Source organism: Natator depressus, chromosome 19, assembly GCF_965152275.1.
Source record: "Natator depressus isolate rNatDep1 chromosome 19, rNatDep2.hap1, whole genome shotgun sequence".
In the NCBI taxonomy this organism is placed as follows: domain Eukaryota; kingdom Metazoa; phylum Chordata; order Testudines; family Cheloniidae; genus Natator; species Natator depressus.
This window is the reverse complement of record NC_134252.1, coordinates 7697734-7837591: the sequence shown is the minus strand read 5'-3', so window position 1 is coordinate 7837591 and position 139858 is coordinate 7697734. Positions and strand designations below refer to the sequence as shown.

The 139858-nt window shown below is 52.7% G+C and overlaps 3 protein-coding genes and 1 long non-coding RNA gene across 10 annotated transcripts; 3 read left to right on the top strand and 1 right to left on the bottom strand.

Moving 5' to 3' along the window:
• Positions 1-38307: 38307 nt before the first annotated feature.
• Positions 38308-45341, top strand: MYCL (MYCL proto-oncogene, bHLH transcription factor). The gene is made up of 3 exons (XM_074934477.1): positions 38308-38470; positions 38961-39487; positions 42708-45341. Exons 2-3 carry the CDS (start codon positions 38977-38979, stop codon positions 43268-43270), a joined length of 1074 nt encoding a protein of 357 aa, XP_074790578.1. The 5' UTR covers positions 38308-38470; positions 38961-38976; the 3' UTR covers positions 43271-45341.
• Positions 45342-51449: 6108 nt separating this feature from the next.
• Positions 51450-75564, top strand: TRIT1 (tRNA isopentenyltransferase 1). Of its 3 annotated transcripts, none has more exons than XM_074934394.1 (11): positions 51450-51608; positions 63192-63334; positions 64175-64271; positions 64991-65139; positions 66850-66992; positions 68019-68130; positions 68583-68695; positions 69369-69446; positions 71651-71760; positions 72240-72357; positions 74939-75564. In XM_074934394.1, exons 1-11 carry the CDS (start codon positions 51450-51452, stop codon positions 75085-75087), a joined length of 1371 nt encoding a protein of 456 aa, XP_074790495.1. In that variant the 3' UTR covers positions 75088-75564. The 3 variants fall into 3 exon arrangements, with proteins under 3 accessions (XP_074790495.1, XP_074790494.1, XP_074790496.1); XM_074934393.1 differs by having other exon boundaries at positions 64943-65139; XM_074934395.1 differs by lacking the exon at positions 51450-51608 and adding an exon at positions 54104-54122 and having other exon boundaries at positions 64943-65139.
• A 16122-nt stretch (positions 75565-91686) lies between these two features.
• LOC141974472 (CYFIP-related Rac1 interactor A-like) lies at positions 91687-128626 on the bottom strand. Of its 5 annotated transcripts, XM_074934218.1 has the most exons (14): positions 128405-128626; positions 106045-106129; positions 103935-104015; positions 100870-100949; positions 99607-99728; positions 99409-99514; positions 98450-98586; positions 97887-97964; positions 97189-97305; positions 96638-96717; positions 96123-96249; positions 94826-94896; positions 92375-92434; positions 91687-91814 (listed from the first exon to the last, which is right to left on the bottom strand). In XM_074934218.1, the coding sequence occupies exons 4-14, from the start codon at positions 100940-100942 to the stop codon at positions 91802-91804; spliced, it is 984 nt and encodes a 327-aa protein (XP_074790319.1). In that variant the 5' UTR covers positions 100943-100949; positions 103935-104015; positions 106045-106129; positions 128405-128626; the 3' UTR covers positions 91687-91801. The 5 variants fall into 5 exon arrangements, with proteins under 5 accessions (XP_074790319.1, XP_074790320.1, XP_074790321.1 ...); XM_074934219.1 differs by lacking the exon at positions 103935-104015; XM_074934220.1 differs by lacking the exon at positions 100870-100949 and having other exon boundaries at positions 91689-91814.
• LOC141974473 (uncharacterized) lies at positions 111849-115250 on the top strand. The gene is made up of 3 exons (XR_012635750.1): positions 111849-111962; positions 113973-114107; positions 115033-115250. It is a non-coding gene; the product is annotated as an uncharacterized LOC141974473 (long non-coding RNA).
• Positions 128627-139858: the final 11232 nt, after the last annotated feature.

The window sequence follows — 139858 nt, the reverse complement described above, 5'->3', positions numbered from 1 at the left end:
TAGGTTCCTGGGTTAGTGGTTCTGTTGTGTGGTGTGTGGTTGCTGGTGAGTATTCGCTTCAGGTTGGGGGGCTGTCTGTAAGCAAGGACTGGCCTGTCTCCCAAGGTCTGTGAGAGTGATGGGTTGTCTTTCAGGATAGGTTGTAGATCCTTGATGATGCATTGGAGAGGTTTTAGTTGGGGGCTGAAGGTGACGGCTAGTGGCGTTCAGTTGTTTTCTTTGTTGGGCCTGTCCCGTAGTAGGTGACTTCTGAGTACTCTTCTGGCTCTGTCAATCTGTTTCTTCACTTCACCAGGTGGGTATTGTAGTTGTAAGAATGCTTGATAGAGATCTTGTAGGTGTTTGTCTCTGTCTGAAGGGTTGGAGCAAATGCGGTTGTATCGTAGAGCTTGGCTGTAGACAATGGATCGTGTGGTGTGGTCTGGATGAACGCTGGAGGCATGTAGGTAGGAATAGTGGTCAGTTGGTTTCCGGTATAGGGTGGTGTTTATGTGACCATCGTTTATTAGCACCATAGTGTCCAGGAAGTGGATTTCTTGTGTGGACTGGTCCAGGCTGAGGTTGATGGTGGGCCCATCTGCTCTGCTCACCTGTCTTATCTATCTTAGCAAGTGAACTGCACCCATGGGCAAGCAAACACTGCAATCACATGTTGCATTTGAGAGCTTTTTCACATGTCAGATGAGCCAGACCTTCTTTAAGGCCTAATGTATGATCCACCCTTTTGCACAAGCCTTCTTTCAGTGACCATGGCAGAAGCACAGAGTCTGTGGAGGTTTACGATAGACCAACAGCAGCAAGGTAAGTAACGGGCTAAAACAGGACATGCTAGAGAGTGGGTGACCTTTGCATATGGAATAATGCAATTCTCCTTTCTGACCTTGGAGCCTAGATGTTATACGGATGATGCTTGAGAAATGCCTAGGACGAGACCCTCTGATCGGTCCAAGTGTTCTGCAATCCTCAGTCCTAACAGCTGCTCACTCTTCCTCCCATGTGAATGGATTATGGAATTCCCATTTTGCTGGTGAGTACAATGAGGCATTAAGTGACTTTCACATGGAATCAGTGTGGCAGAATCAGGAATAGAATCTAGGAGTATTGGACTCCTAGTCCACCCCCTTCTCTAACCACCAGATCCCACGCCTGCTCCCACAACCCGGGAATAGAACCCTAGAGTCCTGGCTTCTAGTCCCCTTCTCTAACCACCAGATCCCATGCCTCCTCCCACAACCCAGGAATAGAATCCTGGAGTCCTGGCTTCTAGTCCCCTTCTCTAACCACCAGATCCCATGCCTCCTCCCACAACCCAGGAATAGAATCCTGGAGTCCTGGCTTCTAGTCCTTTTCTCTAACCACCAGCCAACGCACACACTAGATCTCACAAATGCATTGACTGTGTGTACACAGCTTTCTTTTTTACTCGGAAGAATCCCAATGTCAAAAACTAGGGATTTTAAGCATTAACTCCTTTAGGAATATTTCCGCTAAAATACCCATGACATCTGGTTTCCGCTTCTTTCCTTCTCAGTGAGGCTACAGCCCGATTGTACATAAGAATTTGGAGAACCATTTCTGGGAAAGGGGTAGAACGTGACTTTGTAACATCCCCAGGCATTACTGCTCAGCCACTGCCGATCACATTCCATGCTCTGAGCACCTGTCAGGGGTTAGCAGGTGGCTCCTGGGAGGTTCATCTTTCTGTCTTTTAGCTCTACGAAGCTAGAATTTCCACTTGACGTCAGCCAATGACTGTGCCCTCATCCCCCGCAGTTGTTCTATTGAAGACCTGACCAGAATGTTCCACCAGAAAATATGGAGTTTCCTCCAAATGCCTGTTAGTTTCACTTGAACTTCTGCTTTTAACTGCAGTGAAGCCTAGATTTTTGTGCCAAATGCTTCTTTTATTGTGGTCATCGTGCAAAAGTGGGATTCTTTTTTGGAAGGGTGACAGGATAAGGAGAGACAGGGCAGGAACGGGAGGGGATCTGAAAATACTTAAATTCAAATTCTTTATTCTCTGCGATGAAATGCTCCTGCCACTCCCTAGTTCAGAACACATCAGCCTGTGGCAACCATGAATGACAGTGAGATTTCAGTTACCCGAGACATCGCAGAATGACATGGGCTGTGTTCTATTTAGCAATCTAGGAAATGAGCCCATTTCAGATGGAAGTGAAAATGGATGATGTAATAGTATCTAGCTCTTTATAGAGCACTTTTCATCACTAGATCTTACAAAGGTGATATTGTTATCTCCATTTTACCGATGGGGAAACTGAGGCACGGAGCTGAAATGAGTTGCCTAAGGTCACCCAGCAGGCCAGTGGCAGAGCCAGGAATAAAACCTAGGTCTCCTGAATCCCAGTCCAGTGCTTTACTCACTAGGCCACACTGCCTGAAACCTGTTAGTATGCCGATGTCCCTGCAGAGCCCGGGCAGTGGGGGCATTTGGTACATACACCTGAGTTTAACCTCATTTCCACTCATCTCGAAGGGCTGGTCTGCAGACAGATGCTTTCACATGGCTTCGGCTGATATCCCACAGTGCAGAAATGTTGCCCAGTGGGCTGGGTGGGTCGTGACCGCCGAGGCCTCAGTGAGATCAAACCTCCTGGAAATATTGCCTTCTTCATTTGTTGGTACCGTGTGCATCTATCTGTCCTAATTCAGGAAACATAACTGGCCCAAACGTCTGCCCAGACCCTGAACCTGAAATGTTTACAATGTTCAGATTAGTTTGAAGAAAGACTCTCTCTTCCCCCTGACTTTCCACATGGCTCTGACCCTTCCCTAGACCTGTTCAGCAAGCTTTTGGCTTTCTCTGGACCCTCTCACGCCCTTCCCAGCATAAGACCCCTCCCTGGTCCCCCCAGTGAGCCTCATGTTCCTTCAAGCCTACTTGCAGGTGAAGATCCCACCTCTAGTGGCCTCTGAAGGGTGCGGTGCACAAAGCTTGAGTTTTGGGCTAGCTGGGAGTCTGCCAGAACTACCATGTCCTGCAGAGAACTAATTAAAGGTAGGAGAGGCCTGTGTGGAAAGGAAGGAAAGCTCTATGGACCTGTTGATAGATTGTGCATTGGGAAGAGCTGGGACTTGTTTGTGGGATGGGAAGGAAGCTGAAGACATATTGGAGGATCACACCTGAGGAGGGGACTGGGGCGGGGGTTCTGTTAGAGAAGGAACGGAAAGGGGCCCAGGAGCTTCATGAGGAATAAGGGTCCAGCTTTAGAGCCACAGCCGAACTTTTGTCCACTAAGCTTACTGGAAGCAACACAAGTCTCATGAGCGTCCCCCTTTGTCACTAGTTCACACAGCAGATCGTGAGGCTTAGTCACCAAACCTATCTAGGAGCCATCAGCTTCGTTCTTGTTGGTGAGGAGCCAGAGGAAATCACCGTGACTGGCGCCCAGTTACGAGAGCAAAGAAAACCTGTGAACTCCTTCGGGCTGAGATCTGGCCACGTTGCATTGGGGTCTTCCTCAGCAGCAACCGCACTCACTCAGCTGACCTGCTGCTGCAGGAGCCCTCAAGGCTTCAACTGGAGACTCTGGTGTGCTTAGAAAATAGCCCCCATGCAGCATAACAGGTGGAAGGTCAAGTGCAAAGTTCAGCACAGCCGGGCTGAGGTCAAGCTCCAGCACAGTACAATTGACCATGCTCCTTTTATAGTCCACAAGAAGGTCCAAGGTTTGCCTCAGCCACAGGCCCGCAGTGACCGAAGAAGAAGATGGTGACGCTCATCGTGCAGCCTGCAACAGAGAGACGTGCTCCCTCTAGCTTCCAGTTCTTCCTCCTTCTCAGCACCCTTCCTCTAGACTCGCATCCCCTGTCCCGCCAAAGAGACTCATCGGCACACCTGATGGGCACACCTGATGGGAACGCCTGCCCAACCTGCCATTGCTGGCGTTTGGCCGTTGACATCTATAGCCCCAGGATCAAACTTCCTTTCAGCAAAATATACGGGTGGGAGGAAGAGAAGTTTTGACACCCTCCCCACCCCCCACTCCTTTCCAGAACCTGCCTGGGGTCCTAACAACTTGCTGCTCTCTGTGCTGTTGTCACGTGTTGTTGCGGCCATTCCAGGGAACCATTGGGCTGTTGTACGGCCTTTTTTAGCCCAGCGGCCATGGCTCTCCCCCAGCATTCCAGCGAGGATACAGTTTCTGAGTTGTGAGAACTCAGCTGATAGAAAGTATGCCGCTGGGAAGAAAACTCCCCCCCCCACCCCCCGGGCACACATGGAGCTTTTGTTTCAATGAGGCTCAAGGATTTATTTTTCAAGTCAACTGGGGATTACATCCCTTCTCTTATCATGGTGATTTCCCAGGGTTTAAACCCAGCTTGGCTCAGTTTCCATGCTGATCTCATTTCCAAGAGATGGATGGACTGACTGACCAGCGAGGGTGCACGTGTGTCCAGGGGCCCCTCTGAAATAGGCCAGGGGAAAATCCCTAGCTTGTTGGATGTCACAGGAGGGTGATGGTAGAATTCCTGTGCTTGTGAAAGGCACCGGCGGCAGTCGTGCCTTAGAACCCGTGTCTGCGCTGTGATGCCTGCCAGCGGACCCTGGTCCGTGGGGGATCCAAGCGGGCCCATCACATTGCAGAATCAGGGCCTTAGACCGTAATCTCTGCAGGGAAGGGGCTGCATCTTCCCTTGTGCATGTACAGAGTCGAGTATAATGGGTCCCTGTTCTGGTCTAGGGCTCTGGACGCTACGGCAGTAGAAATGACATAATATTAATACTGACTGGGCCAGACTGGTTGAAGTCTCCATTTCATCCCTAGAGCGGGGATGGCACAAGCCGTAGCATTGCAGACTCCTTCACGCTGCCCCTCTTGTGTGTCATCCCTGCTCTGCAGAGACCCCTCTAGGGCTGAGCGGGGAGTTCTGTCTCCACGGCCTTAGGCCCCTCTGCTGAGCTATGCAACAAGGGGAGCCATGAATGCTAACTGGGATGGTGCAATTTGGGAGGTGGGGTTGGCCTCTGAGAACCAGGCTGAGACGCACCAAACTCATGTCACGCAGGCCCCCCCTGCCATCAGAGGGTAAGGGCTTGAGGTAAAAAGGCTCTTTGGAGCCTTTTGTCTGGAAGGATCGTGTGTGTGTGTGTGTGTGTGTGTGTGTGTGTGTGTGCAAATGTGAACAGGTGGGTGCACTTGTGGGTCTGGAGCCTGTGTGTGTTTGTGAGTACGGACTGTCTGAATGTAGAAAAAGGACCCCAGGACAGACTGGGGTGGTGCGGGACACAGGTTGGGATGGGCTAGTGCTGGGCATGGCAGTCGCCATCTGGGGTGACCAGATGTCCCAATATTAGGGGCTTTGTCTTCTATATGCAAATATATCCTACACCCCGAAAAAGAAGGTGTCCTGATTTTTCACACTTGCTATCTGCTCACCCTATAGCTGGGACAGGATTCCTAATGCCTTCCTTTTCGCTGCTGCGTTTTGTACCTGGGAACACTGTCTCTCCACCCGGCTATGTGCTCCTTTCTCCTCCTGATAGGACCTGCGCCCCCCCCCCCCCCGCAGCCTGCAGGCCTGGAGCACGGACCCCCTCTTTCCAGCCCCTGTCCCAGCATCAGCCCCATAGTGCTGACAGCCCCGCAGGGTCTCTTGCCTAGGCTGAAGGGCTGGGGTGCTTGACGCTGGACTATCCAAGCATGGTGGTTGTTTGGATGCAGTAGCGCCTGCAGGACTGGCCTGTGACTGGGCCCCATTTGTGCCAGGCGCTGCACAGCGAGAGACAGTCTGTGCCCAAAGAGCTCCCAGGAAGCATTTCTAATGCACCCTTCCTGGGGTGCCTGGGCTTCAGTTGGAAGCCCCCTGGCCCGATGTCCAGAGCCATAAGTTCCTTCCGCCCCCGAGCCATTCCCAAGTGGTGCTGGCTCTGGGAACGAGAAGACGCAACGCTGGCCCCTGTCAATAGAGAATTTGCTTATGTTTAGATAGTTCTGAATGGCTTACGGTTTGGACAAAGGGGGCTGCGGGAAGGCCAGCAGAGAGTTGCTGGGAACCCACTTCAGAGCCTACCTTATCACGCTACCCTCCCTTGACACGGGGATGCTGCCCTTTGTCCTTCCACCTGTCCCAGATGGCCATGTGTACAGTGAACCGCATGGTTTATCTCTGGTGAGATCGTGCAGCGATTTGTTGATCAACCAGCCAGGTATTTGTGTGGAAGCTCCTGCTGCTGTCTTAACCCTGTGTCAGGAGGTAGAAGCTTTGCCGCGCCGAGCCATGATAATCAAACTCTGCTCAGCTCAGGCCACCGGAGTCCAAAGATCCCAGCTTCTGATTTGCTGAAGATTTGTTAGTGTAGCACTGGAGGCCGGGGGGACAAAGACCAGCCTGGGCTTTGTGTGTCAAAGATGCATTCAGCTAGTAGGTCAAAGCCAAGCTCCTGAAGGCTCAGATCTCCCTGTGGGATCTAAAATACCCTCTAGTAATGTGCTGGAGCCCTGGAGAGGCAGAGGGTCGAGTGGAGGGGAAGGCAACACTCTGGGGCTGGTTGGGTGATGAGTAGGAATGGAAGCTTGCTGAGATCTGGCCAGCTTGCAGAGTGCTATGAAGACTCTTGTCCCAGCAGTAGGGTGGGATTCCCTGTGGCCTAAGCCGTAGGTCATAGGTGTAGCTTGACTTCTACATTTGGGGATGGGGGGCAGCTCCAGCCAGGCCAACAGGATTGCGTGTGGGAGGCAAATTCTGCACCTGCCCAAGGCTTGCACTTTGGGGGGAGCAACACCCCCCCCATGCCGCTCCCCAACTACACCCATGCCGTAGGTGTATGCTTGTGTGCTCATCCTCACCTCTAACCATGGGCATAGGCCAAGAGCTCTCCCTGGCATTAGCCATGGGCATAGGCAATGTCTCGCTCTTGCCCTAACTCAAGAGTATGCCAGGAGAGACTAAGTCTTGCTCCTCCCCATGGTTGGATGCCCACGAGGCTTCATACACCATGGCCAACCTTTTCGGAAGCAGCCACTGATTTTGCAAGCCCGACTCAAGGTGCTTTGTACTGCAGTAGCATTTACAAACTCCAGCCAAGAGCAGGGCCTCGTTGTGCTGGGCGCTATAGAGACACACAGAGACGGTCCCTGCCCCAACGAGCATCCAGTCCTGGCTCCAGAGTCAGGAGCAGTAAACCGATCCTCGGTACAGAGCACTTTACAAACCCCGAGCAATTAATCCTCACAGCACGGTCCTGCGTGGTTAGGTAGATAGCACCCCTACTTTACAGATGGGGAAACCGAGGCACAGCATGCAAAAGGGATCAGGAAGAGAAGTCCGGCATTCTAGTGTCCAATCCTAATGTCCAGGGACCAGAATGTGCTGTTAAAAGTAAATTGCTTTATCATTCTGAACTTTCTTTTCCCTCTGCTGACACCACCTCCTCCGCTCTTGTGGTTCCATGCGCTGTGTTAACAGAGGAAGCATGTGTTAGCCGTTAAAGCACAAGTCAGCAGCTTCCAACTCTGGTCTCGGCCCAGCTACTGATTTCCTGTGTGACCTTGGGCAAGCCGTTTAACTGCTCAGCCCCTCAGTGGTACTGGCCGTGGAAAGAGGATGAGCCAATACACGGGGGGGTTATGATACTTAACTGAATTGGAATTAATTTGCAAATTGGATACAATTAATTTAGGCTTGAATAGAGACTGGGAGTGGTTGAGTCATTACACAAAGTAAAACTATTTCCCCTTGTTTATTCCCCCCCCCCCCAGCTGTTCCTCAGATGTTCTTGTCAACTGCTGGAAATGGCCCACCTTGATTATCACTACAAAGGGTCCCCTCCACCCCCCCGACTCTCCTGCTGGTAATAGCTCATCTTAAGTGATTACTCTCCTTACAGTGTGCATGATAAACACCCATTTTTTCATGTTCTGTGTGTATATAAATCTCCTCACTGTATTTTCCACTGAATGCATCCGATGAAGTGAGCCGTAGCTCACGAAAGCTTATGCTCAAATAAATTGGTTAGTCTCTAAGGTGCCACAAGTCCTCCTTTTCTTTTAACTCCTCAACATTGCTCTGAGATCTTCTGATGGATGGTGCAATAGGCCGGAGAGGTATCGACAATGTTGTATCATTCCTGCAAAAGGTCGAGGTTAGAATTCTGCATCCCTCTGATTGCCCTGGAAGCAAACTTAGCTCAAGGCCTCCTAGCTCCCAGTGCTTCAATAGGGAAAGCACCTTTGAGGAGCTGGCTGAATGACTTGAGAGGCCCAAGCTGCACAATGGATGAAATTAACACCCAGTTGGAAACCTCGTTTTGTATGTTTAATAATTAGACCGTAAACAAGTGTAAGAAGTTGAACTGCCTCTTGTGACCTTCACCGGGCTCGGATTGCGCCATTCATTAATGACACCCAGGCTGCGGGAACAGTTGACAGCGAGCACAAAACCCGAGATCTCTGCATCTACAAACTTACACATGTGAACAGCAGCAGCTGCTCCCAATTCTATCACTTTCATCCCAAAGGATCCCAAAGCACTAAGGTCTTTAATGATCAGTGTAGACAGCAGCTCCACCAATAGGAAGTGTCATACCTTTTATCTCAGTACTAAGTTGTTATCTTGTTTCAATATAATGTTGTTGTGTTTGATGGGGGAGAGGTTAATAAGGAGCTTTAGTCCTGCCTGTGAGTGCTGGAGTTGATACTGGCGGTGTCCTGTTAATTCCTTGATGTTTATGAGCAAGTATTACAGATTTCTTCACTCACTACTTCTTGGGTGAAGCAAAGCAGCTGTCTGTGTGATTAGAACTAGTGAGTGGGAGCCAGGACTCCTGGGTTCTTTTCCTGGCTCTGGTACTGACCTTCGGCAAATCACTTAACCTCCATGGCTCATCTCTTTCTTTCCTTAGTTCCAATCCTGGCTCTAGCACTGATCTTGATTGGAGTCCTTGGACAAGTGCCATAATCAACTTGTGCCTCGGTTTTCCCATCTATAAAGCGGTGATAATGAGACTGGAGAGCAGTGAGGGACTAACCGGTTAGTGTTTGCACAGCACTTTGTGAGCACTGAATGGAAGGTGCTGCAGAAAGATCAAATATCCTTTGTGTTAGGGTACTCATTTTATTTGCACTCATTGTTACTCCTGCGATTCCTGTCGGCTCGTGATAGTGCTCTTAGCTTCATTTATTAATATTGAGCCCCCACAGTGCAAAGAAGCAGCCCCTTAGGTTAATGTATCTGCAACTGCATCAGATCTAATGTATAAAGGGATAGAAACGTCCCTGCTTCAGGAAATAAACCAACCACTAAATGCGTGGGATTAGAAAGTAACTTCTCTCTTGGGTCTGCTGTTGCATAAATGCCTATTGAAGGGGTTTCACACCTGAGTCTGAAGCAGCTGGTGCTGATGCTCCTTCAGAGACTGAACTTGACGGTTCCCCTGTCTGATCCGGTCTGGTCATTCCTATGTTCCCAAGAGAACAAGCAGAGGAGGAATAGGCCTAACCATAGGCCCATGCTCAGATCTGGAGCCAAAATTTCCCCCATAGTTCAGAGGAGCTGGGGGTCCTGAGCCATTATGAAGCCAGGTGACAGCCACTTAATTTGGATTCAGATCCTGATCTGATTATCCCCATAAGTCAAGGGCTCAGTTTTGCAGATCCCAAGAAATCAAAAATCATGACTCACAAATAACATACGGTGGGTTCCTTTTATTTTCTGAACAGGTAGGGCCCTGTTCTCAAGCTTTTCTTTGCAACTACAAAGCCTAGAAACTTTTTGGTTTGACCTGAAAGATGAGAGTCTCATCCAATCACATGCCTCCAGGAGCTGGGGCTTGAAAACAAACCCCAAACACCGTGAGAGTTGGCAACACTGGGGGAGGGGTGCCCTTTTGACCTAGGCCGAAGGCAGCCAGGAGACACGGGGATTGGTATGAGCTGGAGGTGGTGAAGGAACTCGCTGAGGTCCTTTCTGAGGGGCTCCAAGACAGCCGCAGTGCTGCAAGGGAGGATTTGGAGAAAGAGGAGGAGGTGGTTTGGTGCATGGGACTTGTTCACAGCACAGTGTGGCTGTGGAAGGGTTAAGATCCCTTCTAGTCTTTTCACAGCCCTGTGGTTAAATGCTCCCCGCACCCTCCTGACTCCACCCAGGGAGATGGGGCGGACTGTGATTGGCTCCCCTGAGGGGATCATCTCTGTACCAAACATAGACAGGGCAGGGAGCAGACACAGGGCAGGTGCTCAGAGGCCAGGGAATGTGCTGCTAGGCTGGGTTTGGGTGGATGTGGCTCTTTGCCAGGGGTGATAGGGAAATGACAAACGCAATTCCCCCGACCGGCTCCCTCCTCCCCAGCTCTGCACACTAAGGACATTTATTCTGCTTTCTGCAGCGGAAGTGGGGGCATGTTTACCTGCCCTGGGGGCCTGTTTCTCGGTGGGCCGCATTATCCACAGCAGAGCCGAGCCCAGATTCTCTGGCCTGGGCAGGCTGCACTTGATGCAGGGAGCAGAGAGGGCGCAAAGGTAGCCCTAGGTCAATCCTAGCACCATCTGGGTGCCAGGCTGGTCCTTGGCACAAAGCAGAGCTGCCTCAGGACTTCTCTGTTCAACACTCGGCTGCCTTTGCCCGCAAGGGGTCGTTCTAGGAGCTGGGGATCATCAGAGGCAGGGACACCTATCGACACCTGTCTTTCCTCCAGCCGCACGCCCTGGAAGGTTTCTGTATGGCGGGAGAATCCTCCCCCGGCCTTCTAAGGCTGTTTTGCACCATCAGCAAAGTGTAAAGCAACCCTCACGGGCCGGCCAACGGAGCCCTGCTCCCCCTGTGAAAGCCGTGTGCAGCCGGTGGCTCCCCTGCGTCCCAAGGCAGAGCTGCCCTTGCACACAGTCAGCTCGGTTCGAGGGTACCTTATTGGCTTGCCAAGCTACGCGTGCATTAGGCAGGAAGCGCAGGTACCTGTCAGAGGCAAGTGCGGTATATGCCCCCGTCTCCATTTGTTAACGCTGGCCAAGTCTGATCCAGCGGCAGATGTCCTGTGAGACCCTCTCGGCAGCTTCCTCCCGTCCCCTCGTGTTAGGCACAACCCGGTCCCCTAAGTCTTTGGCCTGGAAAGTCTCCTCACACTTCCGGTGGGATGAATGACTAGCACTGGATCTTCGATAGGGGAAAGCACGCACCTGAGAAGGCTGAGCGCTGTCCTGAATCAGGACCAGAGGGGAGCTTTCACCCCAGAAGCTCAGACCGCTGCGGCTGCTTTGGGTCTGTGCAACGTGTCTCAGGTGGCACCTGACCAAGGTTCCTCACCGAATTTGATCCGCTGGTTGGATCATTAGCTTGCCCGGGCCAGGTGCTGACAGGGAGCGCGACGTGACTGCTGAGCCATGCCCCCCTGGGGAGCTGGTGCAGAGAGGCAAAGCAGCTGGCCCAACGTCCCACCGTAGCAGAGCGGGGAGTAGAACCCGGGTTTGCTGGATTGCTTAGGGCAGGGGCGGCCAACCTGGGGCTCCGGAGCCACGGGCGGCTCTTCAGAGGTTAAGATGCGGCTCCTTGTAGAGGCACCAACTCCGGGGCTGGAGCTACAGGGCGCCAACTTCCCAATGTGCCGGGGGGGCTCACTGCTCAATCCCTGGCTCTGCCCCAGGCCCTGCCCCCACTCCACCCCTTCCTGCCCCCTCCCCTGAGCCTGCCGTGCCCTCGCTCCCCCCCCAAGCCTCCTGCATGCCACGAACCAGCTGATCCGGAGGTGTGGGGAGGGAGGGGGAAGCGCTGATCGGAGGGGCTGCCAGTGGGCAGGAGGCACTGGGAACGGGGGGTAATGGGGGGCTGCTGACCAGGCGGCCGCAAGGCCAGGCAGTGGTTTGGCTTGGGAAAGCAGCCCGGCTGGCTGCTCCCTAGCAATCAATGGTGCGATCCAGCCAATACTGTGGCTCTTCGGCAATGTACGCTGATAAATTCTGGCTCCTTCTCAGGCTCAGGTTGGCCACCCCGACTTAGGGGTTCTGGTCGTGGCCAGACCCCATTTGGGCACATCCGAGGACTGCAGGGCGGAGGGTCGGTGCAGTCTGTGCTGAAGACCCTGCACCTCCCCCATGTATTTGTGTCTCTTTCATTCACCCATTTGCCTTGTGGTGGCTTTCCTCCGCTTCCAGGCTCCGGCGAGGAGGCTGGTTGCAGGAAGTGTCAGGCCAGAGCACGAGCAGAGGTGAGGCAGCTGTGACTGTACAAGAAACCAGACAGCTCTGTTGGCAGCCCCGGAGGGATGGGTCGTGCGCAGGCCAGGGGAAGTGAATAATGAGTGGAGCTGGGCGGGAAAAGGCTTTCCTGACCCATGAGAGCTTGCAAGATTTTGAAACGTTTTCCTGTCCCGAATAGGGATAAAAAGTCAAAAATTTCAACATTTTCACGAAGGGATGAAAAATGGCACCCGACTGAGCAAAACTTTTGTTTCAATTTCAACCTTTTTTAAAAAATTTTTTTTTTTTTTTTTTTAGTATAAATTAACTAAAAGTTCAAAACAAAGTTGCTTTGCACTGAAAAAAAAACCCCAAGAAACTTTTCACTTAGAAAACGCCCACTTTTTCTTCTTTTTTTTTTTTTTTTGGAATCGGGAGATTCATCAGAACCGGCCCTTTTCTGCGAACGGTTCTGGAGTCGACGAATCAGCGTTTTCTGATTGGGGGAAAAAAACCTTTCATCGGAAAATTCCCAGCCAGCTCTGTTAATGAGCAAAAGGTTCTGGGGCAAAAAAAACAGGCAGCAGCTAGGTCAGGCAGCGGGTTGGCTTTGGCTGGCTGCTCCCGAGCAATCGATGGTGTGATCCAGCCGACATGCCTGCATCCTGGCTGCTGAACTGGTTGACCAGCAGAGTCTGACTCTGATACTTGAAAGTAAAAGTTAAAGAAGTCACTCGGCAACGGAATCATTGTTATAAGTAATAACGTTAATCCGAAGTATTACGTATATGGCACCTTGGCAGCATGCTAGGTGCCATAAACACAGGTCCCTGCCTCAGAGAGCTTCCAGTCAGTCACTTCAAGGCAGTTACTCTTGATTTACACCAGTGTAACCTCCATCAGGATCTGGCCCGAGATGTTTCAATCTTCCACCCTGTGTCCAATTTAAAAATCAAAGACAACCTGCCTTCCTTGCTCCTTTTGTTTGGTGATTTCTAGGAGGTCATTCCTGCCCCCTTGCCTCCCAACTGCCCGATGGATTGTAGCCCCAGACCCATGGTTATATAGACCCAGATTGAAAAGGGATCATTTTCCTTTCTTGCCCTTTCCTAATCACAGTGTAGCTTGAGTTTTGCTTTTAACTCTTTCCTGTGTAATTAATATTTTCTTCCCTATGTAGCTAATGTTTTCTTTTTTCATTAATAATTTGTTACCTTTTCCCTCTTTTTTTTTTTTTTAACATTTCCTAACATTTGCCAATTTGTTAGCCCTTTCTCGGTAAGATTTTTCGTTTTTCTTGTCTCACCCCCTTTGCTATTTAGTGCTGGTTCCGACATCAGCCTCCCCCGCTTCCTTCCCGTTGGTTCTGCTCTGTCTTCCACCATAGTCAAGGCGACTTCCATTGACTTCAGTGGGAGCTGGATGGCTTCCTATGTGGATGCTGCATGATCCAGTGAAAATGGGCCCAACCATTGTCCTAGCGCCTTCCCTCTTAAGTCAAGTGGAACTTTGCACTTCTAGGCCTGTGGGTTCAAGGTGGCCAAGCACATTCGTGACTGACCCTCATCCCCGTTTGGTAGGGGTGGGGGGGCCGGTGTGAATTAAGATCTCAGTCTGGTTCTCTGTGGGGGAAGGCGCATCTGCACTGCAAAAACCAGCCCCACCGATGGCACTAAATGGCCCCATTTTAGCAGCCTCAGCAAAGAGACCCCAGGGCTGAATGAACCCTGAAGGCTTAACCCCAGATCACTATTTAGACACGTTGCTGGAGTAACTTCCCCGTGGGGCTGGGGGCGCGGAGGGCGACAAAGGAAGTACCCAACAGAGGGGATAAGAATGCAAGTGAAGGGGATCCCCTCCTACTTTATACTACACCTGCTGTGGCCCCCTGCCATAAATTACATGCCCTCAGACTTCCTCCTGGCTACACATGGTATCTCACACCCTCACCTCTGGAGTTAGCATTAGACGCTTGCGCTGTCCATCCTATCCCTGCCCTGGAGTCTGCAGGGGGATGGGTTGTAACCTTTTCTCTTACACAACAAGAATAATGTGAAGAAACCCCAGGAACGCAGTTGGGTCCCAAAGAACCGGGTTTACTAGCTATTCACAAACACGCCATGTCTACCCACGCGCACACCGAGTGGCTCTGACTGGTTTCTGGAGGCTTCCAAAATACAGAACACAGTCAAAGTCTAGTCCCCCCCCACCCCACACACCCCACCCCGTGCTCTGGCGGGTTTCTGACAGCTTCTAAGGCGTAGAACACAGACCGCGCCATTAGAAGGCTCACAAACTATTTAAAGGGCTACTACCCTTTTCTGATGCACTCCAGGATGTCCGCACGAAACGTCAAAGGAAAAACGTCTGTCCCGCTGCCTGTTATTTTCCATCATTTAAACGGCGCGAGTCATGGGGTCTATAGTACCGGGCGTTGAGGGACAGGGAGTTTGCTTTGCTGTAGAAGGGAAGTAGAAAGTGTGAAGGGGGGAAGCAGTGTTGATGCCGATTGCTGTCCCAGACCCTCCTGGCTCAGGCTGGGAGCAGAAAGACGCTGGGTGGACTGTACGGAGGATCCATCGTGTCTACCCAAGGTCGGTTGACCAGAGAGCAAGTGTGAAAAATCAGGACCGGGGGTGGGGAATAACAATGGGACATTTGGTCATCCTAACGCCAGGGCTAAAGTCCAGATGCCTCCGGAGTTCCTGGCGCTTGTCCTGGGCAGTGTTTGTTTTGGTGGCTAAGGACCCCTCCCTGGGACATCATGCTAGAATGCTTGGTTATAGCCAGAGTAAATAATTCAGTCTGTGGTGCAATTTTTTCTGGGAAAGCATCATTTCCTGCACCAACCAGGGCCTGGGCACGTAGGTCATGGAGCCCTTCTCCCCACTAACGTCCAATGCCAATTGAAAGAGTTTTCTCTCCTCCTGGCTTGTTGGACCAGCTATTTCCAGGCAGTCCCAGGGGCCTTCCTGGAACATGCTGCCTGGGTCATTGTGTCCGGGAAGCAGTATGTCTGGGGGTCTGGCAGAGGACGCTGTAGGTAAGGAATGCAGGCCACCCTCTTCCAGTCCTATTGCAGAGAGCGGAATGGCCTACCTCTGTGGGTGGTTGGCTGGTCTTGTTAAGGCACCAGACTGGGGATCGGGAAATGTGAGCACAGTTCCTGGCTCTGCCGCTGACTCCCTGTGTGGCCTTGGGCAAGTCAGTTAAACTTCTCTGGGCCTGGGTTTCCTCTCTGTAGAAAGGGGATCCGGATAGTTCCTTACCTCCCAGGGGCCATGTGACAGATTTATCAGTTTGTGAGTTGCTCAGGCACTGTGGCAATGGGGGGGCCCCTATGAGCAATGTAGATAGATTCCACACTGCCCCCCAAATACCTGCCACTGTCACGACCTAGCTGGGCTGGCTTTAAATCAGCACCAGGGCTAGAGGCAGCTGCCCCCAACTCCAGTTCCCTGTATTTTACCCTATCTATCTAAAAATAGCCCTTAGCTGCCACGTTCCAATACAGATCCCAGCTTTCCCCATATTTGAGGGTGCTGGGAGTTGTGCCCCCCTCCCAATAAAGCTGGATCAGGATCTGAACCTTCCCAAAGTTTGGAGGGCCAACTCTGGGGCCCTGCACACCAGGGCTGGGGTCTGTGACGTAGCCGTGAAACCGGTTTATGGCCTGAGCTCGTGCTGCTCTGTGGGGTGGATCTGACAGACGGGAGCTAAAAAAACCTGTTTTTTAGCCTGTGAAATTGGCTGCATCTGTCACCGTCCTTAACAAAGTGGTGAGACACCAGAGCGGGTCTTGTGATCAAGGCGTGAAGAGCAATGCATGGGCCCGGAGCTGCCCCTACTCCCATCCCAGCGCGTGACAGCTGTGATGCGGGACGGGACCCGAAAGGGACAGCGGCCAGAGAGCCCCTCTGCCAGGTGAATGAGCCAAAGGGAGAAAAGGGGGCCTGGCAGAGGGGATGAGTGAGCGGCGTAGGGAGAAGCAGCATGTCAGGGGAGGGATAGAGGCAGCAGTGGGAGAATTGTACAGTACCAAGCAGAGGCTTCAAAGTCCCTCCAGACTGTCAGCCACCTTCCAAAGGGCACCGGGAAATGTTCAGCGCTCAGAGAAGACGTATCGTGTAATAGCTCTAGCTGCCGGGGGCCTGGCGGGGCACTGGGCTAACGAAGCCGCCTCGCCTCCTATGCAAATCCTGGGACAAAAAGCCCCAAATGAAATGGATTTAATGGGCACATCCTACCCTAGCATCCTCAAGGCTAACGCCCTTCAGCCTCCCTGCCCTTCCCCAGCACAGAGCTGGCTGGGTGCACCCTGGCCTGGAAGAGTGGAGGGGCTGCAGCTCCAGCACTGGGGGCCCCAGCAGAGCTGCACAAGGGGCTCAGGTTGGCCTAGAAAATAGGGTTGCAGGGCAGGGGTCAGGGGCAGGGCATGGGGAGGCCCAGTCGGGACCAGCAAGGGATGCGGCAGGTCAGGATTGAGCTGCCTTGAGGGAGCATGTGCTGAGCCTACCGGAGGCCGGTGCTACTTGACCCTTCCTTCCTCCTCCCTGCACTTTTCCCTGCTGCTGTCCTTGTCCCTACCGTGGCTGTTTCTCCGGGGTCACGCAGCTCGACCTCCCGCTCCTGTTAGCTGAGCTCTTTAGAGATGCCAGTGCTATTGAAGGGGGAGAGACCTGTCCCAAGAACTGGCACTGAGCCACCCCAGCCTGTGAGCTGGAGAGGAAGCGCTGTGCCAGCTGCTCCCAAATCCTGCCGGGACAATCAATCAGCAGAGGCAGAAGCTGGTCACTGAGGACCCTTGGAATCTCCATGCCAATCGTCTCTAGGCCGGTGTCCTGCCGGACAGCCGCCAACCCCGGACGGGCACTCCCGGGAGTGAAGACTTCTGGGTTCCATGCCCGGCTCGGCCCCCATCTTGCTGTGTGACCTGGGGCGAATCACACCTGGAGGATCCATTAGCCAATGTTTGCAAAGCCTGCCGAGTGCTCTGCAAACAGGCAAATGCTCCTCACTGCCCTGAGTGGGAGGCTCTCTGGGTGGAGGTTTGAAAGAGCTCTGAGAGGCTGGGGGTTGCTTTGAAGTAGCTGCTTGATCCCCTGGCGGAGGCTTCGGCACCTTCAAAGCATTCCAGGGCCTGGCACAAGTGTTCAGAGAGCGGCCTGCTCCTCCTGCCCAGCTCTGGGCTGGGGGGACACACCCCGAGGAAGGCATCCCAGAGGACTATTCCACACGGTCCCCAAGGTCTTTGATGGGCTGGGGATGAAGGAAGCAGAACTGATAGCAACAATAACGCTAATCATTAATTGTACTTCTAAAGTCTCTGCCCAGAGCCCATGGGGTGCTAGACTGGCAAGGAGAAGGCAAACCCAGGAGTAAGTAAATAGCATGCGCTCCAAACTCCAGACGCTGGCAGAATCTCAGCACTGCAAGGCAGCAGCCTCCTCTGGGAAGTGGGGGGAAGGGAACATTTCTGTCTCCGTCGCCCATTCGCTCCTTGACCCCCCTGCTCTGGGGGCAGATGAGCCCGCCTGCCAATTGACACCACACCTGGGCTGATACCCTCTGATGGCCTCTCACGGGGGGGGCAGTTTTCATTCACTGCTAGTGTTGACCTGGGCTGGATTAGAACCACCTGCAAGGGAAAGGTTCTGGGATGCACGTTGCTGAGAGAGGGCAGTTGTATGGTGCAGGCCAGGCCTGGGAGTCTGGAAACTGCGTTCAGTTCCTGCCTCTGCCACACTGTGACCTTAGGCAAATTCCTTAATCTCTTTGTGCTTCTCTTCCCCATGGGCCGAATAGGGATGCTCCTTCACTTCTCCCACTCTCAGGCTAGTTAGGCTGTCAGCTTTTCAGGGCAGGGACCGGCTCTTCTGAGAATTTATGATGGATCTGTGCAGCACCTCTTAGCACAATTGGGTCATGCTCAGAGTCCGGGGCGATGCAAGTAATGAAGACTCTAAAATCAGTCCCATTCTCAGGCTACGTGGGGCGGTCAGTCCCTCTGAGCCAGTGTTTAATACCTAAGCAAAGTCTTTCCTCTTTCAGCTGTCGGGGGCTGTCATTGCCGTGGCAGGATGGAAACTGACTCTGGGCTTGAGGTCGGCTGGAGTGTCAGAGAAAGGTTCAGGGGTGAGGTTTTCTTCTGATGTTATTTGAGCCCATCTCTCATTTGGCTCCTCAGCAGAATCTGCTACAGGTTAGGCAGATCATAGAACTGTATGTAACCAGTGGCTGGTACAGTTTAGGCATGGAATAATTCTGCTGGACAGACCCCTAACATAGCAGCTCTTTGGCTGGTTGACAGCAGCTCATTCCCTTCAGTCAGCGGCTGGCTCGCTCTGTGTTTCTCTGATCACGTGGCCCTGGGTGTGTTGTTGTGTCATTGTTCCCTATCTCCCTAGACACATCATCATACAACTTGCCAAAGGTTATGTTGCTCTCTGCCCACTGACCTGTTTCCTTTTTCAAAGACCGGGGACGGGATTCCTGGGACAAACCTGGAGAGTTTGTTTAGCCCGGGCCCTTGTCCCAGCAAGAGAAGCATGCAGCCCAAAGCCTGGCCCTGGGAGTGCAAACAGAGCCTCGCGCTCCTGCTCAGCGTCCTGTCCTTTCAGGGCTACACAGCAACCAAGGAGCAGGTCAAACGGGGCTGCGGAAAGCAGCGTGGCCGCTCCTTGGGTTTGCTTTCAGCCAGAGCCTCTCGGCTACTGGCGATGGCCACAAGGTTCGTTTAAAGGGGACCTGGGAAGGCAAGGAAAACGAGGCTTGTGTCCTTCTTCAAGGCTTCTTTGTCGTGGCTAAAGAAGGGCCTGAAGATTTTTCATACACACACTCTCACACTCACTCACTCTCTCAGAGGCAGGGATGCATTTTGTCGGTTTTCGCTGAAGTTCTCCTTGGAGGACCTAGAGAAGTGGACCGGGAGATTTCACAGGCCTTAAATGACTTTGAATCTTTAACAAAGAGCTTCCCTGCCAGTATCTGTTTGACATTTGAGTTAAATACAGTAGAACCCTGTTTATCCAGCCCTGCATTATCGGGCTCTCTGTATTAACCGAAGAACCAGTGCACACAGGATCGTTACAAAGCATGAAAACATCCCCCCTTCTTTACTGACAGCGCACACGAGCCATTGCTTCGAGTAAAGCACCTGTCCTTAAAAATGCAGAAATGATAAGCTCGAGCAACTCAAAACTAGACCCGTATTGCTGTTGTTGCTACTTCAAATGATCATTTCTGCATTTTTAAAGGGTGTGTGTGTGTGTGTGTGAGAGAGTGTGTGTGTGTGTTACAAAGTCTTTTACCTGCACGAATGTGGGGGGCGGTAGGGGAGAAGGGATAGCTCAGTGGTTTGAGCATTGGCCTGCTAAACCCAGGGTTGTGAGTTCAATCCTTGAGGGGGCCATTTAGGGATCTGGGGTCAAAATTGGGGATTGGTCCTGCTTTGAGCAGGGGGTTGGACTAGATGACCTCCTGAGGTCCCTTCCAACCCTGAGATTCTATGAATCTGGCAGGGAGGTTTGGGCCAAGATTTTCAAGAGTGGCCACTGATCATTAGTGCCTCCCTGTTTGAGAGCCCATCTTGAGACCCCTTAAGGGACCTAGTTCTCAGAAGCACGGAGCACTTCCACTGACACCAACTTCTGCAAATCAGGCCTCCCTAAGGTGTCACAAGCTGAGCCCCCAAAATCTGAGGCCAGTTCTACACTTACAAGGCTTTGGTGGTAGAGCTACGCTGGTGTACTATACTGGCTAAGCAATGTACACCCAGTGTGGACGCAATTTATACCAGCCAAACTGTGCTGCTTCCAATATTCCAGTCCCTCCCAGTGGACTAAGACAGACTGGCAAAACTGCAGTTTTGCTGGTATAACTGTGTCTACACTAGGGATTTCTACCGGCCCAGTTGTGTCAGTCAGGGACCCCACCTCTTCATACCCCAACCGACACAGCTGTGCCAGCAGAAGTTTGCCATGTAGTCCTGGCCTGAGGCACCCAAAGGTGGGTAGAAACTTGATCATTTCAGCCTGCGGCCCAGATCCTCTCAGGTGTTTTGGTGCCTAACTCGAATTGATTTCAAAGGGAGTTAGGCACCTAAGTATCTTTGAGAATCTGGGCCCAAATAACTTGTTAGAGGCTCCAGAAGGAGCAGCAGGGTTGGAGCCAGGATTAGAATTTAGGATCTCCTGGCTCCCAAGCTTATGGTCAGCCCACTAGGCCACCCTTAACCACAGCCAGGGGATTTCATTGTACACAGCTAAACTGAGGTGGAGAAAGCACCAAGAGGGGTGTGTTCAAACCCAGGCCATTCTAAATATAGCCCTGACCGTAACACGAGAGATGGCACCTCAATCAGGGACGTCGTATCAAATTTTCTCTGATGGGGGTGGGGCAACTTTAACCATGTTTCCAGGGGCTACTTACGCACCTGAAAACTCAAGGGGTTTTTTTGTTTTGTTTTTTTTCAGATAACTTAGAAATTAGCTGACAGGAGCATTGTATCTAATTCCTATATAAAGAGAGAATTAAATAAATATCAGACCCACTCAGCTTTAATATTAACATGTTCTCACATCTCGTGCCAAGCCACTTAAGGGACACTGGTTAGGTTTAAAATTTTAATGTATATTCTTACTTTGTTACTAGCTCTCGAATACAGTTGTAGAAAAAATCTAGATGACTTTCTATCACTTTTTTCCAGTTCACTGAGCTTGGACTAGATCATTTAACTTTGGAAACACCCTACTAGGGCAAGGCCCCGTGAGTTTCCCCTGCACCTGCCTGGGTTCTAGGTGTGTTACCTCACGATAAACGATAGACTAGAAACTGACCTTCAACAAGAGTGAAACTGAGTACTTGTGGCACCTTAGAGACTAACCAATTTATTTGAGCATAAGCTTTCATGAGCTACAGCTCACTTCATCGGATGCATTCAGTGGGACTAACAAATTTATTTGAGCATAAGCTTTTGTGAGCTACAGCTCACTTCATCGGATGTATTCAATGGTATTTTCCACTGCATGCATCCGATGAAGTGAGTTGTAGCTCACGAAAGCTTATGCTCAAATAAATTGGTTAGTCTCTAAGGTGCCACAAGTCCTCCTTTTCTTTTTTCCTCTCCCCCTAGGGATTCCTATTTTACAGGCTAGACTTCCAGATCCTTAATTTAATCACCAGCCCTTTCTTATCTTAATCACCTTGCCTCTGTTTGTAAACAAAACATTGCCTCCCTGCCCCAGGGACATCTCTCCTCTGCAGAACTTACCTTTCTCACTAATGCTGGGCTGTAGTTAAGAGATCCCCCTGGGAGCTCCCACACCTCCTGTAGGAAACTCGGGGGAGGCGGTGGGGAGGCTTTGTCTGTAAACTTTTTGGGGCAGAGACCATCTTTTGGATCAATGTTTGTCCAGCCCCTAGCACCATGGAGTCTTGGTCCTTGGCCAGGGGTCCTGGGCGCTACAATAATGCACATCATAAATCATCATCACGTCTCTGGCAGCAACTTCCTGCCTTGTGCCTGCTCAGGGGAGCTCCTATTAATACTCATCATGAGGACTCTGCCCGGTGCTTAATTTGTAATGAAAGAGGCATCAGGGCTCAAGCAAGTCTTTTATACTCCTAATTGACGCAGCAAGTGCGGGGGCTATGAACTGCCAAGCCTAGAGGTGCCGGGGCTTAGGCCTGGCACAAATTAAGCCCTGACTCTGCACCCTTCATGTTGAGGATCTCAAAGCGCTTGACAAGCAGCAGGAGATAGGATGTCTCAGCAGCTGCTGGGGGTGGGGAGGGGCTCATCATGTCATTAGCCCCGGAAAGCTTCAGATAAAAGCACCTCCTGGTGAACTCAGTGTGCTCGAGAAGTGAGAGGCTTTTTACCCTGCATCGCCTCCTAGTGGCCAAGTACATGAACTAACTTCAACCGCCTCTTCATACTCTGCAAGGTCATGCTGGCTAAACTGTCCTGGAGCGCTCTCTGCTTGCAAGGGGCCTCTGCTTTCGGGAGTCCAACCTGAGGCACCTAGGCCCAGATCCTCAAAGATATTTAGGTGCCTAACTCCCATCTTGGAGGATCTGGACCCTACTGCCTGGCATTTGGCATGGCCCACGACCTGCGGCTCCCCGTCCTCAGCCAGGCAGGGTGGGTATCAGGTGCAAGAGGCCAGCTTGTCAAGTTTCCCCACCTGTAATTGATGCTCATCCCCCACCAGCTTCACTACATCCAGCTTCTTTGAAAATCTGGCCCAGTGTCCGAAATGGGGCATCCCAGAATCAGTGATCACCTCTGGACATGGAGTTGTAAGCAAATGTGGTACCTTCCTCCCCAACAAACCCGCACCGAGGCTGGATTCAGAGCCACATCTCCTGAGAGTAGGGACTATGGTGAATGTTTCTTGCTCTTTGCTCTTTTGAGCCCTGCAGAGCCAACAAAGGGAGACGAGAGTGAATTGGAGCCAGATCCTCAAAAGTATTTCGGTGCCTCACTCTCATTGAAATCAGTGGGAATCTGGGCCTCGGAGGAGCCTATGCCTTCTTGTGCAGCATCAAGCAAATTGCTGACAAAGTTCCAGTCACCGGGCTAACCTGCTCCACCTGCGCTGTCTGTGAAGGGGCCGCACAGCTGTAAACAAGCCAGGATTTGGGGAGCAGAATCTCTAGAACTGGTGATGATGAGTAAGGAGGAAAGAATCCAGCTTCTTTCTCCAGCAGGAGGGGGAATTGTGTTATTTGCAAGCAGGGCGGGTGTGATCGGGAGTCCCTGAGAGACACGCAGCCCGGGTCCCTCCAGAGGTGGTTTTGCAGAGTCACTGAGGAGCAGAGCTGTGTTTTGATTTAGAACGTGGAATCAAAGGCAAAAGAGTAAGAGCGCTGAGGGAGGAGGCCTGGCTGTATGGAAGAGACAGGCACAGTTAGAGTTCCCATCATTTCAGCGGCGCTGGGACACTTTTAATAGTGGGGGTGCTGAAAGCAGTTTTTACTTTTTGCCTCCTGCCCCTCCTTATTCCTGGGTCTGGGAGCAGGGTTGTGTCTCCAGGGGGACCAGGACAGGGGTAAGGGGGCTGAGGCTGGGGATCGGCACAGGGCCAGGAGTGGAACCCTGGGTGCGGGGCTGGTGACTGGGACCCTGGGAGTGGAGCCCCAGCTGCGGGGCCGGGAGCGGAGCCCTGGGAGTAGGGGACTGGGTGCAGGGCCCTGGGAGCAGAACCCCAGGAGCGGGGCGCGGGACTAGGAGCGGGGCCCCGGGCACAGGGCCAGCAGTCGGGGAGCGGGGCTGGGGCCCCAGAAGCGGGGCCCCAGGAGCAGAGCCCCAGGTGCGGAACCAGGAGCGGGGTGCCGGGCACGGAGTCCCAGGCACAGGGCCAGTGGATGGGGAGTGGGGCGTGGGGCAGGTGACCAGGGCCCCGTGTAAAACCTGCAGCACCCCCTGCATCCCTAGTTCCCATGCCTTTGCATCATTTAAATAATGATGGTGTATAATCGAACAATAAGAGAGTTCAAAGGAATTCTGTTCCCTGGATATAATAGGTCTCTGCTCCCAGGATTGCTGTCCTAACTGCTAGACGACACTTCCTATTTATGGAGATAGTTCCTCCTGCTCACTGCAGCACGGGGAACCAAACAGGTATGGTGATTTGAAATATCACAGGCCAGATTGTCTGGACAAACTGGCTGTGAGACCTTCAGAAGCTTTGTATCGCATTGCAATAAAAAAGAAATTAAATGCATTTTGCATGTTTTTTTTTTTTTTTAAATAAAATGAACAGGATCCACTTTTTTGTAGACAGTCTTTATCTTTAGATGCAAAGGCAGTGTCCTGTACAGCTTAGGAGCCTGGGAGCCGGGACTCCTGGGTTCTATTCCCAGCTCCTGGGGTCATTGATTCTGTGAATCTGGGCAAGTCACTTAACTCTGTGCCTCAGTTTCCCCATCGATAAGGTGGGTTATACTCATGCTCTTGCAGGGATGCTGGAAGGGCTGAGATTGCAAAGTGCTTTGAGATCCTCCAGTGAGGCGTGGGATAATGTGATAATACTGCCTAGCCGTCAGGCAGGCTGCCAGACCCCGGCCTGTTCTGTCACTGCGTGCTAGGACTGCTCACGTTTGATGCTGGTGTGTATGAGGTGGCTGTTCTAGGCTGCGGCTGCTGCCTGTCTGATTCTTGTTGTAACGTCTGCTCTTTCCACAGGGTGCCAGCAGGTGGCGAGTCTCCCTCGCAAGTCGGCCAGCTCTGGCGAACTGGGCAACAGCCAGGGGTTGACACCAGTGGCCTGGGTTGTTTGGGGGCCTGTGTGAGCCTGAAGCCTTCTGCTCTTATCCACCCCGTTTGTCTAGCTCCTAGTTCGCACTTTTCATTGGCAAGGCAGCATGCTTCACAACAGACATCAGTGTCATCATCCCCATCCCGCAGAGGGGGAAACTGAGGCGCGGGTGGGGGGGGACTTGACTAAGGTCACCCGGCAAAGCAGTAGCAGAGCTGAGAATTGACTCCAGGTCTCCTGATTCCCAGTGTGGTGCCCTATCCATTACCATGGTACCTCCCCAGGCTGGGCTGGAAGGGCTCAGCCCGGTAGGCCTCACTGACACTCAACCTGTTCTGCACAAGTACGGCAGGGGACAGCCTGATACCCCCGAGAACAAGCACCTCTAAGCTCTGCTCTACACGCTGTGGGCTGCAGCTCTGCTCAGCCCAAAACTCTGCCCCAGAGCCCAGCGCCATCTGCCTCCTGCCGCTTGAGATGCCTCTAGGTCACGGTTGATCTTTTCCCCCTCCAGGGTAAAGAGGCAGTTTGACTTGCTGCTCACCCTTGCTGCCGGCTGGAATCCAGACCCGATCGGCCGAGTGAAACAGCTGCAGCAGGAATAGCAAAGGGGCTGGCGAAGTGGTGGAGCTAAATCTCAACTGCGCGGACTAAGCAACGGGGGGAGAATGAGGCTCTCAGAGGCCTCTGCGAGGGACGGGATGCTGCGGGGGAGAAGCTGTAGGAGACCCTGGAGCTGCATGGTCAACTCTCCGCCCTTCATCCTGCTGAGTAGGGAGATAACCCTGCAGAGCCAGTGCCCCACGCTGTGGACAATGGGGCCACGGGCTGCATTTCAGCAGCACTGTCTGTAGGGAGGGGGCCGATCCTGAGCCCAGCGGAGGTTTTGCCCTTGACTCTGGTGGGATCAGGATGGGGCCCAAAGGTTGTAAGGTGCAGTGGGAGACAGATGTTAAGTGGCCTCTGTTATTTGTCAGTCTACACATATGTCTGGGCTAGTGGTCGTGGGGGGCGCGGAGCTCGTGTATCTCGCTCGTGCATTTGGGGCAGGGCAAGGGGGGGGGCGGGTGTCATCCCTTTGACTCCTTGTTAGTGCGAGACATGCTGACTGCAGCCTTCCTGGCCTCACAGGCTGCCAAGGACAGTTGGCCAGAACATCAGGCCGGATTCTGCCCCGCCCCCGTGTAATGCGGCTGGTGGCCATGGCGTCCCGCCTGGTTCTCATCAGCCGAACTGGGTCCAGCGCCTTTCTGTTTTCACACCCCCCCTTGCTCTAGGCAGGGCTCTGTGCTTCCTAGAGCGAGGGGGGGCTTTGTTGTCCCCTGGCCTGTGCTGGAGGGGGTCTCTCTGCACCCACAAACTGTTCTTTTTTGGAGCCCCCATAGCCAGTAAATGGAACCATGTCTGGGGTTCAGGCCAGGGCGCCAGGCAGGCCGAGTGGCACGCATCTGGGCGCTGCTGACTGGGCTGCCTCCCTGGGCTGAGAGTTCTGTCCTAGGGACATTGGGGATGGGGTGGGAGAGAAATCGGGGAGTGGTGCTGAGCTGGAAGTGTCTGCCCAGGTGGGAGGGGGCCAGTCATCCCGCTTGGGTCCCAAGACAACATAATTTTTGCTTTAATATCCAGCACATCCTGCCTGAGCAGAAACCAGGGCTGCTGGATTGGTGGACCCAAGCGCCGACCTGGCCTGACCCAGCTCAAGCTGCAGCAATGAGAGAGGCCCTGTCCTCTCACTGGGGCCTTGGCCTGCGCCCATCTCTCTGGGAGTCTCCGGCAGGGCCCGAGCCCCGCATTCCTCTGGTCTCCTGCCCTTCCTCCCTGATGGATGGGACAGGCAGGGGGAGGGGCAGGGGGAACAGCCCCTTTTCCTTCATGTGCCATTGTTGGTTCCCTTTTCTCCAGCCAGCAATCTGCTCCCTGCATGCCAGCAGACAAAGGCTCTAGCTCCAGGGCTCTTCACTCCCCCTATTGTGCCCTGGGGAAGGCATTTGGCCATAAAGATTTACCGTTTGCATCTCAATGCGGCCTCCTTCCCCACCCTCCACCTCCCACCACAGATCCTGAGAGGCAAACCCCCAAGATGGGCCTGCAGCCCAGGGGAACCCCAGCAGGAGGGTCCTTTTCCATGGAATCAGGACCCTGCGGCATGGAACAAGCCCAGGACTCAACCCGCTGTGCCCAGGAGGTTGTGGGTGGGCTGGGTCATCAGCAGGGACTTTGCCAGCTGTGAACCCCCCAGATCCTAAGGGATCAGTGCAGGGGAGTCTTGTGAGCCGTGTTTCTGCTTGACAGAAGAGCTTGAACTGAAGTTCACCTGCTTTGAAACCGCTGAGAGTCAGTGTTGCTGAGCTGTTAGTTCTGTCTGTGTGCGCAGGGACGGGGATAAGGGGAGGCAAATTCAGGGGGCCTTGGTCAATATTTCCCCTCTGCCTAATGTTGGACAAGGTGCGGTGTGCCTGTTGACTTTCAGCTGCCCCGCCCCAGAGCTGGCTGCATTTCAGTGGTGCTGTCCGTAGGTTGCGAAGTGCTCTGGGATCTTTCGGGATGAGAGGCACAATAGAAGTGTGTGGGGAGGGTGGGGGCAGGGGAGAGACCCAAATGTTCAGCTCATTACAACACATAGTGACAAGCTACAAACTTCGGGACAGGAGCCAGGCGTTCCCCCAACGTTTGGAGGGGAAGGGGATTGGATCGGGAGGATGGATTGGCTTGGCCCACCTTTAATATTGATCTGTTTGTATATTTCATGTGTGTGTGCGCATGTGTAGATTGGAGTGTGTGTTTGGGCTGTGGTGGGGGGTGTGTGTTTATACTGGGGGGCTGAAAGGCTCATGTCTTTGTTCTTCCCGGTCGGTTGAAATACAATCTTAACCTTGTCGGCCTTGACAGCTCCCCCTCGGTTTCTTTTTGAGCCCTTCAGTTTCAGTCTTGCTGGGAGGCTGCTGTTCACGGATCCCACTAAAAACCAAGCGCATTAGGGCCATGCCTGCCTGGGCCACCCCTTGAACCCCGTGTTCTCAGAGCTCCCAGGGGGAACCACACTGCGTCCTGGGAGTGCACGGTCTGCAATATGTTGGGGCTTGTTTTAGGCAACATTGCTGCTCAGGGACCCCGAACTCCATGGCTCTGCCACTGAATGGTCCCTGGGCACCGCATTGACAGTGGGCGTGGTCACAGCCTGCTTCCATTTCGGAGCACAGACGGACCTACCCACACTGAAAGGTGTTTTCAACAGGGCCAAAGCCTTGGTTGTCGCCCAGGTCTCGCTCTCTGCACAGTTCAGGGAGCACGGTTAAGGTGTCTGTGGGTCGGTGCTGTAGTTGGTTGTGGACCGTTGCAAAGAGTGGGGCCACCGATTCACAACCACCAGCTTCTCCATGAAGTTTAAACCTTCAGTGCTCCCAGATTGTCCTGTCCCTGCTCAGACCGTGATTCTCATCAACGTGCTTGTTGTCTCTGGTGGGACGGTCGCACAGTTCAGACTACGGGCAACTTGCGGACTGGTGGGTGTGGGGGTGTCTGTTCCTTGGAGGAGTCGAGCCTCACCATTGTGTGTGGTTTGCCTGTGTTTCTGTCCTCTGATGGGATGATGTAACCTTTTGAAACAGAAGGAAGATCTGCTGAGACAACCAGATTATATTCTCTCAGGGAGAGGAGTAATGGAGGGAGGTGATGCGAGACTCGAGTGGTGGGGGCAGGATAAGTAGCTAGATAACAGGTAATTAACCATGCACATGAGATTTTCTTTTCTCAAGAAATTATTTGCCTCTGTGGATTTAAAACCCCTTGGAATCTTCCCTGACACAGACAGAGACACACACACAGATGCCACTGAAAGGTTTATTTGTTAGACTTCACACTCCCCCCCCCTTGTTGCTTTCACACAAAATAACTGTATGTGTCTTTACATGCCTAGTTCTATGCATGAAGGATACTCAGTGGTCTCACAGCTGTATCTCTTCTTTGAATAATTATCTCAGTGCTGGGGGTCTGGCTGGGGGGGGGGGTTTGCAGACCTGCTATGTTCAAGATCCCACCCTATTTGCTAAGGGATTGCTTGAATTGTTGGTCCCTATCAGTCACCTACCATCATTACTGCAGATACTTCAGTAGTCTGTTCGCCTAGGAATTTATATTACACCCATCAGTGAGGAATCTGAGTGCTTTCCAAAGGGACTAGAGCGTATGCATGATAATCATTAGCACACAGGGGCACTGTCCCCTTTTGCAAAGGGGGTAGTCACATCTCTTTGGCGCTATGCTTTTGGCCAGGGAGAGCTGGGAACCGGCTGGGTGTGAAGCTGTCCATGCCATGCACAGCAATCGCTCTTTCACTTCTCTCCCTTTTCTGTTACATCAGCTCTGCTGGCAGGGTGGCAGTATATCACCCATAGTTGCATCATGGTTTGCTTTCACTCAGTACAGATCAGCTTGGGCTCCATGCTCTGCTCGGCCAGCTGTTCAGAAAGCGTGAGCGAAAGGAATTGTGAATAACATCTCCAAGAGAATGGGGGTGGTGGTGGGGGTGGTTTGATTCGAAAGCATATTTGCAAATACCGGGGGCAGCATTCACCCACCTCAGTGATAAGTATAGTGTGGATGGGCCCTTGACTTCACTGTGCCTCAGTTTACCCATCTGTGAGGACAGCTAACGATTCATGAAATCGCTCTTGAGATTGTTCTCCCTGATTTGGAAGGCTGGGTTTGAGCTACTGCCATCCCCAGGGCCTTTGTCAGTCTGCTGAAAAGCCCTTATGTTATCGCCTAGACACACAACTATTTTAGTGTAGTAAATAAATCCCTCCTCCCCCTCCCTTTGCTCTCTTCACCAGTGAATTGCCAGTCCGAGTGGATTTTACAGGCCCTGAAAGTGATGGGGTTGTAAACTGACTCCCAGCTGGTGAGAAGGAAGAGTTTCCCCTTGATTATGCAGTACACAATTGGGTGCATTATAGCAGGGCTGGTCCTTTCCTTTTTAAGGGACACTGTCAAATTAAAAATGACACGTCTGACTGAATATTTAACTCCTGTTGTTCCAAGGAACCCCTGTGATCTTTCCAGAATAGTGATTTTTGGTCAGTTTGTTTCCTTTGTGCATTTGACAGCACTTTGCGTGCTGTCAATTTCACTGTATTCCCCTGTCTGGTCAGTTACTTTCCCTAGTTTGTGTGGGTCTTTCGCACAGTCATAGGGGATAGTAAAAACCATTTAAAAACAGGATGGTGTGATTGCAAAACCACAAAAATTGGCTAGGAGGACTTGGGGCAGGTGAAAAATTTGCAACTACTTTCACCTTTCTTTTTTTTTTTTTCCCCGACTAACCGTTAAATTGATGGTTTCCCTTTAAACCATCCAGTGCCGGTGGGTGGGTCGTTGTCAGAGACAGAATACCAGATCAGAGAGACAATTGCTCTCTCCCAGCTGGCCAATTTTATGGCTTTAAAGAAACAAACATTAAATGCAGATATGTAAAGCCGGTAAATGATCAGAAGATCAGTTGAAGGTCAGAGTGTCTTGGTCTCCCACCCACCTTGGTCACCCAGCCAGAGCCCAGCAGGCCTGGCCAGCTTTAATAAGCTGCCAAAAGTTACATTTAGCAATGCCTATGTTTGATTTAGATGTCAGGGAATGGGGGGTTTGTATTTCTAATCAGTCGGTGGATAGGTGAAAATACACCCATGCAAGGCCACGTGAGGTCTTTGAACCATTGTAAGCTTCAGTGTAGGTCTTACTTGGATTTAAGAAATACGTAGTGTATAAGCATCTTCTTTCTAAGGTAATTAACTTGGATCCCGCAGAGCAGACAATCTGGTCATAGTATCAGATTGTGCTGTAGGTCTTTTCTAAGCTAGCTAGCTGCATGGGGATACAGACTGAATGAGACCTTTGTATTACAGCAGTAACCCTTCGTGATGGTTTTCGCACTGCTCGGCTTCCAGGTGGCTTTGCGGCTATGATCTAATAGCTCTATATCACCTTTATCCTACTCTGATTAAATGTAACCTAATGATCAGACATTTGTGTGTGAAGCAGATGGGTATGTGCCCTCACCTTTGATTGACCAAATATATCAGCGACTAGCTTTGTTTATTTGGAGGGGAGAAAATAAACCATGTGAACTTGGTACCCCTAGTCGCAATATTGTTTATGTTGTTGTGCCTAGGAGCCGCATTGTGCTAGGTGCTGTAGAAACAGAGCAAAAAGACACTCTGTGCCCCGGAGAGCAATACGGGATTCCTTTCTCCCCTTCGTTCTGCCATGTTGAAAAGATCGGTCTTCTGTAGAAGTGGTCTCCAAACTGCGGAGGGGGGGTGCGTGAAGTCTTCCGGTCTTCTTCCTTCGGCGGTGCATCTGCGGCTGGTCTTCTGGTCTTCACCCTGCGGGGTGCGCGAGCCAAAAAGTTCGGAGACCACTGTTCTCTATAGATGCTTTGTCACCTTCTGGAGGAGCAAGCATGATCACTGATGTATATGTCATTATTAATGAGCCCTGGCCTGGAGTGTTCTGGAGGGTTGCCGCACACCGTCTCCAGTAGCTGTGCTCCACCCCAGCAATGGCTGCATTTCAGAATCGGTCAGCGTCGTGGCCTCTGGTTGCGTGAAAGGGCTGTAGATCGCTTTCAAGTTCTGGAGACTTTCCGCCTGTATCATTCTAACTGTGACAAAGCCTGAACTGGTACTGACTGACATGGCATCTTCTTCCTGGATACAGTGCCTGTAATTTAAAACGATACCTTAGCAACAACTAGTGATTGAAAGAGGTATCCATGGTCTGTTCTTCTTGCTCCAGGTGGACTTTATAATCAGACCCTGTTTAATGCTCAGGATATAGTCATCATCATTAGCTCTCCTTGTGCATGAGGGTGAATCCCCTTTCTCTGTTTTCACAATAACCGTTACAATCATTGGCCCCAGTCTGTCAAGAGGCTCCACCCGGATGGACCCTGGCACCCACACAGAGCCACCTGGGTTCACGTTGGGTGCGGCTTTGGCTCTCTGAGATGTGGTGCCATCTGGAGGCCAACGTCAGTGCCTCTGGAGGCCAGGTTTCAGTAAATGAGCTGGGACTGGGGATGACACAGCTGCCATCAGCATTCCCATCTCCAGGTGCAAGCAGGATCCCAAGTGTTGGATGCAGGAGCGGGTTGCATTTAATTCCTCCTTCCCCACCCCAGCTTTACTGATAAAGGCCTGAAATGGACTCGTCGTGGCTATGAGCTTATTTGCAAATGGACATCTCCTGTTGCATAACCTGCGCCTAATGGGCCACGTGGGATTATTCTAATAGATGCACTCAGCTGCCAGTGCCATGGGGTCTTCAGACACCATGGCTAACTTACTACTCAGTCTCCCAGCTTGGTCTCTTGCGGTGTCAGTGGCCAAAAACGGACTCTTGATACACCACCAGTAGAAGTGCATGGAGTAGACAGAGCTCTGGCTGTTACAGCAGATGATCCTAGTTCCTGAGCCCTGTCAACACGAGCGCTCCCCCCCCCCGCCCCCGTTGCTACCAGCAGGGGTAAATTGCGGTGCAGATTGTGAGCGAAGTAGGGGAAACGGTCTCAAATGCGCCCGTATTGGATTTCCCGGCTCCGGAGGATTTGTGGCTCGCAGGTGTTTGACAGGAGGCTGAGGTGGTACAGCTGGCCCATGTGGGTGGGTGGGCCAAGGGCCCTCAGGGCTTCGGCCGTAGGGTTGTGGCTCTCTGGATCCAGTTGGTCTTCTGTTCTGTACGTCAATAGACTCCATTGAGCTCCTGGCTATGGCCCATTATCTGTTTCTCCACTTGCCTGCCTGGGTATTCCCAGTAGCTGCCTCCCTCCTGGCAGCTCAAGGTTCCCAAATGTGCATCCGATTCATGTTTCATAGGGCCAGTTGTTACGTTATCACTTACAGATGTGGCCTCTCTTCTGGGGGGGACATGACGGGGTTCCACACGGTTCTCTCTGCTGCCCCCAAATGCCTCTCATCATGGCAACCCCTCACATGGCTAAGGCTCATCCCCGTGGGGAAATGTACCATCATGGCTAGATCAGTATAATTACCCTGACCACAGATCCTCCTCTCTGCCCTACCTGACACCACCTGGGGATACAGGTAAGAGCCCTCCACCCCCCGTGGACTCTTGTAACAGAATAAGAGTACTTTATTCCAGTGGTTTGTCACTTTGTAAGTGGTATAAGCTGAATCAGAAAAAAGCCCTCTTATTCCAGAACAAGCGTGTCCACACGGGGGGCGTCACCAGCATTGCCATGCTGATATAATTATACTGGTATAGCTAGTCAATTTCCCCACGTAGACAAGCCCTAAGAAGAGCTGCTGGCTGTTAAACCAGAGCCCATTGAGGCAATTACGCCTAGGCTAAGGGGGGAAACTAAAGAGCAACGTGATGTTACTGCTCCTCGCCGAGCTGGGAGATCTGCCCATGTGGTTCTGTTGGCCCCTATGAGCCTGGAATACTTGGAACAATGTCCAGGCCCCAAGACAGCAGCGGTGCCTGGAGGCACATGCTCTCCTCTAACCTTGATCTGCCCTCCCCGCACTGAGAGCTGAGACCACGAAGTCCAACTGTCCAGCCCCTGGGACCATGCAGCCTGGCTGGACCCTACAGAGGCAGCCTTGAGTATGCAGAACCCTGGACCTGCTACCTCTGAAGAATTATGAATGGGCCAAGTCGCACTGTGGCACCTCCCCTTTGTAGTTGCACTGAAACTGGTTATTTGTGGAGCTAATTAGCAGGCTAATGGGAACTGACAAAGGAACAGTCCATCCAGTCCTGATCCTCATTCCAACAACCACCAGCCTTCAGCGGAAGGCAAGGCAGTGACACTGTGTAGGGCCATAGATAGAGGAGGTGGGGGATTCCCACCCCATGTCCTGAGGCTTTCTTAGCCCAGCTTGGGTTCAAGCAGATGTTCCTAGAAATATTGCTTTTCTATCTGACTCTCTAAGGCCTTGTCTGCACCAGGGGAATTCTCAGTAAACCTTCCCACCATTCGATTCCACTGCGCTTAACAACGGTAAGAGCCTTGCTGGGGCTGGGCCCCTGGCTTCCTCTGCTGCGTGCCCACGTGACCTGCTGTGAGCAGTGTTATGTGGGGTGGTGTTCAGGGCAAGCCGTCTGTCAGGCCTAGGGTCCCCAGCATTGCTTGGATGGGTGCCACTGGACTGGGGTTAGCAATGGAGGGCTTCAGTGTCCCCTCTCCCCTAGGGAATCCGCTTGTGACTGCCAACTGCTCCCCTCCCCCATTACAGGCTCCAACCAATGTTCTTCTGTAGGGATCTCAGGCAACAGCTCCTTCTCTCCGCCAGTCGCCAGGCCTCAAGATTTCGGGACTGATCCAAAGCCTTTGAAGTCCATGGCAAGGCTCCCGCTGACTCCACAGGGCTTTGAATCAAGCTGTCTATGCAGTACTAGATCTTACTTTCCCTTCCCAGGCCTGTGATCAGTGTTGTTCCTTCCTTCCTCCTGGCCCCCAGCTTTCCCTCGGTGCCCCCCCAATATCTGCCACTGCTCCTGGCAATAACAGCAAGTCACGTTCACTTGGGTGGATCAGCAGCAAGAAAGTTACCGTCGGCCTTCAAGCTGTCACCTCAGCCCTTACTGAGATGAGTGGGTGCACATCACACTTCCCGGAGCTCTTGTGTCAGGGTGTCTCCGGCCGGCAGGGTTTATCTCCACAGCCAGAACAACAACTTTTAAAATAAAATACATTCTGCAGAAACGGATGGGAGCTGAGGTCGTCCAAACCCCCGGCATAGCACTGTCCCGGTGAAGAAGGCCAGTCATTATAACTGGTGCAGGTAGCGATGCCTGGAGTTGAAGAAGCCTGACACTTTCCATTGCAAGATCCTGTTTTCAGATCCTTGATTGTAGTCTTGTGCATTCCCAAGCATTAGCGTAGTCTTTGATGGTGTGAAATTTACCAGATGATGCTGGTGAGTGAATCTCTGCCAACTGCTCTCTCATATGGGCCTCCCCAGGAACACCACCGGCAGCTCATAAATTATAAATCACCCTGATGCTTCTGGTGGGGGATGTTGCCTGGAGGCCTGTCTTCTCCTGCTAAACTGTTCTGCTTATAAAGGTGAAGCCATTCAAATGAAGACTCCCCATTCCAGACCTTGAGGAAGCAATTAAGGAGCAATGATGCAAATATTTGTGCTGCAGTCGGAGGGATTGGCTAATTGCCTCCCCTTAAATCTGTTATCCCAGGCTTTTGTCCTGGAGTCAAATTAACTCTTTGCACTCCCAGCCCCCTCCTGTTCATGAATAAAGAGGAAATTGTGGAGCAAATGATGGAAAGATTTGAAAGAGATAGAGGCTGCCCTGCATTTGCTAGCTAGACTTGGTCTGCAGCACTCCTGCAACACCGATGCGAGGATGTAGTCAGATGGCCCATCGGTGTCCTCTCTCTGTGGTCTAGATGAGCCTAGGGCCAGATCCTCAGCTGCTGTAAACGGATGTAGCTTTATTGAATTAAGTGGAGCTGTCAGGATCTCACCCACAGTGGTTAAAATACTGGTGTCCTGCCTGTAACAGCACTCCCACCATCCCCTACTGTGCCAATGGGAAAGCTGAAGAAAAATGCCAATTGTAGGCAAAGCCAAAGTAGGTTTAGTTCCTATTTTGTGACAATGTTATGAGCTTCCTCAGGGAGACTTGCTGGTATATTGAATTGCAACACTTAACATTTGAACCCCCAAATGCAACGCCAGTCTCCTTCCTACCGAAAATCCTCAATGAAGGTAATGTTACTGATGACGTTATTTAATCTCAAAGGGCTTTTACCTTCCATGTTGGCTCACAATCACTTTCTTTAAGCTTTAAATATTCCTCAATTTCTTGCAACTGTTTAATCTGCCTAACTTTAAACTTCTCATTGCTTAGATACTACGCCGATGGATAGATATAAATACTGCTGCCAACTGTCAAGACAATGAATGAGACAATGCCCCTGACAAAAATGTAACACAGTATTAGATAATAAACAGTATTAGATAATAATGGTCCCAAATGCTTCCTATTATATTGTGGTGATCTGGGGCTAGAACACTGGAGGGTTTTTTTAAAATAGAAATATGGGCTTTGAATGAATTTGGCCTAATGTGCTAATTCAGATTAAGATCTTTCTGGTATGGCTCAGCCTTCACTTTTCCAGAGCATGTCAGTTGAGGGCCTGCCAGTTTGAGACTTTAACGTTCCATGTTCTGTCTGCTCTCCCTTGATGTTTAAAAATCTCTTGGCAGTTTTCATATTTGTAGTGGTTTGTCCAATATTTACCAAAACATTTCCCTCCTACTCCTGTTCTGTAAGGTGTTTGTGTCAGTTGATCTCCTGGTTGGTGCACTCCAGAAGTGGGCAGCCGTTCGGGGTGGTTTCCTCAAGTCCCTGTCCACTTTGGGGGTCCAGAAGCAAGAAAGCGGCTATGTTTATTTAAACTAAAAATCTTATTTACCTCTCCAATTAAGTTTCTTTTTCTCTTTCCCCTTCTTTCTCTTGTCAGTGTTATTCCTTCAACCAACAGGGAGTTTCCATCCCATCTCAACCTAACTTTTAGAATGAACTGAAAATAGTTCTTTGGTAACATCCACTTCCTTTTTTGTGTGACCAACTTTTTAATTAACCTTATGTAACTTCAGTTACAAAAGAGGAACCTTTTGGGGGGTGCCATTTCAGCTACTTGCCAGATGGTGGCGCTTCTTAGTACTGTAGTCCTGTCTGGGATAAATCAGAGATGCTGATCCAGTAAGAAGTTTGGGGGTGGTGGTGGGGGTGGTGGGATTTGTTCATTACGTTGTATTCCATGTAGATTTCATTGTAAATTGGTTCTCGATTCAGTGTGGGGTCTTGATCTGGTACGGGCCATTTTAGTACCTGCCTGTTGCTCTGTGAAAAATAATGGAAGTGGGATTAGCTTGAAATGTCCCCTATACAGCCATGTGCATTGTTCGATATAAAGTAGCTGAGATCAGCTGCGGGCAGTACCCACGCTCTATATTCCCTTGAGTAGGTGATCATTTTTCTGCCTGTCTTAGGTACAGGTTTATATGGCCCCTCTTATCAGAGTATCTGAGCGCCTTACGATCTTTTAAAATATTTGATCCCCACAGTACCCCTGAGAGGTAGGGATTATTGCCATGTTGCCAATAAAGAATTGAGGGACAGAGGGTATGTCCACATGGGGATAAAAGCTTCGGAACCCGAGTTAGCTGACCCAGAGCAGCTGCTGGATTTTTATCCCCATGATGATGTAGACATACCCCGAGAGGCTCAGGCTCAGAAACCAGTGGGAGCTAGATGCCAACACGCCTTTGAGGATCTGGGGTCATGCATAGCGCTCTAACTGCTGCACCATCCTCCTTTCACCTCCCACTCCGGAAGCACTGAGAGTTCTTGGACCCTAGTTCATCTTCATGACAGGACGTTAGCTGCATTTGAGAAGAAATTTAGTTCTTTAGTGGAAATAAGAGTATTCTCTGGAAGGATGAATGGACGTAAAGCAGAAGGCTTCCAAGCATGTGTCAGTCCAAAACTGACTGGGGAAGAGGGTGCAAATGACAGCTGGAGCGTGTTGCCTGAGTTTAAAACAAGACAGGGAAGTACCAAAGTGTTCTTTAGTATTTAAAGAACAAATCAATATATGCTCCATGCACAGCATTCCACCAAGAGATTTGCCTGGGAATTTGCAAACTCCATCTTTGTATTAATGGGAGAAACTTCATGCCTTGAACAGGCCTTTCCTCTCTAACTACTGTAATCCTATGTGTTTGTTTCTTAAATGACATGCTACATCCAACAGCCTCTGATATTCAACCAACCAACCACGCACCAGGCAAATTTAAACCTTTTTACAAAAACAAATACACATGATGACACAAATAGTCAAAAAATATTAAAATAGTGTCATTTGCAATCTCTATTGCAACAGCATAGGCTCCGCAGTGTAGACATAGGTGTAATCAGTGTCCCTTGACTATGCTGCCCTAGAAATTTATTTTGCCACTGCGGGAACGCCGCCTCCCTGAACACAGTTAGCTACGCCTACAGTGCTCTTCTGTCTGCAGAGCTGCGTCTACCCTGGGGGCTTTGTCAGCATGGTTATATTGGGCAGGGGTGTTTTGTTTTTATATCCCAGCCTGACAGAGGCTCTGTAGTAGACATAGGCTATGTGCATGTACAGCCCCGTGCACAACAGTGCCCAGCTCTCAGCTGGGACCTCTCAGTACAATATAAATAACCAGCTCATGAGTAAGTCAGGCAAATAACTTTGCAGAAAAGCAAGTATACACCGAACACACTACTCTGAGGTAGGATCCACCGCTCCCACAGCATGAGCCGCTAAACTACAGGCAAAAAGTCTCTCAAACACTTGTTTTTATTTTGCAGGCCTTCAGCGCTCCCTAGATGGCCAAGTGTTTGTTTTTTTTTTTTTTGAAGCAGAGCAAAGCTAGCCTTGTTTGTAGGGAGGGGAAAAGGAGTCACAGACAGGTCAAGCCCGAGTCGGTACCAGAGCTGGGGAGAGGACTCAGGGCTCTTTCATCCACAGCTGCCCTAAATCTGCTAGGGCTGAAAGATTAGCCAGGGGGTTTGTGACAGCGTTAGCCCATGGCTTGCAGGCGCGGGGGGGAAGAAGCATTTCGGGCTTGTTTCTAGTGCAGGGAAGAGTCAATTGCTCTTTCAGTGCCCGCGAGCAAACGCTCCCTGACGCTGCCCCCGGGAAGTGGGCTGCGGTGGGACCCCCAGGGCCGGCCAGGGCTTGGGGCAGTCAGCTGCTCCGCCGTGCCGCGGCCGGGGCCAGGAGGGAGCTGCCGCCGGAACAGCTGAGCTGGGCGGCGCGCCGCGGTGATTTACAAGGACGCGCCCCGCCCATTATGCAAATCCCAGCCCCCTGGTTGGGGGTCCGCTTGCCGGTGGCGGGGCCAGCCGCTGCAGACGCGATATAAGGCGGTGGGGGAACAATACACCCGAGTCCCAGCTCGGCCGCTGTGATTGCGGGAGGCGGCCCCGGGGGTGCAGGCTGCAGCCAGAGCGAGCCGCCCGCTTGGAGCAACCGCAGGACGCTGCTGGGGAAAGGTGACTCCAGGGGGTGGGTCCTGGGGCTGGGCCCCCCGCTCAGGGGCTGTAGTTTGGTGACCCTGGGAAACTTGGAGGCAGCGCGGCTCCCCCCAGCGCCTCTGCCTTGCTCCAAGCCGGGCAGCGGGGACCGACCTGCTTGTCACTTACCCGCCCCACGTGCGTGGGGGGCAGCTCCGCGCGTGGGGGTGCGCAATGGTCTCCATGGGGTGGGGGTGACTCCCGTTTAGGGCTTTGGGGTCTCTTGTGGGCGCGGTCAGCCCCCCTGTGGGTGGGGGATTGGGACCCCCTTGGTGGCTGCCTTCAATGGGGACGTGATGACACACGGGAAGATGCCGCGAACGCCCCGTCATTAGAGATTGGGGGGTGGCCACGCTACAGAGGCTGATGTTGGGGTGTTTCCCTGCCTGGCTTGGGGCGGGGGCTTACCCCCGGGTTAGGAGCGTGCCCTTGCCTACATGATGCTGACCCTGCGCTTTGGGATCCCCAGGCGTCCTCCTCCCGAGATGGAGTTCGACTCTTACCAGCATTACTTCTACGACCACGACTCGGAGGAGGATTTCTACCGATCCACCGCCCCCAGCGAAGACATCTGGAAGAAATTCGAGCTGGTGCCCACTCCCCCCACGTCGCCGCTGTGCAGCGCGGCGGGGAAAGCCTGTTGCCCCGGGGCAGAGGAGAGGTCAGACTGGCTCTCCCACTGCTGCCTGGCCGGGGAGGAGCCGGAGTATCTGATCGGCACCGGGGAGATCTTCGGGAACCTCAGCGCCTTCGTCCTCCAGGACTGCATGTGGAGCGGCTTCTCCGCCCGGGAGAGACTGGAGAAAGTTATGACCGAGAAACTCTCCACGGGCACGCAAAGGGTTAATCCGCCCAAGCCCTCCTTTGCCCAGGAGTTCGGGTTCAACAACTCGGTGAGCGAGTGCGTGGATCCTGCTGCCGTCTTCCCCTGCCCCTTGGCCGAGAACAAACCCCCCCCCGCCGCCGCCCCCGGGGCCGAGAGGCGCTGTGATTCTGGTAAGGGAGTAGCAGAGCAACCCACGCGTTCCCTTGCTCCAAATCAAGGTGTGGGCTGGTCCCAGTGAACTTCCCGCTTTCTCCAGCATTGCAAAACCGCTCTCCCGTTCACACACGGGTGTTGGTAAACAGTCTGGGACCGGCGCTCTGGAAGCCCAGCCCCCTTTTGTGGGGACTCCAAGCTAGCGTAAAGCCCACGGACAAGAACAAAGGGAAGCTGAACCGTCTCTTTCCCGCTAGGACTTTTGCTGGGGAAACCCCCTGCCCTTTGCAGGGAGGGGGTGGCCCTGGAGGGACCCCGGATTCCAGATTTCTGCTGCTTTAAAAAAAAAAAAAAATCTTTCCCTCCTGCTGCGAGACAGCGCTGGGGTCCGCTGGGGAACGCGCTCTGAGCCTGGAAGCTCGCTGCCTGGGGAAGTTTGCAGCTCGCTTTAGATCCTCTTGCAAGGCTTTCCATCGCAGCCATATTGCTGTTCTTTCGGCTTGATTTGGAGCACCCAGCCTGAGGTGCTCCCCCACGACTAGGTTTCAGCTGATCAGGCCGCTCCCCTTTGCAGCCTGGCAAGGAAAGTCTGTCTGAGGGCCTCCTAGGACAAAAGGCAAAATCTCTTTGTGGGCTTTGGCCGTCACAAAACAATTGTTCATGTCTCTGGGGTCATCCCGCGTACTGGTATGCGGGGGGAGGCAAGCGACTAGATGCATCTCCTAATTCTTCGTAGCACCCTAGCGCTGCCTCTGCAAAAGGGTCCTGTCTCCTTGGCCCTGTCCAGTCTCCCAATCCCGGAAAACTGGTATAAATACTAGACTGAGGCTTGAAGGTGAAAAGTGATAAAGGGACTGGTGTGTCAAGCCACCAAAACGAAGTCTGAACCTTGATCTGTAGGGGTGGAAGTTTAATGCATGCAATTCTTTAATTTTTTTTTTTTTTAAAAAAGCCCTTGTCTTAAATCTGTCGCTTAATGGCAGGCAAAAATCCTCCCAAATCAGCAAAATTTTTTTTCTGCTCCTTCTAGAAATGACCAGTTGGCGGTGGTGTGATTTCAATACACCTAAACTCGGGGCAAGATTTAAATGACTGCCCTCTGAAACGAAGGGGGTATGGTGGAAATGCTGACACAACCTTGGGGGTGCAGGGCTAGACACCTCATTATCTGGACCCTAATACTAGTCTGACTGATGAATCAGGGATGAGTAATTTGGTTATGACTCATTCCAGGGATGAGGATAGCTGGGCCAAGAAGCACCTTTAGGACTAAGATTTAATTACATTAGGATGATGGCGATAGTAAGGAGGCTGCGGGCTCTAAAGGGCTTAATCTCAATTAGTGGGGGGGACGGACGGACGACTGAATTCATTATTTCTACTTTCATCTTGCTACTTTGCTGACCTGCTCTTTACCCGATCTGAATCCACGGCCCTTGTGCACATGCTCCTGGCCACATGGTCCCAGAACAAAAAGCAACAGATTGTAGCAAACAATGAGGGGGGCCCTCAGTGAGTGACTCAGGCATTGGCCAATGAGGGGTGGGTAGCTTTGCAGCAGCAACATTCCAACTGCCTGCTGAGGCAGCCAATGGCCACCTGGCTGGGAGGTGGGGCCCAGCCCGTCAGATTTTTATTAATGGGGAAATGATACTATTGTCTGCACAATGGAAGTTTGTGACAAAAGAAGGGCATAAAAAGTGCACCGTACAAAGCAACCAGGAAATAGCATTGACTATCAGGAGGGGTGGGGGTGTGTTCCAAAACAATAAAACCGCAGTAGCAAATTCTAGACTGATCACCAAGTGGTGCAAGACCTCTGAAGGATAATCTCTCTAGCATTAGGGGCACATGGGAGACGATGCGGTCTAATGCATAGAGCGGAGGATTGGGAGTCAAGAGCCCTGGGTGCCTCTCCTCTGATTTAACAATAATCTGTTGGCATGATGAGTATTGGCAAAGTGCAAAAAGACAGACCTCCACTATCTGCTAGGCTAGAGCTTCACTCTGTGTCGAGGGTCTTACTCCCTGATGAGCTGCGTGACCGTGGGCAAGTATATTAAACAGCTCTGACTCCGTTTCCCCAACTGTGAAATGAAGGCAATACCCATCTCAGTGAAGTGTTTTGACCGAGTGAAAGGCATTGCTAATGCAACGTATTACTAAGCCAGTTGGAATGCCATGCACAAGGGATATGTGCTTTCTTTTGAGCTTCACAATCTCTTTGGGAAAGACCAAGTGACTTTGGGAAGTGGCAGGGAGTGAATTTATAGTAGCTGCTGTAATTCATGGATGGCTAGAGTGGAGTTTTAAAAAGTTGGGTCTGTTACTCTGTTTATAGCTTTGATAACCTTTCCCCTCCAACCCTTTCTTTAAGGTTGAACATGTTTAGAGATGGTGAGGGGAGGAATGTTAAATGGTGGATGGCTTAGAGGTTCATTGAGCTGATGGCAAAATGTCCCCCCTCCCCACTGTGTAAGAGGGGAGGATTGTTTCTCTCCCTCTTCTCTCTCCCCCCCTCCAGCTGAATGGGGAGAGGAGAATACCAGGGTGGGGGATGAATAGGATTTATAACTTGTGAAAAGTAACAAAAAGTCACTAAAGTGCGAAGCTGCAGTGAACAGGAACAAAGGGCAACTCAGCCCCCAGATCCCTAATTTACAATTCCAATGGGCCATGAAAGAGCCGACAAGCAGGAGCAGGGGGGGAAGATCTTCAACTCTGTCCCCAGCCACTAAGGCTCTTGCTCCCCTCCTTTCTGCTGGGGGAGGTGAGGACTGGTGCAGCAGTGGGAGCTGGGGGTGCAGGAATTTCTTGCCTGTTGGGTCTTTGCTCTTAATGAGTGTTGCCCATAGTGTGTAAGGGAAACAGTAAAAAAAATCCACATCCCATTTCCTGGGACACGGAGCCTGAAGCTAAGGAGAGAAATCTCCGTCCTATGACTGGGATTAGGTGATGTGGGATCGACCATTTCAATCATCCTTCTGGGGGCAGAATTGTTTTGTCCAATGCACTGCGGGATCCATGCAATATGATCCTCTTCCTGATAAGTTTAACCTAATCTCCAGAACATAAAAAGGTACTGGAGATCCATGCACCAGGCATGGTGCTGCACCATGGTCTCTTCCTTGGGCATGTCGCTGCGCCTTTCTAAGAGGCTGGGCCAAGGGGTAGCTGAAGGGAATAGTTGAATGATTCCAAGTGATGGGTTGTTTTGCTTGTGTCTGTTTTGAACAGAGGGTGAAGAGATTGATGTGGTGACAGTAGAGAAGAGACAATCACTCAGCATGAGGAAGCCGGTCACCATCACGGTGCGAGCCGACCCCCTGGACCCCTGCATGAAACACTTCCACATCTCCATCCATCAGCAACAGCACAACTATGCTGCCCGCTCTCCACCGGACGCCTGCTCCCAGGAGGAGGCCTCGGAGAAGGAGATCAAGGAGGAGCCCCTGAGCAGCCCAGAGCAAGCCACAGAGAGTTCATCGCCTGAGCCTTGCCTGCTGAAAACCGGGAGCGCCCCGAGCTCAGATAGCGAGGACATGGCCAAGAGGAAAAACCACAACTACTTAGAACGCAAGCGGCGAAATGATCTGCGCTCGCGCTTCCTGGCACTGAGGGATCAGGTCCCTGGTCTGGCTAACTGTCCCAAAACCCCCAAAGTGGTGATCCTGAGCAAAGCTTCAGAGTACCTGCAGTCGCTAGTTAGTGCAGAGAGGAGGATGGCTGCAGAGAAAAGGCAGCTGAAGTTGAGACAGCATCAGCTGCTGAAACGAATCGCCCATCTCAAGGGACGTTAGCTACCAAAAACTCGACACCTTTCCAATATTGATTTGCACATTTTTGGTTATTGTGAACCCTCCAAACTACACATCCCAGAATGCACTGCAGCCAGCGCACACAAATATGGCTTGCGTTCTAGGAAATTTAAACTGTGTGTGCGGGGGGTGGGTTCTTTGTCTCCCTTATCCACGTCTGGTCTTGGGTTCCTCCTTTAACAGAGCAGGGAGTTGCCAGCTGTGGGCTGAGTTAACTCTTAGTCTTTGGGGATGCTGGTATGTTGGCACCGGAGTAATGTAGACACTGGATTTTGCAAGACCCTTGGGCTGAAATTGTCAAAAGTGACCATTGAGTTTTGGGTGTCTCATTTTGAGGGTGTCCAGCTTGAAGCACCTGGGCCCTGACTTCCAGAGATGCTGAGCATCTGAACAGAGATGTGGAACAATGCCTGCTGAGGCCCACAGGAGGTGCCTCTGAACTTCAGGCCTCAGATGCCTGAAATTGGGCACTCAAAAATTGAGGCCATTTTCCAAAATAAGGGCCCGAGTGGACAACCCTAACCTAGAGATGGCAGGATCCTCCTTCAGACAGATAGGACCTGTCAGTGAATCCAGCTATTCTGTGAATTTACTTTCATACACACAATTTTGGGTGGATCATTAACATGGCTGTTGCTGCCATGCACCTAGTAAGTTTGATTCCACTTCTGTCATTCAACCCAACCCCAGCACTGGTTCCCCTGATGCAGTACTCTTCCACCATCCCTTCCCTGACCCACCCTTGGTGTCTGTACTAATCCGCCTCCACAGTCACCACCCGTCACAACATCCCACATCCTATTCTGCATTGGGGGGACTGAGAACATGTACCCAACACATCCCCTCCAGAAGTCATTACATTCTCAAGTGGCTCCCACTCCACTGCACCTGGGTAGAGAGAATCTAGGCCAGGGTGTTCAGATCCAGAATGCAAGGGGGTTGCAATCCAGTGGTCCAGTTTGGGTCCATCTCTCTAGAAGCAGTGACAGCTAGGGACTGCCTGGAGGTGGGTTGGGGCCAGGGCTGCTGTTAAAGACCCTTTTTCTCCCAGGGGTGGGTGGATGCATGGATAAACTCCTGTCACTGGAGAAGAACCAAGACCAGCTTGACATGGGCTATACCTCACTTTCTTACCACTTTATACAGTAGCTTGTCTTGAGGTTTGTGTTCTAGAAGCTGCTGCTGTAACTGCCTGAGTCTTGTACTGGAGGATCTTTTTTTTAATACTGTATTTTTGTACAACTTTTTGGAAGAGTATTGTTAAAGATTTCTCTCTTTTGTAAACCTTTTTTTTGGGGGCGGGGGGGCGAGTGTGTGCATTGTCCCTGCTGCAGCGTGGAGAGTGTGTGTTTGGGGGACAGGGAGTGTTCCTGATGCCTTTCTAGGGGAGTCCAAGAAGGGTCCTATGTTCTGATTTACTGTTTGGAGTTTAAGTGAGAGATTCCTCATGGGACGATGTTAGCTGGGGCCCAGCTCCTCAAGCAGTACAATGGGCTATTGAATGGGGTTTCTCTCTCTCTCTTGCAATGAGGGTGAAAATTATCCTGTTTGCCTGACTTTCACGTATTCTCCAAAAGCAGGCTCTTAGGAGCTGTGCTGCCGAAGATCCCAGGTGTAGCCCAGGACTGACAGCAAGGGCTGATCTAATTGTTGCCTGGAGTTACTTTGTCTTTACTAGGTGGGTAGACGCCACCTCTTTGAAGGGATCTGATCAGACCTTAACCTCTTTTTTGTTTGCTGACCTGCAGCTATACTCCCTGAAATTGCATTTGTTCAGCTGGCCAAGTGTCGCCTTCTCTCCTCCCCACAAGTCTCCCTCCTGATGTGAATACTAACCAGTTGACTCAGGGACTGGGGGGAGGGGAGTAGGACCAGTGGCCTTCGTCTCCCTTGGCACTGGTGGGGCTGACCCTCTACTTTGCAGCAGAGATGCACAGAGCAGCCAGTGAGCTGTCTGGCTCCTAACTGACCTATTGAGAAACTTTAGAGTTAACACTGTGGTCGGATTTAGCACTTTCTTCATTACCTCACACTTCATAAATAAATAAGTTACAAAGACAGACTGGATTGGCTTTTTCCATAGAGTTGTTTTCTGGGGGGGGGTAACTGCCACTTGCAGATGCCCTAACTAACTTACTTGCCCAGCGTCGAGTCTTCTCGGGGCCCCGGAGAAGGGAACAGTGGGATTGTTATTGCATGAGCGGTTGAGATGAGCCATAAGCAATGCACAAAGCTAAGGAGGGCTGCTGTGACCCAGCTCCCTTTGTGTGGACAGTCTCACAAAATTTAAAATGTGGAATGGCTACAGCAGAGGGTCCTGGGAAACATCACCTGGAGTAATTTCTCTTTAAGTGGTTTTATTGAGGAAGAGGGGCTGAGAGCTGAGTTCCTCTAATGAGGGACTCAATGTAATTTTAAACTCTTCTAATGGCACTACAGAACAGTCAGCATGTGGAATTCACTGCCCCTGAAGGTCATCAAGATGAATATGATGATGAATTGTCAGTGAGTAACTAGAGGAAAGCTCAGATGGGGAATGAAATTGCTTGCTCGGGTGGGAGGGGGGCAAGACTTCCCTTTAGGGGCTACTAAAGAATTCCCATCCCCATATGCAGAGTTTGAAATATTTTTTTACCTTAATTTGAAGCATGTTTATTACTCATTAACAATCCCAGGTTATTGGTTTTAACTCATGGAGGCAAAATCCTGTACTAAATGCAACGGAGTGCAGGCATCATGTTACTGCTAAGGCAGAGTCTAGAATGGGGCCAAAATGCCATTTCAAGAGAGGTTTAGTTGTCTGAATGAAGGAAGTCTTTTAAAGAATGATTAATCAATCAAGAGCTTAAAATGCTCCTTTTGGTTCCTGAAATAGCTGTCATGTTTTACACTTCTATTGTGGGTTGCATCAGATGAGGTCAAAGCATTGTCCAGACACCAGAGTTCAACTTTCAGTACTCTGCCGTGACTTGCTAATGGTTACATAGCAAAACTGGGAGTCAAACCCAGGTGTTCTGACTCCTAATCCCTTGCTCTCACCTCTACACAAAACACTATGGTAAATAATATAGGTTCAAAGTGTCTAGATTTATTTCTACAGGAGTGTTCCAAGGGGCAGGGTGGGAAGGAATAGATGCAAAAAGAACAGGAGTACTTGTGGTATTTTAGAGACTAACAAATTTATTAGAGCATAAGCTTTCGTGGGCTACAGCCCACTTCATCAGATGCATAGAACGGAACATATAGTAAGAAGTGTGTGTGTGTGTATCACATACATAGAAGGTGGAAGTTGCCATAAAACTGTAAGAGGCTAATTAATTTAGATGAGCTATTATCAGCAGGAGAAAAAAAACGTTTGTGGTGATAATCAAGATGCACTCTTCAATGAAGCAGTAGTGGGTTGAGTTGATCCTCTTATTCATACAGAGTCTGCTTGTCCCAGAGCATGACAAGAAAAAGATGGAAGGTGGGATTTTTACATGAATCTTTGTGAGTTAGCACAAGTTTAATTGAAAGTCAATGGGACTTGTGCTGCTAAGCCATTTAGGCACCTAACTCTGATTGATTTCAGTGGCAGTTAGGAGCCTAAATACCTTTGAGGATCTGGGGTTTTAAATGCTTTTGAAAATCTCACTCAGAGACTCCATTTAGTTCAGTTTAGCGGTTGGATTGTACACAGGCAAAAACCAACTTCTGGAGACAGCATCTCTGTAAAGTTGTGCACTGAGTTGGCTTGGAAGCATAAGTGCTGGAACTAAGGGTGCTGGGGGGTACTGTTGCACATTCTGGATTGAAGTAGAAGTAACAAGCCAAATACATGGTTTCTGCCTTCAGCACCCCCAGTATAAAAATGGTTTCAGCACCACTGCTCGGAAGGCTACAAAAGTACTGGACCATAATTAGATGAGACAGCATTGTAAGACCAGAGAAGTGGGGTCAGGATAACTTTTAAACCAAAGTGCAAAAGCCTGTAGAGATGTAGAAATTCATTATATGCCTGTTTAGAGGGAGAACAGCTGAGCTAGATCTGGCTAGGGATAAGTCTGAGCATATTACAAAAATATTAGGGTTGCATAAAACACTCAGACATAAAATCACAACCCACTGTAGAAGAGGATGATTAGTGGAGTAAGCATCATGTTTGAAATAGACCCACTGGAAGCACAGGTTAAAAATACATCAGGATTAACTAAACCTGACATCTACTCAGAGCAGACAAACCAAATAAAGTGTGCATGGATGAGTGGGTCTCTTGAATGAAGCTTTCTGTGTACACATTAAAGATGCCAGAGTATTTGTATAAGGATGTTTTGCTCTGTTAAAATTACCTACAGAGAGGTTTTTAAAGGGGTTTCTGGGTTTTTTTTGGGGGGGGGCAGAGGTTTAATGATAGAAGGCATGAAAGATATTTAAATGAAACAAACAAGACCTGTTTGTGTTTGGAAGTTACAAGTTGTTCTGGGATCAGTCAATTTGAAATCTAGTCAATTTCAAAACCAAGTTTAAAAGTAAATTAAGATGTTACACCTGTCCCTGAATCTTCCTGCCATTTTTGTCAGTTTTCAAGTACACCTTCCTACCCTTAAAAATGCTTTTCCTAGTATTACTACATGAAGGACCCATGGCAACTGACATTAGAAAGTAAATATGGAAACTGACTATACACACAGTGCTGCCAAAAGCCCATAATAAACAAAGGGAGAGCATATTTCCCCCTATAATCTCCTTCAGCAATCAGACTCTCGGGTGTTAACTGTAATAATAGTAAACCGTTACAGACAAAAGCCAAATTTTTAAGGTTTCAGAGCAGCAGCCGTGTTAGTCTGTATTCGCAAAAAGAAAAGGAGTACTTGTGGCACCTTAGAGACTAACCAATTTATTTGAGCATGAGCTTTCGTGAGCTACAGCATCCGATGAAGTGAGCTGTAGCTCACGAAAGCTTATGCTCAAATAAATTGGTTAGTCTCTAAGGTGCCACAAGTACTCCTTTTCTTTTTCCAAATTTTTAAGTTCACATTGTCCTGTTAACACCAAGCCTTTTAGGGGGGTCACTCCAATTCATATTGCATGTATTCTACCATTCCCTGGACCATGCTTTTCTCTGCGGCTGTAACTGGTTTACTACACTCTTGCAAAATTCTTCTTGTACAGGGTGAGTAATTTGTTCTGGGTGAGTAAAGAATCATGTTTTTTTCCATGCTTATCATGCTGAAGGGTGGCGTGTGGGGGTTTGCGCCTGGGTTGGTAAAGTTTGTGACAGTGTGGCAAACCTGCTATAATCTCATCTCCTCCAATGCACATCTCCTTGCTGTTCTTGCTTTCACTGTTGCTATGCCAAAAGATGTATGTTGCTAGGATAAGAGCCATTTCCGCTCCCTCTTCCATATCTGTTGCTGCAGTAGAAGTCACAGAACCCCCTCTGTTACCTTGGTAACAGTCTCCTCCTACTGTCTCCCTGGTAACAGTCTCCCCATCTTTCTCTTCCCTCTTCTCTCTGTTGCTACAGTAACAGTTGCCTGCTCCCCATCTCTCCCTGTTGCCTATGTTGCAGCTTTAGCTCTTTATCCCTCTGTAGGGCGTGCACTCAGTCACCAGGGTAACATTTCCTCTGTTGCTATGGTGACATTCTCCCACTCCCCCCCCCAGTCCGCTTCTCACCTTCCCTTCTACCCCTCCGCTTCCCTGGTGCTAGACTGCCAGTGGGCCCCCCCCACCCCATAACTTAGCCTAAAGGGAGACCCCTGTAGGGGCTTTGTGCTCTCACTGCTGGGGGGAGGGTCATGCTCCGGCCCGGGCGCTGGTCTCTAGGGATGGGACATGTCTGGGGGATGGTTACCCGGGGTGCGGTCGGGCGCTGGGTCTAGGGATGGGACATGTCTGGGGGATGGTTACCCGGGGTACGGTCGGGCGCTGGGTCTAGGGATGGGACATGTCTGGGGGATGGTTACCCGGGGTGCGGTCGGGCGCTGGTCTCTAGGGATGGGACATGTCTGGGGGATGGTTACCCTGGGTGCGGTCGGGCGCAGGGTCTAGGGATGGGACATGTCTGGGGGATGGTTACCCGGGGTACGGTCGGGCGCTGGTCGCTAGGGATGGGACATGTCTGGGGGATGGTTACCCGGGGTGCGGTCGGGCGCTGGGTCTAGGGATGGGACATGTCTGGGGGATGGTTACCCGGGGTGCGGTCGGGCGCTGGGTCTAGGGATGGGACATGTCTGGGGGATGGTTACCCGGGGTACGGTTGGGCGCTGGGTCTAGGGATGGGACATGTCTGGGGGATAGTTACCCGGGGTACGGTCGGGCGCTGGGTCTAGGGATGGGACATGTCTGGGGGATGGTTACCCAGGGTGCGGTTGGGCGCTGGTCTCTAGGGATGGGACGTGTCTGGGGGAGGGTTACCCGGGGTGCGGTCGGGCGCTGGGTCTAGGGATGGGACATGTCTGGGGGATGGTTACCCGGGCTGCGGTCGGGCGCTGGTCTCTAGGGATGGGACATGTCTGGGGGATGGTTACTCGGGGTACGGTCGGGCGCTGGGTCTAGGGATGGGACATGTTTGGGGGACAGTTACCCGGGGTACGGTCGGGCGCTGGGTCTAGGGATGGGGCATGTCTGGGGGATGGTTACCCGGGGTACGGTTGGGCGCTGGGTCTAGGGATGGGACATGTCTGGGGGATGGTTACCCGGGGTGCGGTCGGGCGCTGGTCTCTAGGGATGGGACATGTCTAGGGGATGGTTACCCGGGGTACGGTCGGGCGCTGGGTCTAGGGATGGGACATGTCTGGGGGATGGTTACCCGGGGTGCGGTCGGGCACTGGGTCTAGGGATGGGACATGTCTGGGGGATGGTTACCCGGGGTACGGTCGGGCGCTGGGTCTAGGGATGGGACATGTCTGGGGGATGGTTACCCGGGCTGCGGTCGGGCGCTGGTCTCTAGGGATGGGACATGTCTGGGGGATGGTTACTCGGGGTACGGTCGGGCGCTGGGTCTAGGGATGGGACATGTCTGGGGGATGGTTACCCGGGGTACGGTCGGGCGCTGGGTCTAGGGATGGGACATGTCTGGGGGATGGTTACCCGGGGTGCGGTCGGGCGCTGGGTCTAGGGATGGGACATGTCTGGGGGATGGTTACCCGGGGTGCGGTCGGGCGCTGGGTCTAGGGATGGGACATGTCTGGGGGATGGTTACCCGGGGTACGGTCGGGCTCTGGGTCTAGGGATGGGACATGTCTGGGGGATAGTTACCCGGGGTACGGTCGGGCGCTGGGTCTAGGGATGGGACGTGTCTGGGGGATGGTTACCCAGGGTGCGGTTGGGCGCTGGTCTCTAGGGATGGGACGTGTCTGGGGGAGGGTTACCCGGGGTGCGGTCGGGCGCTGGTCTCTAGGGATGGGACGTGTCTGGGGGATGGTTACCCGGGCTGCGGTCGGGCGCTGGTCTCTAGGGATGGGACATGTCTAGGGGATGGTTACCCGGGGTACGGTCGGGCGCTGGGTCTAGGGATGGGACATGTCTGGGGGATAGTTACCCGGGGTGCGGTCGGGCACTGGGTCTAGGGATGGGACATGTCTGGGGGATGGTTACCCGGGGTGCGGTCGGGCGCTGGGTCTAGGGATGGGACATGTCTGGGGGATGGTTACCCGGGGCACGGTCGGGCCCACGCTGGGCCCCCCTCGCGCGGGGCTCTGCACAAGCCCATAGAAACAGGGCCCTGCCCCGCAGAGCGGAGGACGCCATTGAATCACAGACTATCAGGGTGGGAAGGGCCCGCGGGAGGTCATCTATTCCAGTCCCCTGCCCAAAGCAGGACCAATCCCTCATTTTTGCCCCCGATCCCTAAACGGCTCCCTCAAGGATTGAACGCACGAGCCCGGGTCTAGCAGGCCGAAGCTCACACCACTGAGCTCCCCCTCCGCCCCAGCGTAAGGTCCCCAGCCACCCAAGGGGCCCCCTGGGGATATTCCTGTGTGGGGCTCAGCCCGGGAGCGGGCAGCGAGGGGGGGCCCCGTGGGGAAAGGGCCTGGCTTGGCTGGGAGAGCCCGCCCTGGGCTCCAGCTCTTCCCCACCCGCCAGGCCCAGGGGCTCAGCCCTGCCCCCTCCCCCTCCGGCCCTCCCCTTCTCCCGCCCCCCCGTTTCCATAGCAGCCGCCCCCCCCCACCCCGCCATGGCCGCGGCCGCCGCCGCGCGCTCCCTGTCCGGGCCCGGCCGCCGGGCGCTGCCGCTGGTGGTGATCCTGGGAGCCACGGGCACCGGCAAGTCCGACCTGGCGCTGCAGCTGGGCCTGCGGCTGGGCGGCGAGATCGTGGGCGCCGACTCCATGCAGGTAGCGCGGGGGGAGGCCGGGACGGGGGGCTCGGAAGGGATCGGGGCCTGGCCGGCGCGGGGGGGTGACGGGGAGCGATCAAGGCCTGCGGAGCCGGGGCCTCCCGCAGGACGAGGGGCCGGCAGAGCCGGGGCCCCCTGAGGGGATGGGGGAGGTGGGGGGAAGGAGCGAGCTAACTGACGCGGCATCCCAGAGGGGAGCCAGGAGACCCCCCAGCTACTGCCCCCCCCCGCCCCCACTACCCTGGTTCTGGGCTTTGTGGGGCGAACTCGGGCAGGCCCCCCCAAAGATCCACTCCAGGTGGGGGGGTTGCTGTTGCCCCGCAGCTCCTAGTTCTCCCCGCCGCTGGGGCCCCTTATTGTTTGTTGAGCACTGTACATGCCACGCTTCCCTCTGGTTTGCAGCCGGGAGACCCTGGTGTGGCTTCCCCTAACTCACCGAGGTGGGTGTAACACCCCCCCAGTTACACACACACTCCAGAGGGAAATAATCCCACCAGACTGACTGGACCGTGTAATTGCAGTTTTTTTTCTAAGAGCCGACACTGCTTACTTAAGATGTGCTAGGTGAAACAACCTGGAGAGGTTTCAGAGTAACAGCCGTGTTAGTCTGTATTCGCAAAAAGAAAAGGAGGACTTGTGGCACCTTAGAGACTAACCAGTTTATTTGAGCATGAGCTTTCGTGCATGCATCCGATGAAGTGAGCTGTAGCTCACGAAAGCTCATGCTCAAATAAACTGGTTAGTCTCTAAGGTGCCACAAGTACTCCTTTTCTTTTTAACCTGGAGAGCTTTCTGTTCAATCAAATGAAATTTCCCTGTCTGTGAAATATACGGCAAGTGTCTTTTTAAAAAAATGAACTTGCCTGCTGAATAGAGGCTCTGGGTTAATGTTTACAAGCTGGGAAAGCCTCAGCCTCCAGTTGCTGCCCAGATGTGCTCTTGAGAATGACCCCTGGCCTAGCCCAAAACAGGGCCTGGAAACGCTTAGGATAGTAGTCTACACAGAACTTTAAAACTGTTTGGGACGTCTTTGTTCTTTGTTCACCGGATCTTGGTGCGATCTCTAAAAACAAGCCAAGTTTGACTTTTCTACCCTCTGCAGTTTTTTGAGTGAATAAGATTTCTCATCAAGATCCGGGGGGAGGGGGAGTGCGATCTGTTTCTTTGTTTTTTAACACATGCATAACTCAAAAATGGTAGGACTGATTTTGTTCAATTCCCCCCCCCCCCCCCAAAAAAAAAAAATTTCACCTTTGGAATGAGACTGGGCCTGGACAGTTGAAACCCAAAAGGAATCAGTATGAGAAGTAATGAGCTCAGGGAATGCAGAATGGAAGTTGAACCTCACATGAGCTGTAGCTCACGAAAGCTTATGCTCAAATAAATTGATTAGTCTCTAAGGTGCCACAAGTCCTCCTTTTCTTTTTGCGAATACAGACTAACACGGCTGTTACTCTGAAACCTCTCATGCTTGCTCTCATAAGCACTGCTTCCAATCAGGATCTGCTAGCATGGACTCTTGGGCCTTTGTTGTGTCTCATCGAAGTCAATAAGGCTCTGCAGAGCACGTGAGACCTCCTTAAGTGAATCCCAGTGTAAGGTCAGGGTCTTACAATGTTAAATAAAACAGGCTAGTAGCTCAAGGCCCTGTTCCTGCACTGAGCTCTGTGTAGGTGGTCTCCTGCATTTGCATGGAGCCCTGTTACTCTGTGTGTGTGTGTGTGGGGGGGGGGTCTGTCACTGGAGAGGTCATTGTAGGAGGAGGGTCCAAATGAAGATAATGATCCAATTTGGAAGCTCAGTCGGTGGGCTTCTATCACTGCTTATTAAAGGGACTGGCTGGATAAATAGGCTTGGCAGAATTCAAATGTTATATTTTTATAATTTTGACAGATAATATGTTTATTTTAAGCAGTTTTTCTATTTTCATCTATTTGCATTTTCACATTGCGGAAAATTATAGGTTTTAAGTAATTTTATTTTCAATTTTATCAATTTAAATTTTCACAGAAATTTTTTGGGGGAGGGTCAGACAATAATTAAATACCAGTAGATGTTGAGGTTCAAAAAGTTAAAGTTTGTAACTGTTAAGACACACATTGCCAACATCACATGTCAAATTCTACAAAGTAAATATCCTTAAATCAAACTCTGACAAGTGTTCAAGCAGCATTTTTCTTTTGCCTATCTGTAAATTTCTGTTATCATTGGAAATACTTTTTCGTGTGTGTGTGTGTGGTGAAATCAGTGTTTACTGACATTTACCAACAAAAGACGAGTCCTTTTTAGCCTAAAGATAAATAATATTAAAAACAATTCCTTATTAGTCACTAATGACACCAGAGATCATGAAAGGGACAATGTCATTTTAAAAATCCCATGTAAGCACATTTATTTCTTTAGCTATCTTAGTTTATTACAAGGGAAAGATGTTAATGCTTCCATTGTACCTGTCACTGAGTTTTATTTACTTTTTGGATTTCTGTTAGCTTGTACAAGGAAAATCAATGAAGTAAGTTTTGCTTTTGTTTAGAGTCTCTTTCACTGAGGTTCGTAGTGTTGTGATGTTTGGATTTAAAACACTGCTTTAAATTACTTTAAATTTTTTCATTGTTTTGTATTAAATTGTGGCAATATTCTGATAAGCTTCTTTTTTACAGTATTTTAATTTGGTGCCAAATTTAATGTGTTGGTTTTTACCTTTTCATCCTGAAATAATTTTTTAAAACTGTGAATGTGTTTCCCTCCCATCTTTGCTATTGTCTGTTGTCTTTTTGCACCTCACTCAGTTTAGGTGTTGAAACTGGACTTGTTGTTTTTACTTTCTGGTTCTTGTGTATTAGCTCACGGCTGCTGTTTGGGTTCTGAACACGGAAGGGGGGATAGTCTAGAAACTCTTTCTACTGAATTTAAAACAAGTAATGAAAATGCTTTTGCTCATACGGGAGTTTTTAAAACGCAGGGAGGTGGGGCTGGGGAGTCTTAGGCCTGAACTAAGTTGGCATGACCAAATGAACGTAACACTTGTGAAGCTTTGTGCAGCATTGTCATGGTGTCTTTGAGCTACCATCAATTCAAGCGCTTGACCTAGCTATGTTCGAAAGCCACATGGGTGTGGGAATATCTGCTGGAGTCACAAGGTGACTTAGAACAGTTTTCAGGAGGCCAAGCATATTCCTGGTGAATGGTCTGCTCGTCCTTTAGAACGGTTGTTATAACATTTGGGGTTCTGACTCCATGGTAGATCGTAGAGGGAGGAGGTAACCTATTTTCTCTGGAATCTAAGGCCCTGTCTAGGTAGGGCATTTCAGTGCAAGTTAAGTTATTGGGGATAAATCTCTCTAGTATAGTGTCTTCATTAGGGGTTTCTACGAGTGTCACAAAGGCTACATTTCCACGATGAGCCAGGGGTTTGATTCCTCTGCCCGCATACACCTACTTGCGCTAGCTCTCATTGAGCTAGTAGGAGTATAAATAGCAGCATAGCTGCGGTAGTGTGGGTGGTCGGGTAGACGTAGTGTATACTGATGTCCTTGCACTGGTACAAATGTTCCCAGTCTAAACAAGCCCGAAGCTTTCACTGGAATGATTCTAGCCCAGCTAGCCATGAGGAAAGCTTTGCAAGGGTAACGTACAATGATCAAATGAATGTGCACTGGATGTGAATGCCAATTTAGGGCACAGTGAACTTGAACGAGTTATTGGGTCCTGGGACTTGTTTTGGCTGGCGTAGCAGAAATGAGTCTGAGTCATGGGGGTCACAGGAGGAAAACTGAGTGTTATGGGAGGGGGAAAACATTGGCACCCCTGTTTTAGGAATATGGCAGGTTTTTTATGGCCAAGGCGAGATGTTTCTGCTCGCGGAAGTCAATGGGAAAACAAGAGATCCTGGCTCTGTCTTGACTTCTCTGTTTCTCTGCAGAATTGGCTGGGACTGGCTGCCACAGTTTGAGGCTTCTAGATGTTCTGGGACCTGAACTATAGTTTGTGCTCTGGTTATCTCCGTTGCCCCTGTGGGAATGGGTCTACTCGGAAAATTCTGACGCCAGGCAGCCAGTGGAATCCAGGCGCTCGCTGTCGGCCTGCTTTCCTTTGAACCTCATCCTAGCGGGACTACGGAGGGAGAGCGGAGCGGCTCTGCTGCTTTTATCCTGTAATGCGGCTTGCTCTCCGCGTGGCCCCTTGAGGCTGCCAGACACCGGGGCAAAGGGTGCGTCTCGGAGGTACTGGGCAGCCGGAAGGCATAGTGTTGATTGGAGCTTGTGTCCCACACAGCGTGGTGGCTCCCGTAGGCATTAGCAGTTGGAAGAATGCGTCTCCCTTCTTTCTGGTATTGTTCCTGTGGCACGTGCCTCCCCGCTGCGTGTCCCAGAGCTGGCTGTAGCATTCAGGCCGAAGGATCCTGGTGAGTTGCTGCTTAGGGCTGAGTTTGGGTTTCTCTGTCCTTTTTAAAAACTCCCCGTCCCTCGTTCCTAATTGACAGCCACACATTAACGCGTCTATCCAGTCACGGAAGGCACCCAGCAAACATCTAACGAATGCTGCCAGTGTTTAGGCAGCTGTTTGAGTCAAAGCAGTGCCCCGAGACCACCTGTTCTGGTGATAGTATGGCCAAGGCCTGGCTCACAGGGACCCTTGTATTTCCCAAGTGTTCTTGGTGCCTGTGGATCCTGGTAGCTGAGTTATGGATTCAGAGCCCCCTCTTTGGGTGGCTCAGGAAGTCAGGATCATCTAAAGGGGCTTTTACTTTTTTCATTTTGTGTTGTCATTTCCCTTGGTTTTATAATCCTAATGAACCTCCTTTGAGAGTAACGGCAGCTCTCCAGGGCTGCCCCGGAGAAAACAGACAGATACCTACCGGGTGCTTTGCGAAGGGTGTGCTCTGGTATAACCCTGTTTGCAGTGCTAGCTAATGGGAGACAGCTGAAGAAACAAGTGGGCCTTTCGCATCAGGCTGCTGAGTATCCTTTCTCCCCATACCGCATGTGGGGAAAATTCCCAGCCAAAAACTTCGTGCCCCTCTTCAAAATTGTATCTATCTTAGGTACACAGATGGCCCTGTTACCATGGCGTCTGAGCAAGCACCTCCCAATCTGTAACTTTATCCTTACACACCCTGCTGAAGTAGGGAGGTGCTCTTTTCCCCATTGTACAGATGGGGAACAAGGAAGCTGGGGCCCAGCTTCCACTGAAATCAGTGGAAGTTACACCCCTAAATACCTTTGAGGATCTGGGCCTAAGTGACTTGCCCATGGTCACCTATGAAATCTGGGGTGGAGCAGGGACTTGAACCCAGATCTTATGAATTCCAGGCGACAGTGCAAACCACTGGACCATCCTTCCTTTCATAATGCCAACAATCTCATAGAGGCTAGGCCCCTGTTGAGTTGTGCCTACCACTCCTGATAGGCTAGAAATGGCACACATCCTGTTATTGTGTTACCCCATCACCCCCACCCTGATGTGCCCATTGTGAGGTTTTATCTTCTAGACTGGAAGCCCTTTGGGACAGGGATTGTCATTTACTGTGTGTTTTTAATAGTGATTGGCATGATGACTTTCACATCAGCTCTCTTTGCCTCAGTTTCCCCACCTCGTTACTCTCCCACCTCTTTAAGATCTAGGGATGAATCTATCTAGGTATTTACGTGGCCCACAGCTGAGTGCTCTAGCAGTATTGTTATTCCTAGTGTTGCACTCAGAGGACTGGTGCTCCAGGCTGCTGCTAATCTGTTTTGGGGCCTTAGACAGTAACAAAGGCTTATCTGAAACCTTGCAGAAAATAGACAGGAGTCTACAGTGCGAGGATATCTCAGCTGCGAGGCCCTGAAGCCAGACAGCTGGTGGAATCTTTCTTTTCTCTTTGCTCTGTGTGTGTAAAAGGCTCCCTTTGTTCTGCTCCCAGCCCACACACTGACACCACATTCCTCCTCCTCTTGTTTCCAGATATCTAGGGAGCCTCTCCCTCCGTGTTTATTCTCAGGAGAACCTTGAAGGATTGAGCATGGCCTGAAAATCCCAGCTCTGCCCATGTAGAGCGCTGGGGCTCCAGCCGCCTCCCTGTAGCTAGTCAAGTCCTGCCATTAGCAAGAGATTTGTGTGTATCGCTATGATTTCGGGGAAACAGGTGTGAACCAGGGGAGCTGAAAGGCTGATGGGCCTTGCCTGGGCAGGGCATCTTCCCATTGACTTCCACCGGCTTTGTATCAAGCCACAGCGGGCCTGAATTGCACCAAGCAATTACCTCCTCTGGGTCTGACTGTATTAGATAATGGAAGGTAATCAATAGGCTGCAGCCAGCCATGGGGTTTGCCGGCAGGGAGCTGGCTCCTGGGCATCTCCTTCTGTCTGCTCAGAGCCCTGTTTGTGTTTGTGCTCAGAGCTGGCTGCATTTCCATCCCCTTCCTCGGGCACAGCTTTGTCACCCTCCTGCCCCTTCCTCCCCTACAGAGACTACCTGCAGGCAGCCGCTACCTTCTTGATGCTGTTAAGGGGGTGCCAGCGGGTGGCTGGGGAGGGGCCTGGTGCTTTCAAAGCATGGCCCCCAAGGGACAAATTAAACAAGCAAATGAATCTTGTTTCTCTCTGCAGCTTCCTGAGATGTGATATGACACTAGAAGGACCACAATCCCCCCTCTCCCCGTCATGGGGTCCAGTGGAGGAATGAGGCCCAAAGAATTCAGTGGATATTGGCAATGGTCCGTCCCAATGTGCTGACTGTCTTGTAGGGGCCAACATAAATTCCTTCTTCCTCCCTGCTCTCCATCTCCTGAGTGTCCCATGTCATTCCAGGGGATTATTATTAGGAGACCACCTCAGAAGCCCAGCTGAGATCAGGCCCCTCACTGTGCCTGGTGCTGCACAAACAGATGATTGCTGCCCTGAAGAGCTAGTGATCTAAACGGACCAACACAGGGTTAAGGGAGAAGGGCTGTAACACAGGAGCAAGGGTGACAGATGGTACCTGTCAAGTTAGTGCCATGGTTTGGTAGTTTTGTTTTGAATTGTTTGGGTGTGGTTGTCCTGGGAGGAGAATTAGCTAATTAGAGACAAGGGGGCTAAGGAGAATAGGGGAAAGGAAAAGAAGGGGTGCGGGGAGGACAGATGGAATGAGCTTGAGCCAAAGAAGCTGTGAAGGGTGTTGGAGCAAACGGCCAATCAGCTCAGGGAGAGAATGGCCAGAGTCAAAAGGAGCGGAAAAAGCGACCGGGCACAGCTTACCTCGCCAGAGTCCGCAGGTCCTGCCGCAGCTGCTTGTCTGTGCTCCCGCCGGCTGAGGCCAGGGCTGCACAATGCAAGGTTTGCTGGGGCGGTTATACCGGCATAACTCTGCCGGCAAACTCTCCGCATGGAGACCCAGCTTATCCCCGTGTCACTTATCGCTTGAATGAGCGATACCAGCAAAAGGACTCTTGGGCTGGTCAAACCGTAACCACGCGAGGGCTTTTGCCCTACAGACGTGTTGCAGAAAGTCACCTCCCTACCTGCCATTGCTATACCGCCAAGGTTTCCAGGGTAGACGTGGCCTGAGTCTCTGGGCAGCCCTTCCCTGAGCTGGCGTGGTTGGGGGACGGGGCGGGCCTTCCTTCCTTTCTCCCTGTTTTGTGCAGTTGCTCCGGGGCCCAGTCTGCGGGAAAGCACCACGTCTACAAACTAGAGGGAGGCTCCAGGCTGAAGGTGTGCAGGGGAGGGAGATGTTTTGCTCCAGTAACCTCACATTGTTCTTCTCCATGGCCCTCCACCTCTCCCTAGCAAGTCACCAAAGCGATCCATTGAGCATCACTTGCAGGAGACTGGCGGGCGGGGGGGCTGAACGGTTGGCAGCTAGCAGAAGTAAAGTGGGAATGAATCTGGCTCTGTAAGTCTGGCTCTCCAGTGCTACAGGCTGCTCTCGCCTCACCAAGCCAGGCTGACAAGGCCTAATTCCAGTGCAGTCTCTAACCTGAGGCCTGGCATGTACAGAAAACTCTAGCCTGCGCCGTGCTCAGTGCATCCTCCCAGGGGCTGAACCCCGTGGTTACAAAGCAGGGCCTCAGTGGGTGTCTCACACAAAGAAGGCACAGTCCCCCTTAAAGCGTTGAAATCTGATTTCCGAACAGAGAGGCTGCTTTATGAGCGGTGTCTTCGCCCGCGCCCACAGCGCTGAGTGTCCTGGGGGAGCTCTGGGCTATAGAACCCGACTCTGATCAGGGTTTGTTTGCAGGCTCTTTAGAGCAGTGGCCCAGCTGCTTCTCAGCACGGGCTGCCAACAGCATCCGAGGCTCTTTGTGCTGTGCCAGGCCAGTGCCAGGGTCCGTGGGCATACATCACCGAAGAGACTTGTATTTGCACAGTGCCCATGAAGCATGCAAGGGACACACCCACCAATGTAACAACACGCTCTTCTGAAAGAGCTCTCCTCAGGGGACCCTCCTAATTCCTTAGAGCAGGAGCTTGAAATTGTAAGTAAGGCTCTGATATTTACACTGGGTAGTTCCTTAGTTTTGGCCATAACTGGGTATTTACACACCCCAGATGGTGGATCCTGGGTATGACCTTGATGTTTGTGCTGCCTGGATGCAGAGCGTGGCGATTTACAAAGAGTCCTGCAGAAGGGTTAGCCTGTTTTTAAAAAAACTCTGTTCCTAAATCAAGGAATGCGATGCAGCGGCTAGTCACCAGCCCGGGAGCCAGGCTATCTGGGTCCAGTCCCAGCTGTGCTGCTCCCTTGCTGTGTAATGGGCAGGTCCCTCCTGAGTGCCTCCGTTTCACTAGAGAGTACTCCTCTATCTCACAGGGGATGTAATGACGTGAGGTGCTTTGAGATCTTCACATGAAAAGTGCCCTGAAGTCTGTTTCCTGGTTCCGCAAGGAAGGAGTAGGAGAAGAGGGGCGATTGAATAGCCCAGCGATACTAGACTGCCTAGCTGAGGGATGTTCTTATCAGGGGCTTAGAAAATAATCAGATCCAATAGTGCTATCTGCACAGTGAGTTTGATGACTGTGGTAGCATGGTTTTTGCTGTTCCTGAAGGGGTGTGGTGCATTGGGTTTGATCGGTGATTGTGCATTTTCTTTCGGTAACTACCCAAAACACAGATCTTCCAGGGTGCACCGTGCACTGTATTACACCATTGCCGGAAAGGATACAGGTAAGTCTGTACATCCACTCAGCTGCAGATGGTATGTGCAGAGGTGCGTGTGTGTGTAGCATGCAAGTGTGTGTGTTAAAGACACATCTGCAGAGATCAGTGTGGTATCACCAGATCAGCACGTGGGCTTGACATGATTGGGATGCTCTTCTCTGCGCTGATAATCCAGGGCATTGGTAGATTTGGTCTCTGAAGCATCCAGGGAGCTGAATTGCTACCTCAGTGTATGTTTCTGCCATGTGAATTGTTGTCAGCTGGGACTCTGAGCTGGGGTGGGGGAGGGCTGACGCTTACCCAGGGTGGAAAAGAGCAGCTGCAGCCACAATGGAGAATTTCTTACTCCTGATTGTCTTCTGACTGTTTCTCTACCTTGCCAGCTTTTTTGATCAGATTTCCACTGTAGGCCTGCAGCCCTTTCAGACCGGGGAGATAAACTCTGATATGGGATCACTCCAAAGAGAACGCAGCAGTCAGAGCAGCTGGCTCTGGATAATCTCATGTTCCTTTTGTATTAGACAGAATATAATAATTTGTCCACCCTTTGCAGTGCCTTCCACCTGAAAAGATTGGTGTGCTTTACAAAAGTTGGGAGGCGTTTTACAGGGAAATAGGCATGAAGACGCAAAGTAACTTGCCCAAAGCAAGTAACTTGCCCAAGTGCCAGCAAGTCAGTGGCACGGCTAGGAATGGGACCCAGGAGTCCTGACCCCCAGTCCCATGATAGGAAACATTACAAAGCTGACAGGAATGGGTCATATGCAAACACCCAAAGCTCCCCGAGTTGGACTTTCTGGTCAAACATTTATTTCTGCCAAAGGCCCCTTGAATTTTCAGCAAACATTGAAAACAGAAGGGCCCCAGCTGAAGGGGAGGAACCCAGTGTGTCTTTGGTCTTCCCAGAATAACAATCCAGTGCGGGTGCTTTGCCCTTCCTGTACACAGGCAGGATTTTCTCTTCCCCAGGGGCTACCCACCCTTGCTAGCTTAGCCCTGCGGGGCATAGGCACTGCATATTCCAAACACCCATTGTGCCTCACTCATTAGGTACTAGGAGGTAGGGGAGTATTGTCCCTGATTTCACTGATGGGGATGCTGAGGTGAAGGGGACTTGTCCAAGGCCACGCACAGGGTCAGAGTCGTGAGTTCCTGGCTCCCAGTCCTGTGCTTTAGACCCTGTCTCCCCTCCAAGGGGAACTGTGTATCTTTTTAGAATTGGGGGGCTAACTGATCGGGCACTACACTGGGCCAGAGAAGACCTGAGTTCTATTCCCAGCTCTGCCACTGACCTGCTGGCTGACTGTGGGCAAGTCACGCCAGTGCATTGTGCCTCAGTTTCCCCAGCTGTGAAGTGGGGAGGATACTGACCGTCTGCTGTAAAATATTTTGAAATCTGCTGATGAAAAGTGGGGTTTCCTGTTAACATGATTGTAGCCTAGACTAAGGATGGCCTTGTGGTCACTGGTCTACTTTACAATTTACAATTGTGTTCAAATGCGATTGGGGATCCTAGTGTAAGCAAAATCTCAGCCTCCAGCTCTCTGGGAATTTCCTCTATGCCGCTCCCTTACTGCTCTCCCCTCCCCTGTTGTCCTCTCACTGGTTCTTGGGGCTTGCACTCAGGACCCTTTGAAGCCCAGAATTCCCATTGTCTGGGTGCTGAGATTTGGTAAATATCAGTTTACCTGTAAATCTGGAGATTTTGATTCTATTATAAAGGCCTGTAATCCTGTGGCAGAACTAATTCAACTCCAGGGAGTGGCTGCTCCCTCTCTTTGGGGGTTGTTGACCTGAGCTGATGTATAACTTTTTTCCTTCGTGTACCTGGAGGGACGTGTCACCGAGCAGGGGAAAGGGGTGATAAGCTCAGCTTTTACTGGGTGTGAGAGCTCCGACTGTGTTTGCTCATTCACGGGGCTCCATGGTGTTTGCAGAAGGATCTCGTCCCCAAACAAGACTTTGTGCTCTGTTAGGGACCCTGCATTTGGACAGAGCTGCACCTGAAAGTTTACCAGCCGAAGCGCCCGGTGGGGTTCATGAAAACAGGCTGTTGTCTGAGGGCTGCAGTTTGGAGCTGGGCTCGGCGAGGTTACCCTGATCAGTGGCTCTGCCCTGGCTCTCCGATCACTGGGTCATTGGAACACACTTGTGTCAGCAACGCACGTGGGGCTGTATTTGGCCCCGGCACAAGCAGATGCTGCCCTGATTGGCGAGTCCGCTTACGCCAGGGCTGAAGCTGGCCTTCCTTCGCATGGCCTGTGTCCTGTCTCTGCCTGGGTCAGAGGGAAGAAGGGGATGTCTCCAGAGCATGAAGAATTAGCTGAAGTGGTCTGTGGTCATGGGGCTGAGGAGGGAGAGCAAATTCCTCCCTTCTCCTATGTGGCGGGGGTGGGGACAGCTCTGTGATTAACGAGCGGGGATTCGGACTCTTATCTCCTGCTCTCTGTGTCCCAGGTGTACAAGGGGCTGGACATCATCACAAACAAGATCTCTCCCCAGGAGCAGGCTTTGTGCAGACACCACATGATCAGCTTTGTGGATCCCTTGGTCTCTAACTACACTGTGGTGGACTTCCGGAACAAAGCAGCGGCCCTGATATCCTTTCACAGAGCAGTCCGACTGGCCAGACAAATACATACCGGGCTCCTCCGTTCTCTCCCTGGCCCCTTCCCTGGGCCCGGGCCATTGCCTGGATCAGCCATTCGCTGTCTTCCAGGAGTGACTTCCTTAAAAACTAAAGCTGGTGAGAGAATGTTAAAGGCGGTGGGAAGTTGAGCTAATGCTGTAGGAGAAGCATTAGCTTGTCCAAACCCCTCTTTGTCCATGTGTGGACGTCTGGGTGTCATGTGTCAGGCCAGACTCTGTAGCCAGCAAGAGGAGCAGCTCGGAAACCAACCTTTGATAAAGGCAGTGCTGCTGGTGTGATCAAAGCCACTCGAATTTGGGGTTCCCTGGGCAGCTGTCGGGTAGAGCCCTCTACCTCAGGCCAAAAAGTTTGCCCACCCCGATATAATCCCAAACCCAAGATGGTCAGGTTTGAAATAGATCAGTGAAATCATGCCGGGAGCCCAGGAGTGAGAGTAGGTGCTGGTCTGCTTTATACCCAGGTGCATCAAATGACGCAGTCACAGCGCTGTTGTCCGTTGTCAGATTAAAGCCAAGTTTAGTTTGTACTGCAGAGAGGCTCGAACGAATATATCGGTGTCCCTGAGACCTGCTATGACCCAGTAGGAGCAGGGCTCCGGCTCAGCCTGGTTCAGTCCTGTCTATGCTACGAGACCAGACTGGATTTCAGGAGACGTGTGGGTAGCAGCAAGACACGGTTGTTTCCATGGTGTAGATGGGCTGTGAGAAGCTCCCTTTCCCTCCATCGAATGCTGAGATTTCGCAGAGTTTTCTAGACCCCTCTGTGTCTCGCGCTCCTTAACCGTGCACATTGAAGATATATTTGCTCGAGAGAAGATCCCAATCGTTGTGGGAGGCACCAACTATTACATCGAGTCCCTGCTCTGGAAGGTCCTTGTCGATACCAAGGTAGGAGCTCTGGGGGGCAGCAATTCCTGGGTGAGGCAGGTCCCCTCCTCACGGCTGGGCTTGCTGTGATTGGAAGCAAATTCGCCTTCCTCCCTTGGAATGCTACACTAGGCCTGTGTAACCCCCTTCCTGCAGAGCAACGTACCAAGTGCATCCAGGTAATGCCCTCCCTCGGGAGCAGCCTAAGGCACTCGCCGAGAGGTGAGGACATGCTTTCTTTGCATTAGCGTCTTGTTAGCTGAGTCAGCACCAAGCAGGTGCCTGGAGGCAGATTACCGGTGCTGTGGGCGTTACTCTATCCGATGAAGTGAGCTGTAGCTCAGGAAAGCTTATGCTCAAATAGATTTGTTGGTCTCTAAGGTGCCACAAGTCCTCCTGTTCTTTCTATTGCAGAAGGCTCTTGCGGCAGTCCCTAGCCAATGGCGGGGAGCCGGTGCCCCGTGCGAGGTGGTAGACTTGTGAGTTCTTTGGTACGCTCGTAGGCAGCAGCTCTGCTTGAAGCTGGGCCTGAGACATGACGTTCGGGTCTGGCTCTGCACTGCCCCAGAGCTTGGGGAGATTTGGGCTGCCTGGTTTTGATTTGGGCTCCTTTCTGATCCATCCCGCCATCCTCAGGGAGCGGAGGGTCCCAGATGCAGCAGGTTTGAGCGGGGTCTTGCTTTGTCCTGCAGGAACATTCACAGAGGTTTGACTTGGGCGGGCTGATCTTTGCCCCACAGGAGAAGACCAGCCCTTCCCCTGGGCGAGCAGCCGACCGGAAGGTGGAGCTGGAGCATCTGGATGGCCATGAGCTCCATTCCCGGCTGAGCCACGTGGACCCGGAGATGGCTGCCAAGCTGCATCCCCATGATAAGCGTAAAGTGGCCAGGTGAGCTTGTCTAGCTGGAGAGCGCTGACCTTGGGGGCGCTGCGGCCGCTGTAGACGGTCGCCTCGTGCCGTTTGCGGCCTCTCTTGCCATTGCAGTTAGAGTCCAGCTGAGGTTTGTGCCTCTCTGCAGATCTGCCATGGCTGGGCCCCTCGCGGGGAAGTGGACACGGTCGCCTCTTGTCCGCCACCCGATGAACAAACTTCGCTGGCCTCTCGTCGGTTTCCATTGCATCTCACTAGACTAGCACCAGGTCACATGCGGAGGCTGGACAGAGAAGGGAGAGGAGTGTGAGGGGCAGGGCTTGCATGGAGTGACATTGCAGACAGGGAGGAGGAATTGGATCTGACCTCTTGGTTCCAGCTGATGCAGAGAGATTGTGGGGTGCCGGAGGAGGGTGTTTTCATCTCTCTGCCATTGGATGAAGAGCAGTCTCTGGTTCTTGGAGTCTGTCAGATCAGCAAGAGGCTGGGTGGTTCGTGAGGGTCGAATACCATTATCCAGAGAGACGGGGCAGAGCCATTCTTTGGGAGGCCCTGATCTCTGCTCTGGGCTGTGTGGAAGTGATCTGACAGGGAGCGGGAGTGAAAGTGACTCACGTGCTTTCCCAGCTGCTCCCTGTGACACCAGGGCATCCAGCTAGTGGGTGCGATTCCTCGGGGCGGTTTGGTTTATTTGGGGGCTTATGAAACACGCTGCTCAGTCGGCAGGGAAACATCTGGAAACAGGCAATGGAAGCGACTTGCTGCCCAAAGCCAGAGTGAGCAGGCTCCCGTTCCCCACCCCCGAGTGGCTGGAGAGACCTAGCACTGTGCCTTGGACATCACCCAGCTCGGGCTCTGGAGGGACCAATTGGGAGCCGAAGCCCAGGCCCTCTGCAGTGAAGGCCCAGCCCTGATTTGCAAACCTAGGGCCTGTTAGCAGGAGCATCCCTGATGCAATCAGAGGCATCAGCGAGGGTGGCCAGGACCCAGCCTGGCGATCGTCATTCACGCCTCCGGCGGCCCTGAATAGGGAGGCCTTTGGCAACCGGTAAAACGCTGCCCACGGGCCCATAGCGCGCCGGCCGCGCTGCCGGCTCAACCTGGGGAGCCCACGCAGGCCGGGAGAGCAGCAGCAGCTTCTCTGGAGCGATTTAAAAAGAAAGCTGCCGTGCTGGTTGAGTAACATACCGCGGAGCTGTGGGAACGGGGCGCGGCGAGATTGGACTTGTCGCCTCGAACCGACTCTCCCAACCCAGCCCTGCCCGCAGGTGAAGCGGAGCAACGCCCACCCTGTTCGCACGGGAGAGACGCAGTCATTGTTCTGCCCGCTGCTTCTGTTGCTCTGTGACCTTTCTGATCCGTGGTACCAACCCCTTCCCTGCAGGGACTGTAGAGGGAAGAGGCAGGACGCGTGCCAGCACCTCTCCCTTAGCCCCGCAGGGGCTGTCTCAGCGCCGTTGGTGGGGGGTGGTTCTTATGGTCAGCCAGCTAGGTGCTCCATGTCTTACACCCACGCCCTGGCCTCTTCCCCCAGGAGCTGGTAGTCGGCTCTGGGCATACTCAGTACATCATGCTCCTGAAAGGGGCAGATACTTTTCCCCCAGGTGGAAGGGTTGGGTTTTCCTGTGCGTTCATGGTTCCCTCTGGCTGTATCCACGAGGGCACTGGGCAGATGGAAATCTGCTCCGAACCCGGCTTCTGAGCCGTCTCTGTCCATCTGTTGTACAGGAGCCTGCAAGTATTTGAAGAAACTGGGATCCCGCATAGCGAGTTCCTGCATCGGCAGCGAGAGGAGGAAGGTGGGGGCCCGTTGGGGGGGCCTCTGAAGTACCCAAACTCCTGTATCCTGTGGCTTTATGCAGACCAGGCAGGTAAAGAGAGAGTTCTGACCAGGGGCCGTCTGGCTGAATGGGCAGAGCCGTCCTGGGGCGAAACGCAGGCAGGGCCTCTCTTGTCCCAAGTGCAGTCTCCTCATTGAGCGGTGCCTGGTCTGAGCCTGGGAGGGGTCCTCAGCAAGGAGAGACCCCAGCTGAGCAGCGTGTTCAGTGTGGTGTTAATGTGAGCCCCCCCGCCCCGATCGTCATGGTGCCCTCCCTTTAGCCCTGGCGAGTCCCACTCGTACCCTCCAAAGCAATCCTCTTTCCTTGGGGTTCACCCCCTCGTGCCCTGGGTCACGCCCATGGGCCCAGCAGAATGGGATTCTGACGGTGCAGGACTCCTAAGAGTTCTCAGTGCATCACCCAACAAGAGGCCGGATCCGTCAAAAATGATAGGAGTTTTGCCTTTAGCTTTGATGAGAGCAGGATCTGGCCCATTACTGCGCTGTAATTCTTGTAACCTCCCGTCAGTGGAATTATTCCAATTTTGCAGATGGGGAAACTGAGGCAGGGAGAAGTGAAGTGGCTTGTCTAGGATCATACAGTGGGATTGTGGCGACATTGGGAATAGAACCCAGGAATCCTGTCCCCAGCTCCTGTCCATTGGCCTAGCCCTTGGCAAGCGTGGAATGGCCCAGTGCTGCCCTCCAGGGATAAGAGCGCGAGTTCAGTGCTCAGGTCCTTGGTTGCCGGTCCCTCTTCAGGAGCTTTGTGAATGGTGCTCCCTGCTCCAGCAGGGAGGGGGCATTCGAGGTGGGAGTCACACAGTGAGAGGGGCAGCAGGTTTGTGAGTATGGAGATGTCTGGGGTGGAGTGTAGGGCTTGCACTACCCCCCCCCACCCCACGCAAGGATTTAGGGTGCCTGGCGATGGAGCCATTCGCATGGTCCTCGGGAGGTCCGGGATGCAGCCTGCTACTGTGGGTGTATGTGCTGGGAAGCCGTGCGCTCTCGGTGCCAGGGCTCTCCATTCTGCGAATGCGGCTCGGGGTGTTTGAATCGCTGTTATGATCTCTGCCAGCTCTAGATGAGCGGCTGGACAAGCGGGTGGATGACATGGTAGCAGCGGGGCTCCTGGAGGAGCTGCGGGACTTCCACCGGCGTTACAACCAGGAGAAGGTGGCTGAGAACTGGTGAGTGTTCGGCTGGCTGCTTTGCACTCAATCAATCCCCTGTTGTTGCAGGGGCCTCGGGCGTTGGAGCACCTCAATCCTCCTGTTCACTGCCTGTGGCCTGTAATACGTGAGTCCCCCTGAGAGCTGAGTCCTTGGGCCGATTGTGGCTGAAAGGCTTGGTGTGGGGGTAGTTAGAGGGTGTTTAGTGGCCTGTGACATCCAGGATTGGGCTGGTGTGATGGTACCTCCCAGGTGTAACCTCTGATGCCAAGCTCCTCGTGTGGGCACCTGGACATCCCCCACCCCACCCCACCGACCCAGGCCATTGCTGGGGTCGCTCCCATGTGGCCGGCAATGGCTTTGCTGTTCTAAACACATGGGAGCTGATGTTGTGGTGACACAGCACAGAGGGGGGCAGCTCCTTGCTGCAACCAACAGGTGTTGACCTGCTGTCTGACCTTCTTCTCTAGCCAGGATTATCAGCACGGCATTTTCCAATCTATTGGCTTCAAGGAGTTCCACGAGTACCTTATCACGGAGGGGAAGTGCCCTCAGGAGACCAGCGCCTTGCTGCTGGAGAAAGGTGGGAATGGCATGCCCAGGAGGCTGTCACTTGCTCACAGCTGGTAGCCCATGAAGGGGAGTCTCGTGTCTACCCCTAGCAGCACTGTGCAATGGCCCAGGAGGTCCCAGCCACCCATGCCTGACCAGCCTTGCAACTCAGGAGGTGCTGGTGTCACTTGGCAGAGTCTTGAGCAGGGTCTGGTGCCCCTTGGCCAGCTGAACCAGGCTGTCTCCCTGGGGAAGGGCTCCCTGGAGCTGGGCTGCAGAATATCTCCCATGCTTAAAGATTGAGGGAGATGGAGACTCCTTTGCCCTTGCTTGGTGAGCCAGGGATTTGCTCACTTGTCCCTTGGTTGGATCCAAAGATGGAGAAGATCTGTTGAGGCCTCCAGTCCATCCCCATGGAACCCTCTGTAGGATCGTCCCTAGAGTCTGTTCCTCAGGGCTTGGCCCAGCTGAGTTTTAACTGTCCCCCATGATGGTGTTTCCATCACTTCCCTTTGGAGAGTCCTCCCCCTGCTGAGAGACCTCCCTGATCTTCAGCCTAGTGGTCACCCTCCCGTTAGTCCGGCCATCCCCCCTCCTCCCTTGGGGTTCGCACCTTCCCACACCCTGCCCCACTTAGTTCCCACTGGCTTCTTTAACATCCATGGAGTCTAATTCACAGGTGCTTTGTTACCTTTATTTGAAAGGGATCCAGGCCCTGAAACTAGTGACAAAGAGATACGCCCGGAAGCAGAACAAGTGGGTCCGAAACCGCTTCTTGAGACGTAAGTGTTTATACCCCTTCTTCGCCCAGCTGCCCTGGGAGTGTCCCCTCCCCTCTCATCCCTCCGCCCCATTCACGCCCCACTCCCGGATCTGCTCTGGGGAGTGTCCCAGCCCTCCCTTGTCTCCTCCATCCCTCGGAGCAGTGTCCTCTGCCCTCCTGGCTGGAGAAGGGAGCCTGGCTGCCATTGGTGGCCAGGCGAACTCTGGTTTGTCAGGTGCTGTCCAGCCCGTGGGGGGCTCCGAGTTCTCCCAAGGGGGGGTGAATTGCGTATAGGGCATGTTCTGACCCTGCTCCCCGCAGTCCCCCCTCCCTGCGAAGAGCTCTCCTCTGCCATTGTGGGTCTACGGCCAAGGCAGCCCTCTGGAGGGAGGGGGCTGTACACGATGGGGCAGCTGGATAAATAGCAACGTCTCCGGGCGCAGGCCATATCCAAGGACAGTTACGTAACACGGCTCTCCCAGGGCCACCGAGGGAACCGTTCCCATGTGAATTCCCTCTGCTGAGTCACGTGGACATTCTCCGCCTGAGTGTGAGGCCGCCCGCCCCCCAAATTACCGGGATCTGTCCAGCAGCCTCTTCAGTGAATAACCTTTGGGTGTGTCCTATCTTCAGGCTGCCGAGAGGGCTGGGCACATCAGGACCTGCTGTTCCTGCTTTGCTCCCGGCCCATCAGGACCATGTCCTCCCAAGACCTTGCTGCCCCGGCCTTGTCTGTGCTCATTCCTCATCCCACCTGAAGTGGATGTTCCTGAGCTCCCTTCCCAGGCCCTCTTCGGTGTGCTTGCTCCCGAATGGTCCAGCTGTGACAGGGAAGTCTCCACCCCTCCCAGGAAAAGCTCCCTCCTTGCTGGCTAAAATCCCAGCAGAACAAAGCCCCACGCGCCACCTGTCCCTCCACACGTCCCCTCCTCCTGCACTAGCTGTTGCTGGCAGTCGGATCCCTAGCTGCCTACAGGCCAGCTCTCTCCTGAAAGGGGCTACAGGGGATCTGCCCATCGTGTTTACCTCTCCCCATGAGCCCACACGCGCGCCGGGCTGGAGTGAAAAGCCCAACTGACAGCTGCCCTCCAGATTAGGAGCTGCAGCCGATTGGTTGTTACAGGCCTGCCGTGGACACCATGATGGCAAGAAGCCAATGGGACTTCCCTCGCCCTGGAGCAGGGCCAGGATCAGCAGCTGGGAGCCGAGCATTTGTTGAAAGGTGGCTGGTAGGGGCAAGAAAAAGAAAAAGAAACCCAACCAGGCCAAAAGACTGGCTTTGAACTGGGTGCAGGGCTTTCCCGGGGCCAGGTGCGTGGCATCCGCGTCTCACCTTTCTGCCGAGCAGCAGATGGGACAGGTGTGCCTTCGATCGGCCTCTTAAGAGCCTTCTTTGTGGCTGGAGCAATAAAAGGCAGCACCTGCCGGATGCCGCAGCCTTTGATGACTTTGTCTGAGTGATTAGGCACTTGCTCTGCCGGCTGGCAGGTGAGCGACATCGCTGGGGAGTGTGCGCTGTCTGGCTTGCAGACATCTCTGCGCTCTGAGCGCCGGCTGGGCCTCTGGAAGCGCCAAACGCCCTCACGTTGGCTTAAGGAGGCAGATGGGTTGGTTTTAAAATAGTCCCACACCAAATGCAGGTGTTCAGATGAAGCACACCCATTGCTACGTGCGCGTCCACCTCTTGCAGCCTCATTAGCCGTGACAGCTGTAAATAAAGCAACCAGGCTGAGACCCTCAAAAGCAAATACCTGATCCATGCACCAGGCTCGAGTCTCCCTAGAAGAACAGCTGCACCTCACGTAATTGCTATGTGCTGAAGCCATCTGGGTCTCCGTCTGACTCTTCCGCTGGCTCAGTGAGCGTGGACTTTTCCAGTGGACCGTGCAGGTGGGAAGTGGGTTGTAGTTATGACGGGAGCACAATTTGCTTGGCTCTTGCCAAGCTCTAGATGTTGGGTTTCTTTCCTGCCCCTGGATTGCAAACTGCCCTGCTGGACGCTGGGATTGAGGATATGCAGTTCCTTGCAAACCAAGGGCTCCGGTAATCCTGTCTCAGGACCACTCTGTCTCGGAATATCTGTCTCGGAAGGACAAGCTGGTGAGGATAATGTGGGACGTCTCCCAGGGATGTTAGGGTCCTGCAGCCACACTGCTCAGGAGTAACGTGACTGGCTAGGATACTGCTGGCAGCTAATTGCTTCTGCTCTGTGTTTCTCCCCAGGCCCTGGACCCAATGTGCCCCCAGTGTATGGTTTGGAAGTGTCTGATCTCTCACGGTGGGATGAGAATGTATTGAAACCTGCCCTTCAGATTGTGGAGAGCTTCATCCAGGTGAGCTTCATCCATGGGCCTGTGTGAGCAGTTGCTTAGGAGACACTTATTTTGGTGTGTGTCTGATCTCTCTGTCCTGCGCTGGATGGGGACTGTTGCCAGAACTGCAGCCTGTCCCTGCCACAAGCTGCCACTATCGCTAGAGATCTTCTCCCCAGAGCTCCACCCAGGGAGATTGCGGTCTCCATGCTTCTAAACTAGAGCTCCCTCTCTCCCTACTCCTCTAGCCTCCAGACTTGCCCCTCTCAGGCTGGCCAAGGGTTATTGCTATGTCTCTAACTCCAGATTTCCGATTGTGTCCCGCTGTTACTGAGGAGCCCCCAAACACACACATGCCCCTTGTCTCATACTGGGAGGAGACTGACTCCGTAGCTCTGACCCTCGAAGATCAGTAGGAAAGCCTCCAAATCCCATGACAGTGGCAGTGACGAGAGAAACCTCGCTGAATAGAAACTGACCTGACACCTTTTTAACCTCAGGGGCAGCAGCCATCGGCAGACCCTGTAAAGATGGAGAGTGAGATAAATGAGGACAAACGGAGTCATCACATGTGTGAGCTCTGCAACAGAGTCATCATTGGGGACAGAGAATGGGCAGGTAGGATCCAGAGGGCGGGGAAATATATATGGGACAACTTCAATGTGGAATTGCAGTTTGTGTCAAGGGAACAAAGTGAGTCCATAGATACCTGCTCTTGGTCATATGACCTTCATTACATGATCTCAGGCTTCCTAGGATTGTTTACAGCCCTCTGATAAAAGCAGCCGCTTGCAAGCCTGGAGGGGTGTAAGCCATGCCACAGCAGCCATCTGTCAGCTCTTACCACCGGGCTGGGGGGAGGGAAACAGGAAAACTCACGTTCTCTTCTGGCACTGGGCGGTGGGAGCCCTCTCCGTCAAAACACTCTTCTTAGCGCATCACTTCTGAATTTCCGTGTTCATTCTGAGCTGCTGGTTCTTGTTAGCAATTCAGGAGGGTTAGTGAACCTGCACCGAGAATCTTGTTTCTCTTACAATCCATTTTTTTTTCTTTAAAACAAACAATAATATATCCTGGAAAGTTTTTAAAAAGTTGGGTTTGCGCCAACATTGAGGTTTTGTAAAACTAAAGCTTTCCCCAGATCTAATGTTGACAGGAACATTTCCATGAGTTTGAAAATTGAATTTTAATCCCATTGGAATCAAAATATTTTAAAACAAATTAACATTTCCCTGAAGCTCAGAACCTCAAAGTGAGATTGGCTAGAAACTGACTAGCAACAAACATGAAACTGACACATCTATCTTCATTGTGCAACCTGAGTGAAATGCTGAAAGCAAATGCAGTATTAATAGCGAGAAGGAGATTTTAAAGATTCATTTAGTTTTATTGATCCAGGGAGCGGTTTCTAACGTAGGTAGGGAAGTTGGTGTTTTGAATTAGTAATTCTCTTTAATATGCTTAGATCATAAATGTAGTTATCTGGTTTTTAGTAGATCTGTGTATTGTACTAGTTTGAAAACATTTTAAAAGACATGCATACACACCAAGGAGAGAGAGTCTGAAAGATTTGAGAGCTCACGCCATGCTGCTAGGGCACAGGAAGCATTATGACCAAGAGGGGTCCTTTTGTAAGGTACAGTTACGGGGCAATAGATTCCTTTCCTGGGGGTGTCGCCCAAGTTCCCAGTTGTTGTTAATATTTATTTATCCTAGATCAATGCTGCATCCCCTCTATCCAGCCATACTTGGCATGAACCCATAAATGGTGCAAGAGCAGTGTTAGGGGGAGGGAGGGCGCATGTAGAACTGAACTGAAATGTTGCCATTAAATGCAACCTTAAAGCTACAAATTTAAACACATGAGGCAGGAAATGAAAACACTGGGGGCCCAGAGTCAACTTGAAATCTAGTCAGTTTCTAAAGATGAGTTAGAAGTAGTTTCAGAAACTGCTCCTGGCCCTGATGGTCCTCTCAGTTTTTGTGGGTTTTTTTTTTTTACAATTGCACTTTCATGTTGTTTAAAATGAAAGACTCTCACAAATGACAGGAGAGATGTGTACTGTTTCAGTTAAACTTTGGTATCACTTGTAACAGAATTTCAGAGAAATGTGATTTCATTGCAACCTGATGGTGTCCCAATAACACTGCAATCAAGTACCAAATGTGCATGTAATTTTCTTTCAAAGGAGGCCAAAGGAAAAAAAAAGTCTGGAAAACGTCCTAGGGCCCCCATCCTGCAAACACATATGCACATGCTTAGCGAAGGCCTTGTCTACACTGAAGTATTGCTGTCGTAACTATGCCGGCATGGCTAGGGCAGCGAAAACCCCCTAGTGTGGAGGCTGTTATACCGGGATAGAAGTGCTTATACGGCCGTTACTATTCTGGTTCGGTGAATCACCTCACACCGATATAACTGCATGTACACTGCTGCTTTGACTGGCGTAACTGTGTTGTAAATTAATCATACCTCTTACGGACATAGTAATGCCAGTAAAACTTTGCGCGTAGGCCAGGCCTAAGCAACGGGACTGCTTGTGTGCTTAAAGGAAAGCACAAGCGTGAGTGTTTGCAGGATCAGGGCCTACCTGTGGCACACCTGTGCTTTTGCACAACTCCGTAGGTGTTAACGTCATCCAGTCTGTAGACCCACAAAACACCCAGCTATGGCATATTGTATATAAAGACACATTTTTGGCACCACTTTGTGGTGCTGCAGACAATTGTCCAACTTCGCGACGTAACGAGATACGAAAACCGGTTTGTGACATGAGGCTCACAGCAGCTGTTCCTCACTGAGGGCTAGACTCGTCAGCAATGTAGAGGTCACCCATTTGTGAGTCTTTAGGCACAAAAATGGTTTTGCATCTCTCTTTAAAGTGCAGTGTGCGTGTGTGTAATATGATATAATGTTTATCCATCTGGATTATTCGAGTAGGTGACAGGATTTTAAACAGACCAAGGCCTTTCCCTCTAGTGCTAAGAATGAGTATGAATTGGTTTGGCCTGAAAGGAATACTTCTATGAGTGACTGGAACAGGGGCTGCTGGATCCTATGAGGTAATGAACATCCTCATCCCCCCATAGTAGTGAATGGGAGTTGAGGGTGCTCAGCACATCACAGGATTGGACGATTTGGGTATTTGCTTCCCCAAGATCCCCCTGAGTCGCATGCTCTGTTTGTCTTTGCCCTCAGCTCACACAAAGTCGAAGTCCCACCTGCACCACCTGAAGAAAAGACGGAAGCTGCACTCGAAGCTCAGTGCTGTGGAAAGCCAAGTTAATGTCACAGGGACTCAAGGAGATAGTGATGGGACACAGAACTTGGGACAGGACAGAAAGTAGGCTCAGTTCTGCATCTGCCAGCCAGCTGGGGAGCAGGGTCAGCAGCTGTTCTGCCCCCAGTGGAATCAAGACTGAACGGAGCAGAGCGCAGGAAGGATCTGGGGATAAGCTGGGTGTCTTGCTTTCAGCATCCTGCTGCAGGCAAGAGCGTATCCTCTTTACACGGCACGAATGGGGCGAGGATCCCCAGACTTCTCCAGCCCAGCCTGAAAACGGCTGAACCTCCAAGCAAGCTCATCAGGAGCAACCAAGCTGAGTTGTGTTTTTAATTCTAGGCAGTGATGCAGCATCCCAACCTTGGGATTTGATCTAGTTTGCTGGCATTTGAGCGAGGTGTTCTCAGGGACAGAAATACTGTGTCCATTCCAGCCTGGGCCAAAAGCATAAAGCCACACGCTAGGGAATTCTCGCTATCTTTATTTATTGTTTATGAAGGCGATTTTTTTTAAACATCTAAATAAAGTAGAAACGTTGGCCCCCTCTTTCTGGTGAAAATGATTATCCCTCTGGTTTGGTAGCTCCGATCTGTTCCAGGCTTCCCTGGACTGCCTGTGGGCCTGCATGTTACTCCAGGTCCAGCCCTTTTCTCCAGAGCCTCAGCCTCCACCTGGCCTTTGTATGCGGTGGGCAGAAGGTAGTCTTATCTCTCTGCATACTGCAGGCGGTGAAAGCACCAGCACCTGTTAGAGAGCACCTTTGAAATGATCTTGACAATGGGTTAGAACTAAAATCCCTGGAGTTGACAAGAGGTGAGTCTATCCTAGCTAAACCCTGATTCCCAGGGGTTTATACTGTGGTTTGACGTCCATTGATGCTTGGGGATGAGTGCCGTACTCGGAGCAGATGTACTCCTGTGGGTTTCTATGTGGTAACGAATGCCTCTGAGCTTCATTCTGATGGATCAAAGAGAGATCCAGCTACGCTGCCTTATTTCCCTGTGTAAAAACCATTCTGGGCTTGTGGGATTCTTGTTGCAAAGGGAGCAGTCTATATTTTGGCTAAGGTTTCTCCCATGGGGCTTCTAACCTTCAAAGCGCAAGGTGTTCCTGCAGCTGCCACAGAATCACTTAATGTGGCCGAGATGAGATGAAAGCCCCAGGGCTCTGCCCACTTGGGAATGGATTGAGTTACTAAAAAAGTATCTCTGGACAGATTCCCTATCGCAGGCTCTGGGGATGGATCTTTGGTTGGGGATTAGGTTGAATTGCCGGGACATGCTCTCTGGGTCCCCCTATGTTTAATTGTTTCTGTAATGCCCTGAAAAGCAATATCATTGATTTGTTTGACCCACTGGGGGAAGCTCAGTCAAGATAAATCCAAGGAGAAGTTGCAAATAACGTGTCGCTCTTTTGCCCTGGAATCAGCAAGAGCTGGACGCTGGCTTTGAAACCTTCAGATGCTGCTGTTTTGTAAGGACTCTTCGCCTCCCACTCTCCCTGTCTTCCCAGCCAGGGTTGGGATCCTTAAGGCAAACTCTGTGAATGAGGCAGGGATTACGGGGGGGGGACATACAGTTTGCCTCACGGAGCATGTGCTGTCAGATGACCACACTGTTAAAAATGGATTTAATGGGCCTAATCGGTTTAATATTAACGCCCCATCTCCAAAGATTAACAGTGTTATGCGACCCAAATAGCGGCTGCTAGTCTGCATATTCCACTGACGATCCCATTAGCGATGGATGCTGAGCTGCAGGTGGGGGCTGTGCTGGTGAGAGTTTTTTCCTTCTCCTCGATGTTGTGGTTGCGATGCTCAGACTTCCTCTCGGGCTCGCTCGTGGCAGGGGTCAGAGGATATGGCCCTCGTGACCGTAGGTTCTGTTTCACTATCTCATCCCTCCCGTGACAGAGCTGGGAAATGAATCCACTGGTGGAAATGCAAAGAGTCCTAGATTCCTAGATTCCAAGGCCAGCAGGAACCATTGTGGTCATCTAGTGTGTCCTCCTGCATAGCCCAGGCCAGAGACTGTCCCCAGAATTATTCCTGGAGCAGCTTTTTCCACTCGCGATTTTAAAATTTTCCGTGATGGAGAATCCACCCCGAGCCTGGGTAAATTTTTTTTATTGCTCTCACTATTAAAAATTGTTGTCTTATTTCCAGGATTAATTTTTAAGCTTCAACTTCCAGCCACTGGATCATGTTAGACCTTTGTCTGCTACACTGAAGAGCCCCTGATTAAATATTTGCTCCCCGTGTGCATGCTACAGACTAAACTCAAGTCACTCTTTAACCTTCTTTTCATTAAGGGCTAAGCCTGAGAGATGCCCCCTTGATTCCTGGAGTAGAGAGTGCTCAGCATCTTGAAGGGTCAGGTGCAAGGTTCGTTTCCCTGTCACTGTTTGGCCCATGGAGGCCTCGCTGGAGCATCTTCCCTTGAGCAGATAGAAAACACCCCTCCTGTAGGTTCTGTACGGCCACCCTTCACCGCAGTATTTGAGCATCCTGCAAGTAAAGTCTCTAGTGGACTTCAGACTTTCAGGATCCTCAAGCAGGCTGCAGATTCAGCTGGAGCAGTGGAAATGCTCCATACACAGGGGAAAGTTCTGAGGCTTTCTTGGCTCTGGATTGCTAGTGTCCTTTTGGATGCTCTGAGTCTCGAGTGGGGAGGAGTTAATGCTTCTTTGAATGATCTTCCTAGTTAGCTGTTGCCCTGAGAGGCCAGCAGGGAAACTGCGGGCAGCTCCTCACCGTTGAACTTAGCCAGCAAACTGCGCACGTTACCCCTAGGCATAAAAAACCACCACAGGGTATTTTTATTCCCCGCATTAGGTAAGTGCCAGCATGCAGGCCTGGCATGAAGGCGGTACTGGCGAGGACCTGAACGGGTTCCTGCTGCCGTGTTGCGTGGCCTTTGTTCAGATTTCCCTCGCTTGGTTTTGTTGCTCCCGGCCCCCTCTCTGCCTCTTTCAGCTAAGAGCACAGTTAAAAATCAGCCTCCCTGAGAAAGTTGTTGGGGTCTCGAGTTTCAGGCTGTTGTGGTTTGAGTGGAATGAGGATGAGGAATGCCACTTCGCTCCATCTGCCCTCCGCTAATCCCCAGACAAATGCAGCCTTCCCATCTGTGCTGCTGAGTCTCAGGGCCTATCACACCAGGCACTTTATCTAAATGACTTTGGCCAAAGATAAGGTAATTAATTACAGTGGGATTAGAAAACAGCCCAGGCCTGGCTTTGCCTATCAGTAAAAACCTATGCTAGGCTGGCCCTGACCCTGCACTAGAAGTGCAGGTCGTTGTTGCCCAAAGAGAAAGGTTTGAGGAAATGCCCTGCCTGCCCTAGGGACAGTCCTCCCTTGGATGTATGAACACCCTGACCATCAGCAATGAACACGGAGCTCCTGCATTGCTCCCGCTGCCCAGCTGTATCCTTCCATCACAGGGGCCGTTAGTGCTCAGGACAGAGGCTAGCAGGAGGAGCCTGGAGAGTGAAGCCCCCAAAGAGAAAGCGGCTGTAAGAGTAAGGGGGAATTCATCCATCGTGCCCTGCTCAGTTCTTAGTACCTCTGCTGAGGCCCCCAACAAAGGGGTCATGCAAGTGCCAAGTGTGCTGGTGGTTTTGAGTTACTCACCGTGACTTGGACTGAGACCCACAGTGCTCGTTCCATGGATGTCACCATCCGTTCATTGGATTCCCATTTTCTCCATGGTAAACAGTTTATATGATTCAATCACAAATTATTGGGCTTGATGGATGAAATTTTATGACCTGTTATCCAGGGTCAGACTAGATAATTACAACGGTTGCTTCTAAAATGTCTGTCTCTGTCTCTTGCAATCTCTGAAACTCGTTGTATATTTTATTTGTGTTGCCCCACACCCTGGGGAACCAGCTGACCTGGTGGCTCTTCCATCTCTCCATGATATTTACTGTCCTGGCAGATCTTCCATCTTTACTGCTCTTTGGATTAAATTCCCTTTCCTTGTAAGGTTTCACTTGTGCTCTTCCTCAGTATTGATCCCCTGTCCCCGTCAAGAGTTTCTTATTCACCCATTCAAAGCTCTGTCACTGGGTTCAACGTTCCTTTTGTCACCTCACATGTGTCATCTCAGCCTTTCTCGGCCCTGCAGATGTTTGTGACTCGGATTGCCAGGGTTGAGCCATCTCTGAGAACCTAAACGGGTGAAAGCTGCTAGAAACCAGCCTGGTCACCTAGTTGTGGTCTGTGCAGTTAATCCCTTTGCTTTTGTGCTGTATCCATTTCATTGATGTGAGCACTGAGGCATGGGGAAATGGCATGACTCGGGATGGCCACACAGTGAGTCAGTGGCAACATCGGGCATTCATCCCAGACTTCCAGCCCCGGGCTGATCCTCTAGATTGCAGCTGTCCCTTCAGTCTTTTTTTTTTTTTTTTTGTCGTATCACCTGGTCGTCTGCAAGAACCAGGTCTCTTTGCATTATTGCTAAGTTGCAAACTCCGAGGTGCCACGTTTGATACTGTACGTGAAAGTGACTGGACGGAAACGCAGCCGGTACCTGCCCGTGTGTGAACGAAGCGTCCGGAGAGGGCCCAGCTACGCTACCAAAATGGGGTCTGTGGTGCCATAATGCTGTACTCCTGCCCAGCTTCTAATGGAGCTGTGTCGCTGGGGGGCGGATTTCTGCTGGGCTCTGCCAGGTTTGGGGCAGGCCTATTCCCCTGGGAAATCCCACGTCTCCTCCTACTCCTGCCCCCCAACTGAGCAGTGTGGGGGGGGCGGGATTCCTGTGAGGAGATTGCCATGGAGACCTCTTACCCCGGAGTCCCCTCCTGCAGGTTCCACTGAAGGGGATGAGCTGGGCCTTTGTTACTGAACATCTAATCCTGGCGTGTAGTTCTGACGGCCCCTCAGGCTACCTGTCATCAGCAAAGCAGCCTGATCCATTCCAGCTCCGTCTGGGCTGGGATCAGAACAGTGCCAGCGCCTGCCTCGTTTACAGCTGGCCGCAGTCAGCAGGGTGCTAGCACACTCTTCCCACCTCTGGTGGGCACGGCCTGGGTTATAAACCCACCCTGGACTGCAGCATAATCCTGAATGAGAGGGAGTTACAGAAACCACAGAGGGACTCGAATCCCAAGCAGGGAAATTGGGCTAGAGCCCAGCCCAGATGTCTGGACCAGTCTGATTGCGGCAGGGTGAGAGCCTGGTACAGAACTGAAGCCCACATGTTTCTGTACAATAGCCATTCAGTCGAGCTGAGAACACAGCAGAGACCCCTCCTGTCGCTACTCCAAGCTGTCCTCTCTCGCCTAAGGAAGAGACATCAGGTAACATTGAGGCAACAGGTGCTGGAGAAAAGAGGTCAAGAGATTGTGTTACATAAACCCAGCCAGAGCGCTGCTCCGGCAAAGAGCCTATGTGAAGAGAACGTCAAGAAACCTAGAACAATGGAGAGGGACAACAGCTGGTAGCTCACTCCAAGACCACCTGTCGCTGGGTTACCAGGTGGCCCTTGCCCCATGTAACGTGCACCTAGGTGAGGCAGGTGCTGCCGAAAGAGCCTCCGCGTTGATTATGGGGAAATGCCCACTTGCAATTCCTGTGCAAAGGGGAAGGGAACCTTCTGCATAAATTGTTATAATTGAGCCTTTGCTGGTTTTTGTTTAAGGGTGGCACTGGTGTCGGGTGGCTACAGCAGGGTTCTAGTAGCTGGGATTCAACCACTTTGATCCCCTTCTCTGCCACTGACTTGCTGGGCAATCTTGGTCAAGTCACTTACCCTCTCTGTGCCTCTGTTTTCCAATCTGTAAAATGGGGCTAATGCCCACTGCACCAAGGGGCGGTGAAACGTACAGGAATCTGGATTTTAAGGCCAGAAGAGTCTGTTTCTGAGCATCTAGTCTGACCTGTAGAACACAGACCATGGGATCCTACCCAGTGGTTTAGTATTTGCAAAGTACTTTGAGATTCTCCAACGGAAGGTGCTGGGGAAGTGACGCTATGTATAGGATTAGTTTTAATGAAAGCATCAGCTCCTGTTTTGAGAAGACATTCTGCAGGGTCTCCAGTGCAGCTGCTGTGTTCCTTGTACCACTGGCATCAGGCCTGTCTCATTCACCAGGCCAGTAAGTTCTCCAGTTTGTTTCTCCTGAGGCGTGCAGGGAAATGTCTGCAGATGGGCACCCACCGTGGCGGACAGTTCTACATCCTGTGTGCTCTGGGGAACGAAGCCTCCGAGCAGTTGGAAGCGAGCGCTGGCTGCCTTTGCTGATTTCCCAGTAATCCTGTGCTGCTGATTGTCAAAGGGGAAATGTGGTGAGCCCATATTTGCATGAGCACATGGGAAGGGGGTTTGGTGCATCCATTGTGCTGTCTTTGAGCACCATCTCCTGTCATGTGATCAAAGGGATTAGCAGCCAGGGGATCATTCTTCTTTGCTGCTGAAGGCCTTGATCTCTCTCTGCTGGCTGGAGAATGCCTCTCAGCCTGTGGCAGAGGGTGTGGGGATGGGCCTGGCTGGCCGGAAGCCTGGGTTTTGTCTTCAGGATGCTGTCCAATCTGCTTGAATATGCGTGGAAATAGCTTCTTTCCCCTTTGGTGTCATCATCTGGTGGTTGCGTGTGGGAGGGAAGAGGGGTGGAGGTTTGAGAGACGGCCCAGTTCTGATCTCTCTAGGGCCAATCCCGCAGCAGTCAATGGAGAGAAGTCAGAAGAGGATCTAGTGCACAGGTGTTCATGGGACCAATCCGCAGCCTTCCCGACCCTTTAGCTCCCACTTGGCAGCTGCCTGGTGGTACAATGTGCCCTGCCTGGGGAGGGTTCCCACGCTGGTCCCTGGCCCAGGCAGACTCCGGCCTGGCAGGAGGCTGTCTGGGGGATGGTGTCACCTGGGGATGCACATTTGTTGCAGACACATGGCAGCTGCAAGATACAAACTGAAACCGACTGTGGATTAGCAGCGCCGCTCGCTTGATCTTTAGTTCCCAAATTGGATTTTAGTGCAGCCGGGGACTGGGAGGAGATAGCACTGTTTCAGCTTCCCTTCTTACACTTGGCATGCCCCCGCCCCACCCATCCCGGAGAGCAGGGATCCTAGAATATCAGGGTTGGGAGAGACCTCAGGAGGTCATCTAGTCCAACCCCCTTCTCAAAGCAGGACCAGTCCCCAACTAAATCATCCCAGCCAGGGCTTTGTCAAGCCGGGCCTTAAAAACTTCTAAGGAAGGAGATTCCACCACCTCCCTAGGTAACGCATTCCAGTGTTTCACCACCCTCCTGGTGAAATAGTGTTTCCTAATATCCAACCTAGACCTCCCCCACTGCAACTTGAGACCATTGCTCCTCGTTCTGTCATCTGCTACCACTGAGAACAGCCGAGCTCCATCCTCTTTGGAACCCCCCTTCAGGTAGTTGAAGGCTGCTATCAAATCCTCCCTCATTCTTCTCTTCTGCAGACTAAATAACCCCAGTTCCCTCAGCCCCCCCTCATAAGTCATGTGCTCCAGCCCCCTGATCATTTTCGTTGCCCTCCGCTGGACTCTCTCCAATTTGTCCACATCCTTTCTGTAGGGTGGGGACCAAAACTGGACGCAGTACTCCAGATGTGGCCTCACCGGCGCCAAATAGAGGGGAATAATCAGTTCCCTCGATCTGCTGGCAAGGCTCCTACTTATACAGCCCAATATGCTGTTGGCCTTCTTGGCAGCAAGGGCACACTGCTGACTCATATCCAGCTTCTCGTCCACTGTAACCCCTAGGTCCTTTTCCGCAGAACTGCTGCCGAGCCAGTCGGTCCCTAGTCTGTAGCGGTGCATGGGATTCTTCCGTCCTAAGTGCAGGACTCTGCCGCTCTTTGATAGACTAGTCATGATACTGCTTATACAAGGCTTTCCGTCTTCGAAGTCCTCTGTCAGTATTCGCTCGTTGCCCACCTCAGGCGCTTTGTGGGGGTTCGGTGCATTGCTGTGAACCAGATGGGCAAACTGTGGCACAGAGGTGACATGTCCAAGGTCAGACAGTGAGTCAGTGGCAGAGCTGGGATTAGAACTCGGGTGCAGCTGGCTCCCAGTGCTGTGTTCGGACCTCCGTGTGCATAGACGTCCTGTGCGCTCAGCGTGCATAGACAGCCGCATAGAAACATGTCTGTGCGGGTTAGCGCGGGGCCACCCTGCAGCTCGGGAGCCAAGCACCCCCAAACTTTGGGGAAGCTCTGGAGTCCTGTCAGGAAGTTGGGATTTTATCTTTTTCATGGGCCCAGCCAATCTCTCAGATCTGAGCTTCCCGAACATTGGGCAAGTCTCAGTGCCCGTCTGTTCTCATCACACCTCCTCGACCCCTTGTCCCTCGCCCAGCCAGAGCTGCCAGCTCCGCTCAGGGCTGGAACGCAATCCCTGCACTTCTTGCCTTGCACCGATTGTACCGGAGCCGGGGCTTTGCCTCGGTTGCTAGGATTCGTGGCTGACTCAAGCCCCACCATGTGGGGGTGGAACAAGGAGAGAATTATAGAGAGCTCAGTAGCTCGCTGGGAGCCAGCAGCCAGTTCTCCCGCCAGAGCCCAGAGCAAACAAAGGTGCGGCGGAAGCACTCCCTGCGTGCAGCTATTAGAGACGCTTTCTGAAGCTACAGCTGCAATTGCCGGCCCTCAGGTTGGTTTGGGAAATGCACCAGTTGCTCTCTCTTGTCTCCTGCCACATCTTGTCCCATTATCATTGAGCCAGGGAGCAGTTCCCTGCATGCACCGTTCAGGCTGGAAGCAGAGGGGACACACCAGACTGGCAAGTGCATCTCAGGGGTGCAAAGCTCCCGGCGTGTAGGGATCACAAATCCTTGGCAAGCTGAAGACGGGACAGGGGATGGTGTAGGGGGAGGAAGGACAGTTTAGTGGGTCGGGCACTAGCCTGGGCCTTAAGGAGACCCAAGTTCAAGTCTCTGCTACACCATAGGGGCCCTGTGTGATCTTGCATGAGTCACTTCGGGCTTGTCTACACAGCGAGTTACTGCAACGCAAGCCTGGGAGTGAATCCGGTGTGCCGGCTCACCGTGCAGTAACTCGCTGTGTAGACAGGCCCCCGATATCTGGGCCTTAGCTTCCTCTCTGTTCAGTGGGGATAACAGCACCTCCAAGCCTCCCAGAGGTGGTGTGAGGCCAAATACGGTAAGGATGGTGAGGTGCTCCCGTGCAGTGGGATGCGGCCATAGGAAGGACCTTAAAGTAATGGAAGCTTCACTCCTGCCCAGGGGCTGCGGGGGCAAGAGGAGCTCTTGGGCTCCATGGCCCATCTAGGGCCAGCTCTGGGGGCGATCCTTGGGACGTGGAGGCCTGTCTGTTAGCACCTAGACTGCGTCCCAAGCAAACGCGCTTCCCAAAGGCCATGCCACCAAGCAGCTCCCAGACGGCATGGGGTGGCTCCCAGCGGCTACTGCCCTGGGCCAGATTGCAGCGAGTGACCGAGCTGCCAAAGGCTCTGGGTCCCTGCGAGCAGCGGGCCTGGAGAGCAGGCTGAGGAACCTGCAACTGAGAGGCTGGCTTGGGTGGTCTCTGCTGGGCTGCTAGCTAACTAATCATCTCTGCACTTAGCCGGCCCTGGGCTCTGTGGGATCTGAGCCTGCGCTCAAGTGACAAGGGAGAGGCACTCAGCAGGGGCAGCTCTTCCCAGCCTGCTCTTCCCGGGCACCTTTTAACCCTTTCTGCTCCTGCTCAGCCCTGATTCCTTTCCTATCGGGAGAGATTTTACAGCTGGTTGGGTCGAACAGGAGACCGGATTGCAGATCCAGCACAGGTGGATTCCCCACGCCCACTTGTAATCTTTGCTGGGACTTTTCTAGTCTTGTGGGAATCGGCTTCCCCCAGGTGGTGGGGGTCGGGTGCTTCCTTTAGCGCTTGCTCCAAGTGCCGAGGGAGTCCCATGCCGTGGCAGTGAGCAGTGGCCGTGGGCTCTGCTGAGCGTGGGCGCTTGGTGTGGTTCTCATGACTGTACTAAGGTTGTCTCCAGCGGGCAGAGAGCTGGGCCTGTTTCTGCTCAGCCATGCTCCAGACTGGCAGTGTCTGCGCCAGGATTTAGGACGGACGGGTAGAGCAGGGGCATGTAAGGAGGAGCAACTGCCTTCCCCCAAACCTGGCTGAAATAGAGGGAACAAACAGGCTGTTTACATGATGCCTGGGAGTTTTCTGACCAGGTGCCAACTTCCCTGTTCAAAAAGTTCCTTCAAGTTGCTCTAAGGCTGGGTCATGAGAGCCGCATTTCCTCCTCGACGCAGTGCTTTGCCAACAGCTGTTGATCATCCATGTTGCACCATGCACCCAGTGCCAGAGGCTGGTACGTTCGCCACACACCTGAGCCGATGCGATTTGCATTCAGCTACAGGTGCCCTTCTCAGTCCCAAGTGCAAACAGTGCAGGACACAAACCCACAGCCTTCAGGAGCCCCAGCGCAGCTCAGCCACCTGTGTCCTCTCCCCCACGGATGTGGGTCCCAGGGTATCTAGCACCATCAGCATCCGACACACCACAAGGCACCGGCTCTCCTTGGACTTACCGAGCCTCAGCGAGCAGCAGCCCTGCGGATCTGCCAAGCGTTGGCTCTATGGTCTGGTTACGATTCCCAGAATGAGGCGTCTTCACCCCAGCTGCTGATGTCTCTGGTGCTTTCTCCCCAGGCTTCATTGGTACACGGGGTCTTTTTGTTTCTATCCCACAATGCTTTGCTTCGTAGTTGGAAATTACCTAGAAGCCCCAGATCCCGGCACCGTGTCTGGGCGCTAGATGTTCCAGAAAGCACTGGGCCGGCCCCGGAGGCGTGGCACTGGTTCTGACACAAACGGCGGCCTGCCGTGGAACTGATGTGCCCGGGGCAGGCTCCTGCCGTCGCGTGCGGGGGCATCTGGGCAGGCCTTGTGCTCCAGGCAAGCGTCCCATTAATAGTGATGAATACCCAGCTGTTAGCTCGCGCTTTTCATCCCTCGCTCTCCACGCCGCTTTGCAAGGGGGGCTCGCTGCCATTCGCCCCGTTTCGCGGACGGGGAAACGGAGGCCCAAAGCGGGGAAGTGACTTGCCCAAGGTCACCCCGCGACAGGACCAGGATCAGAACCCAGGTCTCCTGAGGCCCCGCTCCTGTGCTCCACCCACTACAGAACGCTGCTATTGCCCCGGTCGCTGGAGCCCAAAGCCCCGACAGCAGTAACCCCAAGGGGCCCAAAACAGGTCGGATGCAATCGGTACCATCTGCCCGTTGCAGCATCCAGCCTCCTGAGGGCCAGGGCTGCGTCGCTGGGGAGGGAAGAGCCGCTCGGCCCCCGTTCCCCTCCGGCAGGCTAGGGCAAGAGCAGAGTATGTTCTTCTGCACTTTCAGGCCATTAGAGAAGCGTGTGGTTCCCGCGCTATAAAGCATTTGAAGCCAACTGTTTTCCCTGCAGGGGCGATAAGAGCTGGGGAGTGCCCTGCCTCCCCAAGGGCTACGGGCGGCTGATGTCCCTGTTATGTTACTGTGGGTGGGACAGATTTATAGATCCCTGGCAGAGCGGGAAACTGCCACTGGGTGAAACAGATACGGTTTGGCGGCAAAGCCCGGGTGGTGGTGTTTTTTTTGCGTGTGGAGAGAATTTAGAGAGACTCCCTGGATCCTGGCTGCAGGCCCAGTGAGCAGCAGTTCAGGGAATGCCAGTAACAAAGGAATTATTCTCTTCTCCCACCCGCCATTCTCCGCTCCTTCCCCTCCCCGGGCTGGTACTTTCCTAGGCAGCTGTTGGAAAGCATTGGCCTGCAGCAGGAGACTTCATCCCAGCCCCAACCCTCCCACCTGCTCTCACCCCAGGAATGGGGGGCTGTCCCCTTCCTGCCGGGTCCCCTTCTCCGGGCCAAAGCCGAGGCAGATCCATTAGTCTCAGGGTCTGATAGGCCGTCATGCCGCTGTGCAGAGCTGGTGTCGCGGTGGGGCTGGGTTGTGCCCACACCAGAGCACCATGTTGCCCCCAGATGCAGCCCTCTTTGGGCTTAGGGACAAGCGCTGAGCTCTGCCAGCTTTGCCCAGTGGATGGAGGGTTTTCCCTGGCCCTGCTGAGACACATGGTGTCACGGGAAACCTGGCCTGGGCAGGCAGAGATTTGCTGGGATTCGTGGGCATCCTGCCCAGCTGTAGCTGCAATTCCGAAGGGGTCGCTAGCAGCTGCCTGACGTGGAGGGGCCCTTCCCTGTCTCCAGAGAGAGACTTTGCTTAGCCACTTGCAGTCCATAACCCTTGTGTTGAGAATGACCCTGAGCTGGGCTCTGCTAGTTTCTCTGGGCTGGGCTGCTTCTTGACTGGGAAAATCAGTGGGGTTGGCACCTCTCACCTGCCGCCCACCAAAAGGAGGTGTCAGTTGGAGTGAATTGGGCCACTCTGTGACCCTCCCACCCCTTCCTCACATGAGCAATGAAATAGTTAACACTGGCAAACATTGCCCGGCTGTCTGAGTTAAGTCATGGAGATGACTGGGGCAGTTCACACGTCTCCAAGCTATTGAGCCACTGTCTGCTTCCGTTCCACTCAAGTCACGTTTTTTGATTTTTTCTGTGCAATCAGGTCGGTCTGTCTTAAAAAAAAAAAAAAAAAAAGCGGAGATCCTGGAGAATGTGACAGTAGGTTCAGGGCCGTTCCAAGGCCCGATTCTAGTTCCCAGGGGAAATACGCCACTTGAGAGGTCTGTGACATTCTTTCACGAGCCACAAACAGAGGCCAACATTTTCAAACCTAGGAGCCTACGCTTAAGGCTCGGCTCCCGAGTGCATATTTGGATGCTGAAGTATCCGTGGCCTGCAGAGCTGCTGAAGGCCCCTGGCCCCCAGCACAGTCCCGGGGGCTGCAGGAAGTTCACGTCTTTGGAAATCAGGCCTCCATGGATTCAGGAGCTGCCCGTTCAGTCTGAGAATGCCAGCCGCAGTCCTTGAGTTGGACCACGGGACGCCCTTCAGGTCAGAGCCCCTCCTTTGTTGGATTCTTTCACCTGAGGATCTCCAAGCCCTTTACAAAGGTAGGTGAGCACCGGGGGTCCCCATTTTTCAGATGGAGAAGCTGAGCCATGGAGACATGACGTGACTTGCCTGAGGACCAGAGCCTACGACTCCTGGCTCCTAGCCCCTTCCTCTTGCCATTCATCTCTCTAGCGGAGAAATGGCTGAAGTGATGCAGAGGGAATGGCACACGGTGGGGGTCAGGGACATGGGGCGGGAGGATGTGCTGTATATTCCAGCCCCCCCAGAGGAACGCAGCTGGGGAAGCTGGAGAGCCTGAGCAGAAAGGCTCTTGCCAACAGCTCGTGCAGGGCAGAGGAATCAGAAAGTTGCCAAAGGGAGTGAGAGCTGCAGTTTGCGCCGGTTTGGATTGCTATGATCCGGTGGGCGGGGGAGGGAGGTAATCTGAGCGTCGCGGCGGGAAAGGCTCTGGGGCTTCGCGGCAAAACTGGCCGGGGGAAAGGCCTTTTCCACAATGAAAAACCTCTTGGAATTTGGACTCTTGCCCTGTGGCGCGAGAGTGGCGGTTGGGAGCGGAGCCGCTGGGTGACTGAGGGGGATTTGGCGGCAGGGTCCCTGGGAAAGCCGCCAGCACCTGCTGCCCAAGGTGTGTCCGTGCAGCAGGGGTGGCAGGGTTTGGGCAGGGCTCGGCTGTGCTTCCGTGCACCCAAGACTTGGTCCCCGCCTCTGTCAGAGCACCATGGAGCACAGAGCATGTTACAAACATGACACTGAATTTTCAAGAGACAAGTGATTTTGGGGCTCCCCAGCAGGAGACACTGTCAAAGGGCCCAGATTGCCAGAAAATGCAGCTCCCCCTCACCCTGAATATCAGGCCTGCCTTGAGGGCCCCAAAGCTCTAGTTACCCAAGGTGTCCGAAGGCTTAACACCTAGGATTCCCAGGCCTCTGCTCTAACCACTAGATCCGCCCCCTCCAGGCCTATGAGGTTGGTTATTTGCTTTTGTTTTTTCCGTCCATTCAGGACTTTCCTTTGCGTTTAACATAACCCACAGATGGCTTCTTATTTCCTGGAGTCCGGTGCTGTTTGCTGTCTTTGCAGCAGCTGGTGTGAGGTGCTGGGTCCACCTGGCAAACAAACCCACCAACGGGTGAAGTCTGGGCCTGATCCTGCATTGCTGATGCCCTTGCAGCCAATGGGAGCTCTGCTTGGGCCAGGGTTGTAGGACAGGGCCCTTGGCAAACCATTTCAAAGCGTCCCAAACACGGGACTGGTGATTTGATAAGTAAGGTTCGTTTTAAGGCTCCCCCCCCCCCACACACACACTTTTTTTCAATTTTTTCAATTTTGCAAAGTGCTTAGTTTGCTAGGTGACGCTTTCGCTGCATAAGGCAAGTTCGCTGCCCCGAGGAGTGTGCACTGGAGGTGGGGCGGATACCCCAGTGTGCGCTGCGGGGGGCATGGGCAGAGCGAGGGGGGAAACGCTCCAGAGAGGGTTTCTGGGGTTGCACTCAGCTGGCCTGTCTTGCTGTGTACGGTTTTATCAGTGCATTTCCACCTGGCGTTGAGCAGTGCGTGCAGGGGGGCGATCAGCTAGGGAAAGTGCGGGGGGCGAAGGGGAGGCTGTGCCGGCGCGGGGTGGTATGGAGCCCAGAGGGGCAGAGCGCAGGGCCCGGGAAGAGGAGCCGGAGGAAATGCGAGCTGAGATGCAGGTAGCAGCAGAGGCTCCAAAACGGGCGGGTGGGGGGGTGTTTTTTGTCACTGGAGGAGGGCAGGGGGATGTGGCTGGGCTGGCGGTGAAGGACGGAGAGCCTGGCATGGCTAGAGAAGAGCAGGAGGAGGGAGGCCTTGTGGCGGGGGGTTAGCGGCGGGAATGGAGAGGAGACGCTGCATGGAGAAGCTTGTTGAGGGGGGGTGGCCCCAAGGCTGGTGTGAACCGGGCGAGCAGGTTGTGGCCTGTGCTAGAGAAGAGTGGGGGGTGGGATGGGGCTAGTTGGGTTGGAGTTGGTGGATCATGGCAGGATGTCCTGCCTGAGGTACTGGAAAGGCAGCTAAGGAAGAGACCAAAGAAGTCGAGGTGGGAGTCATCGGCGGAGAGGCAGGAGCTGAAAGCAGCGGGGGCAGGTGGGAGGGGCACGGTCCTGTGGGCTGGGGGAGACGAGCCCCCCAGTGCGAAGGTGAATGGGAGTCTGGTGTGGAAAGATAAATGGGTTGGGGGTTGAAGTCTGTACAAACCCTGATTCCCCCCACCGGGCCCTGCTGTACATCCAGAAACGATGGGGCAGGTTCCATTTCAACCAATGCGCCCGGGCGAGGAGTGTCCCCAGGGGGCCTTTTGGCTGCTGTCTCTGTGGGGCGCTGGGCTGAAGTGCGGTGCCCTGGGTCAGCTGCTAACCTGGCGTGGCCTTCTGCCTGCCCTGGGCTTGCTGATTCTCACTTTGCCACTGCTGACTGGGGTCTGCGGGGTGGAAATTCCCTCCCATTCGTCACCAGTGTCCAGGGAACACATAGAATCGTAGAATATCAGGGTTGGAAGGGACCTCAGGAGGTCATCTAGGGCAACCCCCTGCTCAAAGCAGGACCAATCCCCAATTTTTGCCCCAGATCCCTAAATGGCCCCCTCAAGGATTGAACTCACAAGCCTGGGTTTAGCAGACCAATGCTCAAACCACTGAGCTATCACTCCTGCACCGGTCCCCCATGGCGGGGTACCGAGTCACGGGAACGGCCCCATCCTAATGGCAGGCCTGTTCTTCTGCTTCTTTAATACAAACTTGCGCAGAGAATTCACGGTTTCAGCTCTGGGAGCTGCCTCTCATCAGGTGCCCCCAGGGCTTGGATTTCTCTGGCGCTGCTGAGACCGAGCATCGGATCTGGGCTTGGGGCTCAGCTCCTGGGGCTCTGGGCTGGGAGCTTTTGGGCAAACGAGCCGAGAGGCAATTAACGGCCAGCTTCCGATAGTGTCGTGGGGCCACCTGCTGGACAAGAGACGCAGAGCACACACCGGCTGAAAGGAGCCGGGCAACCTCAGTGAGCCAATGGGATCAGTGGCACGGGTCCAGTTTGTGTCCCCCGGCTGCAAATGGGCACCGCTCCCAGCTTCCCCCGCTGCAGGCCACTGGAGCGACTCCGGCCGTCGCCGGCACTGCTGCAGGGCCCAGCGTTGCTACTCCGGTGGTAGCCCTTGCCAGCTGGAATCAGGAGTGGACTAAGGCCAGAGTGCTGGATCCTTGGCCCCCAAGTCCCCATGTTGGAGGGGACCCAGCTGTGACAGGAAGGCAGCATCACAGGTGGAAGGGGTTAGGTTGCCCCACTTAGGAGGAAGATCAAGGACTCTGGCGTGAGGAAGACGGTGCCTCTCCGCGGGGGGCGAGGGGGGTCAAGCCTGTTGGGAGCCCTCAACGTTTTGCAGCGAAAGGGGATGAAATACTGGTGGATCTTTATAGAGCATGGCCTGGCACTGCTAGAGCGTAGGGAATGCTGTGTTGTCACCCTCTCCCGGCAGCTAGCAGGGAAAGCAATGACTGTGGGGTGGCCTCTCTGGGCCCAGCCTGCCCAGGGGGCGGTGGACAGCTGATTGCAGGGGGGTTGCCCGTGACCCCTTTCCCCTGGTGGAGCAAGCCCCGGCGAGGCCAAGCAACAGAGACGGCGCCAGTCTGGCAATAAACAGATTAAATGTTATTTTATTTCACACAAAAATGTACAAAATAACAGGTGAGTGGCTTTTAATTGTTTTATATTAAAAATCTAAGAGGTGCACTGAGCTATTTTCAATGGACTCAGTGCGGGAGGGTTTCAAGATGATGTCTTTTTCTTCTTCTTCTTCTTCATCGTCGTCGTCATCGTCATCACAGCCGGACCCTTGGAGTGATTTGCGCACATTATTTACATCTGTCAGGAGAGGCGGCTTTCTGCCGGCCGCGCCCTGGACCCCTCCCTTCGCAGCTGGGGGGGCGTAGTCCAGATAAAGTGACCCTACACTGTACCCCTGTGGGAACCATGGGACGCCCCCCCTGCTCCCGGGCTTCCATCCCCGAGCCCCCACCCCAAGCTCAGGCAGGCTAAGAACTGGGCATGTCACGTCGCCACTGAGGGGGTGCTGGGGGTGGGAAACGGAACGGAGACGCACGGAGTGGGTGGCACGCAGCTTGCCAGAGTTGGACACTGATCTTCTCTGGAGGGAAGCGGGGGGGGGGGGGGTTGGGGAGGGTGGATTTGTGGGCTGCTTAGTTTGTTCTTGTATTTCTGCATTTTTATTTTTTAAAAACTTTTTTCCCTTTCTTTACAAAATGAGGAATATGATCATGGTTATTTATAGCAACATGGCAACATTTAAAATTTTCTGCTGACAGTTCTAAGTTAAGCCTCCAGGCCTCAGCTGGACAGATCCCCCCCCACCCCACCGCTCTCGAGGCGCTCACTGCAGCAGGGCCCGGATCTGCTTGGACGTGGTGTCGTCGTTGAGGTGCCGGGTGGTGTACCTGCAAATGGAGGAGGGGGATTTATGCCACTGAAGAATCCACGTGGTGCTTTTCAAGCCATTAAGCCTCCTCTCTGTCTCCCAGAACCAACCGTCGTGACGAGCTCAGGCCAAACCATTTTGATCACATTGTGGTGTTTATGCTGACTCCACATTTTAATCCTGTCCCACCGGGAAACCTCTGAACAGTGAACGCTCAGGACAAAGAAGGGAACGGCAAGGCACAGACAGCAATCTCAGGCAAGCAACGGAGCGGGAATTTACCACGCAAGGGAGGACTAATGCCCCTTATGAAGGAGCCATTTATCTTATGAAGTGGGATTTAGACTGAGAACCTGTGTGTGACAAGGGGTCTAATCCAAGGGTTGGGAATTGTACTGTATAACACAGAGTCCAGCCACAAGAAATGCGCCTCGAAGCACACCTGAACCCTGACCCTTTCCCCAGACACAAGGCCAGCAGCCTAGCTGCTTCAGACATCAGATTCAAATATGCTGGAGACCAGCACTCCAAAGGATCTATCTAATGGGAGTAGATCCCAAGCACAGCTGAGATCAACCTAAACATCTGTCGGACAACGCCTCCGAGTCCATGGGTGTGCTACAGCTGACACTCAAAAGGAAGCTCAGTGGACCTGGAACCAAGAGTTTTAGCCCCGTGCATTTCGGATCCATGCCTCAGAGAGCAATGGGCGCGCACCAGAAACACAATCTTTGCACTGGCTGATTCAGGGACTTGAAAGCATGATTACTATGGGTATTACAGATGAGGAAACTAAGGCATAAAGTGACTAGTCTGGGGTCGCACAGGCTGTCAGCAGTAGAGGTGGGAGTGTGAACCTGGATCTCCTGAGGCCCATGCCAGGGCCAAAACCAACCTGCCTGTCTGTAGAGACAAGGCGCCTTGAATCTGTAGGTCACTGGCTCACACCCAGCCTAGCTCAGTAGCAATCTATAGGGGCTACCACCGGACAGCGGTTTGGTGACCTGTCTGAAATGAGTTGGAGAGTTCTCAGCAGGCAGGTGTCTCCACGACAGGAAAACACCCAGCACAGCTGATGAAAATCAGCCTCCCTGTTGGCACTTTCTTCAGCAGAGTCAAGGACTGAACAAGCCATAAAGTCTGAGTTGCTCCCACCCTTCTGGGAGTTCGGGGGGCATCTGCTACTGGACTAGTCTTGTAGTGGAATGGATTTGAGCCCCCAGGTCTATGAGCCTGGCACCTTGAAATGCCCAGAGAAACATTAAATCAAGGGAGAACCAAAGCCATTCTAGTTATTGCTGGTCTGTCTGCTGAATGCACTGTCTGATCTCAGCTTGGCTCCTGGAGGCTTTGAGCTCTATTCTGTGCAAGTGTTTTCGAGAAGAGAGTTCTCAGCAGGGGAGGAGATGGGGCAGACGAGCCTCTCTTACCAAAACAGTCACAGAGAGTGGACTTTATACCAATTCACAAAGAAGAGAACAAACGTGTGTGTGTGTGTGAGATCATCTGCTCTGACCGCAGGCCAGAGAACTCCTCCAAAATAATCATTAGAGCGGATCTTTTAGAAAAACATCCACTCTTGATTTTAAAATGGTCAGTGATGGGGACTCCATCACAATCCTGGGTAAATTGTTCCAATGGTTAATTACCCTCCTTGTGAAAAATATATGCCTTATTTCCCGCTGTGTCTAGTGTCAACTTCCAGCCATTGGTTCATGTTAGACCTTTCTCTGCGAGATCGAATACACACGCGCCCCAGTGAGCCGAGCTGACAAGGGGATGGAGCGTGCGCCTACTCAGCAAGTGAAGCTTGCTGGTCACATCCCCACTAGTTTTAACCTAGTTCGTGTGGGCAACAATAGCAGTGAAAACACAGCAGCACAGACCCTGGCCAGCGACCTCAGGGTGTACCCAGAGTCCCCAGCAGGCTGGTACTGGGGTCAGCATGTCACCATGTCTTCATGACCTCCGGTCCCTGCACCAGCTGCATTTGCTAGGTGTGCCAACCTGCACTACGATCACACTTTCATTTGCTGTGGAGATGTAACCAAAGACGTACGACTCCCGTTGACGTTCCCCAGCTGGCCTTGTCTCTCTCTGATACAGCTGCTGAAATCCCTGTCAGCACGGTGGAATTTCCACCTTCGCAGCATTACCGCTCGTATTAGCGATGCTGTTTCTGCACTGTGGATGTGTTTCCACTGGAAACTGGCGCAAAACCTGACCAGCTAGTCCCTGCCCTCAACTGTGATCTGAGCTGGCTCTGAGAGGGGAAGAAGAATCTTGAGGCTTTTCGGCAGCGAAGAAGGAAAGGAAAGGCATCTCATGTGACCACATCTCCTGTTTCGGCCCCACCCTCCTTCTCAGCGCGAAGGCAGCTGTTGGTCCGGTAGAACAGAGCTATACATACCTCAGTGCGTTCAGGAGCCCCTCTGTGCTGGTTGAAGGCTGATCTTTCAAGACTTTGATGCATCCTTTCATCTACCAGGATTAGAGAGAGAGAGCCAGGCGGGTCAGCGCTCAAATGAAAAGAGCACATGGCAGGTGGGAGCAGGGAATGGCAGCCCCCTGACCCACACCTTCTGAGGAAGGACTGAGTGTTCTCTCTTAGCCCGTCCTTCTCACACTTCCCAGCTGTGTCTTGGCTTCCCTGTCCCTCTCCTTTTTGGCTTTGTCGCCACCCAGCAGATGAAGGGGGGATTGTCGCGTAGGTAGGTACAAGCACCCTTGCCTCAGTCTAGCTAGCGTGGTTAAGAACAGCTGGGAAGACGTGGTGGGCCAGCAACCTGAATGCGTACCGAGGATCCCCTGCCGGGCAGATTAAAGCACTGAAATCACACCTTCATTTGCTGTGTAGACATACCCTTTGTTTCTTAAAATGTCCCACCCCTGCTGCTATTGGTTGCAGCACTGCAATGGTGGGAACTCCAGTGTAGACAAGGCCCCAGGTGTATTAACCCCAATTCTAAGACCTCCTCTGAGAAGAGTTAAAACACCAGCCACTGACCACCTCTAGGTTTCTCACCAGTGCTATCCCCAGTGGAGCTGCATCCAGTGGTGGGAAATGTTTAGTCTTGAGACAGCCTTGGTTTCTTCCTCCATCTGTCTCTTTATCTCCAGTACTTCCTTCCTACCTTATTCATAAAATCTTGGACTGGGAATTGTCCCGCTCCCGCACTGCGTTCTAAGCTGACCGCTGAGTCTCTTAGCTGGCTGCCAGCTGCTCAAGTGCGGTGCCTGGGGTCCCCTGTCCTGCGGTGTGTCTCGTGCACATTACCGCAGATGGGAATCTAGCTGTGGTACGACTCCTGGTCTTCGGGCAACTAGGAAAGCCAAAAGTGAGCCGCCACCCAGGCTGGCCGGTAAGTGCTGTGCTAAGCGTGACTCTGCCGGATGTCACCCCTTGCGTATCTCACGCTGACCAAGACCTCATTGCTCAGGAGAGCAGGAGCAATTCTTGCTCGGCTACTTATGATGGGCTCATCCAGCCCAGAAGAACCAATAGAACCTGGGTGGAGGTGAAGCATCTTCTCTCTGACTCTGCCCTGATCCAGGGGGCGGCTAGCAGGACCACTCCTGCTAACCACCAAACCTATGCCTGTAGGCCCCATAGCACTCCCCATCTCCGGCTTCACTGCCTCGTGATTTTCTTCTCATGCCCCTTTGCTGGGCAATGCACCATCTATTGAGACCCAGGTGTCACTCACGTCAATTTTGGAGGTCTTTGCGAAAGCCCCTACGGGGTGAACGTGATCGTAGAGGATAATGACTCCAACCATCACTCGCATGCAGAAGAGAAGAGTCTCGGTGTTGGTAAACCGGCTCCTGTATTCCCTGAAATCAAGAGCGGGGTCAAAGTGACAAGCAGAGGGAAGTCTGGCAGGGTCTGACTTAGTGTCTTTATTGCTGCTGGCAAGTGAAGGGAGATGAGAAGGAGCGTCCCATAGGGGGGTCACGGGTGGGAGAGCTTCTACCTGTACATGCCCCTTCTATATGGGTGCCTATATGTGTTTACAAGCTGGGCTTGGGGACCTGCAAGGATCTCTCAGCGCTCAGGAACTGCATGGATTCACTCCTGGTAGGGTGACTGCTTAGTCCCGGTCTTCCCAGTCTACGTTGATGGAATTCCCTCCCTTGGCTTCCTGCTGGCTTGTGATTTTTAGAAGCCATCTGCCAGCCCGGGTTCCGCACTTAGGCACACGGGCCAGGATGAAATACTCACGGGGTCTCCAGCATCACCCTGCAGACACAGGCCATGGTGCTCAGACAGTCAGTTGTGTCCTCAATAGGGAGGGTCTTGTTCTGAAAGGAGAGAACGAGAGAGACACTAGATTTGCCTCCTGATCCCCTGTGCCCCTCGCTGGAGGGGAGGCATCAGTTAGGGACTGAATCACTTCATCGTATTGCTATTTCCCTAACCCCTGTTCAGTTGGTCTCCCTCTATAAACTCCCGTACCTATGCTGCTATGGACAACTCTCCATGCCTGTGGCTTATGCACGCCTGTTTCTTATGACAAAGGACGTCCATGACCAGGGATGTTGGAAACGTGCTGACTTCGTGAAGGAATCCTTCCAAAGCTCGCATCCTGTTTTCTCTCATGGTGAATCATTGGGCCAAACTTACTGCTGGGCACAGCTTGATTGACTTCAATGGTGTCTCACTGGTTTACCCAACAGGTACATCTAGGCTATTGTCTATATTTCTCTCCTCCAGCCCCCCCCCCCTTTTCTCTCGGTTTTTGGTTTCTCTTTCTGTCTTTGGGGCTCACTCACCTCTGAAACAAACTTGGTTGTGGCGTTGCTTAGAGTTTTAAGCATAGGCGTGGCCTCTGCGTAGAAGAGAGACATCCTGTTGGCCATTTCATTGTTAACGTCACTCTCAGCCTCCAACTGCAGGACATGAGATGCGAAAGATGGCTTGGTCACGTTAATCCCAACAGGACTGGGCAAATGCTGAAAATGTCTGAGCCCATCCTAATCTGCCCTGTTGGAATGTGCTGAACAGACCCAGATTATAACCTCACCAGCTCACACCTCCCAGTTCAGGTCTGGGTTTGCTGAACTTGGGGGCTCAACCCGGACTGCCTTCAGGTTTGTTCACCCCAAGCCTTGCTGGTGCTGCAGAGAGGCGAGGGGACCTAACGCAGCCGTCCTCCGGTTCATTCTGAGCATCACTTTATGAGAGGCCCACCCACTGCTTGGGTCCTCCACAGCTTGCTCCTCGAGATGTTTAGTTCTGCCAACCATCTGGTAGAGCATCGAGTGACAAGCACTGCCCCTGCAGGAATCTCTCCTCTTACTTTTCCAGCAGTTTATGTAGAGTTCACCCCCAAAGCTTTTTACCCAGTGTTAACCCAGGCTAGCAAGGCTAAACAGACCTCCATATCCATGCTCATTCCATGCAAGGCTTCATCCCCACACTGCTCTGACAGTGGAACTCAAACCCTTTGGGAGGGGGACCGACCTCTTACCTGTAAATTGTTAATGCGATTTCGGCTGAGGGTTCTTCTGTAGTAGCTAAAATCGTTCTGGATGGCAGGGTTGGTCATCTGCAGCAAACGTGGACAGAGAAGATTGGAGGTCTGGTCAACTGCTCTTGGTAATGCTCCCATAGGGCAGAATGGGCCTTAGATCTGGATTTGTTAGACTGGGGGCCAGTTTCCAAGAGATGGTTGAAAGAGGAGTGGATAAACCTCTCCAAATCTAGCATAAGGGATGATACCCCAGTGGCGATTGGTGGGAATGGTCCAGAGGACCTAGTGTAGGCTAGTTCCACTGCCCATTTGTCTAACGAGCGGTTCGTTTGGTTTACGCTTGCATGTCAAGTAAAGCAGAGCTAATTCACCAAGTCACAATTTAGCATTACAAGGAGGAACATGCCAGGGAATATTGACTCCCTGAAGAGCATGGCTTGTGTTGGGCTGTTACTGCGTCATGCAGCATTGGTTCTCTAAACCAACAGACCATCACTGGGAAAGCCGAGTTTCCGAGCTCCCGTGTTCTGTCTCCAGCGGGACATGCAAAGCTTCCCTACCTTGAACTCGTCGAAGCTGAGGGTGAAGTGTAGGATTTCTGCAAACTGCTTTGCTAGGGCTTGTTCTCTCTCAAGGTGCTGAGTCGGCGCATAGGGCGGGCTAGTCAGAGCTTCCAGCAAGCTGCGCAAAGCATTCTCTGGGAGCGGGAGGAGAGACAAAGATGTATTACAGGGCGGCATGTCACCCAGCGATTGCCAGCGCTCCAGGCTTAACATCCCCCCCGCAGACTTAACTGCAGGTTCTGGGCTATAAGCTCCCCATCTGCCGCACTCAGGGGCTTTTCTACCTCTCCTGACCCAGGGACACACACCAGCGGTGTTTCCCCTCCCCGCAAGCTGCTGGAAGCAAATCTCTTCATTCTCGTTTAACAGCGGGGCTATTTCCTGGGTGAATCCCCTTGATCTCATTCCACAGGTGAGCAGCCCCCGGATGGCTCAGCAAAGGAAGGGAGCTGGCCTATTTCAGCCACCCAATCACTTGATGTCACTGGAACAGAGCTGATAATCTGATCTGTTGGGTCCACTTCAGCCCCTTCCAGCCAATCTGCTTTTCAGATATTGGTGAATCTAGCCTCTCCGTCTCCCCACCCCAGTGAGTGAGATCTGTTTCGCAATCCCCATTTTACAGATGGGGAAACTGAGGCACAGAGTGTCACAGTGACTTGCCTTAGACACGCAAGTCAGTGGCAGAATCCGGACTTGAACCCAGGGCAGAGCCCCACTCCTGAGCCTTAACTACTAGACCATCCTCCCCTCTGAAGCCCAAGGCCAAATGCTGCAGTCCTTGCTGAGGCAATGCGCCGGTTGTTCTGAATGAAGGACAGGTGGGTGCGGCCCAGTGATAGCGTTTGGAGTGACATGCGGGGCAGGGAGCTGGATGTGGGCTGAGGGCAGCAGGTTTGCGCAGGTGTTCGGGAGACGGGAATGGAGATTGCGTTATTAATGGAGCTGGGGCTCACCCAGTCGAAGAGAGAACTCATAGAAGCGTTTCAGCTTTGCCACTAGAGGGCACACGGCGTTCCAGGCCTTCTCCTGGAGCTGGAAGTCGTTGGGATTTTGGATTGCCTACAAGGAACCGAGATGGCAAGTTCATCATTCGTGCCTGAATCCCTGCCCGTGTCCCCAGGCCAATGGCTGGAGGAGCTGAAGAGCTTTACCTCTCTAATCTCCAGCCCAGCCCCCGTGTAGGACTGCAGTTCAGCCAGGATTGTCTGTGCTTCCTCTAGCACGGCATTGACCTGGTTCCACACAGCTGTCTCGGCTTCGGTGGGCTGAGCATCTGCATCGGATCACCCCCCCCCAAAAAAGCAACATTTCAGCGTGTGCGTCGGACAGCAAGAGTGAGGGCTCTTTGGCGGCCGGTCCCCGAGCAGTGTTAGACCCGGGGAAACGCACTGGCTTGTCTGGGGCGCAAGGGCAGACAGAGCGATTCCTCTGCCTAAGGCTATGGAGAAAGTGCCGACGAGAGACGTGCTAAAGGGAATTAGAAAACCTCCCACCAGTAGGGCCAGGCCCCGGCTAGTGCTAGGCCTCATCTATCCGCTAGTCAGATCTGAACCTTCTGGAGACCTGGCTCTCCTCTCCCCAGTGATCTAGTCACACACGCAGGCTCCCAACGGAAAAGAAACGTGTGCAAAGGAAACAACACAAAGCAAACCAAAGGGAAGAAAACGTCTCCTGCTGAGAGAACAACCCAATTGGAATGAGATGCTTTGGAATATGACTCCCCTCCACGGGCTTGGTTCTGATCCCATAGCAAATCAGGAGTCAGTGGACCTACAGTAGCATCATACTGGTGTGGGGAGGGAATGGGGCCCTTTCTTTCCTGACTGGGCCAGATTCCGGGCTCAACTTCCAATCTTACTCCTCCTGAATGGGCCCGTCAGATCCCTTTCTGCCTCACTTCGCACGGGAAAATAGCTCCCTGTTAACTAACATTGTCTCTCTGGAATAATGGGTGGGACTGAGAGGATTTACATGGCAGGTAAATGTTAAGAATTCAGGCTTCTGGCTGGGACCTGAATGCCTGGTTGAGCTTCTGTCGGTGGCTTTGGGTTATAATCAACAGAGCAGAGACCAGAAGGGGAAGATAACCTTACAGGGATGGGACTGGCACTAGGGATGGAGAGCTAAGCCCACCTCCAGCTCTGAAATGCCCCTACCAAAACCCTGAATGGCCTGACAGCCCTTTCTGCCGCCCCTTTGGAAACCAGCCTTTTAAATCCCCCAACATCTGGCAAGACCAGCTTCCTGAGAAGGAAATCGTCTACGGGAGACCAAGTGGGATGGTGAGTGGAGAGGAAATCGCTACAATTTCTGGAATGGGTACGATGCCATGGGAGATTAACTGAGACGACAACTTAAAATGACATGAATGTGGGGGGAAAAAAATATAAAATAAAATAAAAATCCCATCTCACGTTCAAAGTCAAGGAAAAAATTAGGGCCTTGTTCAAGGTCGTTATAAGTCAACACTTTAAGAAGGTTCCCCATGTGACACCTGCAAGAGAAGAGACAAGAGGAAAAAAATACGATGGGTAGTGAGGTGGCGTTCATGGAAGGAAGCAGTGGGAGCACTAGCCTGAGGGAAACATCTGGGCAGCAGGAAGAGCCCCTCGGGCATCAGAGCGTCAAGGGGTTTGGCTGGCTGTGTGACTCCGGAATCTTTGTGGCCGCACATAAGAGGTGCCAGTTGTTGGCTCTTCGTAAGCAAGAGCCTAAGGGAGGCAAAGGCTATTGAGCCCAGCAACTTTGCAGCCCGCGGCAATTCTAACCTTAAAGAGCCGTGCTGCTCAATTAGAACGAGCTGAGGCTCATTAGAGACTCTCCCAAGATCTTGATGGCGACTGCAGCCATACGTGGCTCACGGGCGGGCGGCCCGGCAGCTGCTCCCAGCCCAATGAGCAGCAGCCTCTTCCTGCCCCCAGATGGAGATGAGCGTTGGCTGATGAGGGTGGTGACCAACAGTAAAAAGCAAAGTGAGGGAGAGCCGCTGTTCTCCGGGGGGGGGGGGGGAATGGTCCCAGGGCTTCCTGGAGTCCCACTGCATGGGGTGAGTGTGTCTCATTTCATCTCCAAAGCCAATACCTGCCCCTTGAGTCTCAGGGAGGTAATTACCCAGCAGCGTGGAACATCCCTCTACCCCACAGTTACAGCCGGCTCCGGGGACCCCGAGGCAACATGGTTCCGATGAGACTTTAACCTCCTGGCCCATACCCAGGCTGAAGCTTTGGACGTGTCCAGCCCTGGTCCCAGAACATGGGTCTGGGCCAGGCTCTGCTACAAATTGGCAGCATGTTTGGAAGGGAGTCTCCTGGCTTGCTCACGGTCAGGAGGTACCTGGGGCCCTGCTGGGGGAATTGCTCTTGTGACAACCAGGAAAGGTCCTTGAGTGGGGCCTTAGGGCTGAGCCATCCCTTCTGGCCCCATCTCCAGCCTCAAGCTGCAAGGGCCTCCCCAGTGCTGCAGAGCCAGAGGACTATTTTGGGCTCCCACCCAGGCCTCTCTGAGCCAGACTCTGTGGTGAACAGAGCGCTCGCCTCTCAGCCCCCGCCGGGAGGCAGCATGTGAGCTGTGCTGCTCTGGCACTATTTTTACACCCCTTGGGTTTTCCTGAGTGCTGACTCTGAGCTGCTTCTCTGGGTGGATGAGGAGGGGCAGCCACGGGGGCTCTGGTCTCGCTGGTTTGCCCAGGTTAGTCAAAGGCAGGTGGGTTATTTTAGGAGTGACCCCAGCTTTTCGTCCTCCTTGTTCCCTTTCCTACCCCCTTGGGAGCGCCAGACCCATCTTCAGCACTGGTGCAGCTTACAGAGCAAGCTCCAGCCTGGATGTGTTTTGACCATGGGGGCCCCTCACCCCACGGCGAGCAGTGGGGTGGCGTTGCCAGCGTGAACAAGTCTCTGTTTTAATTCTCACGGTGCTGCTCCCTGATCCTCCAGCTCCAGGGGCTGGGGCCAAAGGGAGTTTGGCTCCCTGAAGCTATTGGATGTTGCCTGCCGTACAATGAGGCAGCACAAATCCTTCCTTCCTCCTTCTGCGGCAGCATGTGACCAGCCGTTACAGGCTATTTGGGGGCTTATTGGCCTGCCGGGAGGCTTATTAGCGGTCCAAGTCCTACAGGCTTGTGAGCAGCGAAGGGGATTCAGGCATCATGGGGCAGACCAGGCAGCTGCCTCGGGACAGCGTGTTTGGGGCTGAGATCCTAGTGTGAATGGCAATGGCCTCTCTCTCTCCCAAATATCCTCTGGGGGACTGTCACCTCTCCTCCACTGCTGCCATAAATGGATTGCCCAGGTTGCTGGGAAGCCTCGCTCCATAGCAAATCTGTCTCGGCACCTAGATCCCAGAGCCATGGGTGCTGGATAAATAGAGAGAGCCAGTGGGCTGGGGCCTCTCCGCTCGGGCAGCGGCCGGGGAGCAGTGGGTGCTCCAGCGTGGAGGAACTTCCCCCCGTTAAGGATAAAACCAGGAAAGCCCCATAGCTCGCCATTGGCATCTGCAGAGCGAGGCCGGAGCTGCTCGTTCGATGGGGGGACATAAGATTTCCCTCCCCGGACCTGGCTGGCGATGGAGATGGGATGTGACAGGCGGCAGGGAAATCACATGGTGGTTTCACGTGGGAGAGAGTCTATTTAATGCCCCCACCCCACTCCCCTGCTCAGTGGCCACCCAGGGCCGGCCTTAGGGAAAATGGCGCCCTGGGCGAAAATGTATTTTGGCGCCTCTGGTTCCCGCTGCCTCCCTGGGCTCCAAACACATCGCCCCCATCCCCCCTGGTCCCTGCCACCTCCCCAGGCTCCCAACCCATCCCCCACATCACCCCTGGGCCAGCAGCCTCCCCATCTATCCCCCCATCCCCTCTGGCCCCCACAGCCTCCCTGGGCTCTCGACCCATCGCCCATGGCACCCACCACCTTCCCAGGCTCCCAACCCATCCCCCCATCTCCTCTGGCTCCTGCCACTGCCTCCCCCAGGCTCTGCACCCATCCCTCTGGCTCCTGTTGCCTCTCCTGGCCCCCTCATCCATCACCCCTAGTGCTGCTGCCTCCCTGGGCTCCCCACTCATCACCCCAGGCCCTGCAACCTCCCCTCCCACCCATTGCCCTGAGCTCCCTTCTGCAGCCTCGCACCCCGGGCTTGCACCCACTCCTTGCCTCTCGACCCTGGTGCACCCCCCTGATCACGGTGCCCCGGGTGGTCGCCCACATTGCCCACCAGTAAGGCCGGCCCTGTGTCCACCTGTCCAGCCTAACCTACGGGAGCTGCCAGTGCCAGCCTATCCCAAGCTAGGGAACTGTTTCCCACTGTTCGTTTGGCTGCGGCTGCCCTCGTTCAGAGAGGTCTCTAGGGACATCACCAAACGTAATAAGGCCCATCAGTCAAGCCCATTGCAGGGACCAGTGTGAATGTATGGTCATCTTTAGAGAGCAGCGGCTTTTCCTCCTGCCAGGCACAGAAATCCCCCGGCCCTGAGCGCGGGACTTACTTTCAAAATCCAGGAAAAAATGAGGACAGTTTTCTAAATCTTTGCCCAATACCTTTATCAGGTTGCCCATGGCCAGCAGACCTGAGCGAGAGAAAGAACAGAATGGAACAGCACAAGCACTGAGAGCTACAGCATGCCACCGCCCGGAGCACGGCGCTCCTCCTCCCACCTGGCCCAGAGCCATCCACCCTCCTGCACCTCTCAGACGGCCCACGCCCAGCGGAGAGCCCCTGGCCAAAGGCTCCCTCACAGTCATCCCCTCTTACCAGAGGGTGACACTACCAAGCCTGGGCCGACTTACCTGCTTGCGCCAGATACAGCTGGTATCGGCTCTGCAAATACAGGGGAGTCTCCCTCTGCCTCCCCACCTGGCTATGGACTTTGGGATGCAAGAGCAGGTGAGCGGCGGTGAAAGCTGGGCATGCTACTGTCCGCAGCCAGCCGTCTGCTCCACCTGCGTCCCTCTCCCGCTGGGTGTCTGCGTGAGGACGCGGAAATGCGACTGCTCTCCCCGCCACTTCTGTTTTTTCTATTTTTGAGGCCGGAGGGGAAGCGGAGAGCTTGTTCCGTGCCTCGAATTTCCTGTGTGAGCCTCTCACATCTTCCCCTCCACCCGAGCTATTCTGCCTCTCAGGACTTCCTCCTAGCCCAGCAGAAGGGCAGAGGCCCCCTGACTTCCCTAACGCTTGCTGCTGCTATTTCTTGGCGCCCCTTCAGCTGCACTGAGAACCTGTTCCCCTGACTGGCTGGGGTCAGAAGGCAGGAGCTCTTATCGGGCCCACCTAGCATCTGTCTGCCACTGAGGGCACTGGGATGGGAAAACACCCGTCCCCATAACACCATGACCCTTACACTTCCTTAAACGGAGCTGCAGGCAAATCAGTCCCTGTGAAGCTGCATGGGACAGTTCCACAAACGAATGGGAACAGGTCTCCCTGAGCACCAGTTTGCATGCGCCCCTTGGGTTTACATACTGCTACTTGAGAGGTCTGGGCTAAGGCCTGGCATGCTTCAGCTGTTCAGCTCCGGGCAGTTCACAATCATCATGAAGTCTCGTTATTCCCATTAAGCAGAGGGGGAACCTGAGCGGTGAAGTGACTTGCCCAGCATTGCACAGTGAGTCAGTGGCAGAGCAGGAATGGAAGCCGCATTTCCCGACTCCCCGTCCAGTGCCCCTACCCCCTGGGCAGTCTTGCTCCTTGTCTGTCCCACCATGAGACTCCACCACCTTCATGAACGACCATGATGCTTCCACCCAGTCTGACCTGCCATCGAGGGGCACCAGAGCTCGGTGCTGGGGTCCCTGCTGTGAGTCCAGCACAGGTTTGCTTTGCAGTCCAGAAACACAGCGTAAGAATCCTTGTGCTGGAGTGGAACGCTGTGACCTGAAACCTCCATCTGCTGCTCTCCTAACGCACTGTCCGCTTGCTGCAGCCCATCAAGGACCCCTCATCTTCTCTCAATTGCAATTTTAAGATACACTAGCCCCCTCACAGCCAGGGGTCTCTCAATCTTCTCCTCCAGTCTATTGCTATCACTGATTGTCCCCCAGAGGATGGCTAGGGCAGGGGCAGTATCAACTCCAGGGGTCAAGGAGCCCAACTCCAGGGTACAAAGGCCCTAGTTGCTAGGGCTAACTTGGTAACAGACATTGAGCAGAGGCCTAGGACAGCCTGGGTGAGTATACTCTGTGCCTGTAAAAATGACTCCATCGGGGGGGCGGGGGGCACCAGGACCCCGGCTAACAGAGCTCCTCTGCCATTAACTATCTGGCTGATGCTGGCAGGAGTCAGGGCTGGAAGCTGTCCTCCTGCGTAACTTCCTTCAGTGACTCCTGCTATAGCTAGGGTAGCTGGCTATTCCCCTTTTCACCCACTCGGTACAGTGCCTCCTGTTGAAATTGAAGTGCTAGCCCCATGCCCATCCAGTGCCTGCTCGGGGAATTAGACTTAAACTGATGCTCTTACATCCTGCTGAGAGGGGCTGGGCCTAGACTGTCTGTGAGCTCCCACTAGTAAACATCGCAACCTCCTCTCTAAGGTTGTAACCTCCTCCATTGCTGGCCTCCCAGTTGGGTCTGCTCGGAACAACAAGAGATGATGGTCTTTACCTTGATTTCTGATGCTTCAGTGACCTCTATGGCAGGAACCGGGGCTGTGTATTGCTCATAAATCACTTCATCGGCTGGCAGAAATCTGCAGTGAGAAGGAGAGGGACGGAACATCACTGGAGGCTTCCAAATTTCAACCATCTTCATGAGTTAAGCAGTTCCCTATAAACCTGCTGATAGTGAGGGCCAGGTGTCCTTGTTGGAACCCAGGGAGTGACTACCTGAGCCCAGGCCTTGCCCATTCATCCAGGGAGAGCTACCAAGGAGCTCAGCGAAAGCCTACACAAAGGTCTCAGGAAAAACTGCCTGGAGTGGGTCATATGGAGGAAGCTATTAGGGTAACGCCAGTTAAAATTCTGCCTCTGCAGGCCACATCATGGGGGTTTGCCCAGGGAGTGACCTCATTGGACACTTCATTCATTTGTACTCTGGCTCCCCCAGTTCAGACCACCTCCTTGGATGTGTCTCCAAACATGATGTTACTGTCAGAGAACGATGTTCCTGTGAATCAAAGCAGTGACCCTGTGGCTTGGGGTAAGTGTTTGCTCAGGAATTAAACCCAGGATCTGTACCTGATGACAGCTAGCCATGACTCTGTCTCTTTCACAGGCTGGCTTAGATACCAGATTCATCCTCATCACATCGGGACCAACCCCATCACACCCTCCATTAACTCCTACTTGGATCCTGCGCCTTCCTGGTCCTCAAGGCAGCGTGGCCAATCTTTGTGACGGGGAGGGAATTCTGAGTGCGAGATCAAGTTGCAGTACAGACTCTGCATCTCTGCCTGGTTTCCATCTTGGCGCTGAGCTCTCCACATCGCTATGGCAACAGCTAAAATCTCTCCTTAAGACATCCTCCCCCAGCCCCATATCGAGCGCATAAGGGGCCTGTTGCTCCTCTGTCTGTCGAGAGCAACAAGGGGTAAATGCCCAAGCAATTGGCCCTTTAAGATGACAACAGGGAGTTTCTAATCATGCCGTGACGTGTCTACAATCCAAACTTTCCTTTTCTCACCCAGGGCTGCATGGGATTTGAACTCATTTCATGATGCAATTTCCTATCGTTGGCCATTTTGATTGCAAGATGCAAATGAAGAGGCATTCGTTACCGCTAGCCCAGAGAGAAGTCAAGCTATGGCAATCGATTACTGCCGCTCAGCAGAGATGAGTTATGGTTTCTGTACTGGGGATGAACTGCCTTCTGCAGATGTCTAAAACCTGTATGTCAATGAGAATGGCAGAGAGGCCCCTTCAACATCTCGTAAAGTTGCAGGCTGAAGGTCTGCAGTGTTGTGGCATCCATCACTAAATATACAATGGGACCAAGAGTATTTTTGCCTCTGAGTCTGACCCTTATCTAAAGGTTAGAATGGAGCAGTGGTCAGGAAGGGTCTTTCCTCTTTGCATTTAGAATTAAGTTGCTTCCAAAGGATCTGTGTAATCTCTCTAAAATATTGTTAACAGGCCATCAGCAGTTCAGCATAGTATCTAGGCAATTAATAAATTATCATTAAGAATGGCTACATAGACAAACAGAAGTGGATGGTAATGGACCAGTTATCAGTAATGGACTATGCATGCTCTTTGACACTCCTTGATGTTACCATTCCAGTCTACCAAATAAATACCAGGCATCCCATAAATACCACTGCAATGCTCCCATGCACCGACGAAGCAGCCCAAAGCTTGGGCCAGTCAGCTAGGAGAGGTGCAAAACTTTCTTTGGTTTTGGTTCACATGGGCTCAGAGTACAGTTGTGTGATTTAGGTTTGAATCTGCGCAAACACTCAGTGGGAAATGCCATCAGAGCCATCCCCTGAAACAGGAAACGTGTCAAGGCTGAGTTTTGAACAGAGCTGGTTCATGGCGGTATGACCATACCAGCACTGCACCAACCAAGGGCTGGTGGCATGATGGTTGCTTAAAAAAACAACCTCCTCTTCTGAATATGACCCAGTACAGGGCTGTCTTCCTGAGCCTACAGACAGAGTGAGTCATTAGCTTGAAGAGGTGTGAACTGGTTCCATTAATCTCTTACCTATTTACGATTGATCATTTGGCGGAAACCTTTAGCCACACTGGGATTGTGGATGGGATTTGGCTAGTGTTGGGATTGTGGGCAGGACATTTTGCTACTCTGCTTCTTCTCACATGATTCCCTCCTGAAACCATAACTCAGCCCAGGATTATATGAACCATAGCAAACTGAACAGAATTTTAGGTTTGAAACCTAACTATGAACATATTGCAGAACTTGGCTCACTGAGTAAAGGATTTAAAATACCCTTTTACTTCTGTTTTCTCTTGTATTTATGTTCAGCACCATTTCAAGTTGTCAGGGAAGATTCCACACAATATGAACATAAGAAGAGCCACACTGGGTCCATCCAGCCCAGTATCCTGTCTTTGACAGTGACCAATGCCAGGTGCCCCAGAGGTAATGAACAGAACAGGGAATACTCAAGTGATCCATCCCCTGTCGCCCATTCCCAGCTTCTGGCAAACAGAGGCTAGGATACTTCAGAGCATGGTTTTGCATCCCGGCCCATCCTGGCTAATAACCATTGATGGAACTATCCTCCATGAACATATCTAGTTCTTTTTTTAACCCTGTTATAGTCTTGGCCGTCACAACGTCCTCTGGCAAGGAGTTCCACAGGTATGGGTATGGATTTCACTATGTTTGCCCCTTAAAAACAAGAATATGCCCTGCTCTTTTCCTAAAGGAAACTTCCCAGTCCTGGGAAGCCACTTTGCCACAGGGCCACCTATTCTTCATTCTTGCACAGCTCGGAGGGGAGCGAAGTCTTGGAGATTCTTTAGAAATTTTGGGTGGCACAGAGGAAAAAGTACAAACAGATGGAGAAAGAAGAGCTAAGCTAGAGATCCTTGCCATCCCACCATCCAGAGCGAACAGCTGGGTAGTGATGCTTCAGCAACACTGTCTAATTTGAGGTGGAAATACTCTTTGCACGATGTCAGTGAGATGCTAAGGCATAAAGAAACAGCTGTCATAAACCCATCAGTTCTCTCCAGAGATTCAGTCTGCAACTAGCCGCAAACCATCGGGGAGTGTGACACTCTGAGCAAACGTGCTCTGGTTGAGTCCTTCAGTTTAAGGAACTGTGTGTCACTGTATGAGTGCTGAGCCCGAAAGCCATGACCATCAACTTCAGCAGCATCCTTTCAAAATGGAACCATACTCCCCCTTCTGGGCATGTGGGGGAAAAAAGTCCTCTCCCATAATCTGGATGCCAAAGGCAGACAGCAGAAGGCTGGGTGGACTTGTGGTGAAGGCACTGGCCTCAGTTCCTCGCCCTGCCACAGCCTCCCTTTACCTCTCAGTGTCTTAGTTCCCCAGCTGTAAAATGAAGGTCGTAGTATTTCCTTTCTCCCACCCTTTGTCTCCCTGGATTGTACATTTATGGGGGCAGGGCCTATCTCATATTACGTTTGTGCAGCACCTACCATGACGGGACCTCAAGCTCATATGCAGCCTCTAGTTGCTACGACAATGCAACTCACATTAAGCATTCCTACTCTTTTCATTTTGGAAAAGTCCAAGACACTTAAATTCACGGACTCCATTGTGAAGCGTGTGGCTTTCGTGGTATTAACGGCAGCTTGGAAGCCACACCCATCTTTCCTCCTGCTTTTACTTTCTTTTCCCCCCCTCTCTGTTCTCCGCTAGTTGTCCTTTTGCTAAGTGTTAACATTTCATAGTTAATATTAGGAGAGGAAATACAGCATGTATGAGAGTCGCTGCAGCTTCTTTCCGAAGGGAATCAGAATGTGATGACTAGATCTATCTTTCTTACAAATTGGTTTATTGCTTATAAAATCCATTGAAAAAAAAAAAAGTTCTGTGTTTGTACGTCGCCTAGCACACCAGATACTGCAGGACAAATTCTCACTACCATTCAGTGCAGCTTTTTTACTTAGCGCTGGTAAAAACGATGCCATTTATCTGTGGTGGGAATCCATTTTTTTTTAATTCTCCGTAAATTATTATTATTATTATTATTTTGACAAAACCCCAAAATTGTGAACGGGGAAAATGTTTGCTCTTGGAACCTGGTTTTTCGTTTTGTTTTTTAAAATCAGGTTTTGGGAGAAATGTTCAATTTCTGAAACCAAACTGTTTGACTGAAAACCTTTTATTTACTTTTTTTACTGGAAACGGACCATTTTTATAAAAAGAAAAGCACTCCGTGCCGGGTTTCCCTTTGAAAAACGGGAAACCTTTGACCAAAATGAAATGTTCTGCAAAAATGGCTGAGCTGAAAAGCAAATGTTTCAACAAAAACTGTCACCCCACTCTAGTTCGAATACGTTTCCTGATCAGAACCAATGTGGAATGTTGTAACTCCTGTCGACATCGATGGGACTTGGGCATTGTTAGCATCTCTCAGGCCCAAACCTTGCCGGTGCAAATCTCAAAATGCAGGTATCAAATAAATGCCCAGTAATGTTAGGTGAACAGGACGCACAGATTCAGACCAGTCGCTGTCCGCATCTTCCACTGCATTCAGCCCCATTGCTTTCTGACCTTCACTCCTCTTTTACAAAGGTCACTACTTCCTCTGAGGTGCTCCGAGAGTTCAGTCCTGCTCTGAGAAATGGGAGCAGCACTGTTGACTCTGGGTTGGTCTCAGCAATTCTTTAGCAGCTTTCTTCAGCTTGCAGGTTCAAAAGACGTTTCTTTTTTTAGCTGCCAGCCCTGCCAACTCCCCCTGGGATCTGGGTTCTCTCAGTCTTGTGTATCATCACCAGTAATAATCATTCTGCCACTGGGACTAGCTTAATAATTTTCTTGATGATGCATGAGCCAGGATTGCATCCAACTCGCTCTCCTCTAGCTGTACCCCCTCTGCAGGCTGAACGGGAATAAAAAGCACTAAAAGCATAGTTTTGTCACTAGGGTCAGCAGATCTGGCTGTGATGACACACAGCTGAGAAAGAAGGTACCGTTTGTACGCAATCACCTTTTCTGTGACTACCCCTCGCTATACCGGGGCATTAAATACCAAAATAAAGGCAACCACAGCTCAGTCCAGAGCCATAGAGCACGGAGGTTGGGTGTTAGGCCCAGATCCTCAAAGATATGGAGATGCCTAGCTCTCATTGATTTTAATGGAAGTTAAGTGCCTTTGAGGAGCTGGGGCCTGCATCCTGCAATATTGCCTGCTCTCAGTTTCTAATTTGTCTGATGTTATCCATACGGGCACTTGGTTCCTCCCAGCTGTGAGTGAGGACAGCCTGCACCTCTGTGCTCTGCGCCTTGAAGGTTCACCGTATTTGCCTCTATTAATTGTTTTTCCACCAGCAGTCAGTGGCTTTTGGAAGCCAGCCAGCCATTCATGGAAGGAATACATTCTTTTTACTATCATCTCCTTCAGCTCTTCCAGCTGACATCTGAGCAGAAGCCCCCCGGGAAAGGAATGAGCCCTGTGTTTGTTTAATAATACTGAGCCTTCACATAGCATTCAGAGCACCTCCCGGAAATGTTCTAGCTAATCCTCACAGCACCTCTGTGTGAGACAGGTGGCTGATCCCCATTTCTTAAGTGGCTACACTGAGCTTGGAAGGTGAAGTGACTTGCCCAGGCCCGTCCAGTGCATAAATTGCAGAGCTAGGATTAGCACTCGGGACCACCTGCTTCCTACCCATGGGCTTGGTCCCCTCAGACCACGCTGCTTTCCCGCAAGCATTGGGTATGTGTCTATTCAAACGTCCTTCCAGGCAGGACGCTCGCCTTTCAGCCTGGCTAGGGCGTTGGAAAGCTTGGTGACATGAAGCCAATGGAGGGACAACAGGAATGAATTTCACCTATTTTTCTATGGGATTTTGTTTGTGATTTTCCTTGCCTCACAAGAAGCTCCCTGTGATGAAGTGGGGATTTTCCCTTGTTTTGTGGTATGTAAGCCTATGTGAGTCTTACCGTTTCGCATGAATGCTGTGTGGGCCTCAGTTTCCCTATGTGTTGCACCAATATCTAGGTGGTGGGAATAAGCGTGTGTGATTTTTGCGGGGCCTGCTCCAGCTGCCTGCACATATGCTATGGCTGCCCCTTCGTAACCTGAGACCCAGGAGGGGATGCGACCAGGTGACCCTTGGCCTGGGAAGCGAGACAAAGGCCGGAGGAGGAGCAATGGGCAGGACAGGGGCCAGGCAGCATGAAGCGGAGTCAGTCTCGGCTGGCTTGGGGTGCAGGGGGAGGGCCAGAGCCCTGGCTGCCCTCCCCCCAAGATGGACTTGGCTGAAAGTCACTGATTTCTATGCTAACGTTCTGTTCTACGCTGTGTTCCTGCCGACTAATAAACCTTCTGTTTTACCGGCTGGCTGAGAGTCATGTCTGACTGCGGAGTTGGGGTGCAGGGCCCTCTGGCTTCCCCAGGAGCCCCGCCTGGGCGGTCTCACTGTGGGAAGCACACGGTGTGGAAGGGGCTGCTGAATGCTCCGAGGTCAGACCCAGGAAAGTGGAAGCTGTGTAAGCTTTTTGCCCGGGAGACAGTCTGCTCAGAGAGAGGAGGCTCCCGCAGAGTCCTGGCTGGCCTCATATGGAGTAGTTCCAGAGCATCGCTCCGGTGACTCCGTGACACTCCCCTGGCTCTGGTATGTCAGCCTTGAACCAAACTACGGCTATTTCCACCACCAGCTCCCCGGATACCCCCGCAGTTAATATTTGATTGCTCATTTCCTGTGTTCTATATCCCAGGACAGCCTGAATTCCCCAGCGGGCTGCCATAGGCTACTAGTCTTTAACAAAACGCCCTCTCCAGCATGCTGTCATTTGCCACTGACCCAGGTGCAAAATGCCCTCCCTCCACCCAAAAATCAACCAGTGAAGGGTGAGTTTTATTTTTATGGGGTTTTTCATTTCTTTACAAAATAAGAATACCAAAAAAAAAAAAAAAAATCACTACATTGGGCCCAATTTGTCCCTGGTGTAACTCCACTGATATTGATACAGCGATGCCGGGACGAATTTGGCCCAGTATCGATCTTAAGGTTTGGCTCCACCGCAGGGTCCCTTCTGTGGCGTGTCGGGTGCTTACACTGCGTGCCCCGGAGCACAGGTATAAATAGCAATGTGGATGGTGAGGCATTGCGTCGATGAGTCGCGTTAGGACACACCTGAGTCCTGTGGGAGTGTAACCTACACACCCAAGCAGTGCCCGGTCTACACTGCCATTTTAAACAGCGTGGCATCCTGCTCTCACTCTGCTGCCAGAGCCTTTCCCCGCCACAGGGAAGGACTCCGGTAGCTCCCCACTGCTGAGCCTTTCTCCACTGCCGTCCCCCGCCAGAGCCGTTCACTGACGCGTGTAGCTACGCACCACAGCGTGAAATCAGCCTGCTTTTCCCTGCGGGGGGTAGCTACGTACTGCCGCAAGTGGTGTGCAGTGTAGACGTAGCCTTAGGTTCTTATATGGTCCCTGACACCATATTATCTGAGCTCTTCCCAGCACCCCTGTGAGTTAGGGAAGTACCAGTATCCCATGGGACAGATGGGGAACTAAGGTTCCAAGAGGCTAAGTGACTAGCCAAGGTCACACCGGATGTTTGTGGCAGAGCAGGGGCCTGAGCCCAGGTCCTAAGCTAGTGCTTGAACCACTGGACTGTCCTTCCCCTCTATCATTTACTAGAAAACTGACTGTAACTGGACTGTGTGAGACTGTTTATTTCCAGTGACATGGAACTAAATTTCCAAACACGTCTCCAAGTCATTGGTTTTCTGTGATTTATGCCTCTGTTAGGTGAGTTTTTCATCACCAGCAGTCCCCACAAGTCATCAGACCCAGAGGGGAGAATCTCTCGTCATCCAGAGATTGACAGCGGACGCTCGAGCCACAGTTAGTACACGGGATTGTTATTCTTTGCTATGCTATGCTAATGGGATTGTTATTCTTTGCTATTTTAAAGATGCATGTTTCCAGTGAGCATGGCTGTTACGTAGGACCGGTGTGTCCCCTGGAAAATGGCATTTGGTAATGAGGAAACCAATGAAGAATCTGACATTGGAGTTGGCTTCAGAATACAGCCCAAGCAACAACCAGGGTAAGGTCACCAGATTATTATAATTACTATTAATTTATATTGCAGTAGCAATCAAGAGCCTTAGTCATGGGCCAAGCCCCCCCCTTGTGCGAGGCACGGTACAGACACAGAACACAAAGACATTCCCTCCCCCAAAGAACTTACAGCCTACGTACAAGACAAGAGACAACTGGCGGAGACAGAAAACCATGGCTTCTCCTGGGGGGTCTCCCATAGCTGCTCCATTGACTTTAATGGGAGCAGCATTAGGTCCTGTGTCAGTGGCGATCCCTCTGCATAATCACCAACCTGCTAGTTGCTTGATGTAGATGGGGATGGGGATCAGTGATGTGCTGGTGGGGGCACTGGTTAAAATTCCACCACTGGGTTTTGTGGGGGTGAAATCCAGCCGCATCCTCACCCCTTGCTTCCATCCCTGACCTTGATACATCATCCCTGCAGGCCAGGCTTGTCACTGGGGCCCACAGTCCCAATGGAACAGATTGCACCAAGCAGTAGGTAAGAAAAAAATCATCCCCGGGGTGGGGAGAGGAGGAACTTCCCTGCAAGCCAACACCTGGTTTGCTCAGCAAAAGACCACAGGGTGGGGCCTGGTCCTCTGAGTCAAATTCTGCTCTGAGGCACTGGTGTGAACCCATTGACTTCAGTGGTGTTCCTGCGGATTGGTGTAGCTGAGGGCAGACCAAAGCCCTCCCCTTATACCTCCCCCGGAGTTGCTTTCTCATTCGTTCTTTCACTCGTGGGTAAGAGGCGGAGGAAGCATCAGCCCTGGGTTAGGGTTTTGTGTTTTTTTTCTCTCTTTGGGCCACACCCATTATTGAAAGCTAGATTTTGCATGTAACAGGCCGACTGCTCGGGTTTAATTAACGCGGGGGAAGATCCGAAAGGGAAAGGGCCTAGGGTTGATGATGCAATTTGCACCCAGGTCGCCATGGCGAATGATCCCTCTCATGTGTTCGAGAAACACATTCTGGGAGGGGCTCTGCGCGAATGCAAGGCAGCTGCTACCCTGCCAGAGAGCCAACCTCACTGAAACTCTCAGATGGCTGCAGTGTTCTCCAGGACAAGAAGGGAGCTCTCAGCTTCTCACAAGGACCCTATTCTCACCTGGGTAAGAGGTGATGTTACACTATGCCAATAGAGATGCCAGGCCGGAATTGTAATAGAACACAGTGCAAAGGGATTTGGCCTTATTTACAGTAAAGGCTACAAGGGTCTGACTCCTTATTCAAACAGCTCTCGCAAAATAAAACCTGGTTTCCTTTAGGACTAAATTACTTTTGTCCCTTCTGGGAATGTAGTGTTGCTGGAGAATTAAATGAGGTTTTGACAAAATCTTTAAGGTGAGGCAAATTTTTCATTCTCCTAGACACTGCCATGTAGAGGTAGTTCTCGTCTCTCCCTGCAGTAAGATACCAAATCTGATGCAGCCATCCCTCATCTCTGCATGTTCCCAGATGCTGCTGTAACACCCCAGGGCCAGATCCTCAACTGGTGTAAATCGGTGTAGCTCCACGGTTGATAAGCCAGTTTACACTAGCTGAGGAGCTGGCCCGCGATGTTAGGTTATGCTGTAGTAGATCCAAGGTGAGACAGATGTTTCCAAATGCCAGAGCCCCATGGGTACCATTCTGAAATACAAGGGGTCACCCATGCTACATCTCCGTGCTTGTCTCTAATGCCAAGTGTTGAATAATCCCCTCTGGGACAGATCTTTGCCCTTCGCCTGGGCAGAAGGATGGCAGAACTGCAGTGCATCCTGGCACCTTCCCACTCCAAAGCACAAGAGAGCCCAGGCAAATGCCATCCCAGCCATTTGTCTGGCCCCTCTCCATGCCAAGTTATCTCAGGCAGGCTGATTTCCCTTAGTCATTTGCCTTCCGAGTGGCATTACACAGTGCGGCGGGGGGAGCAGCGGAGTGGCACTGTATGTGAATGGAGACACTTGTTCCCAGGTTATCACTCTAGCCCCGTTTTTGTTCTCAGCAGCCCATGGCTTCTTTCCTGTTCTGCCAGGAACAGGTTTCTGGGAGCCCTGTGGAGTCCAGCTCCGTATCCATTGCCACCGTCTCAACTGCAGCACCGTCGGTACCGTTGCTACCCGCGCCGTCAGCCTTCACACAGGTATTCGCGCCTGCCAAATAATCAGCCACTCTGGCACGGCTGCCACCGCTTCCAGCCTCGTGAGTCTCCTCGACCCCGGGATTAGCTCTGCCAAGACCAGCTCCCCGTGACGGGCGGTTCGACTGCAAGCCGCACTTTTGAATGCCTTAATGAGCACCTCGCTGCCGTGGTGACAGGGTGCTCCATAAGCTAATTAAATAAATAACAAATCGCTGGCAAGGTGGCAGCTCCGCATAGATGCTTGTTAATTCAGGGCAGTTTGGAAAGTGCCGTTTTTGTGCACTGTTGTGGCTGGCAGGCCAGGCGAAGGAACCCCTGTGACAGCTGCTTTGGAGCCCCCTAACGGGACGTGGGCATCTGCACTGTACCCGCCAGGGCTTTGGGCTGAAGGGGGGCAGCATTCCCAATTGAGGGCACTGGGCCGTAGGCGGTCTGGAGCAGCTGCCCTCCACCATCTGGAAGAGCAATTCTGTGAAACAAACAGCCGTGAGGGTGACCTTGAATGAGGTTAAATCGAATTGACTCTGATTCTGTTTCCTCATCTTTGCGAATGGGGCAAGGGCACCAGCTGCCCCAATAGCCAGATTGCCACTGCTCCCAAACCAGCATAACCTTCCTCCTGGGCACCTCAACCACTCTCATCCTCCGTGCTGACACCGCCCCATCAGAGACAATAGCGCCACCCAGTTCCCACCACCACGACTGCCAACACTTCCATCACCATGATTATCAACTTGGGTACCGCCCATACCATAACCACGGTCAGTTACCCGAACAAACTGCCCATACCCAAGTGGAAAGGGACCTCTTCCACATGTGAAGACAGCCCAGGACACAGACACGCAACAGGAGAAATGAAGGAATTAAGTGGAGAAGCAGAGTGGATGGGGAGTAAAAATCCAGGCCAGCATTTTCACAGCTGGGCCCCTTAAGTTAGACACCTCCACCTGTGTTTAGACACGTAGATAATTTGATTTTCAGAGGTGTTGAGCACCAGTGGGAGCTGCCAATGTCCTGCGCTGCTGAGAATCAGGCCACTGATTCAGGTACTTGAATATAGATTTTGGTGCCTCTCGTTGTTTGTTTATGGGGGTGCCTGCAGTAGGGTAGGTGCTTTTCAAACACTAAAGGAGGACAGTCCCTGCTTCGAGGACAGACAAGTTAGACCATGGTTAGAGAAAGGGGAACAACAACAGGCAATGTTTATACCGGTCAGTTTGATTCACCATAAGCAGCACAGCCAAAGTGGGTCTTTAAGAGGGATTTAAATGTGGCCAGGGCAGGAGCTCTGTGGATGAGTTCTATGCAAAGGGGGTCAGGTAGATCTAAGTTACGGCACCCAACTTTGAGAAGGCTGGTGCTCTCTGTCCCTGTCTTTTCTTGCAAGGAGGAATACCTGAGGGGAGAGACTTTGGAGGGTGACTTTTAGTCATTGCAAAGCACTTAATTTCTTTGCAACCCTCCATGGTACTTGGTTCCAAACGTTCCCCACACCCTGTTCCGTTAGGACTAAGAACCGGCCTGAACTGCAGCAGTCATATCCTGTCTGATTCGGATCAGGTCACTTGCTGAGAACGGTGCTTAACGAACCACCCTCCAACCAGCCAGTAGTCTCGACTCAGGAAAGTCTTTAGCCGGCCTTCTGCTTTTGCTTTCTGAATGGCAGATACCATGTAAACAAACCACAAGCGCAAGAAAAAGTGTGAGGTCTCCGTTTCAAAAGGGCTGCAAGGGAAGCTAGAAAAACAGCCCCGCTCTTTCCTGACGTCTGCAGGATGTACCGGGCGGTTGGAAACAAATGATGCTCTTTGCACTCCCCGCCAACTAACCATTTCTAACCCGGGTAACTTCCAGTCGTGCCAGTGACACAGTATTCATACTTCAACTTTGAGACTGCAAACCAGATGCCAGGGTGAGGGGTGCCTTATAAAACCGTGATGGGTGGGTGGAGGTCCTCCATCGCTGCCAGTCTCGTCATCCTTTCTTCCTCTCTTTTCCATTCTCTCCCTTTCTTGCATCTCCTTGAGTTGCAGTTCCAGGGGCACTTAAAAGTGCATGAGTGAGGAAGTTGCTTTAATTACTGTGCTCTGAATTGCCAGCCAAATAGCTGCATCCCTCTAGCTCCCGCCAGACACCAGTATACCCCCAAATACCTAGGGAGCATGTCCTCAGGGCTGGCTTACAGGTGTGTGAATCTCTCTGCCAAGCAACACATGCCAGAACCCCATCTTTCCTGGGTATGGACTCCCCCAGTTGTGCATGCTTATGACACCCCTCCAGCAGCCTCTCTGTCTACTCTAGGGTCGTCCCCACAACCTGAGGTGGGGCTCTGCATCTTCTGGTAATGCCCCCACACCTTCCAACACATGGGTAGGGCAGCCAAGAGATGGGGCCAGTCTTTTCCAAACAGGGACTGATGGGACTCCAATCTCGATGGCGGCTAAGTAGCCCCCTGGCGTTGATGGGTGTCTGGATGGTTGGATCTGGGTGTGCATGACTTTGTTTTTTCTCCCGGTTCAGGCACTGACTTCCTATTATTTTACGTCCTAACGTGAACTGGTCGTTTTTTCCGCTGATCGGGTCAGCCCTCCGTGGTTGATTCTTCCCACCGTGCGTCCCAGCCGTGTTATGGTAATCGCATGTCCTGGGAGCGCTCAGTGAATGTTTCCTGTGCTGTCATCCTAGGGAAGAGATTCTCTGCAGCAGATTTCTGGGCAGCCAACTGGATGATGAGCAAATTCGACTGAGGAGCTTCCCGATCCAAAGCTCTTTGTAGTTATTACCACGGATCCTAACCATCTTGCCTCCGAGACATGACCAGCCTCAGAGATGTAGCAGGGGCTAATGGGAAAGCAGGTGACGAGCTGGCCACAGTGATCCATCAGAAATGGCCACACTGACCACAAAGCAACGCCAGCTGGTCCATCTTTCAGCACTGCTGGTCACCAAGGCCCAGCGTCTCAAAAGCATTTAGACAGGTTTCAGAGTAGCAGCCATGTTAGTCTGTATCTGCAAAAAGCTCACAAAAGCTTATGCTCAAATAAATTTGTTAGTCTCTAAGGTGCCACAAGTACTCCTTTTCTAAAAGCATTTAGGTGCCCAGTTCTACTGGGAGTTAGGCACCCAAATACTTTGAACAATCTGGATCCAAGAGCCCACCACCCCTGCGCTTCCCTTGCTCTGCAGTCTCCTCATGCAGAGGGGCATATTCACAATCCTGGCTTTTCTCATGAAGGCCACTCTGTGGTATCAGCCCTCCCTACCTAACATAACATCTTTCACTCAGAGACCACATCCTCCCTTGACAGCTTCATTTCACAGCCACTATAAAGCTGCAGACCCCAGGCATTGAGCACATGAGCGATGGGGACATGTCTGTCTTGTGAGCAGGTCTGAAGCTGTGGGAACTCCCTTGGAGGAGGTGAGAGATGACCACAGATCTCAGCTCTCCCAGTGAAGTGCAATGCTGGCTGCTGTGACCAAGGCTTCCAGGCAACACCTCCCGCAGAGGTGCTAAATACCATTTCAAAGCTTTTCCAGGTGCTCCTGGAACAGGGAGGAATCTAGACCAGGTGGAGGACATTCGTGCATGCAAATGTTGATTTGCACCGCACACCCGGATGCTGTAGGGAGGAGCATGGTATACACAGGTAGACAGATGTCACCAAATGGCTGTTGCGCTACCCCTTGTCTGCTTGTTGGATCCACCTGTTGTCTCTCATCTTCGATTGCCAGCACTTTGCGGTAAGGGCTGTATTTCTGTTATCTGCATGTACAGCACCTAGCGCGATGAGGCCTTATCCCTGTAGGTGCTACCACAATATGTGGTGATAACTTTCACTTCCTGCGGAATTGGGTTGGATTTGAACTAGCCACATGGGGGAAGTTTCCATGTCCCCCTCAGATCCCCTGAGCGCCATCTAGTTCCTCCATTTAGGGTCCTTTTTTGTCCATCCTTGCACAGCAATTAAGTTCTGTGAGCCTCTGCCTCAGGTTGCCATGACAAACTAACTTACCACCCCAGACGTGGTGTTTTTCTATCTGGGGCTCACTACGGAATTAAAATAACCTGAAAAAGAACAGCCATCTCTTTGTCAAATTAGAAGCCAGTGCTGATATTCAGAAGCACTAAATTAATGGGAACCTTAAATCGCCAAGGGGCCCTGTTTTTTTTGTTGTTTGTTACATCAATACATCCACAGGCCCCATAAACTATCTGACACTCCTGAATAAACCGTAATGCAGCAGCTGCTGCGGCATGTTCTGTCCCTGCCCGGGGCCGGGCCCTAAGCGCTCTGTTTGAAGCTACGGGGGTGGGAAGGGTATTGCCTGCTTGTTTCTTCAGTCCCTGAGCAAGGGACAAGGACTCAGCTCCTGCAGAACCAGCGCGTTTTATCCCATAAAGTGATAGAAGAAGCCCTGAGGGTAAATCCAGGCTTAGCGAAACTAGAGAGCCGGACAGCTTGGTTCCAAGGAGGTTTGTGGTGTCTGCACACGGCCCGCTGGATGGCTTTGGAGCGTGGGTAGGGGTGTGATGGGACTAGTGCCTTCTCTGCCGAGGTTTTTTTTTTTACATATGGATTATTTCTTATTTCTCTGTTTAAAAAATATATAAAAACCCCAAACCGCTTCATTAAATAAGCCAGAAGCCCAGAAAGAATCCCCAACCCCGCCTGCTCCAGGAGATTTTAGTGCCCTGCTGACACGGAGATGAATTCCCCATCTGGAATCTCTCTGCGCGGCTCTGGTCGCTTGCAGTGTGGGAACTGTAGGCGCAGGGCTGGGCTGCTGATTAAGGCCTGAGCAATTGTTGGAAGGGGCAGGGCTAACTCCGTTCTTACAAAGCCAACCTGTCCTCTGCCTCACTGAGAGCACTTGGGCCCGCCAAGCTTTTACCTATTTTATGCCAGGTGCTTTGGGTGCAGCCCTTTTCTCTCTCTTCCCATCCCAACATGTCCAGCTTTTAATGGGTTTTATGTGGCAGAAACCAGAGTTGAATAAATAACAAGCAAGGAATAATTTATAAGCCATATTCAGCCTCTTTTATCCACCATCTGATGGCAATTCCCTCCAGCTGATTCCATTAAAGCCTCTTCAGCGGGTTTGCTTTCTGGACCAAATACAGAACAGTCCAAATTCCAGCTTCGCTGAGATTGGTAAGAAAGGTCGCATGGGATTGTTTCTCTGCTCTGATTGGATCAGCGGGTGAATGGTTCTGTAGTGTATATGTGAATGTGCAAATTTAAAATCTGGTGTCTGCAGGTACTTGTGCACACGGCTTTGAAATGCCCTTTCCATGGACCACTTTTGCCAGTAAAATTGCTCAGATGTCTGCCTGAAAAAGGGGAGCAAATGCAGCTGAAGCAAATCCCTTTAAAGGTTCAAACAAGCATCCATGGAACCAAATGTCTGCAGTATCCCTCTCCCCATAAGAGAGGCAAGGAGCGTTCTTGGAATGGGTGGATTTCTTGGAAACCCCAATCCATGCAAACCATCTATTGTTTATTGGCAGTCAGGCTACATGACCAGAGTGGTCCCTTCTGGCCTTAAAAGCTAAAGTTGTTCTCAGCACTTTTTCCTAGTCCTCTGACCTGTGCAATGCTGCTTTGGTTTACTCGTTTCCCTCCTGGCAGCCTTTGGGCTTGAGTGTGTCCCTCCGCAGAGCAGCTAGGTGCCAATCATTTGAAGGGTGTTGGGAAGGAAGGTGCAGTGAATAGGAATAGCTTGGTGATACTCTGGCAGTTCTTATTCTGTGCAGGGCTGAGGGGAGGGGAGGATAAGGGGGGGACAATTGGACTGAGGCCTCAAGCTCAGTTGCCCCCCCAAAATGTCTGTAACTGAGGTGAAATGGGAGGGGGTGATACGTCGGCCCCCAAATTTTTCTCAGCGGGCCTGTTTCTATGGCTCTGCTGCATGCAATGCTAGGGCAGCGCGAAGAGATGAAACAGCAGCAAAAATGTTTTCCCCCTTTACCACTGAAATGTCTCTTCAGCTTCTAGCGGGCTCTGCTCTCTCCTCAGGACGTTGCTTGGTTGCCGTTCTTTGATCGAAGGCCACCAGAAACCAGAGCCTAGACTCAAAGGGATTTAGGCTCTGAACTGGTGGAAGTTAGGATCCTAAATACTTCTGACAATCTGCGCCCATGTGTCTACGTCCCACTCACTGGCTTTTACATATGCAGAGGGGTGCTGCAGGAATCCAGGCTCTAGCAAGATCCCCGATGTATAAATTACAGTTTAAAAGGCAAAGGTGAGGGGGAAGAATGATCTCGTTTAACGGCCCTTCAACACCGCAGAGCAATGACTCGCCCTTGAATGATTTTAGGCCCAGTCAGTCTCTCCCGATTCCCGCAAGGCTCTGGAAGGAACGTGGGGCTCACTCTCCAGAGCCTGTATACAGTCCCCTCTGGCTTGGCTCAGCCTGCCATGGTGGAGTCCACTGCTGCCTGAGGGGGTTTAGTGGATTCATTGTCTCTTCTGAGAGTTCTGTCAGGCCGCCTCCAAAATGTCTGAGGTGGGAACTGAAGGAGATAAAGCTAGGAAGGCAGGGAGGGAAGATTCACCCCAATATTTGATCCTCAAGCACCAAAACCCCATGTCTTTTCCAGCGGAGGTTTGCAAGCTCAGGCAACCGACCTCAGCAAGGGTAGCGGAGAAGCTGGGGTCTGCCTGAGCAAAGTTCGTGGGGAAAGGTCAGCCGTGCTGGAGCACCAGCTTCCATTCCAGATGCCAAGTGCCCGGGGACGGCCGCAGAATAGGGCAAGTAGGCAGGAGAGCGCAGATAGGGCTGTGCGAAGCTGCTCTGCGCCCTCCCACCATCCGTCCCCGGTTATCTTCAAAGGCTGTCTATGCTTCTGCTCTGTTGTCTGCCTTTGGGTCTCTACTACATCCCAGAATCCTCCTGGCTGGCCATCTCCTTTTGAAGCAGGGCAGCAGCCAGTGCTAGGTTCTGGGCACGGCAGGGGAGCGGAGGCTCCAGCTGCAGATGACAGAGCAGAAACCAGGAGGAAGGAGTGACCTATGGAGGGGATGGAGCTGTTTATGGAGCTGGGTGCCTGGGAGGGGCAGGAGGGGTCAGCCCTCTCTTTGGCCTGGATGCCAGGTAAGGCAGGTCCTGCTCCTGCTTATGGGTGGTAGGAGTGTCTCTGATGGTAGTGGTGGGGGGTGTCTCTGCCTCTCGGAGAGGAGAATGAGACCCCCAAAGAGGGAGGGTTCTCGGGGCCTGTGGCACGCGGCTGTCAGCTGAACAGGTCTGCTCTGCTCTGCCCCGTAGGTGCTGCTCCCTGCTCGGGGATATAATACAGGGATGGGAGTGAATTGCTAGGTCAGGCACACAGTGTGCGGAGGACACTGTGGAAGGAAAAGTGCATTGGGCTAAATCTTTTTACAACTCCCTGCCTCTGAAATCACTGCTTAATTTACTTCAGCGGTTGAGCTGAGGCTTTGCCATGTGTGGGGAACACTTCTCAGAATCAGAGTTGGGAGCTAGGACTCCTGGGTTATGTTCCTGGCTTTGCCACTGACTTGCTGTGTGATCTGAGCCCCGTCACTTAATTTCTCTGTACCTCCATTTCCTCAGCTGTAAAATGGGTATGAAAATACTTACTGAGGGGTGCATCTCACAAGACTGCTGGGAGGTGTAATTAATTCATCCTTGCTAAGCACTTTGAGGCCCTCAGGGGAAAGGTAAGTAACACAAGCACCAGGCCTTGGTAATTAGCTACAGAACTGCCTTATTTTGTAACTTATTTTCAGAGCCCATGATCTAGATCTCACGAGTGTCCCACGGTTTGCACTGCCGGCTGATCACCAGCATGATGAACTGAAAACCTACCTTCTGGGCTGGTGGGGGCCCTGCTGTACCACCCGGTGCCCTTCTCTGTTCTCTCTGCAGGGAGAGCCTCTGATGTACCTTCCGTCTACAGAAAGGTACAACATGTATGGGGTTCACGTGGCTCCTCATTCCCCTTTGCACTGAGCTCATCTTTCTACTGGGCGCCTCTTGGGGCCTGTGTTAGCGAAGAAAGAACACGGCAGAGATGCCCTCGGGACGGGGGGTGGTCGGCACAAGAAACCGCACCCAGGCGCCTTGCTTGGAGAGGGCTCGCTGCAGACTGAGGATGCAGGAGCGGAACTCCCCAGAGGAAGAACAAAGTGGAGGGGGGACGGGGAGGGGAGAGCAGATGGGGGGTGATGCGAGAGAAGGAAAGTGGGGGAGGGGAGGGAGTAAGGCAGTGGGGAGGCAGTAAGGCAGTGGGGAGGCAAAAGGGGAGAAAGCTGCAGAACCAGGGGATGGGGAAGGAAGAGGGCAGTGGGATGCAGGGGATGCTCTCCAAGGGGCGAGTGGGGCAGCTGAGCTGGGAGCATGCACTCCTGTTCTGGCGGAGTTTCCAAACACATCGTGTACAGCTCCCCCCAGCTCTTCCTGGCCAGGTGCTTCACTCCAGCAGCCGTCCCACGCCCGGCCTTTGGATCCAGCGGCGAGGAAGTGGTGCTGCTGGTTTCGCCCCGTCGAGACACTCGCGTGGCATGAAGGGGCGATGGGAGGCGGCTCGGGTTTTCAGCATCCATTCTACGACCCGCTCCAGCCTCACGTGGAGCAGGCCCCAGGAACTGAGTGTATTGTCTCTGAGGTGAAACGTTTTAAATCCCCGCATGCATATTTAACGCTGATTTGCGCCCGAGGGACAGGCAAGGAGGTTTAAAGGGATGAGGAGATGCACGGACCTGCCCTTCAGTAACCGCGCTGCGGCTTGTCTCCACAGGGCTTTCCAGGGAGCGAATCAACGCAGGCCCAAGCCGATGGGCTCAATTATAGGGCAAGAAGCGGACTGGTTCAACGGTGTCTGGGTGCAGCACACAATGGACAAAGCGGAGTGGAGACAGACTCACGGAGGGGCACCGGCGGTGGGGGTCAGAGCAGGCCAGTGCAGCCCCAGCGGAGTTGGGCAGATCAGAGCCGTACGACCGGAAGGCCGAGCAGGTGAATTCAGTGCTGGTGAAAGGGGCTAGGCTGGCAGCCCCAGACTGCAGCATGGGAATTTCCAGTGGAAGCGTCACGGAGCTGACCTGCTAACACGTCTCATCGGGTCAAAGCAGGGATGGGACAGGAACCGTTGAACTGCAGGCATCGGAAAGTGGCCAGGATCTAGGAGGGACCGCATGGGGATCAGGTCAAGGGTACTATGATGGTGGACAGCTATTGCACGAACCGGAGGTGTCCAGACTCCATCGAGTACAGTCGAGGCTAGATGCAGCCGGCGTTAACGCTGCCCAGTAAACACCTGCTCAGCAGAGACTTGCTTTCCCTTCCTGCTCCCTTCAGCGCACTGAATGTGTCTGACAGGAGCTGCATACAAATATGGGGGAGGGGAACTGCCCAGCTTAGGGAAGGCTATGGCTGTGGGGGTGAGTGGGGAAGACCTATCGCCTATTCCCCAAGGGGCTGTTCTGAGTAAGATCCTGAAGATGGAGGCATTTGGGGTATGATTCCCCTTCAAAGGGAAGCAGTGGGAGCCAAACTGAGTTTGGAGATGTTTTATCCAGCCACGCCGAGTCTTCCTCCCCCCACACCCTCGCCCCGCAATGCTCCAGGACCTAGGGAGCGCAGAGATGACAGAAGAGCAGATGCAAAGGATTTCAGTTTTTCAAGAGCACCCTGGGAGCTGCTGGTGGTGCCCCCCAGTCCTCCTCTCCCTCTGTGCCCCTTTGAGCTCCAGGGAATGGGGCAGGGCATCCCAGCTGTACCTGTGAAGAGTGTGTGACCCTGCAAAGTGCAAAGGAGCAAGCTCAGCAGAGGAGCCCAAGACGAGCCAGGAGGGCAGCATGTGAGCGACCCCCTTGCAGACAATGTGTAAGCCCATTACACATCAGATTGGAAGCAATTCCCAGATAGGCTACTTGGAACTCAGCTGACCTCCTTCCCTCTCCAGCCCATCCCTGGTCAGTCCCACTCCCTCCAGATCTGCTAGGGGAAATGGAGGCACTCAGGTGGATCCCTGCAAGCAACAGGGGCCTGGAGTCTACTGGGCTTACCCCACTTCTCTAGAGCAGAGCTGCAGCCATAGCTCACCCTAACTGGAGTTCTGGGAACTGCTTCTGGAATCCCTAATGCTGCCACCCCCTGCTCCATCCAACACTGCCTCACCTAGGACCAGCCTCTGCCCAGGTGAGAGGTGGCAACAGCCCAGGGCTTTGTCTATAACAGGGGTGGCCAAACTGTGGCTATTTTACCATTAAAGTTGGGCTTGCGGAGCCTCACACGCCCTCCCATTCTTCACCTACCAGGCTGGTGGGGGAGGGAGCTCAGGATCTCTGCCTTGCAGCAGGGTGGTGTGGTAGGGGCTTCTGCCAGTCTTGGGGCATCAGCCCTGTGGGGCACACCTGCCAGGGTTCAGGGCTTCAGCAGGAGCAGGGCTCAGAGGGCCCGTAAGTTTGGCCACCCTGGTCTATAATATTCCATCATAGCACCCTGATGTGGACAGACCCTCCTTTCCTGGCAATCTTCATGTTCATTCATTGCTGGGCTGCACATCCTCCCCCTGGACTGACCGCCCTGTCCCAAGGCCAGTGAGTACTGCTCCCTCAGTGGACCACCTCTGTCTGGAGAAACCCCTGTGCTGGGATGGGCCAGAAACACGACTATGTTCTTGTCCTTTAGGGACCCTGACTTAGCTGTGTGTAGTTTTGGTCTGTGTTGCTTTCTTGCTGATGCTCAGGGTAGGTGGTGCATTGAGCCTGAAAGCCTGCATCACTGAATTTGAATCCGACTCCCCTGTATCGTGCCAGAAAGCTAAGCCACGGAGGATACCTAGGTACCAGAATGCTGGCGCATTCCCACCAGATACAGCACAGAGAGGAGAATCTACAAGCCCCAAACCCACGGGAGAAGTGGAAGCTCTGAGTGGCCTGATCCCCTCCCCTATGCCCAATGTCCCCCCACCCAGATCCCATCAAGAGCAGAGATAGATTAACCCCAGGCAGGCCTCCTCCTTCCCAGGTCTTGTTTTGCAGGAGATTAATAAACACTCCTTGGAAGGCAACCTGGGAATGAATTTCACTGCATTCCCTGAAATTCTCTCACCCCTCCCAGAAGCTGTCTCCATTGTCCTATTCTCCAGACCAGCCAGGACCCAGGCACTGGCCCAGAAGAAGGCATCACAACAACAGCTGGAAGTCACCCTCACCAACAAGAAGCCCCTTTGATCAAGAGAAGGCAGCTACAGACCAAACATCTCCTGACACTTCGGGAGATGGACGCAGGGCTCTATTGGGGGGGAGTGGGGGGGGGCATCACTGGGAGCTGTGGTCTCTGGGAGATGCCAGAAGCAGGAGGTAAGGTAACAGGGATGGGCACCATGTCACCCCGTTCCCTTGTCCCCAAGCAGGCAGCTCATACTTTACTTGACAGCAGCACCCTGGTGGGTCTTGCACTCCCTTGGCCAGAGCAGGTGAGGGGCCACGCTCCTCGCAGCCAGGCCACTGGTACCTCCATACAGCCTCCTTCCCAGCCCTCCTGGGAACTTGTGGCAAAGGCCACCATGGACCCCAGAGGAGCCGCTCGGGCCCCAGCACAGCCAGAGAGGGAGAGGGAAAGCTGGCCCCCAAGCCAGGGCGCTCAGCCTGCGCCTCAGTGCCAAGCCGGCCAGCAGCGCGCTCGCCTCTCTCATTGCCTGCTACTGCAGGAGAATTTACCGCAGGGGAGCTGAGCAGGGAGATGCAGCGCCCAGCTGCCGGCAGCGGGGGATGCACTGACCCCCAGCTTGCAGAGCGAGACCCCCCCCTCCTTGGAGGGGCCCGTTGTGTGCAGGGGAAGGAGGGGGACCCAGCTTGCCTGCAAAGAGCACGGACTCCCCCACCCACCCCCAGCCGCTCCGTGCCTGGCATGGAGTCACCTTCAGCTCCCACCCAGCGCAGGGGCAGAGCAGTGCAAACAGGGCAGGCTGGGAGACGGCAAGCCTGGCATCGGTAGCCGTGGGGGAGCACAGAGACACCCCCCCCTCGTTGCAAAGAGACTTGAGGAGCTCCATGGAGGCAGGCAGCGGATTGCTGAATAGGGAGACCGGGGAGCCCGCAGCGGGCAGCTTCCTGCGGGCTCTGCGCCCAGCCCAGCCTTGCTGCCCCCCACCCCAGCCTTGCTGCCCCCCACCCCTTGTCTCCTTCCCTGGCACTCACCGCTCGCTAGCCCGGTGCTCAGGGGGAGGCAGCCGCGAGGACAGAGGCTGGGTCCCAGGTCCCTGCAGAGCCCAGGAGGAGTGAGGCGCGGCTGGGGAGCTCAGCCGCCCCGGCCCCTGGGTGTGTGTGAGCGAGCGTGTGCCTCGCTGATGAAAGCAGGCTCAGTGCAGCAGCTGCTGCTATCAGTAGAAAATGCATCACAAAGACCACCATAGACCACTGCTCCCCCCCCCCCCCAAGACAGCCGTGACGTCTAAAGTGCAGGGAAGCCAGGGCCGTTTAACCCTCTGCTCGCCGGGCTGCCCGTGCCTCGGGTCCCGCTGCGTCCTGGAGACCCCGGCGCGGGTGGGGGAGCCGCAGGGCATTAGGAGCCGGGAGACCCATTTCTCAGAGCTCTCCTGCCCCTGCTAGGGGTCTGCCAAGCTGGCTCGCTAGCTCACAGCTCGGGCTGCCTGACCCTTGTAGGGGGCCAGCTCTTTCTTTCCAAGCCCCGGCTGTCAATTTGTCTGGCAACGGATCTAGTGGCTGGAGCACTAGCCTGGGAGCCAGGCATTCGCCTCCCAGCTCTGCCCCCGACCTGCTGATTCAGGCCAGGGGAAGCATGTCATCTGTGTGCCTCTGTTTCCCCTCTCGCCATGGGCCAATCCTGCTTAGCTCCACTGTAAGGGCTCCAGGGCAGAGGCTGCCTCTCACGCTGCGCCTGGTGCAACGGAGTTCCCACCTCCGCTGGAGCCCTGGACACTGCTCTGACATAGACCATGATAATCCTGCTCACCACTAGAATATTGGCTAGCCCATGCAGCGAGCAGGCTATTTACCGCTTGTCCCCAGGGCTCCCTCTTGGCCAGAGGTGCTGGGGGTGCGGCCACACCCCCTGGCTTGAAGTGGTTCCCATCATATGCAGGGTTTACAGTTTGGTTCAGTGGCTCTGAGCACCCTCACCTCAGCACCAACTGTTCCAGCCCCCCTGCTCTTAGCCAGCCTGCCCTCACCCTGGCTGCTGTGTCCGTCCTGCATCTGGCAGGTGACAGGTTCTGCAGCTCGTATGGCGCTGGGCTAAGAGCGGCTGGCTGGGAAATGATCACAAGGGAAGGCTGGCGTAGAGCAGACAGGCACTGGGGGAAGGAGAGAGAGGCGCCTCTCCGTCGGGCAGGGTGGGCCAAGGAAACAGGCTGAGAACCTGGACTGTGCCGGGAGATGGGAGGACAGGAAGCCATGGAAACGTTCAAAGGATGAGATCTGCTGGGCGCGTACATTGACTCCCAAGGGCGGTGGTTGAGGCGCCGTCCCGGCGGGGATTCTGGAGTGATAAGACAGCAGAAGGAATGACGCGGGTGGCCTTGCTTCGTGGATGAAGCAGGTGGTCCCTTTTGGGCCGACTGCACTGCTGCAGCTATGGACTTGCCCACTCTGGCAGAGGTCTCAGAGTTGGGTTTGAAGGAACCTCCCTTCCTTCCCCCTTGCTACCAGGTCCTAACATCTCCCCCACACTTCCTACAGCTCTGTGAAAACTCTTCCTCTCCTAGCAATCTGACGAGATTCCTGCCGCCCAGCCCAGAGCCCGGCTTGTAAGACGCAAACCCACCTTCTTCTGCCTCTGTAGCAGTCTCCTCTCCACCCACCTGCCTGTTGCTACTCATCCTCCAAAGCTTTGACCCCGCGCCATTTCCAGCCTTCTCCGTCTACAGCTAGTCCCAATCCATCTCACCCCGCTTCTCGCCTTTGGCTTGCTCTTCGTCGGGCTTGGCTGCTGTCCATTCTTGGGAGTCTCGCAGACGTGGTGCAGTCGTATTAGAGTGGAGGATCTTGTATGTCCAGCTGTTTTAAGGGAGGCCACCCAGCCCTGTGTCAGCACAGCAGCCCTCGCGGTTCCTAGATGGTGGGCTGTAACACGCTGGCTGGAACACAGTCATTTCTCAGCTCTGTAGGTTTCCAGATGTTGTGCTGTGAAACCGTGGAACTAATGCAGTCTCAGGGCTGGAAGTTCCCAGCTGTTCAGCTTGGCACTGCCATTCTGCAGACTAAGAACGAAGGACAGCGAGGGCCCCAGAAATGTGGCATGTTTTCCATTGAACGGAGTCTTCTCTGTTTTTGTGGCTAAAAGCTGAGCATCGCTACAGTCTGGACAGAGACGAGCTCCCTTCCCAGCCACAAGGTTAGTGCTGTGTGATCACAATGGCTGCCACTGAGGATTGGCAAAGAGGCTAGGAAGACTACGGGGTACGTGGCACAGATGCGGTGGCTGTGAGCCCTTGGACCCTCACTCAGATGGGCTAATGTCCTCAGACCTCGTGATGCCCTCTTATGGCAGGACTGTCCAAAAAGGGAAGCTGGGGTGAGTGGAGGAGGGGGCATGTCCTGTTTGCTCCAGGGCCTGATTCGGCTGCACCAATCCCCTGCACCAGATTCCTCCGCTCAGGAATGTGGCCCAGGGTGATTTTGATCAACTTTGACAAGCCGGCATCCTTCCACGCTCTGCCTCTAAACCCAGACAGCGATGCGTGCGGCATGCCAGCCCCGATGGCAAAAGGAGGCAGGAAAACTCTCCGGGCCCTTCGCCCTGAGGGGTTCACATCAGGGGCCAGGGCAGCCGACTGAATCCAAGATGGCGGCTCCTGAGCAAGAGCCGGGACAACCGGTTTCTGGCAAATTGACCAATCTCCTCAGGTAAAGAAGCAATGCAGTTTTTCCACCCAGGAGCTCCCTAGGCTGGGAGTGTGAGACAGTGGCCATGCTAGGTAGGTTAATCCGTTGGGCAGGAGAGCTGGGGTGAGGAACAGAGGTGCCTGAGGCCAGGGCCTCATCCACCCCACGTTGTGCTCACATGGCACTGGGGAACTGTGTCAGGACTCTGTCCCCAGCCGCTTCCAATCACACTGGAGGAGCAGACCAAGACGGGCTGGCCGGTGTGTCACTCACAGATTCACCCACCAGTGGGAGCTCAGACCTCCTTGTATTTCCATGGAGACAGCCAATCACAGGGATATCTTCACCTCACGCTAGGCGGGCCCCTCATTCATGGCTTAGATGGTGGGAGACACCAAACCAATTGCTGCTCATCGGAACTAGGTTTCACTGTGTGGGGAGTGGGAGAGCCCCATACGACTGGGACAAAGAAGAGGGATTGCTCCTCACAGGGCATTGCTTCAGGAGGATCTCAGCTCTGTAGAGCACTGGGGTGCAGCTTCCCAGAGCCTAGAAAGGGCTGTTATTAGGGGTAGATGTGGTTAGGAGTGTGGGCGTTTTGCATTGCTATACCGCATAGACGGAAAAGGGCTTGCTGGGGATATGAGACTACAGCTCACGGTATTTGACTACGCAGAAGAGGAGGCTATCCTAGCACTATATTTAGCTGCACAGACGATATGGAGAGTTGACGTTTGTGATGTATATGTGCCTATGCACAATAGAAGGAGGAGTGATTGTGGCGACGCAGAATAGACTGCAAGAAGGGGGTAGCTGGAGGATCTAGGTGACTTTCCAGAATATAAGACCAGGTGCTGTTGGGGATGCAGATAACTATACAGTATTAATATGGGTGTAGCTGGGGATCTATGTGGCTATGCAGATAAGAACAAGTGTACTGGGAGGTGACTACACAACGTACTGTAATAAGTGTGTAGCTGGGGAAATCTGTGCAGCTATACAGTTCATATGAACAGGTAGGTGGAGGTTCAGGTGCTAGACAGAGTAGTAGAATAAGCTTAGATGAGCTTCACTTTGCTATAAAGCCATGGGACCTGTTCCAGCTCCCGCTGACCTCAGGGGAGTTTTGCCTCTGATGTGCCAGGGATCAGCATCAGGCCGGTGGACATGGGAGGGCGGTTAATGGAATTATGACTTCCTGCGCTTGGCTCATGCTGGAAAGAGTTCCTGCTCTTTTATCAGAGGGTACGTTATAGGCTGGTTGTGTCGCCGATGGGTTTTGTAAAATGACACAAGCTGTTATGGAGGGAGAAGCAGGGCTGTACCCATTACTAGGTGTGTCTCCTTAAGGCTAGAGATCCAACCCCTCCAGCTGTGACTTCCGGGGGCAGGTTGCCTTGATTTCCCAGTAGGGTTTTTTCCCATAAGGGTGCCGATGGTGGACTTAAGAATAGGAAGCTGGCAATGGCTCCTAGGGTAGGGGAGGATGGGTTGTTCTCAGAACATGATCATTCATGAAGGGGAACTCTGCGAGCTTGAAGCTTGAATGTTCATTACATGACTCTCATCCTCTCTGGAGAGTGCTGACCCTTCGGGGCTGTTCTACAGGGGAAAGGGCTGCCAGGGAAGAGTCATTAGGGAAGGATTACTCCTTGGACAATAGAATTCAGGTCTCTTCCTTAGCAAGCAGCAGCAGATCCTACTGCATCGTGCTGCATCCCATAGTTGTATGTATTTCATTTGAACATGTGCATGAAAACCACTGGAAGGTCTTAGGGTACATCTACCCTGCAAAAGAAACCCACAGCAGTGAGTCTCAGAGCCTGGATCGACTGACTCGGGCTTGCAGGGATCACACTACTGGGCTGAAAATAGCCAGGTAGACGTTCCCGCTTGAGCCGGAGCTTGAGCTCTGCCTCCCCTTCTGCCTCCCCGCCAGGTTTCGGAGCCTGAGTGGGAACATCTTCACAGCTAATTTTTGCCCCATAGTGTGAGCCTGAGTCAGCCGACCTGGGCTCTGAGATTCGTTGCCGCAGGTTTGGTTTGGGTTTGTTCGGCAGCGTAGATGTACCCTTTGAGGTCTCTGTGCTATTGATTTCTGAACTAGAACAAGGTTTGTTCATTTTCTGCCAGGGACAGCCCACAGACCAAGCGGGGCCCAAGGAGTAACCCACAATGCGCACTGCCATCAGTCCGATTTTGTTAGAGCGGCTGGGTCCGGGACTCATTGGAGAGTTCAGGCCCGAGCAGTGCTTGATCTTGAGTGGAGGCCAGTGGAAGGTGTTGTAAAAGAGAGTAGTGTTTAATGCACCAACCTTCCCTGACTGTCAGTATCTTGCTTAGCTCCAAAACTCCATCTCCAGTTCACCTCCGGGGTACTGAGCCTACCTGCAGAGTGGTCCAATGGTTAGGGCACTGCATTACGATTCATGCAACCTGGGTCCTATTCCTGGATTTGCCACTAACCTGCCTTTGGGCTAGTCATTTCTCCTCCCTGTGACCCTTTGCCCTGTCTATTAAGATTTGTATGCTTTTGGGGGTAGGGACTGTCTCTCACCATGTGTCTGCACGACACCGTTCACAGTAGGGTCCCGATCTCAGTTGTGGTCCCTGCATGGTAGTGTAATATAAATAATAAATCCTTATTGCGTCAATTGTGAATTTGGCCCATCATTTCTACATTGAACAACTTGCTTCCAATCTCAGCCTCTTTAGCTTCCTGTGAGACTGACTGGCTCATCGTGACACCTGCTCAAATCAGACACAGTCCTGTTCCGTGGATGGTCCATGTCACTGGGTTTGGAGTAGGAAAGAACATTCACGTTTGGTCCATTAATGTTGTTTGGAGTAGATCAAGGGTTGGCTGTTTCCACTGCTCTCATCGTTGCTGTATCTGATTGACCCGGTTGCAGTTTTCCTAGCTGCACCGTGCTGAATGCCGCCTTCTTCCCGTGTTTGTCTGTGCACATGTTCTAATGAAATACCTTGGGCTATTCGATGCAGCAGCATGTAGAATCCACTGCTGTTTGCCCAGGCAGAGATCTGAATTCCATTGTGCAGGGAGTAACCCTTCCCTAATGACTTCCCTGGCACTTTCTCCTTGTAGAGCTGCCCCAAAGGGTCTGCACCCTCCAGAGGGGGAGGTAGGTCAAATAATCAACTTACAAACCTGTTTTTGCAGAGTCCCCCCCTCATGGCTAATTGTGTTGGGTTAACTCCCCATCTCATGCAAAGCGGCTCTTTGGTGGGATTAACGCAGGGTGCTAACCCTGGGCCTCCATACGGAGGAGGAGGAGATTGCCTCTTGCTTGTGAACTAGCTGATTGTGCATAGCAAAGCTGCACAGTGACACAGAAAACTGTCCACCAGGGACCGCCCCCACCTCTGGTGTTGCAGCTGCGAACAGCTCGTCTCTCACTCGCTCTCTCCCATATATGGTCATAACTGCACTGAGCGAAGCCGTGTAAAAGCCGTGTTTGTGTGCAATGTATGCAGCCTATCAGGAACCCGGCTCCAAGGAAATCAGGTCAGATCCTGGCAGGGCATTTGCTGGAGAACGACCCCATGCTGAGGTATCAGCACTCCCGTCTAACCCCGGGCCTCATCCTGGGATAGCTACCCACGCCTCACCACTCGCCTTCTGTTCTGGGACGGAGGTGCAGGGCTGCTCACTTAAACAAATACTCGGAAGAGGAAAAAGGACCCGTTAAAGGAATAAAGTGCCTGGACCAGATGGGAAGCTGGCGAGACCATTTAAAAGGCAACCCTGATCCAGGGGACAGACCAATGAACAGGAATAAACTTTCCAGGCATCAAGTTTAAAAAAAAATCAATGTTCTGATAAAGAAGCCTCCCCAAATTAGTAATACACAGACATATAGGTTCTCCGCAAGCCACCTGACCCTGTAGGTTACCTGCGTGAGAGGAACAGGACCAGCTCCTCAGCTGCTGGAAATCCACTTCAATGGAGCTGTGCTGATCTACACCCCGAGAGAATCTAGCCCATAGGTGTCCTCCAAGAATCCCATTTTGATGCACCGAAGTGATTGGGAGTTTTCTTCCCTGTATGAATTTTCTCCCTTGTGCTTTATCCCGGGATAGCACCCTCCCCCCTCCTTGAGTTTGGCCCCCTAAGGGTCAGTTAGGAAGCTGCCTCTCTGGTCTCCCTGGCTGCACTGTGTTCTGGATCACAGGGAAGTCAAGATTCTCATTGTTTCATCAGCTGAGTCTCTCTCTGCCCCCCTTTCTCTGCTGATTTTCTTCTCGGGAAACCATTTTGCTCCTGACAGCTGCATTCCCTCAAAACAGTCAGTCAAAAAGCCAGCCTGGAGGGAGGGGCAGGTGGGAAGCTAGAGGTGTCCAGGAGGCTCTGTGCACTGGAGCTGAGGAGCATGAGTTTGTTGTGTTTGCAAAGAACACCTTGGACGCACGCCTGAGTGCATGCATGACATGCCGGAGGGGTTTCGGATTGAGGTGCCAAATAGCAATGCTCTGGTTGTAGATGTTTGAGAATGCGCCGAAGTCTGTGCCTTGGAGGGGTGAGGGTGCGTGCCGGCGTGTGCATGCATTGGTTGTGGACTTGGGAGGGCGCCTGGTTGCAACGGTGGGTGTGTGTAGGCATGGTGTTGTGTGAGTGTGGCGGCATTGTGCGTGCGTTGAGGTGCATGCATGGTTTTGCGTGTGTTTTGCGGCCGAGCAGGCAATCGGTTCCTCCATCGGGGCATTCGTTCTTTACTGATTCGCTGCCCCACCCCACCTGGGACTGTCCCAGGTAATTTCCCAGGAGGGTGATGCTCTCTGCCTTCTGTGACAATGACTGCCCTCTAAGCACATCCCGAGCTGCAGCACACACAAGCTGCAGAGGAGTAACCGGCTGAGCGAGCGACTGCAGAAGGGGCAGAGGAAGCAGGGAAGAAGAGAGAGGGCCGATGGACTTGTAACGGAGAGAGAGAGGAAAGGAAGGGGGGGCGAGGGAGGGGCTGCAGGCCTGAGGGGAAGGTGGAGGTACCAACAGAGCCAGAGAACGAAGCAGCAGCTGGTGCAGGCAGTGATGGAGGGGTAATGCTCATTGGTCCAGTAGCCTGTTGATGTGATGTGGGAATAGTCATGTTGCCAACCTGCACGTAAGGAAGTGCTCCAGTCCCTTATCCCCATCCCATCCCTTGGCTGAGATGGGACAGGGCCGAGCGGAGACCCTCTCGCCCAGGTGCCGGACGAGGTCCTCCCAATCCTTTCCGAAAGGCAGGCTGGAGCCTCCCCATCTCCCCTCCAAGCTCCCCGGTCGGGGGAGGCCCAGACGGCTGCGGAGCTGCCGAAACAGCAGATTTCCCTGGGGCCAGGGAACTGCACACACGAGATCTAAAGAGCGGCTCGGAGGAGGAGTTGCGAGGAGGCCAGGACTTCCTTGGAATCAGGTTAGGTTATGCTGCACCTTGCAGAGCCTTTGCCAAGAGAGGGGCTTTCCCTGACTCCCCCCACCCCCACCCCAAGGACAGGTGTTTAGCCTCAAGGACACCCCTCCAGGGGAACTGTGCTAGTCACAGGACTAGACCCAGTCTTTGCTTGGCAGAGGCGGAGGAGTGGAGCAGCAGAGGGTTGCAGGTCAGGATTGAGGGGCAAAAGCTTACACAGTTCCTGCCTGATTTGCGTTTGGCACCAGCCAACGCTATTAGCTCCTTGTTTTCACCATTGCTAAATTCACACGCATTTAAAAACAGAGGCACCCGTTTCTTACTTTCTTGTCCTGGACCGCTGTTGCTGCGTGCTGTTAAAGAGCAGCCTGTTCCACCTCAGAAGTGGCTGCTTTCCATGGTGGATAAAAGTGATCCCCCCAAACGTACTATGAGAGCCTTCGGGATGAGAGCTGCTACGTGATGGTAGGGTGATGTAATGAGAGGGAGCAAATTGTCAAGAGGGGTGCGTATGGCGTGATGACTTGTGTTTGTCAGAATTGAAGTTTAAATATTTCATGGTATTTTTTTTCAATGCCTCGGGGAGCTATTTATAGAATCCAATTAATGTGAAATCTTTCCCCGGTGAGTGAAAAGACCAGGCTTTCTATTTCTGGCTTCCTGAGGCACCAAACCCCAAACCAAAGGAGGATGTTGTGATCTTGAGGTTGATTCGGGTTCCCCTGGGAGCTGAATGCCCAGCACTGAGTGGCCAAGTCTTGGGTCCTGGCCAAGCCGCTGACCTTGAAGGTGGCTCTTAAAAAAAGAGCCACTTATCTGCCCCATGGAGCTGAGCAATGCGAGGAATTAAGGGGACACCCTGTGGCAAAGTGTGTGCCCCGATACCAGGGTGAAGGACGTTGTGTAGGAATAAAAGGGCTTGATCCCCAACATCCAGAGCTGGATCTGAACAGTTGGGAGGTGGGGTGTTGGATCCCAGAGGAGTTGGCTCAGGCCCCTGATCTCTCAGTACTAGTGACGGGCCAGTCCCGTGACTTGATGAGATTCAAGTTAGGCTGATAGAGGTGACTGCGTAGATACAATATACATGGCCGATTGTAAGGTGTTTGCCTTAGTACCGCATGACATTCCGATGTTAAAATTAGCACTACGCGATATCAAGAGAGCACCCACTGAATGGGTTGAGAACTGGCTAACTGACCGGTCTCCAAAAGTCGTTGAAATGAATGAGGGTGTTTCGAACGGGGCCCTGCAGGGAGTGTGACTAGTAAGCAGGCCCAATGCTATTCAACATGTCATCATTTGGTCTTCAAGTCCATACGAAATCACTGCTGATAAAATTTGCGGGTGACGCAAAAATTGGGGGAGGGGTAAATGATGACGAGGACAGGGTTGTCAGGGGATGGCTGGTCCCTTTAAGAGGGGGCAGAGATTCAGTGCCCCCATGATGGATTCCCGGCTGACCAACTGGGTTTGAGGGAAGGCCCCTAGGCCTTGCAAAAGAGGAAGCTGCAGCAAAGCGAAGCTGCAGAGAACAGATGGCTCCAGCTGCGTCTGAGGCTCCAGGACCCGGAAGATTCTTGCTAGATTGGGCTGTGAGCCCTTTCCTGGAAAACAGGGTCCGCTTCTGGGGCCCACGTTTCAGGAAGGACGTTGAAAAGCTGAAGAGGGTGCAGAAAAGAATCACAGAAATTGTTGGCGGGTTGGAGAAAATGCTGGCGAACAGAGATTGAAGGAGCTCTGAGCTGTTTAGTTTACCAGAAAGAACATGGCGAGGTGGCTGGATTCCAGGGTATGGGCCCTTCCGTGGCAAGGGACGACCAGGTCCTCAAGGGCTCCTTAAGCGAATGGAGAAGGGCAGAACACAAGCCAGTGGCTGGAAGCTGACGCCAGACAAAGTCACACGGGAAATAAGGCCAAATTTTGGACCAGTGAGGTTGGTTCACCGTTGGAACAAACCATCAAGGGGAGCGGGAGCTTCTCCATCTCTTGATGTCTTCAGCCTCTGGCCTGGCTGGAAGGGGCACGGTAGCCAAACGCAAAGTTGAATGGTCTGTGCTGACCAGGAGGTCAGACTAGACCTTCTGGCCTTAAACTCTAGGGGTACGTCTACACAGCAAAACCAAACCTGCAGCAGCGTGTCTCAGAGTCTGGATCGACTGACTGGGGCTTGCGCTACGGGGCTAACCATAATCGTGTAGATATTGGGGCTGGAGCCCCAGCTCTGAGACCCACCCCCTGGCCAGGTTCCAGAGCCCAGGCTCCAGCCTGAGCCTAGACGAATACACCGAATCAGGGCTCCGAGACTGGCTGCTGGAGGGTTTTTTTCTTGCCGTGTAGTAGGGTGACCATATTTCCCTATGCTGAATATGGGGCACCTGGTAAAATTACTCATCTTCAAGTGAGTTCAACGGCAATCGATCAGAACTATGCAGTACAAATGTTCAAATTAACATCAAGTTGACTGAGCCTCTGTTAAAAAGAAATACCGTGTAGTTGGATTCTTTTTATTTACCTTCTTATCTTTAAGGCTTTAGGGTTCACACAGGGAGAGGTGACACACACACACACTCACATACACTGTCTGACCTGACCCTCCCTGCCCAGTGCCCTCCGCCCTCCATGCCTAGCTGGGCCCTCGGGATGGACCTGGCTCTCCTGGTATCTGGCGCTGTGTCTTCCTGAGGCAATGCTTGGGGAGGGAGGGCACGCAGGGTCACATTTCTGCCAGGGTTCACACCAGAGTGTGGCTAGCAGCAGCCTTTCGGCCCCGTGTGGGAGGGAAGGGATGAGAGCTGCTTCCAGCTGCAGGGGAGGGGGGAAGGGATGACCTGGCCTGTGTCTTTGAAGAGCTCATCTCTTCCCCCCCACCCTCCAGTGTGGCTGGAAGCAGCTTGTGCCTTCCTGCCCACACCGTGTCGAAAGGCAGCTAGCACCTCCGGGCTGCTGCTGGCCACAGCTGGCCTCCGGCTACAGCGCAGGCAGGAAGGGGTTAAGCCCCGAGGATGCATTGTGCACCAGGGCCCAGGGAACCCGGCCAGAGAGGTGGGTCAGCAGGGGATGGTGCCTAGAGGACGGAGCAGCCCCGCACTCCCTCGGGGCAGGACCCAGAGGTGCGGGGGTGAAGAGGGTGCTAAGCCCCTGCCCCAGGGGCTGCTGTGGAGACTGCAGGTTCCCACTCCAGAACTTCGCTGAGGGGCGGAGAAGCTTCCCCGTGCCAGCGCTGTGCGGGGCTTTGGCACACGCAGGGCTCAGCACTCTGGGCCGGAGGGCCTTGGGCTTTCCCCGGGGCGCTGGCCCAGCCAGAGGCAGTGAGGGAAGGAAGGAGCCTGGCAGCCAGGCTGTTAGTGAGCTGAGCGCTCCGACCAGGGGCTGGTTCTCCCCACAGCGCTGGGAG

What these genes read in the sequence shown, in the direction of transcription:
- TRIT1 (XM_074934393.1), top strand. Translation starts at nt 51,450, where the DNA reads ATGGCCGCGGCCGCCGCCGCGCGCTCCCTGTCCGGGCCCGGCCGCCGG. An exon ending in GCTTTATGCAGACCAGGCAG is followed by an intron (nt 66,993 to 68,018) that starts GTAAAGAGAGAG and finishes GATCTCTGCCAG; the next exon opens with CTCTAGATGAGCGGCTGGAC. An exon ending in TTGTGGAGAGCTTCATCCAG is followed by an intron (nt 71,761 to 72,239) that starts GTGAGCTTCATC and finishes TTTTAACCTCAG; the next exon opens with GGGCAGCAGCCATCGGCAGA.
- MYCL (XM_074934477.1), top strand. Translation starts at nt 38,977, where the DNA reads ATGGAGTTCGACTCTTACCAGCATTACTTCTACGACCACGACTCGGAG. An exon ending in CGAGAGGCGCTGTGATTCTG is followed by an intron (nt 39,488 to 42,707) that starts GTAAGGGAGTAG and finishes TGTTTTGAACAG; the next exon opens with AGGGTGAAGAGATTGATGTG.
- LOC141974472 (XM_074934218.1), bottom strand. Translation starts at nt 100,942, where the DNA reads ATGGGGAACCTTCTTAAAGTGTTGACTTATAACGACCTTGAACAAGGC. An exon ending in TTTTTTCCTTGACTTTGAAC is followed by an intron (nt 99,729 to 100,869) that starts GTGAGATGGGAT and finishes GATCCGATGCAG; the next exon opens with ATGCTCAGCCCACCGAAGCC. An exon ending in TCAGCTTCGACGAGTTCAAG is followed by an intron (nt 97,965 to 98,449) that starts GTAGGGAAGCTT and finishes CGTTTGCTGCAG; the next exon opens with ATGACCAACCCTGCCATCCA.